Below are 116,640 nucleotides of genomic sequence, written 5' to 3' on the forward strand. Positions count from 1 at the left end.
GACCATTTTCTTTGAATTGTATTGTACCTGAAGAACTGTGGGAAGTGCTTATGGATCAATCAGGTTGGTTTGGATTTATGGGTAGGCCCCATTTGGCAAGGCAGATAAGATATTTAGTTTCTCTTGATTTTCACTCGCATGTTTTCCGAACAGCTAAATGATATATTTTTTTAAAAAAAAACTATAGAAAAGTTACTTTAAAAATCATATTAATCTATTTTATTTTTTAATAATTAATAATTAATTAAACATATATTAATCTATTGCTACGTTTTCCGCGTCAGCTAACTTATCCCCTCCCTTTCACCAGCCGAACGCGGCCTAGGTTGGGATCGAGGATAGAGGCGGAAACCTTTGGACCAAATATTGTGTATCAGTATCACCAATATTCAGCAATCAACCAGGCTTTCGGGCCACTAGCTACTTCATCAGCTGATAGGTACTCCATACAAACTGGCATTCGGTGGGAGTTGGTATGGACGAATATGCATCACCCTAGGAAAAAACTGTTCATGTATAACACAAAGTTTTCAATGGTACCAAGTGATCCCAATATTTTTCACCTTTTTCAAAAATACCATAGATATATATGAGCAAGATAGGGACGATCAACACCATTTTATCTATACTCCTGTGAAAAAATAGTTGTGGCAGTGAATCTGTCATCTACCCCACCATCAACTTCTTTCTATTTTTTGAAAGAAAAACTGAGACATATATATCAAACTATTTTTATTACCTCTAATTTGATAAGATGCTAATGATATTTTTTAATAAAATCTCGTTGCAACGCAAGGGAAATATGCTAGTTAGACAAAAATACCCTAACGTGCTTTCTAGATCTTTACCCTTTTAGACCTGAAACGATCACAGACGGTCAACCCCGCCTTTCTCTCCTCGGTGTCGACTTCTTCCACCAATGGGTTGAACAAATCATTGCCATCCATCTAGACCACTTCCTTTGTTTGTTGTCTCATTGTCAGTGCTACGGATATGATGTATTCGGTATGTTGGTGTTATGAAAATAAAATTTCTCACACCATTGGCTTGCAACACGGAGGAATCTGTTCACACCCTTCAAGAGGGGTCGGGCCACCCGTGGGATAGGTTGTGCTACCTAGGCTGCGTTCGTTGCCCCCTCTTAGTTAACTTATCCCCTCGTTTTTCGCATGCACGCTTCTCAAACTGCTAAACGGTTTATTTTTTGCAAAAATTTTTTATAGAAAAGTTGTTTTAAAAATCATATTAATCTATTTTATATTTTTTTAATAATTAATAATTAACTAATCATGTGCTAATCTATTACTATTCTTTCTATATCAGGATAAGTTAACTTACCTCCTCTCCAACAAACACGACCCTAGTCCAACCCCCTCACATTTATCAAATGCCTCTTCTTCATGCAAACCTTCTCCACTGTCACTGAGGAGGGGTAGGAGTCTTGTGCAGAGAGGGGCAATTGTCTCAAAAATTGGTCGTCTATCCACTTTCGTCTAATTTTGTGGTAATTTTGACAGGTGTGCTCCTGCGTTTGTGGTGTTTTTAAGAACAATTTTATGGTATTACCTAAGACCAGTCAAAAGTTTGTAAGTGTTACAGATGTAGGGGTGATCGTTTGGCATATCGAGAGAAAAAGGCAAACAAGATATTTATAATCGAAAAATAGTTTGCGAATAAAACTTTTATATATATATATTCTTAACAATCTAAAAGCCATAGTTTAAAAATAAACTACGATAAAAAACTCTAAAATTAAGATTAAAAATTTAAATTTTAGCTTATAACATAAGCAAAAGCGAAAAAATAGGCAACCGTTAACATGGTTATCTTCGCACCCCAACTTACCTAGTTGATTTTTTATGATTACATGAATTTGATTTTTTTATGATTACATGGATTTGATTAAACACGAAAAAAACATATGCCGCTATAAACATACATACACCAGACACCCACATATACTGATATACATAACTATATACTTTGGGCGGTAAATCTGGTAGAAATTATCCACCCTGTTGGCACCCTTACAACAACCAATAATGTTCATCAGGTGCAGCAATTATCTAACTCATCGCGGCGTGCTGAACTAGGGCCTTCTCTATACGGTTTACGTGCTACCGTGCGATGGTTCCAGGATTTGTAACCATGGAGTTATAAGAGTGGCACTAAAAATTTATCATGCCATCGACCCCACCATAGAGGCAAGATCATCATGCTGCAAAACAAGGACCTGAGATGCATAAGATGTGAAGAAGATACCAAGGACAATGGAAAAACTCTATTTACAGAGTTATGTCTATCCTGCAGGGGCTTAAAATCCCGAATAATCTCGAGCATCTCAAGACGGCTGAAAACGTGCATCAGGAACGGTTACGTTCAAAATTTATCGAATTTCGTTCGAAATTAATGTAAAATACCTTGAAGTTGGCATCAGATTGATTTTACCCTTGTGGTTTGTATCACGGGTGAATAAATGGTCCCCAGTACTAATCAATATTATGGTCAGAAAGTTTAATGAGAAAAATAAATGCAGGAATATATATACGTGGGAAATAGGAACCGAGACCGAATAAGATCCTTCGTAGTACTTCCATAAACCAATCTCAAGTTAGTCGTTAATACCAGTAGTCTAGTACTATTGTACTACACGAGGACACAATGAATGATTCACCGCTGTCTAGTTTGTGGTTCTATAAAACAAATGCAATACACTCCTCACCTGGCAATTTCATAACATTTTTTCTACTCAGTCATCAACCTGATTGTCATGGCATTTGCTGAATAGCTTTGCAACATTTTTGGCTCTTCTTGTACTGTTATCTTCAGATTCTATTGAACTAACATCAAGTAATATTATATGCATGCTGACCAATATTCCTGCAAAAAAAAACATTTTATGTGCGTTGACCAATATCAATCTGCCAAGTGGCATTTGTCAAGCACGTTGCACGTACCTTTTCCGCCTTTGTGTGTTTGTTCTACTACAATTTTCTAACGCCAAACCGCCTGTCTCTGCTCTGGAATGAGCAAAGTGCTTCAAGGTAGTCATCCTCCCCGAAATCAGGCCACAGCGTGTTGGTGAAGAAGAGCTCTGAGTACGCCGACTGCCACAGCAAGAAGTTGCTCAGCCTCAGTTCGCCGCTGGTCCTGATGAGAAGGTCAGGGTACAGGAGCTCGTCGGCGGCACAGCTTGTCTCGAGCTCGCTGGCGAACAGCGCCTCGTCGATGTCCTCCGCCCTGAGCACCGTGCTCTGCACCTTCTGGGCAAGCCTTTGGCACGCTTGCACGATATCCCTTCTCCCGCTGTAGCTGATTGCCAGTGTCAGATCAAGCTGTGAATTGTTCCTCGTGGCCTCCTCGGCTTCTCTTGCGATCTTCTGTAGAGAATCCGGCAGCCTTGAGCTGTCACCAATTACACGTAGCCGAATTCCTTCCCTGAAGAAAAAAAATCTCTTCTTTTTAATCCATATATACGTTAGCATGTACACATGCTAGAATTTCTTATTCGTACTGCATTCAAGGCAGGAAATTATACTGACTCCCGTGGAAATTGAACCATTTTATATGAATCATGTAAGAATTTCCTATTACAGTCTGAAAATTCTGGGTTACTGGTCCGCCCGTAGAACTGCCAGTTCGATGAAGCCAAGTGTTCGAGTGCGTGAGGCATTAATTAATTATTTATTAACGTGTGTACAGATTCGTACCTCAGAAACTCGGCGACGCTATCGTGGATCACCCGTTCGAACAGCCTCATCAAGAAATCCACCTCCACCTGCGAATTCCACGAAGCCGAGAACGCGTCAAGCTCGGCGAAGGCAAGACTCTGAAAGAAGCAGCGGCGCGCGCGCGCGCGCGGGGACGAGGCTGAGGCGTGTACCTTGGGGCGGCTCCAGTTCTCGTTGGAGAAGGCGAAGGCGGTGAGCGCACGGATGCCCCAGGCGCGGGAGAGCCGCACCATCTCCTCCAGCGCGCGCCGCCCGGCCTCGTGCCCGGCCGCCGACGGGAGCCCCCTCGCGCGCGCCCACCGCGCGTTCCCGTCCATCACCACCGCCACGTGCCGCGGCAGCGGCTCCGCCCGCAGCCCCCGGGAGAGGAGAGACTCCGCTGCCGGGGCTGCGCCGGCGGCGCGCGGGCATCGTGGCGCCGCTGGGCGCGTGCGGAGGGCGTTGGTGGGTAGCAGCTGATGGGTAGCAGCAGCTGGAGAGTGGGAGGGCACCGGCAGCATGGTGTTGGGCGCTCTCGTGTTCTGTTGGCGCATGCCCCTAGACACCCTGCAGTTAACCTTCTAAACAATCTTTTTTTTTTCGCTTTTGGGAACTGTGATTTCCTGGGATAATTTACTTGTAAATTCCCTCAATGAAATCTGGATGTCATGTCTTCGGCCATCCCGGCAAAAAAGGTTTTCTGAAATAATTTTTAAAAAAACGCACGGGACTGGTCTATGGAGGTGTCGAAGTAAAACTGAAAACCACTGAAATGCAGGTTTCTTTCCTTTTCCACAAACAAAACTTTATCGTTAAAAGGATATCTCGATAATTTGCTATCCGTATGGATGGCGTAATTTTCTTGGTCACTGACACGTGAGATGACCGGAGTCATGCAATGTGCGCCAGGATAACAAATCACATGCTACTTATATTATAAGGATGACAAACTCATGCTATAAGGATGACAAGTTATCAAATACCCTGGTTTAAAATAAAAGGAAGATGTAAAACAAATGACCGCAGCTTGTTGCTCGTACACTTTGCTCTACGAAGAAACCTATTTGCTTTGAAACACTTGAAATTTGCCTGTCATCTGCCTTGCAGCTTATAAGCCGCTAATAATTTTTGATTTCAAAACTGAAATTTGAATTGATTTTAGAATTACATTATAGTTTACAATGGTTTTTAAATCATCGTATATACTAATACAAAATTTTGCCAGTAAACTAGATTAAATAATTAACCGTAATGCGAAACAAGGTTGCAAACTTCACTCTGTTGCTTCATTTATGATAATATGGATAAGCAGTTAGAGAATCTCAATCACGTATCCAAATTTCATTCTCCGTTATTTATTTGGCAACCTGGCTAAAAAGATTACTCTCTATATTTTATATGTTCTTTAACAATATCTTTATCTACAGTCTCCGCTATGGATACGACGGTGAGACTCATACGTCAATCTCCCCATCCTCCTTGCCAACTAGGGCCGGTTGAGGACTTTGACGGATGTGCAGCCACCTAGGATCTCAACTGGGAGGGGTCAACCTAATATTATCTTTATATACTTATGAGATTTATTTTTGCATTAGGTTGGTTCTCAACTTATGAATAGTAATTGATGATGATAATATATAGGTTAGTAGCTTCGCCGTTTACTTGTTGGCTTATTAGCTATAACCAAAATTTTAATGTGTTCATGTCGTAGTTTATCTTTTACTTCTAAATCATTAGTAAAACATATATACAATTTTTTACCCATAAGTTGTTGCTCGTTCCGTTCATATTTGTTTCATTCATATTCTTTAATGTGGTTTCTCAATTGTAGTATCAATATTATTATACTCTGTTTTTAATTGTTTCACGTTTAATCGTAGAGTAGTTTTTAATTGTTTCACGTTTAATCGTAGAGTCGGGGACTACACTGCACCTACATTTTTTTTGATATATTCTTTGTTTAAATCGTTTCCTAAAGTCATTGCAAGTTAACTCTCGAGGGTTTTTTGACTTTTAAGAAAAATCGGTTATCTAAAACTCAAGACCGAATTATCACCCTCATCCTCTTGCTTGTGTTTATATTTATAAGTTAAAATTTGAATTTTCAACCTTAAATATAGAGTTGATTTTAAGATCTTTCCATCATAATTTATTTTTCAGCCTAACATTTTAGGTCGCTAAGAACAATTATATAAAAATTTTATCTACAAATTATTTTTTATTTGTAAATATGTCATTTGACTTTTTTCCTAAAAAAAACCAAAAGATCACCCCATGTTTAAATAAAAACTAAAGACCAAGCAATTTAGTTTCAGTTAGTTCAATTCGGTCTTCGATCATAATAAAAATACGTGACAATCTGAGGAGATAAAAAATTCAAGCAAATCACAATAAAATAAAATTTTAGTGGTATTTTCCCTCTTGTAGTCTTGTATGACATATTTCATAAATGAAATAGCACATAACAATAACAATATATAATTATTTACAATGATAGCATTGATCATACTTGCTCTTGCTTTCAACTTATGCTTCAAATCAGCAAAATTACTATGGCTATGTGATTTTTTACTAATTTCGGTTAGTTCTGTCATTTTGGGTAATGAAGGATGATGACTGAATTAACCGATTAATTTCGATTAGTGCAAAATGATAATTGAATTTCTAACTAAAAAATTCGGTCCGATCATTTCGATTTCAGTTTCGGTTAGATCGGTTTCTCGAACTTGGTTATTTTGACCAGGAGAATACTGTAAATGCATATGGCTGCGAGAATGTTCCTTCGCGCACCCAACAATTTTTTTTAACATTTTTATTACTTTTAAAACTAAGTCACTCTAAAGTTTATTCTATATATGAATTTTTTTGACCACGTCACCCTCACGCGGTATAGTTAAATAGCATTGTCAAGATGTCATGACAACATTATTTGATCACGACTACAAGACTAATATGTGACATGGTAGAAGAATATGATTGTGCCAACTCCTCATGGCAGGCAATGTTATCAGTCCACACCAATAAGGTAAAGCGTCCAAAAAGTTTAGATTAAAAAATAAGTAATTTAGTTTAAAATTACAAAAGTTCAAAAAATAATTAAAAATTCCACCGCAGGCCATATGAGAAGAGCAAGTCCGGTGAAACTCATTGCTCCATTATTTCCAGCTTATTAATCGAACTATCGAAATAAGATCATTTGCCGTATGCTTTGAGATCTATTTTTTTTAAAAAAAATATTTTATTGTGTTGCTTAGGCCACTGGTTTTTAAGCTATCTGTTAAGCTTATTTATTGGTATATTTAATGTATTCATACATGTTCTATAATCCAAACCAATAGAAATTTTACAATAAGAAAGTACCTGGAGACACCAAATTTGTAGTGTAAAATTTTAGTAACTAATATTTAGAGGTATCAGATTTTTATGCTAAAAAGTATGTTTTCTTTATGTACTTTTTAATGACGGTAAAAATGCTCATAAATCAAACATGGGTATATGTACTTATATAGCTTGTCAAAGTAAAGGTCACGAGCATGCTTGATAAATCATGGAATTGGATGTGTTTTTCAAACTTCTACAAACCCGATTTATCAGGTTTATCAACTAATACAATTGCTCCCACCAATACAATTGCTCCCTTTATTCCATATTATAAAATTTTCTGCGTTTAACTAGATTAATCAATGTATTTTAATGTATATGTTTTTTATATGTATCTAGATTCATCAGACAAGGCTATACAATTTTTTAATACAGAATGGAGAGAATAATAAACTATCAGTAGTCTGCCATATTGATAGGAGCTAAAGAACTGTAACAATTTACTCGTAACACAAGAAAATGAAAGAATGATAGTGAATAGGAGAGTATTAGAATTTGTCAGAAATGCTACGATGCTGAGAGGGGGGGGGGGGGGGGGGGGCGGATGGAAATACAAGATTTTTCTGTGCATCTGATTGTAAAAGGAACTTCAGGCCTTGTCTTGCTAAACAGAGGGTTCATACATTGTCAACCTGTCCCTGCAAGTTATTAGAAGAGATATCGATGTCTTAAATGTTGAAAATCCAAAGATGTTCCATATTCCATGTGTACACCTTTCATACTTACTACTGAAGCAGGTGTCCCATGTGTCCATTTGAGAGCCAGTAGTGAATGTGCGGACTAAATTCCATACACGAGTCACAACTCCATCTGACATAATTGAAAATGCATCTTTTGCAGCTCTTTGACATGCTTCAAGAGCTTTAGAATCACCAAGGAGTTGTTTTAGCGCTTCCAAAAGTTCAAATTCTCCTGTGACCTGAAAAGAAATTGCATTAATCCTCACAGAATGAAAGGGGTTGAAGGCAACAAAATAGTACTAATGCCACTCTTAATAGAACATGGTACACAAAATAACATGTTATATTTATGTTCAGACGAACAACAAAGTACAGAACAACTCGCCACCTGCTTGACAGCTAAAGGATTTATTTGCCACATTTCAACCAGCATATGATAGAAGTGCCCGACATGGGGACCTGAAAGACAATTAGTGAAACTTCAGATAGTCTGATTTTGTTAAAAAAAATTTGTAATTTAAAATAGTCAGACACATCTTTTATCATACCAGTCAGAACAGCGCAACCAACTGCAGACGCCTCCGAAATATTATGACCAGCTAAACCAGGCAAAAAGGAACCCCCAATAACTGCTATTGGAGTAACTCTGTAGAGCATTCGTAACTCACCTGATTTCCATGATATTTTCTTTCATTAATTAACATTCAAAAGAATATACATAATCTGTACTGAAAGAATGCACAAAGTTAAGGCAGAAGCAATAACTCAAACCTAATGTATCAACGACATATACACTGGTGTTTGGAGACAGCACTTCTCTTGTTGACCTCAGCGCAAAATTCACCTTTTGTTTCTGCAGAGTCTAGAAGAAGATGAGTGAAGATGTGGACCATACGTATTACAATATCAGAGTTGACGGAATATTAATCATATGCTACATGCTCTAGAAAACCATAGGAAAATTCAAGTAAGTGTATAGAATCAGTTCTTCTATCCATATAATTTCAAGCTCCATACCGTTTAAATTACTCCTCATTACAATGAATCACCCACAGAGTACCCAATGCAGTATTCCAAATATAAAAAGGGAAGGAATGCAATTGACATACTATAGAAACATTCTTGCTGTCCTGAGGATGCCTTGGGACAAGAATTAATAGTAGAGTAGGATATGTCTTGATTAACTCATCATGAACACGGAGAATGACTGAAAAAGAAAAGTTGAGGGGACTTGTCAAACATTGTTTTCACGTCAAGAACACAAGCATAGTAAGATAGGGATTCAATTCTTCAAGTTGAGGTGGCATGTGACAATCCCCTTTTCTTTGCCAAAATCACATACTTGATAAGTTGTGCGAAAATTAGGGAATAGATGAATACAAATCTAATATGTACTTTCATAAAAGCCATTTTGCATGTTAACTGTCCCCAATATGGAAATGAAGGCAAAGATAACTCTTGAAGTAAAGATGGCTGTAGTAAAAAAAATTTAGCAAGCTGGTGGGCATGGAACTACAGAAACCTCTTTCACTTGGCATTCCTAGTATCGAAGTATTCTTTGAATATGTGAGTTTTACAAATACAACCTTCTAATCTAGTCCTCGTTGCTAGATTAATCAGTCAAACTTTGAAGTCCTATCCTGAGAATGGTAAACTTTGTATTAAGAGAACATAAAAAAGTCAGCGATGAATTTAGGGATACCAGTGGTGATCATCACCATGGGCAACAGAGTTCACACAGCCATATATATACAGTTTTAGTCCTGCACAAAGTTCCTCACTTCCTTGGAAGAGTAGATAAGACAAATCCAGGAAAAAGAAAAGGTATTGTCTGAGGCGCTTACTTTCATCTTCACCTTTGTGGATAGAAGCTGCCATCCAGATGGGCCTATTGCAGAACTGTTGCTGAAGGTCTTCTATTTCAGTGATCTCTTTCTCACCAGCATCAATGTCACCAACAGCTAAGTAATTTACATGTGTCTCATTATCAATCATTGACTTGTGAATCTTGTTATCTTTCAAGTAACCCTTGAGAATACTCCCTCTCTTTCACAATATAAGACTTTCTAGCCTTGCCTAGATTCATTGGATGGTAATGAATCTAAACACATGTAAATCATATACATTGATTAATGGATGAATCTAAGCAGAACAAGAAAGTCTTACAATATGAAATGGAGGGAGTACATCACTTATAAGTCTATTTCAAATATATTCTCAGAAACATAGGAAGCCAAAGAAATAATGTCTATTTCAAATATATTCTCAGCAACATAGGAAGCCAAAGAAAAATTGGCATTGGCATACCATATTTTAAGTCCCCAGCAAAATGGATGACTTGTGGTGGTGTATGAAGTAATTGAAAACGAACAGCTTGAATAGTACTCTGGAACAGATAGAAATGAATAATGACACCAGTAATATTTATTATATTATAAATACAACTAAAAGAAGGCATCACATTCGTTCTGGAGGCTATAAACTACTACATAAATCTAAGAAAAAGAAAAAGACCTTGATTGTTAGATCATGGTGGGTCCAGAACGGTATAAATTGATTAATATAGTTATATACAAAATACAATTATATTTATAGAAATAGAAACTAAGAGTTGTATATGAAATCCAAATCTTATAGAAATAGAAGCTAAGAGTTACATATGAAATCTAAATATACTTCCTCATAATGGTATCTATAGAAATAAAATTTCAAAGTTGTATATTAAATCTAACTCTACGTAAATTATCCAGATCCGTGCAAAACTGCGCGGGGCAATCCCTAGTTTGTACAGAAAATAAGGTTTAGAACTACATCACTCCGTACCAATGGGATAACAAGTGATAGTTTGGAGAGCATCAAAGAGACTAACTGCAACCCTGGAAACAAGGACCAACGATTGAAAGACTTCATTGATATGCGCGCATTTAAAAGAGCCACTGCAATCTGAAAATAGGAAGGTCATGCATAACAGATAAGTAAATAGTGAATTGTACTATGAGCTGAAAAGACAGGTAATCTTCCCTTACACGTTGACAGAGCAAAGGGAAGGCACAGCCCAGCCACTTAGAAATAGAGTGATAATGAGGAGTACATCAACAATACAGGAATATGAGAGATACTCACCCCTTTCTCTGCTGCAGACAGAATGAGGTTTGGCCAGAGTTCACTTTCCATAAGTAGTATCAAATTTGGTTTCCAGTATCCCATGAAACTTTCAATTGCATCAGGACAGTCAAGGGGTGCAAACTACAAAGATATATACTTACAGTTACATAAAACTATGACAAGCTACCGTAGACCTATATATTAGTAAATCCACATGATAAGGCATATCAGACAAACTACACAGATTGTCTATTGACGGTTCCCTTCACCTAAACAAACCGGATATATCATCAAATTTCGCTTGATCTGTACTGTTGAATATTACAACGTTACTATCAGAGTGTAATATAACCTTATGAAGAAACATAGTATGAACAAAGCAGTATCTGCCTAGCCAAAGTTCGAAGCTAAAAGATTTTATAAAGAAGAGTCAAACAGTACAAAATTGTTTTGCATCCGCCATTTTGCAGAAAACTAAACCGGTCGTAACCACGGTGGTCTGAATTGTGAAGGTAAAGGAGCAATCCACGAGCTCACCTGATATATGACACCATCCGGTAGCAAGTCTTTCATCACTTCGCTGAATTCAAAACAAAACAAATGAAATAGAGCTCGGCCACATTTTACACTAAAATGAGCGCGAAGCGTGTTTGTGGTAATGGGTGTAAGCTTACTAGGATGAGAGAGTAGTAGTGGTGAGGAGGATGGGGAGACCAGGGTGGAGGCGGGCGCAGTGGCGTACGACGGGAAGCGCGGCCATCCCCTCGCCGAGGGATACGGCGTGGAACCACACGAGCGGCGAGCCCGGACGGGGCCGCGCCGCCGACGGCCGGCCCAGCCGCTCTGGCCAACGCGATGGGTGCTCCAGTCCTCGTAGCCGCCGCCACAGAAGCGCCGCCGGCGCCGCCGCGCGGCTCGCCGTCCTATACAGCTCGTACAGCGCCCGGCCTCCGCGCGCCGCCGACGCCGGCGTGCGGGCCGTCCGCATGGAGCCTGGCCCGTCCAACGAGACCGAGACTGGTGAGATGCTTTGGGCTTTTTGTTAGCGGCGCATGAGGCCGCGGCTCGCGTGCTTTGTGTCCGAGCCCAACTCGAATTGCCTTCCACGCGACTATGCGTTACGTCTTCGATACAAGAAAGCGTATAATAAATTGTGGTTTGTCCGTATTCAAGGTCAGAACACATGTTGTGGGCACAATATTTTTTGTACCAATTTTACACGTTTACATGTCACACGTTCGCGAACAGTTTGTAGCTATTGGCGTCCAGGACGATCTGCCGCACGGCGGCGACGGACGCGACGACGGCCAGCGCGGAGAACACGACGGCGATGGTGGTGTTGAGCCAGAACACGACCCCCTTCTTGGACGGCTTGAACGTCACGTTGTAGAACACCGCCGGCACGGCGAAGTCGAGCGGCAGGAAGCCGAAGGCGCCGATGAGCGCGTTCATGTCGCCGAAGAAGGGCACCATGGCCGCGATGATGGTGCCCAACGCGACGGCGGCGGTGCGGGAGATCACCCGCGGCACGACGTTCCGCGCCGCGTACTGCCCGGCCCTGGGGTCCGACAGGAGCCCCTCCAGCACCTCGTTCGTCGGCTGCAGGTACACCACGGCCACCGCCGAGAGCTGCAACAGGGTGAAGAGCTCGATGATGAGCAGCAGCGCCTCCGGGATGATGGCCCTGCCGTCCACCATGAAGTTGCTCAGGAGTGTGCCCTGCGACTGGTTGCCGAACGCCCAGTACCCCGAGATGGCCACGCTGAAGAACGTCGTCACCACCACGGCGTAGCACAGGCACAGCCCCTTGAACATCTTCCCCGTCACCGGCGCGGCCACCGTCGCCTGCAGCAGCAACCCAGGTGTAAGTTACCATCAATTAACATTCTTCCACAGCATATGCCACCTACTGAATCTTAATATTCAGAGCTTTTCGTGCTCATGTAGCCACCTGTATCTCCGGGATGATGCCATTGCCGTACGTCGTCGCGATGACGGCGATGGCGTTGAACACGCCGAACACGCGGTCATGGGTGTTGGCGCCGGCGATCGAGTAGTCCTTTTCTGGCGCTCCGCTTGATCTTCCTGTACGTGCAGCATGACGTAGAACTCGTCAGTCCTATTCGAATTTTAATTAATCCGTAGCGGCGACACGCCAAAAGCCCAAATAGCTAATCTACGTGAAGTTGCAAACTGGGCAGGACACCTACCAAGGTAGATGCAGGCGGCGACGGCGCAGAAGCTGTAAGCGAGGCACAGCATGAGGGAGACGAGGTTGACGTGCCGGAGGGAGTGGAACGACGGCAGCTGCGCCAGGATCATCATGAAGACGCCGAAGATGGCCACGAACACGTACAGCTTGATCGTGCCGCCGGGGTTGGCGATCAGGTAGATAGCCTGCAACGCGATCGAGCAGGAACTATAATTTGACGTGCGCGTGTGCATTAATTCCTTGTGCAAGATCAAGATGCATGCGAGATTCCGACACGAAATCAGTCGTGGTTTCAGTTCTGAGAGTTGCTGATACCTTCATGCTCTGACCAGCCAGAAGAGTGCACGCGACGACTGCCCCGAAGCAGACCAGGAACTGGATCGGCCCGATATAGTAGCGTGCCCATCCGGGCCCTGCATTATCGTGGAAAATTAACCATTAATCTCACTCTTCTTAGTAAGGAGCTGTTTAGTTGGGTCATTTTTTGCCCGTATCAGTTCCCATCATAAATGGATCATGTTACACTTGTTTGTTTCAGATGGGCTGTAATCGGATAGCCCGCAAACAAATTCCGGCCCAATGCAACCTTGGTTACGCTCCTAGAAGGATGGAATGCAATACCGATACGGAGAAGAGAGCGCACAGCGCACGGCGTCGTAGTCTTCTCCCTCACAGTGCACACGTCATCGTCGTCTTCCTCTCAGTCGCAGCACCCGCGCCGTCCCCACGCCCCGCTCGCGTTGACGACGCTGCTCCCTCCCTCCACGCTCGATGCCGGCACGCTCGTCACCGGCGTCGTCTTCTCGCCCCGCGCCACGTGCCCCGCGCCGGCACTGCCCCCTCCCTCCGCGCTCGTCGCCGACGTCGTCCCCTCGCCCCGCGCCCATCCCCGGCGCCGGCGCTGCCCCCTCCCTTCGTGCCCGTTGCCGGCGTCGTCCCCTCGCCCCGCGGCCATCGCCGGCGCCGCCCTCTCTCTCGTATGCTCCGCTGTTTCCTGTCTTGTGCGCTCCACCACTGCGATTGGATCTTGACAGGAAGAACTTCATGGAGACTGGATCTGGGAAGAACTCCATGAAGACTGGATCTGGTAGTTTATTTGTTAACAAATCTGGTAGTTTCATTCATGTTAATTTTTCATCCAATCCTTTGATTGATTTTCAAGGTGTCATTGATTATATTTTGCATAATATTATCTCTTGTCTTGAATTCTTGCTGTCAAAATTTGCATCCAAATATACCTGACAGTGTTGTGCTTGTTCACTGCATTGTAATCAGTTTTGCTTGCACCTGTTAGTCTGTTACATGGCTACCTAACCAAACAACGGGAATGAATCAGTATCCATTACAGTAACTATCCAAACAAAGCTTGTAATCGGTTACATTGTAATCAGTTTCCGTGGAAGCATTTCTAATTACGTTTACGTTAACGTTATTGAACCAAACAACACCTAAATTGAAGGAATCTCCTTAGTGATAGCGATGCCGCACTGATGAATTCTGTGTTTCTTTCTAAGCATTTTTGTCAGATGCGTGTGTAATTAAACCGTAGAGTCTGCTGTCAGATGGCAAAGTATGATTCTTTTTTTTCCCGAATACATGTCGCAAACAGTAGTGTGCGATTTGATTCTACACCGTACCTTTTAATATTCTACCATTTAAGGTCGACAGACAGTATGTTAAACTGTAGTATATATGATTTGATTCTACTCTGTTTAAGGTTCACAGACAGATTGACAGAAACGGCGCGCGTGCTGAATTATTTTCTTCGCAAGTATCAATCGATTTAGACAGGCAAGCAAGTGGAGACTGGAGAGATGGAATAATTCCAGTGCAAATACTTGCTGACAAACTGTCAAATTCACCCAATTGCATGTTTTGTACTAATGTAGTACTAGTAGTGCTGCATTACTGTCCCCTATGGCCCTATTGACACTTTGATCTTCTCTCTACCTGCCAAGTGCTAACTGGTGTTTCAGTGTTATCTACGGGAACAGGTGGGGATTCTTCCCCCCGTCGACTTCGGAGAGAAAAACGAGTCCTAGCTAGCGGCTGGACTCTAACCTATGCTGCACCATGTGTAACAGTGTTGCGATTATTGAATGCTGCTTCGTCAGTTACTGAAATCAAGCAACATGTCGGCTTCAGAGTTCAGACGCTGCCGTTGGGTGAAGAGTTTAGCATCCATCTTTTCATGTGTATTTCTGTTTATAAAATAAAATTTAAATCTTAAATTTAAAGTTAAAGTTAATTTTAAAGATTTTTTTATCATAATTTATTTTCAACATTAGCTTTTATATCACTAACAATACGTATCTAAAAGTTTTATTTATAAATTATTTTTTATTTACAAATACCATTTAATTTTTTATGAAAAAATCAAACAATTAGTCCAATATATGTTCTTGTACCCATACTCATATCCATTATCTTTTTTTTTTAACCAAAAGATACATGTCCATTGTCATTGCCATCAATGATGCAGATACGCATACATGTTGAACATGTAGCGACGCGAAATGGGAGCTTATGCTTCGGTCTGGCGGTATGGCCTAATGCCGCTGACTTGTTCTGCACGAGGAAAAGGGTAAGCTGACTTTCTTATGCATATCACAGCAACAGGGCATCAACCACTTGACGTTTCGGCCCTACCGACTTTAGGTGCTGAACTGATGATGTTTTGACTCATCATCACATCTCACAAACTACCCCATCCATCCCAAAATATAAATATTTTTAGAATTTAAATTTTCTACCATAATATGATTATTTCTACACCGATTTCGGTGGTTTCAATTATTTCAGTGATTTCAGAGCTAATCAGATGCTTAAAGAAAATCTAATAAATTCAAGATTTAAAAAATAACCACTAAAATACCTCGAAGAGGATTTTTAAATATCTTCTTAGTTTATGCTAAATAAACTAAAATACTTATATTTTAAAATGAATGTAGTATGTAGCTTTTGCAAAAAAAAAAACTATCCCATTGTCTCGTGAGCCACAGAAAAAATCTCAGAATTTTTTTGAGAATTAATATTATTTTAATGGAACATCGCAAAAGTAGAGGCCGTCCGAGGAAATCGTAAATTTAAGGGTCTATCGAATGGTGGACGTTCGACTGGGGCTTATCAAATGGATGGAGTTTGACAGGGCCCACCACCCGTTCGACTGCTGAGCCAGCCGTGCTTGTCAAACTGCCACAGTTCGATAAGGGAGCATGTCTAACTTGTCAGGCCCCCGTGTCGAACAGGGACAGCTCAACAGGCTTGCAACGCTGGCGATCTAATCCGATCTCCCCCAGTCGACTGTTGGCCGTTCGATATGAGTGCTATCGAACTATGACAGTTCGACATGACCCTAAATTTGCGATTTTTATGGATGCCTCTAATTTTGCGATTTTCCATTAAAATAATGGTAATTCTCAAAAAATTCAAAATCTCGTGTATAATCAGAGCATCTGCCTATCCTATTTCACAATTCGTGTGGATCATTTTTTGGCTTTATGTTAAAATTTTTAAATTTTAACCTTAAATTTGGGGTTGATTTGAGGTTTTTCATTAAAGTTTGTTTTAATCACTACGAATGTGTATGTCCTTTGGCTTAAAAATTTTATTCGTAAATTATTTTCTGTCTACGTATATATATTATTTGGTTTTTCTCATAAACACCCTAAAAATGACATTGCGTGACTTCAGGGCCCAGGATAACTGGATAAGTGAAGACACGCGCGAGAGAATCTCACCTGCCTCGTGATGGATAACAATTATTGTATTTTGGTATTGCACACAAGGGTTTACGGCATTTGTCAGTCAATACAATTTTATATGTAGATTCTCCATCTACCATTTAGCTTGGAGTTGCAACGTGTCTTCATTTTAATCACTTCTTTACTTGAGTTTAATTACTACTTTCTCCTTCATAAAATAAGTGCAGCTCTTTAGTTTAAGATACGTTTATTTTTGAAATAAAGTTAATACTATATTACTTTACTTCGGATACATATATGTTTATTAGCCTATGTTATCTTTAGGGATTTTGAGAGTAACTTGTACCAGTGTAATTTGTTTTTTTTAACAGAAACATGTAGTTTGTTTAGTTGCAGCGTAGCACGTAATTACGGATAGGTATATGTGTGAGTGTGATTACTGACCTAATATGTCGGCGGCCATGTCCCTGAATCGGAGCTGGCGGCGTCCCTGCTGTGCGTGGTGCTCGAGGACGAGGGAGATGAGGTTGTACGAGTAGAAGGTCACGGCGGCGCCGATCACTAGGCAGATGAGCCCCGCCGCCCACCCCAGCGACGCGAACGCGAACGGCAGGCTCAGCAGCGGCGGCGCCACGATGGACGTCGTCAGGTGGTACCCACAGTGCAGCCATGACCCTGCACACATACACAAACACATATCAGGAAATTTTTCAGTTAAAAGGAAGAGTAATATTATTGAGAGATTTTACGATCTTTACGAGGTAAAAAAACATGTTACGACTATTATAATAGATGATATTATGTAAATATGATGATCTATATTATTTAGAAATACAAACACAGTAAAAGATCTCAATATTATATATTACTAGTAATGAGATAATCTGCTAATGAATCGAAACAGTACTTTTATTTTCACAATAGTATTTTTTTTTTCGTTTGCATTCGTCGCCGGATACTGGAGGTGGATAATGGTAAGCTGACAGTGAGAGGCTACCACTCAGGCACTCAGTCAAAAGTTGTCGGAGATAAAGATCGTGCTTAATGGCAAAAAAGTTTACATGTTAGCTAGACTCTTGGAATATGCATGCAGTGGCGAACTTACGTGGGTTAACTGAGGTCTTGGATCCGGATAAATTATTAAATTCTTACTAAATTATATCATATTAATTAATATATAATATAAAAATTAAATAATTAGTACGTATTAGATCTCTAGCAATCTTTTTCTGGTTCGTCACCGTATGCATGACGACTAGTAACAACACGTTGCCGTCGAAAACCTCGTCCCTCCGTCATACACCGATAAATCCTGCACGGCTGCACCAATGCCCACACCTACCTGCCTACTTTCCAAAGATGTACGTCATGCACATGTACTCCCCCAGCCACTAAACTTGCCTTCAACACCTGAAAGTTAATACTAGTATAAAGTTGTATATGCTAATATGTTTGCATGCAAGACTATGGAGTAGTAATCAATTTGATTTTGTTAAGCCTGCAGCTAGTCCTACACCGAATCACCTTGCCGTTGATAGGTGACTTGGCCTGTAGGCGCACTTGTTTTTTCTCATCCTTCTCTTAACTTGACCAAATATGATTAGATTAGCACACTGATAACATACCTAGGGGTGCTTTGAGCAAGTGCAACAAGTGATAATCATACTCTAAAAATTATCATATTATATTTGTGCTTATGTAAAACATAAAAAAAAGAGTGAGAAAAAATACATTTATATCCAACTACAACATGAACCTCAAAACATGGTATGTTTTCTGTATATAAGAGATGAACCATATATTAATAATATTTTATATATTTACATGTTATTATTGTATAAGTTTATATATTTACTCTTTATAACATAAAGAAGCTTTGGAGCTAGCATCTAGCTCTTATATATATTGATCTTGCTGCGATGGATCTAAACTTTTGTCCTAAAAGATTTAAGAGGTATGTCAAAAAAGACTGTGTTGAAATTTTATAAAATTTTGAACTAAAAATATCTGAAGTCTAAGGTGGACTGTGAAAGCATCCATGAAACTTGACATTTACCACCCCTGGACCGTACCAGCTAGCCAAACCTCCCCAAGACCATTTACAATTTCTTCAAGTCAAGAGTATCTGCGCATGACAGATTGATAGATCAACGAGATGGTGACCTTTACTAGTACACGATGCACACATCGGGCTAGATAATGAATGATTCATAGACGATTTATTTGAAATAAATTGAGTACAGTACATCGCAAATACATTTGGTCACTTTGGTCCATATATTTATATTATGTTACTGTTTGCTTCAACAAGACCAAACAAACATGTAACCATTTCATAAAGCCTGAAGATTGACTAGTAATTTTATATCGTGGTATGGTGGATCAGCTGAGCTAGCAGGATAGCAGCCTAACAGAACAAATAATAATACGAATTGGACATATTTGCATGCCGTGCTATACTGCTATTGATAGCCAGGGAGCCCATCATCCCTGCAAGTACATTTTCTTTTGTCTCGTCTTTGAATGTTGCACAAGAACAGATTTAGGCATGCATGCAGCAGATGTGGAGGAAAGGAAAAGCGAGCAAAGAAAGAAGAGAAATTTTTACAGCTTATCTCTGAATCTCATAAAGTAAAACAGTGAAAAATAGTGCAGAAGGATAGATCGGCCCATTCAAACATCCACATCTGTCCCAGAACTTTTAATCAGATTTCAGGAGACGCACCCAGTCATTGAAGATAGAACAGTAGTGCAGTACCCCTCAGAAGGGCTGCCGGAGTGCCGGGCACATGCGCCAAGGAAAACCAAAACGATTTGTAAACCGTAAAAAAATTCCTGTCTTCTACGGCGCGCTCTACCTATCTTTGTACTTCTGTGTCGTTTTTTTTTTGGGTTTTGTACTACGATTATTAACATGAACCAAATCATTTATATGCGGATCACATCAATCTTAGGAATGGCATAGCCAAATCCTGAACAACAACACTTCATCTTACTAGTATGTCATCCAAAACTATCTTTTAGTTTGTAGTACGAGTTAGTTGGCCAGTTGCTACTGATTAGGTAGCTAGCTCTTTTGCTTATTAATAGCTGAGGACAACCAATCAACAGTCTAGAAGATACGCCTCTGATGCTCCCAAACCACAAACCAGGTAACGCATATTTGTGCAGCTAGCCAAAATGATTGTTGCTTGACACGCGCCAAACAATTGAAGAAATCAAAGAAGATCGAGAGAAGAAGCGAGAGAGATGCGACCAGAAGCGAGAAACAGAAGCTCATGTCAGACACGCACGCACCTTTGGACTGGAGGACGAAGAGAGCCCCGGCGTCGAGCTTCTGGCCAACGGTGTCGCCGCCGGCCTCCATCTTCTTCGCCTCCTCATCCTCCCAGATCGGCGCCCCCATGACGCGCCCGGCCGCTGATCGATCGCTAGCTCCTTTGTATCTCGCAGACAGGAACCAGAGCGATAGTACAGTAGCAGCAAACTAAAGCGTGGATGCCTGGAACTCTTGAGGCTCGGACGATCTACAGCTCTACAGGGCCGTCGTTTTGTCTCCGGCTCTCTGCCGTGTTTCTCAGCAGTCAGCAGGGCCCTGGTTTTGGACTTTTGGGCCTCTCTGCTGCCGAACTGCAGTACCCGGCGCGAAGGGGGAGAGACCGAGAGAGCTACTCTATATAGAGAGGCTTGCGCTCTCGCGTGCGGGCGAAAGGTACAGGGCGGCCTGTGCGCACGTCGCCCGCGCTCGCGCACAGGCCCCGGGACTCGGCAGCGGCAGAGCGACCGGCAGTCGGCAGATCAAAATGGCCACGGGCGATCGTTAATACGGAGTACGTTCAGATTACCAAAAAGACCACGCGGCCGGCAGCGGGCAGCCCAAGCATTTTTGCAACAAAAAGTCCCGTCGAGCACTCTTATATCATGCACGTACTGCCAGGATTTTAAACCAAAGTCCGTCCAGTGTCGTGAACATTCAAATTGATCAGCTGACCTTAATCTTTACAGTCCATCTGTCTGTCTATCTATTCCTATCTATTATTGTATCTGTATACTATCCTATAATAAAATTTAAATTTTACTTTTTGTTGTTGATCAAACGTTTGATTTTTTTTTTGTCAAACACGTGCGCAATGTATGGGGGCCTGGAGGGAAGGACGTGTATGATATTTTGACTTGCATGCATGTCTTTAGATTATCATCCAACAACAGTGACCAAATTTTATTTATAAAATTAAAATTTTCAAAAATTTAATCAATAGGCAGACTCTTTAAATTTATCTTCTCCCAAACTATATATCGGTGGAGGAATAGTTGTCCCATCAATCACATCATATCTAAATCCATATCCATTTTACCTATAACTACTTCTCACTCCATACAATCTTTTTATTTAACGAGAGCGTTCAAATCATCCTTCCTTGTAACTAATTTGTCTATATAGTGCTAAAAATATACTTATATTAGACAATCTATCTCTCGAACTATTATTCAATCTAATTTATTATTTATAAAGACAGTCAAAAAGAAATCACCATGTTTGCCCTACACGTTTTACCACGTTACTCTAAGAAATATCTTAATTATATCATGGTGTGTCTAGATTATAGGATATAGATGGATCGATATCAATTGTATACAATATATAATTAGGATCTTAACTGTTAGATTATAGTGGGTCTAGATTGCAACGATATAGATTGATCTCTATAATTGTATACAAAATATAATTATATTATATTTATAGAAATAGATAAGTAATTCACGGCATTAATATGTAAAGTAATAGAACCATCTTATATGAATATGATATAGACATGTAAATGAAACCACCGCACATGAATAGATCGAATATAAGTAACATGATTAAAACATACTGATGGTTTTGAACTGGACTCTGAAGCGGAGCGTTCCTACAAACTTTGCGCAAAATCACACGTGATGACGTCGCGTCCCAATCGGAGAAGGAAGAAGTGTCATGGTGGGCAAACAATGAGCAGTTGCGCGTTGTGCTTTCCAAAAAAAATTCGTCCGTATAGGATGCAGAAGGTGAGGGTTCTATGCGACAACATAGTACAAAGAAGGCGGGAAAACCCTAGTTGTTTTAGCGTATATTGCATTGAGACGATGACTCGGTATTTATAGAGATATCAGGATGAATGTGTTGTCTTTATAACTCGTAACCGAACAAGATAAGTCACATATAATCTATCCGAACTTCACGGGAACTATATAAACTAGGATTCCAAAACAAACTCGAGAAAAATCCTACCAGAAAAGAAAGCCTCGTCTGTGCATGCATGAGGAGCCCATTTTGGCTGACCGTTCATATACATATCACATGAAACAAGCGAGCGCACGTGGTTATCTAGTTATTTTTTACACCATTGCTCATATGACTAGAAGATCATCCTCCCTTATAAGAATTCATGATCTCCTGCAATAAGCAAACTGAAACTAAATTTCACATGCATGTCTCTCGTGAGGTGGGCTTACGAAACTTTTCATAGAAATTATTTTTCTATGGGCTACAACAATTCCAACAAGATAGAGTATATTTTATAATATATTTATTCTACGTTAAATGTGTTGATATATTTTTATATAAATTTGATGAAACTTAAATATGTCTGATTTAAGTTAAATCCAAAGTGACTTATACCGTAAAATAAAAATAAAAAATGGGAGTACGGTTTGTTTTAAGAAATGTAAAATGTGAGGCCCTCGAGAGTAAAATGAAATGGAGCAAGGCGTCAGTGTCGACGGCAGAGGGGAAAAATTGGTGGACAATCAGCGAGATCGCGAGAGGGACACGGAGTAATGGCGCGCGCATGTAGCGCGGCGGAGAGGCGCGCACGAGTCCGTTCCCTCTTCGTACTCACGTACGTGTGGCTCATGCGCTTGCCAACTTGACCACACCCACACAGAATGTAGTGCTCGTAGCTCAAGCCTCAGAGTACTCGTTTTCGTTACCAACTGGGCAACTGATGCGCCTAACTAAGCCGCCGATTGGTGGCTCTCTCTTAGCTAAGGGGGGTTACAAGCCCAACCATTTTCTCTGCAAAATTTAAGGATCGGGTTTAAAACGGGTTAAAAATAAAATTGTTTAGATTTTGAGCTAATTTTTTTTAAAAATTAAATAGGGTTGTGGAAGAACTCACCGGCCTTGGCTCAGTCCCACCCCTACTCGTATCTGCTACTAGTGGTGTGACCGTGCACGTCGATCGGTCGTCGACATATACATACTCTCGTTGTTTGGCTTTTTCTCAAAAAAAAGTCACACGGTATATTTATAAAAAAATAATTTATAAATAAAACTTATATATATATTCTTAACGATATAAAAAAGAAAGAGTACAGAATAAAATATGATGAAAACTCTAAAATTATCTTTAAATTTAAGGTTGACAATTTAAATCTTGGCTTATAAATATAAAAAATAAAAAACTAGGGTGATAGCTGGGACCTAATGTCAGTACAGTTCGTTTTCATAGCAGCAATGTGTGAGTGTGAAATGCACAGCGGCGTCGGCGGTCGGCCATGGATGCAATTAACACGTCGGAATCGGAAGTTGATTGCTTTCGTTTGCCTTTTTTTTTTGGGGGGGGGGGGGGGAGCTATCAAGACAATAACAGCCTTTATGCAGAGCACCACTTGAGAGTTGAGAATTTCTCCGTCGACGGCGAGTATCACGAGTATCGGGATTTGTGGTTATTTTTGGTAGCAGACAGCTAAGAAACTCTTCAGAAAACAACACCTACACCTAAAACTAGTCCAGTTGGAGATGACAACAATCTGATCGACTGATCCAACTCGCTGATCTACGACTCAGGATACAACCAAATGATAGGATTGTTAACTCAGAGTACGTATCAGTACTATACGCATGCTGCCGCAGGAACTACGGTGCAGCCACCCGTTGACAACTGGACATATCATTATGAATTTGATCTTCACATGGTAACGCTGTAGTTGCTGACTTCGTAAGCTGATATGCTCCGGTAAATAAATAATGTCGTTGTGTTCTACTTCATCCGTTTCATAATATAAAATATTTAACTTTTTGTTACAATGTTCGATGATTTTTCTTATTCAAAAAATTATAGAAATATAATTTATTTTACTTATGACTTAATTTATTATCAAAAGAACTTTAAGCATAGAGTATGAAGATGTTAAAAGATTTATTTTTATTCATTTCAGTGGTTAATTTTTAAGTTTCGAATTGTTTAGATTTTGCTTTTAGGCATTCGATTAGCCCAAAGTCATTCTCATGATCAAAATCATGAGAATTACCGTAGAAATACTTTTATCATAGTAGAAAGTTTAGATATTAAAAATAATTACTCCCTCAGGGTTTTTTATTTGACGCCGTTGACTTTTTGATTTACGTTTGACCTTTTATATTATTTAAAATTTTTATTTAAATATATAAAATTATAAATTATACTTAAAGTGTAATAAATCAAAGATAACTACGTTAAAAAAATCGGAGGGAGTATATTTTAGGAGGGGGGGAGCACGTGCTTTCCGTTCCAGGCTCGAGCAGGCGCTAGATCCACGTATTTTGCGGAAGCAAAGCCTTTGCGTAGGATGGAGCATATGCCATCCATGGATGGAACCGTTTCTAAACTAACACCAACTACACCTGTCAGGCTGTCACGGCCTGCTAGAGTGCTGGCTACAGTCTACGGATAGTGATTAACGTCTAGGAGTAATGTAATATACTAACAGGGACGCGTGACACACGTCCCCTGGTGCCTGAAAGTACACGCTGCTCGCCACAATTACTCGGTCAGAAGAGAGAATCAGAGATATTGCAACAACATATATTTGCAGCATTGTCGATGGGTCTTTCAACTATTTGCCACTTTGTTCGTTGCCGCGTTTCCAAATGTCATTTTCTTTATTAACCTTAATTTTTTGTCACCGAGATATAAGAATTATTGATTTAATGTCATTCTCACCATATTATGCCACATCATCAGGACAAGTTGATAGCAGTGATAAAAGGACATTGCTACCCTCTAATCTTTTTTAGAGCAAATTTGACAATACAAAGAGATACTTTGCATCGAAAATGTGCATATCAATTCACAAACTTAACTCCTCAGATTTATACATCAATGTAACGTAGAAAATAAACACATATTTCCCTGGCAAGCACAGTACATACCAATCACTTGATGCAACCATTCTTGCCAGGAAAAGATGTGTTTATTTTCTATGTTATATTGATGTATAAATCTGAGGAGTTTGTGAATTAATATGCATATTTTCTATGCAAAGTATTTCTCTCCATTGTCAAATTTGCTCTAAAAAGGTTAGGGGTAGCAATGTTCTTTTATCACTGTTATAAACTTTTTTAGATGGCGTGGAGGCATAATATGGTGAGAATGACACTAAATCAATAATTCTTACATCCCAATAAGGTTAACAAAGAGAATGACATTTGGGAATGTGACAACGAAGAAAGTGGCAAATAGTCGAAAGACCCAATGGCGATAGACGTTCGTATTTGTGTTACACACACAGTAACTCACGCTTAAGCAATCAAACTCCTCGCTTCCTTGTCCTTTATAAGGCCAGTAGGCTGTCGAAAGAGTGAGACGTCGTTTCTGTTCTTCCGCATAATAGCAAAGCTCATGTTGTTTTTAAGTGTAAAATAGGAAAGAAGTATTGCTGTTGTCTAAAGTTGTTGATCCAGAATTCCAGAGGCAAGAAAGGATGAGGAATAGGCTTTGAATTTGCAGTAGAAAGTGGGGTCGTCTGGTAAAACAGTGCTTCGAGTCAGAGAACATTTCGAAGGACAATCATGTAGATAGATGCGTCGGAGAACGGATCGAGAAATTAGTCTTGCGCTATATTTTAACTTGTGTTTATACTTATAAGTTAAATTTTAAATTTTTAACTTTAAATTTAACGATTGTTTTGAGATTTTTTAATTAAATTTTACTTTTTATCTTTAGTTTCTAAATCACTATGAATATATATAGAAAAATTATTCGTAAATGGTTTTTATTTGCAAATCTAAAAAGGCCAAACAACCGGCTTCTCTCAGTTTGTGCGACACTGCGACTCGTCCAACTTTTGCGTGTGGGGTGCAAATTTCTTCTTGTAGAGTGCAAATTTCTTGCCAATATACTGTGTATTGTAAAGTAGCGAGGAATTGTTTTCCCGACTCGTTCACGGTCTATGAGTGAGATAGGATGTTGTCGGTGCGCAGTGAAATGCAATTTGCAAGCATATACAGGGGACAAGCGGTGCACGTTCTCCTTGTTCTTAGTCAGGTCTGTCACTGTCCCTGGTCGTTACGACACATTACGGCGAGAGGGCGAAGAGAGAAAAAACAGCCCCTGATGTTGCATACAGCATACTGTAATACACGAGATTACCTTTCAATTGCCTCGTGACTTTCTGTGTCCTGAAATCGACCAGACATCCAAGTCTTGGCATATACTAACATTGTATCTTCAGAATAGTTTTAACCATAATAGTGGTGTAGACAAATATGAATTTCTTCTTATTATTTTTATTTTTAAAAATATTTTCAGAAATATATTTATATCTAAAAATATACAAAACTAATCTCCTCGCGCCTAACTAGTAGGCGCAGTGTATAAAACACTATCTAAAAAGACACGGTAGGTGACGTGGCATACGACGAGTGAGGCGTGAGAGATGTTGGGGGGCGGGTAACATTTTTGCAGGCTAGGCCTTTAAGCGACCCTCTTAAAGTCCTTTGGTATGACATTTTATCGGCAACAAGAGGATCGACTGTAAAAAAAGACAATGCAATAACTTTGCAAACACCTCCCTAGCTACCGATAAAACATCCTTATAGAGGGTGGCAAGGGGGCCGCTTGTAAAATTCCGCCCCCTCTCTAAGGGCCGTCTCCTGCGCACAATTTGTTATCTGTCACGTTATCTATCTCATCCAACCATAGAGTGTTTTATACACCGTGTCTACCGGTTGGACACATGGAGGTTAGTTTTATAATTTTTTAAAAATAAAATATTTTTCTGTAAATATTTTTTTAAATAAATACATAAAAGAAATCGACAAATATGGGCCTTTGTAGTCCTAAAAACAACGGACCTTTCCTGTCTGGCCAGTTGGACCATACTACTTGTTATCATGTCTCACTATGCCCATGTCGTAGTTATGACTTGGGCCAATTGTATCGTGAAGGTTTTTATTATGTAAAAAGGCCCGTCTATATATGTACACTTTTATAGTTAAATCCATTTGGGATGCTATAACTTATTTATATAATCATATTTTTATATGAAATGATTTAGTGGTCTCCTCCCTCTGCGTCCCCCCCCCCCCCCTCAATGTCTAAATTCACCCATATAAGTTTTTTTTTGACATAGGGAATATTTACTAGAAGGATGTCCTTTATTCTAGACAAGCATGAACCTAGGTATTCTAATTTTTCGAAAAGAACCTTTTAGTGAAGATAGATCATGGTTAAACCCATTTTAATAATATAAATGGTTTTATACAACTGAGTCTTCCATAGGGCAAACAACCATCTTGTTAAACCCATGACATGGTTAATTTTATCTGTTTTTAGCTATAGCTGTAAAAAGAGAGAGAGAGAGAATTTGTTTGAGACCATTAACCATACTCACATTCGAAGTATTTTTACATCTGAAGTAGGACTTCTGCGATTGTGCAAAAAATAAAAATAAAAATACGGGAGTGTAGTTTGTGTGTGCATGTGAATTATGGCAAGACAGCTTGCTGCCATGTACGGAGTACCTTTGTTTTTCATACGACAATCTTGACACAAGTACGATATGCAAAGGCAATTCTAAAATCTTAATAGGTACACATTCCTCTAATCTGAAACTAGGTTTACATGCAAGATCATAGTGACGAAAAATTATTTATCTCATGAAGAGATGACATATGTGATGTGGTAGTAAAGTCGTGTTCGTCGGTGCATAAATTCATTCGCTAGAGTTTAAATCCTTAGGCTTATAAATATTACATATACATAAGTAAGTTTTCAACAGAAATTTAGTAAGACTATAAAACTATAGTTTTTATTTATTTAAGTGTGTGGCGTATTCATGGATGTGTCGATTTATGTGTCTATTATATAATCGAAAAGAATAAATCGCCTCACTAAAAAAGAATACCATAATTTGATTTCATCGCGTAGCACACCCGGGCCCTGAAAACATTAGGCGCTCAGTCGTCATCCTATCTCAAGTTCTCAACAAAAATTTCAAACGCACGCCGCAGAAATCGTGACAACGCCATAACGTCCACTGGCGCCGTGGGCCCCACCCTGCAAAATCTCCGCCTCCGCCTTCCCCCACGCATGGATTAGTACGCGTCCAGCTCACTGCTTCCGCCACCCCACGCCGCTCCCCACTTAAACCCTCGCCACCACTTCCCCCGGCCCTAATCACCGTCGCCGGCGGTGACCCCCCGCCTCCGGCTGCCCCCCATGTCTTCCTCCTCCGGCGCGGGTCGCAGGGGGCGCCTCGGGCCATGGCCACCCGCACCGCCGCCACAGCCGCAGGCGCAGCCCCTCTCATGGGCCAAGCGCACGGGCTTCCAGTCCCGCGTCTCCGGTGAGCCCGTCGCCATCGCCTCTGCATCCAACTCCGGCCAGGTCTCGCTGCCTCGCCCCACCGAGGCCCCTTCCGATCTGGAGTCCGGCCCACCGGCCCGGCCCAACTCTGCCCTTCCGCCCCCTCCCGCCGCCACCCCGGCGAAAGCGGAGCAACAGCCGCAGCCGCAGCCGCCTCCCCCTGCGAGAACTCGGAGGAGGGATTCGGATGGTGGAAGGCCGAATGGGCAGGCAGCCTCGGCGCCGCTTCCGCAGCTGCTGGAGGAGGAGGACGGTGCGCCGGAGCGGCCGGCGCATGCGAAGTACGAGCTCCGTGACAACCCTGGAGTATGTAAGTACTCAAATGAGGACGTTAAATATCCACACTATCATGTACGAATGTGCTAATGTAGTACTCCTACTTTTTGCGCTGTATTGCAGTTCCAATGGCGGTATATGGATTTCAGCATTACATCTCCATGCTCGGCTCAATCATTCTGATCCCACTTGTGATGGTTCCTGCAATGGGCGGTTCACCTGTGAGCGTGCCATCAATTTGTAGCAGCTGTCAGTTCTCTATGCTTCGTTTTGTAGGTTTAGTACTTAATATGAGCTGTTGGATGCTTAGGATGATATGGCATCGGTGGTGTCCACGGTCTTACTTGTCTCAGGGGTGACAACATTGCTGCACACATTCTGTGGGACAAGGCTGCCTCTTGTGCAGGGACCATCCTTTGTATACCTTGCCCCCGCGCTTGCAATAATCAACTCCCCTGAATTCTTCAAGCTCAATGACAATGTATGCATATATATGTACATATTTGATTTGTGTTGGTGTGATACAATGCCACATGTTGTCATGTAGGGATTCCTTTGGCATAGGGATCCCTTTGTCATTCTTTTAGAGCATTTATCATTGATCCTAACATGTTATATGTTGTTGCAGAACTTTAAGCACATCATGAAGCACCTGCAGGGAGCTATCATAATAGGAGGTGCATTCCAAGTTCTGTTAGGATATACAGGACTAATGACACTATTTCTAAGGTGTGCAACCACTGCTGTTTAAATAAGATACAAATACATTCATCTTTTTCTCCAGTTGTCTGCTATCAGGTGGCTGGTTCATATGGTAGTATGTTTCTTCTTTTAACCTTGGGAACATGATTGAACTTGGTAGTTAGTGAACCATTTTTTGCATGGAATGGTGCATACTGAGCACTAACATATTCTCAAGAAAAACATTGCTCAGAAATATGTACTATACTGCCAATTATTACTATGCATAGCCGCAGCTTGCGATGTGTACGAACAACATTTTCTTATCAATACGGTATTCGCTAACAGTGGTCACAAGATGTTAATGAACACCAATTATAGTATCTTAACAATAAAGAACATCTTATTATTACTTATTTTCCGCTTTTGAGCATCACAGTTATGAATTAGTTTCTTTGCATAAAGCCATTGTTTTGGACAAAACATACTTTTGCATGCCTTATAAACTGATGGAAATTCAGATCGATGAGACATTACTAAGGCCTTGTTTCTTTCAGCTTAAGATTATTATAATCTAGATTATTGAGTTAGATTACTATAAGCTAGATTGTTATAATCTGTAGTAGAATAAGCTGTGAGTTGTTTCTTTTCTAGATTATTAGAGCCTAGATTATTGGGTTTGCAAGTTTAAAGAGGGAGTGGAGTTGCATGGTGGGTAATTTTTTACCCAATAATCTAGAAAAAGCTTACCTAAATGAGCTTATCAGATTATAATAAGCTAGGCTCCAGATTATAATAAGCTACTTCAATAAGTTGTCTGTTTCTTTTAGTTTACTCCTAATAATCTGGATTATAATAATCTCAAGATGAAAGAAACAGGGCCGAAGCTGCTTTGTCTGTGCCATCCAGCTTTACTGAGCATTTTATCATTAACGACCTCTGTTTCAGGTTGATAAATCCAGTTGTCATCTCACCAACTGTTGCAGCTGTTGGACTTTCATTTTTCAGTTACGGCTTCACTAAAGTAGGGTCATGTATAGAGATGGGCATATTACAAATATTGATGGTTGTTATGTTTGCACTGGTCAGTATGCAGTAAAACTTGTTAAATGCAGTGTAATATTATGTGCAAGCAGTGTTTTACACTGATGATCTGTCTATTTTTCTGTGACAGTACCTCCGAAAAATAAAGTTATTTGGCTACCGGGTGTTTTTAATATATGCGGTAAGATTTGCGCTACTTGTTATTGAGTTTATACCTCCATCTTTGCTAGTGGTTAGTGTGGCTTTGCAATCCTAATTGCTGAACTTTTGGTACTGCTTTCTTAGGTTCCTCTTGCTCTAGGGATCACATGGGCTGTCGCTTTTGTTCTAACAGCAACTGGAGTTTATAGCTACAGAGGTTGCGATGCAAATACTCCTACCTCAAACAATGTATCAGCCTATTGCCGGAAGCATGCATTGAGGATGAAATCTTGTCGTGTAGACACTTCACATGCCTTGCGATCTTCACCTTGGTTGAGATTTCCATATCCATTGCAATGGGGCACTCCGATTTTCAGTTGGAAAATGGGTCTTGTGATGTGTGTTGCATCTGTTATTGCATCGATCGATTCAGTAAGTTTAAAATTGCTTTGAACTTTGATGATGCCTTCTTTTCTTTCTTTAGATGTGTTTGCTTTTCATAAACGTGTATAAAAAATCTACTTACTGGGAAATGATCTACAAAGTATATTGCCCCCCCCCCCCCGGGCTAAACATAACATGACATAAGTTTTCTTCACTGACATTTGTATTATTATATTGTTAAGCTCCTGGAACTGAAACATTCAGCGAATAGGGTTCAAGAACCAACTATTCAATGCTCTCCACTATCCAAATTATTCTGTTTCCTGACAATTCATTTATGCATCTTGGACTTAAGGTTGGTTCCTACCATGCATCATCTTTGTTTGTGGCCACAAGACCACCAACAGCTGGGGTTGTTAGCAGGGGCATAGGTGTTGAAGGTGTCTCCACCGTCTTAGCTGGCCTGTGGGGTACAGGAGTTGGGTCCGCAACAGTAACAGAGAATGTACACACAATTGCTGTGACTAAAATGGGTAACCGAAGGGCTGTTGGATTTGGTGCTATTGTACTTGTACTACTCTCTTTTATTGGTAAGCAACTACTTGCATTTCTTCCCTCCTTTTAAAATGCTATTGCACAGTGTTGAAAGAGTAGATGTCATTTAACTGTGACAGCATTCAGGTTTGTGCTATAACAATTCTTGTATGTCTCCTCTGTAGGAAAAGTTGGTGCCTTCATTGCTTCTATTCCTGATGTTTTGGTTGCTGCTCTTCTTTGTTTCATGTGGGCCATGCTCTGTGCCCTTGGTTTGTCCAATCTTCGTTATAGTGCCAAAGGAAGCTCCAGGAATAGTATTGTGATAGGGCTAGCTTTGTTTTTGTCCTTGTCAATCCCTTCATACTTCCAACAGTACGGGTTACAACCTTATGCAAACTCATCAGTTCCAACCTACTTTCAGCCATACATTGTTGCATCTCATGGACCTATACACACTGGATCTACTGGGGTATGTACTCAACTGTTCATCTTTTCTAACACTGTGTTGTTTGCATATAGAGTTTCAGTGGAAGTTCATGAACAAAAGGCTGGTGATAGACATGCACAACTACATATTTATAGTGCTCACATTATTTATGAATATGGATAATCTACTATCAAATGCAAATCTTGGTGCTCCTTGCCTGGTACCAAAAAAATCTGGTTTCTTCAGTAACAATTTGTTGGGGGAGTGTCTTGTTGAAGCATCTGGAACATTTAAGAAAACTATATAGTACAACTGGAGGAACAAAGAGCTAATAAAAACAAGACATATATTCTGGGAAAATAGTCGGAATTAGAAAAATCTGAAATTATGTATAGGTTTTTGTTCTCTACTATTATGGTACAATATGCTTCAACTGAAATCTACTATCAAATGCAAAGCTTGGTGCTGCTCTCCTGCTACAAGAAAAATCTGGTTTCTTTTCAGTAATGATTTGTTGGAAGGTGTCTTGTTGAAGTATCTGGAACATTTACAAAAACTATATTGTACAACTGGAGTAATAAAGAACTGGTAAAAACAAGACATATTCTGGGAAAATAGTCAAATTTAGAAAATCTGAAATTATATATAGCTTGCAACTTGTGATTAGCTAACTTTGTGGAGGACAAGTGCTTGAGCTGAGTGCCAAAACTTAGATATGGTTCTAGTAAAGTTTCCCCATTAACAAAGGACACGATTGCTTCATTCTTATATACCATGCCATGATATGTTCAACTCCATTCACATGGATGATATATTGCCTTTTAGTTCCATGCATAGGTACGTCTGCACCATATAAAAACTGTTCTCATTCTGTTTGTGAAGACTGACAGTAATTCATAAAAGATGGCAATATTTTCGTGATCATGTTCATGTTAACTATTTGATTTGCAATTACATTGTTTCCTTGCTCTCAGGTTAACTATGTTCTCAACACGTTACTGTCGCTCAACATGGTCGTTGCATTTTTGGTTGCTCTTGTTCTTGACAATACTGTCCCTGGTGGTCGCCAAGAGCGAGGGGTGTATGTATGGTCAGAGGCAGAAGCGGCAAGGCGAGAATCAGCTTTCATGAAAGACTATGAACTTCCTTTTAAGATTGGACATGCATTCAGGTGGGTGAAATGCATTGGTCTATAGCATAGTTTTGGAGTGGTTCGTAGCCTTGGTCAACTGCACAACAAATATTCTGCAGCTTCAGAGAATGAAGATGGTTACTGTGCAAAATCTCAAGTCAAGTGAAAGAGACAGTCACGAATCATGACCGACTGTTTCCCAACCTTTTTCAACCAAGGTATCGAGTGTATATCCTGAATTGCTCTCTAGGTTAGTTGTCTTGCCCTGATGCAGATGCTAGATGCATCAGGGGTTCCCAACATTTTTTCGGACCACCTTTTGTCATCACTTACAGATTTTGCTCTTCTCCTGGTACTATTTAATTGGCGTTAGGGATATCTATTTGTACAGGCGGTGAATGATCTGAGCTAAACTTGAGCTGTGCTTAGTTGATTTAACGGTCTTATTTTCAACATTTTAATGGGAGATTACTTGGCTACTAGTGGTCGTGGTTTTCACTGTGCCAGGTTTTCCTTCTGATTTTGCATCTCAGCATCGTAGTGCTCAAGGCTGGCATCAATGTCAACTGTCAAGCATGTAAATCTCTCTGTCTGAACTCTGAAGTAAGGGCAGGAATCAAAAGTCTAATGTTATGGGGCCATTTCTCTTCCACTCAATCCGTACTCAACTCTGGTTCCTTGCTGAACATCATGGCTGGCTGACTTGTTGGTTCCGCCGTAACCACATGTAGCCCAGTTCTGAGACCACTGCGGCACTCTAGAGGCCTGTGACACTGGACCTCGCCACCGGCCTGTGCCGATGACGAGGCTGACAATGACTTTCACATGGAACGGCCGTGCCGGGCACGGCGGCACCGGGCGACTTTCCGTCCGATGCTGTTGCCTGTCTACGGCTAGCTGCGTGCACGGCTCAAATGAACTACTAGCATGTACAGCATGTGAGCGAGCACGTACGAGGTACGAGACGTCAAGGTAATGATGCACGTGCGTCAAGGTAATGATGCCGGTGGACACCAGATGCAGCACAGCATGCGAAACATTATCATAAAAATTCACTTGGGGAGAAAAATGTATCGCAAAGTTTGATTCCGAAGCAACACTCCGCTATCATGAGTGCCGGGCACGCGGCATAAATAATGGACAAGAACTGGGAACCCAGGATAAATGGTTAGCCACAGGCCATCCAATGGCGCAAGGCTACTGCTTCCTTGTGACCTGCAAGGCTGCGAGTTAGCAAATGCACTTGAACATACCAGTCGGCCGAAAAGTGGTGGCACTTCCTATGTTTTGGTCAAAGACAAATCTCACCTAATGTCGAGCATCTTTTCACAAAGGATATGCACCCATGAGCAATTGTCCATGATCAGTGCTCCTTAACTACTAGTAAAGCAAAGAGAGTGCTCCTTAACTACTAGTAAAGCAAAGAGAACAAATTCATGCATGTTACAAATAGCTACAGCATCCACTTATTAGAAACAGTGTAATCGCAGCCACGCTGCATGAACAAGTCTGCATCTGAAAGGGATCTCCCCTTCCTATAGTCTTCGGCAAGTCCTGGAATTCCTATGGTGAAATCTGAACTTCGAGTGCTACACCTACCAGAAGTAGGCACAGAGAGCAGCACAGAATCGTGTGGATCGTAACATTGCTTCGCTGAAAAGCCATGATCATCTCTGATCACTGACGGAGCTACTGTGATACGAGCGTCAGCGTTGCTCGCGAAGGCGTTCTTGCGAGGAGCTGCAGTTGGTCCCAGATTGAGCTCTGAACCATATTTGCTGCAGCTTGAGAGCATCTCGTCCTTAGGAAATGAGTCTGTTGGCAACCGGAACAAGCCGGCAGTGCAGATAGGTATCTTGATGTCATCCACTATCTCGCTGTGGCAAGCATCTCCTGGAGCTGGGAGAGCCAGGATCTCCTGCCGGTGTGGGCTTGAACTGACCTGTTCTTCTGACGGCACCGAAATGGTGGCGTCATTGACCGGCCAATCATCCCTTTCATGGTAATCCTCTGGTGCAGGGAGAGCCAGTATCTCCTGATCACGAGACGGGCTCGAGCTGCAGAGTTCATCTCTAGCAGAATTGAACTCTTCGTCGACAGGGGAGTAGCCGTCTTCTTCTGTATGGTCGTCATCACCTGGTGCCGGAAGCGCCAGAGTCACCTGGCTGGGTGGAACTGGCTTGCTCAGCTTCTGGCTCAGGGAAATCCTTGCAAGCTGAAGAGCTTGTAGAACACTCTCTATGTCCACGTTGCTTCTTGGCTGTTGATCTGGCCGTGCGAAGAGCTGGTTGTCGCCATGGTCATGGAAGCGTGACGGGCTCCAGTCAGAGACCTTGCTGTTCAGAGCGGTGTCGCTGGTTGACGGGCTCCCATCTGATAGCGCTTTGATGGCACAGTAGCTTGAACAACCGTCTGGACTCTCGTTTCCTTGGTCTTTATTCTTCCCTGTCGTTGCGCCGACGCCATTGGAGCTTCCTTGAGACTGTGCATGACAGTTTTGATGCTCCTCGTGTGCGTCACGTTGGTCGGCAGCAGATTGCTGTCCTGACGTGTTTTGGGGTGATTCAGAAAGGGAACCATTCGACAGACGGCCAGCAGAGCGGTTGTTACTGGCGCTGACGAGATTTTTAACGCTTGATTTTGCCTCTTCGTTGCAATGTACCGCTTTATCCGCGATCCTAGCATGTTCTTTGCTCTGCTTCCAACCATTTTCAATTTGGCACATCTTATTATGACCCTGGAGATCCAAAGACATCAAACAAGTATGGATAAAATGTCAAATTTTGAACCAAAGCAGCCAAGTTTCACGCATCATACTAATTAGACTCTGCATTGCATTCTCCAGTGTCTTTTGTTATAAACAAATGCGTTTTGAAAGAGCAAATCATTTGTAGCTGTCAAGTTGGTACATATTTTTGTTCTGCATGTGCACTAATTTTGGTAGCATGTGGAAGTCAACGGAAGTTGACTCTCTCTGGCGTAGTTGAGGGTACCAAGTTATGAGATTATTTTGCTGCTGCCTGTACACACGTGTACTGCAGACGTTTATTCATGTGAAACATTTTCTCAAAGCTAAAAATAATTTGATATCACAACTAAGAGCACTGTTTCTGTGTTTGGTTGCTCACCTTGGTTGAGCTCCGGTTCTCGTTGAACTGCTTCTCCCACTGCCTCTGAGCTTCTTCCTCCGCCTCATACTGGCCGATCAGCTCGGCCTGCCTCTCGAGCACCCTCTCCATCTCGCCGTCCTTCTCGTACCTGATCACATACTGGCCACCAACGTCCGCTGAGCTCCGGTCATCTCCGCCCACCACGCCGTCCACGTCAGGCTGGCCATAGTCGGTGCAATCCGATCCATCTTGCTGCCCCTTCTGGCTCCCCGCGAGTTCTGCGACGTCGCCGCTCTCCTCTTCCGGTGGCGTCGACCTGCCATTGCTAAGCAGAACCGCGGGGATGTTAGAATTCCACAAACAATGGTGGAAGCTAGCTGGCGTACATGGAGTGACGGACCTGAGCTCCTTGCGTTTGTTCTTCCGGCAGGACTGCCCCATCCGGTACTTGGGCGAGGGATCGGAGGAGAGGAGGTAGAAGTAGCTCCTCCGGTGCTTCTGCTTGAGCTGCCTCGCCTTGCGCGGGCTCACGCTGCGGCCTTTCCACGACAGCCCGCCGGGCCGGGCCGTCCCGGACAGCGCGTCCTCCGCTTCACCCTGCGCCGGCGCCGCTGTCTTCTCCTCCCCGCGGGAGCCGGCCGTGTCGCCGTCGCTCCTCGCCTCGCGTGGGTCGTCATCGTCATCATCCTCGCCATCGTGATCGGAGCCCGAGTCGAGCACGTCGGAGAGGTGGCCACCGAACCCTTGGGACTCCAGAATGGCCAGCACCTCCGTCGCCGCCCGCTCAGCCTGCCGCCTCTGCGCCGTCACCGCCCGGACCTGCTCCTCCAGGTCCGCAACCTAAAGCCAGCACACTTAGTAATCAATGGCACAACAAACAGACAGAGATCGACATGGCGAGTGGGCCGTGGACGCGCGGTGGAGTATGGCTCACCTTCTTGGCGAGCTGGTCGGCGCGCTCCTTGGCGGCACGGGAGACGGACCGCTCGGAGAGCAGCCGCGCGCGGAGGAAGTCGACGGTCATGGCCGTGGAGTCCGCCATGCGTCCCCGCCCCCAGCGCGCGCGCGCGCGAGCACAAGCCGCTGTGATGAAGCGGTGACGCTGCTGCGTACGTACGCGCTCGCGCACCGTCACATGCCGCCGGTGTGGCTTGACCGGCCGCGTATTAAAAACGGCTTGGTTCCCCGTGAGGCGCGCACGGCGCACGCAGCGGAGCGTCGTAGCCGCGCCCGCGGGCGCACCGACAGCCAGGCCAAAGAAAGAGTACGCGCGACACATGCGCCCCGTTAGACTAGGGCCACGGGCTGACGAGCCCACCTCAACGGTGTAGTTAGCTAAGCTGCGCCGTCCATTTTCAAGGGAGAACGGCGATGCCTCACCTAACTGATCGACTGATCTGTGTGCCTTCTCTGCCCTGTCCGGGTCCAGTGGCATATTGGCATCTTACAAAATCATGACAGTTATAGTGTACATGAACTCCAGTAGCACTTGTTTATGGGGTGAATTCGTCCAGGACAAGGGTAGTAAACGTGGTACAGCCTGCCATGTTCGCGCCACGCGACGGAGCCAGCAAAACCACTCGACCGCTCTTGCTACTGGCACTCCAGAAATGGCGAGATCGCAGGCTGTCCTTGATTGGAATCTTTCTGCTTGGATCTCGAACTTTTTAACTTGTGGAGATGCCCGCACGGAAACATTTGGCTCTTGCAACGGTTTCGATAAGGTCATTCAAAGCTAAGTCAGCTCATCGTACATAACAATACGTCTTCAAAGGCCATGCGTAATTGGCATCGAGTCACACATGTTTCTATTAAAAAAAACTTAGACCGATGACAAAGCAACGACTCTGCATGGTAGATTAATGCCTACCGAAACCACATTCTCAGGTAGTACCAGTATTGAAGTAATGTCATACCCGATAGGCAGGTTTACAAAACACATTTCCGCCAAACTGATTACAAGGTGCTTGTTTTTGTCCGAAATTGCGTTCACGAAACATATTATGTGATTAGTTTGAAAGATTCACCAACCAACAAGATAATGACAATATCAGTCACCGCTGGCACAGCCCCTGCATCCGCAGTGAACACATTCTATAACCTTCTCCTCCCTGAGATGCTTGGGGACCCGGCAGACACAAGTAGTTGCAAAGTTGTGGTCTCGTGTCTGTATACATCGAAGACAGCAAAGGCGCTCATAACCTGGCTGAAAACACACAAAAAGAAGAAACGATGTTAGATTTGATATAAGAATGTCTAACGAACTCTTGTGGCTAAAAGGCAATATAAATCTTTAGCTTTTGCATATCTATTTATAAAGTGACTGAAAATTTTAACAGTTGAACCTATTGATATAATTTAAGAACCATACATATCACATAATATTTTTAAAGGCAATTTAGGCTCCTAGTTAACTGTTCTTCAAGAAGACAACTAATCAAGTCTACAGTAAGTAATATGGAACATAAATTGCATCCCTCCCAAATCTGCCTACTTATATCAGATGTCCAGACTCCAGAACACTATAGTTAGATAAATTATATCATTGAGTGCTAGAAGTCTATCCATGATTTGGTTTCCGGTTACATTACATCTGCTGCTAGTATGCCACTAAAACAGGGGGATATAATTTTTTGAAACTAAACCGGCAGAAGGAACACAGGAAATAATGAAACAATGCAGCATGAGTAACTAATGGGACTTTACAAACTAGATATTCAATTATGGGAGTACCATGAAAAAAGGATTTTGGAAGTGAAGTGAAAAGGCTCATGCTACATTGTTTCACTATTTCCTGTCTCATTGCATGAAATCCAATAATGCACTACTCAACTTGACATCCAGCTATTAATTTAAGGGGACTTGAGTTCATAAAGATTGATTAGATTCTAAACAATATTAATGATGGTCATGTCAATCTGGATCAATTTGTGATTGCTTAGCTCGATATAATAATGGATTTACTGCAAGAAATATTTACTGAAACGAATCATAGGAAGATGCAGTTAGTTTAGCTTATGGGGTGTATCAACGACAAAATAAGATATCTCAAAATGTTTTTTTTTTCATGGTACAAGTAAAAGAAGTATGATTCAAGATTTCAAGGCAAGCAGTTAAGTTGACAAGCATGGGAAAAATGTGAGAAAATTAACAATGTATCCAGGGACTAAGCTAGTACAAAGTAAAAGGAATGATGTGCACTTGCAAATCATGGAGCTAATACTAACCTTTTTCCACTTTGCAATCAAATTACGGTCTGCATAACCCTGGTCCAGGCAAAACTCGTACAACTCTTTTGATATTTCTTTCCTTCTATAATAAAGATCATATATGTACCGACTTCTTTGATGGGAAATACGGAAAATTGGCCAGAGGGCTTCACACTTTCTCTTCCCATCATGTGTGTCATTTTCAGCTGCATGAGTAGATCATATTAGATCATGTGTCATTTTCAGCTGCGGAAGTATCAATAAACATCTTAAAGTGGAGCATATGTACATACCTTCCCTCATCTTGGCATCCAAATCACGGATTGTTGGTTCAATAAGTTCCCATCCTTCTGGATATTTGACACGGCTTGTCTTTATTTTAGGCATGCTGTCTCAGGGAAAGTCAAGGGCTAAGGCCAGCAAAGAAACCCCTGAGGACAAATAGTAGGTGTAAGATTCACAATGAGCATTTACATGGTCAGGCTGTCCTGTGGAACTCGAAGAACAATAGCAATGTAGTGGAAACTACACATAGCACACTATTACTACATAAAATTTAGCCACAGATTGAAGGACTTCTATTAGATATGCTAGCGTGCCGCGAAGGACCATTTTGTAGTACACCAACCAGATATCTCACCACAAGGAAACTGTACTGAATACAAGTGTCAAGTGACATGTTTTACATAGGTTAGAACGATGCAGTGCCTGAGTAGCACCCAAGGATCTGAGTTTAAATCTCCATAGGAGCATGAGTTTCAGGTTAGGTATTTGAGGGGCCAAGTCCCCTGCTTGGCTAAGTTCCCAAATTTAAAAATTTGGCCGCATATATCCGGTTGGATACAGAGGCCGGGTAAAAATACCCTTCTCTCTAATCTCTAAAAAAAAAGAACGATGCGTTTTCGTCTTTACTGCATCGTGCAGTCCCAGTCTAGACCTAATTTCCAAGTGCAAAGATGTATAACAAGTCGTACTCGTCGCGAATCGGCGATTCGACGGCCTAACGTCTATAGAACTAATCGATACGAGCATACAAATCGGCGAAACAGTTGCCTAAACCCTAAATTCCGTCCCAATAACCACATCCACGAGATCCCGCGCCAAATTAAACAACTACACGCCCAAGGAGGAGACGAATAGAGCGAATCATCTTCAGGGGAAAAAAAAAGCGGAATCATGGAGCGGAAAAATAACCTCTTGGCTTGGGCGGCCTTGCAGTCGCCGGACGGAAACTTTGGCGCGCGGGGGGAGCGGCGATCCCGAGGGGCGCACGTCGTCCGCCCGCCTGGCCTGCGCTGCGCTCCGGTCGGGCGAGACGGCCGGAGGGGAGACCGGAGACGGGTTTAGACTTTAGAGCTTGGAATCGAGGTTTCGACCTTTATCCGAATTCTTTTTCTTTTTCTCCTTTTGTTTTCGAGAGGAGCAATGTCGGTTTGACAACTTCCACCCCTAGTATTCGCTCCTACGGCCGGGGCCTGCCAAAACAGCCCAATTCGACAGGTGCAGGGTGCGGGTATAAAACATTCTAGCAATTTTATTTTCTTTGCACCGTTTCTTTTTAGACATACTTTCGTTTACTTGACTAATAACCCAAATTCCTTTTTGTGCACGTAACGTAAACCGTTAAACGGTATATTTTTAATAAAAATTTTATATAGAAAAATCACTTTAAAAACCATATTAATCTAATAATTAATTAATGATATGTTAATCCCGTGATACGTTTTTACACCGGTTACTTACTAACAAAGAACACAGATTTAATACTACACGAAAGATTCAAAAACAGAAAATTTATACACGAAAATTCTAGGATTTTTTTATTGAGACCAATTCTCTCCCTAACTATTACTAACTCTTTTTTATATTGTAAAGCCTTACATAAATCTATCAATTGATAAATGTGTTATTTATATATATATATATATATATATATATATATATATATATTCTTAGCATTTATGTGAATCTAGATAAATTGAGAAAGTCCTGCACTGGGAAACGGAGGGAGTATTGGGTAGTTTTGAATAATACTTGCTAGCTATTTGAATTTTAGGCCATTTCTTACCACTTTAGTTGATTGAAAGGACGTAATCCTATTGAAATTTTGGGCCTAGTTTGTTTCCACTTACAATATTGCAATTTAGATTATTGGGTCAGATTACTAGCTAAATTATTATAATATAAAAATAATGTATTTTTTGGATTATTGAATGTCTAGATTAGCGGGTTCAAGAAGTCTAAAATGTCTTTGATTATTCTGGGTAATGGATGACAAGATATATAATTACTTTGAAGTTTTAAAGGTAATGGGTTTATCTACCCAAATAGTTTGGAAAAAAATTTGGATAAACTTAGCAGATTATAGTAATAAGTACTATATACTATAATAAGCTATCACAATAATCTATTTGTTTATTTAAATTTTCTTCTAATAATTTAGACTAACAATTATGAGCGGAAACAAACAGAACCTTAAAATTATGTACGAACGTCTTTATTAACAAATTTAGCCATCGAAATAATTTTGGTAACATGGAAGAGATACGATATAAAAGAGAAATGTTGTTGCTACTTATGAGTTACAACAAGAGCTCGAACTTGACTCTTAATATTTATTAATAGGAATTTTATTACCCGAGGGTTGATAAAATATAAAGAAGAGTAATAAATAAATATTTTGGTATGTTAATAGTTAGAGAACTTGTCATCTAAACTATTTTGACGCCGCGTTTGACCATTTGTCTTATTTAAAAATTTAATATAAATATAAAAAATAATAAGTCGTGCTTAAAACTCTTTTAATAATAAAGTAAGACATAAACAAAATAAATGATATTTTTATAATTTTTTTTTAAAAAAATCAAACGTCTAAACGAAGGCTACCAATGTTGTCGTATGGCATGAACCGAACTGGCCCGAACGATCCGAGCCGTCATATCACATATGGAAAGCCAAGCGCAACTGCGCAAAAGCAGAATCCCCTCCTTCCTCTCTGGTTCTCCCACGGGCTCTCGGCTCTCCCCACACCCCGCACTGTACCGTACCGTCCTCCACCACCAACGGGCTCTACGCCGTTGCGGCCGAGAAGAGGAGCGCGCTGCCGTGGATGTGGTGTGAGGCGGTGAGGCGGAGGGAACGCGGGGAGCTCCGCGCACGGCGCTTCGAGACCGCCGCTCGGGTACGCCGCACCGCCTCGCTCTCGCTCTCCAACCGCAAGGAGTTCGCCACCCCGCACAACGGCGCCGTCAACTCCCTCCAGGTCCCCTTCTTCCCCTCGCTCCCCTCCCCTGCCTCCTGGTTCCAGTACTACCCCGCGCGGCACCCACCATGCCTCCAACCCCCGATCAACCCAACCAAACGCCGACCAGTTTCCGCCCTCATCCGTTCCCCTTCCCCGGACTTCTTCGGATCCCTCCCACTGGTTCGCCACCCGATCATTCTGGTTGGTGGAGGGCGGAGGCGGTAGCATAGTTCGCGGCTAGCCTGCCGGTGGTCCGGCCTTAGAGGAATCTAATTCGGTAGGGTTCCGTGATCTCGTTGTATGTCATTGTGTTGTGCAGATTTCTGCGTGCACTACCTATTGACGTGAAATTTGTGGGCTGATCAAGCCTGAAATTTTTTAGAGTAGACTAGCTACATACAATTTATATGAATTCGCCAAATACACTACAATTACTATCTAAGCTAAGTCAAATGTAGCGAATACTGTAGACTAGATAAATACAATTCATACTCATTCGCCAAATACAATGCAATTACTATCTAAGCAAGGTCGAATGTAGAGAAGACTTTAGAAAATTAATTTGCTACAGAGAATACTTGAATAGGTAGGAGATTTAGAATAAAGGCAAAGCATCCGTCAGATGGTATCACAAACACCTTTGCACTTGTAAGTTGGAAGGAGTATGTCTCTCTTCTTCTTTGAGAGCATAAAAACATATCTTTGCCCGATTCCAGGAAAAAAAAACTGGATAAAAGCTCTTTATCACAGGTTGTGATTCTTGTGCTCGTATGGTTTCTTCATAGAAAGTTGGTTGCATTTACTGTGTGGTACAATCGTTCACCACTATCACCATCCCATTGGTAATGCTTATCAAGATCAATTTCATTTCTATGTTGATGTGCCTTGATAAACACACCCTTTAGAGATGGAACCTTGCGTGTTTGATGTGCAATGCGTGATTTACTCCTGCTGGTGTTTGTAATTGACAATCTGGTCAGGTTGATTTGACAGAGAGCCGGTACCTGCTCTCAGGGGCATCAGATGGGTCAATCGCTATATTCGACGTGCAGAATGCAACTGAATACGAAGCTGGGCTCATTGCCAAGCACAGGAGCATTCTTCTTGTGGACAAGCAACATGAAAATGGCCACAAATTTGCTGTATCAATGGCTATATGGTATCCTGTGGACACTGGGCTGTTCATGACAGCTTCTTTTGATCAGTATGTCAAAGTTTGGGATACGAATTCGGCTCAAGTATGTGTTCATATCTACTTTGTTGATTGCTTAATTTTCTCCTTTGCCCCCTTTGTGGTGACACGGTGTGATGTTCTGATTTTGCCATGGTTTTCCTTTCCTAGGTTGTCATGGATTTTAAGATGCCAGGAAAAGTGTACAGCGTAGCAATGTCCCCAATTGCAACAACACATATGCTTATCGCTACTGGAAGTGCAGATGTTCAGGTCCGCTTATGTGACATTGCTTCTGGAGCCTTTACCCACACGCTATCCGGTCATCGTGGTTAGTTTCTTCATGCTATTGCAGTAATGAAAATATGCTTGTTTTTTTTTGTATGGGTACCACCTTATCCGGTAACTGCCATGTCAGATGGTATCATGTCTTTGGAGTGGTCTGCTTCAAGTGAATGGATTTTAATGAGTGGTGGTTGTGATGGGGCAATACGATTTTGGGACATAAGACGAGCTGGATGCTTTCGTGTTCTTGATCAGTCACGGTCTCAACTAGGAAGACGGCCTCCTTTTCTCGAGGGCACCTCGGAAAAGGTATGATCACTATTATCCATCACTTTTTTGCTACAGCTCCAAAACTGTCAGCCTTCAACTAAAAGCTGACTTCTACATCTATTAATTCATAGGGTTGTCATATTAGTGTCAGTATATAGAGGTGCTATGGATCAGTTTAATGCTCTAACTCTTGCAGCATTACAAATTGTGTCCTAGAAATGGTTGATGTGCAAATCCAGCCTTCCACTCTAGTTGATCAATGTACTCATTTTTCATTCAACCAGGATCCTATGAACTCTTTACAACCTTCACCTTCTTCAAAGATCTACTCAGCACAGCAGAGCACAGGCAAGAGTAAGCAGTTACATTCTTCGCACAAAAGTAAAATCCCTAGACATGGACATGTCCAACAGAGATTGCACCCTGGTTTGTCTTCCAGTCAAAATCGTGCAACAGCTCATTATGGTGCTGTTACAGGATTAAGAACAACTACTGATGGGATGCACCTTCTTAGCTCAGGTTAATTGAATTTGATTGCTGTTTCTATGAGCATTCAATTTCTGTTGTTTGGAAAAAAATATTGCTTGTTGCTATCTTGGTGTTATGTCTTTATGTATTATGATTAATGATTGTAATCCTCTCTCTTCAGGATCTGATTCTCGCTTAAGACTTTGGGATATTGATTCAGGCTGCAATACTTTGGTCAATTTTGAAGCTATGCGATTACAGAATAGCAAACCACTACAATTAGCTGTCACTGAGGATCCATCACTTGTATTTGTCCCATGCATGGCAAGCATTAAGGTGTGCTGTCATTGTTTAGCTTCTCAGTTTTCACACTGAATTTTGAAGTTCACCTTGTGCTGTGATTGTGATATTCATGTAGGCATACAGTTTATGGTCTGGTATGACATTTCAAACATTCCGTGGGCACTATGAACCTGTTAATTGCTGCTACTATAGTGCACAAGAACAAGTAAGTCTTTCCTGTATTATCCTCCATTAAGCCTGATTGTTCCAGCATCTATTCCACTGCTAAGTGCCAAGTTTTTTGGGATTCAGGAGCTTTATACTGGCAGCAATGACAGACAAATTCTTGTGTGGTCTCCTTCAACTCCAGCATTTACTGAAATGGTATAGTTTCTAACGATGTATCATTTTGCTGAATTTTCCTAAAGCCTATCAAATTCAAATCTCACTAGGTTGTGTGGCATATATGTGGGAGATTATTGCATAAGATTTTTTAGGCATTTAATTTTTCACTACTAAACTTCTGCAGGAAGATGATGGCATGAGGCAAAGACATTTTGTAGTCGATGAAGATAACTGGAGCGACTAAAAATCATGTGTGTACACTGAGAACATTGACATGAGGGGATATTCACAAGCCTCGTTTCTCTCTTTTTCTTGAGGGAATTGCCTATGTTTTGTACAGTACTTATCCTGCAGTTTTTCACCGAAATATCACTTGGATTACTCACATCACCATGGCATATGAATTGTACATTATATCACTTGGACAGAGACAGATAAGTAAAATGTAAATATTGCCAAATTCTACTCTAGAAAACAGAAGAGGTATGACACTAGAAATTCGTCATGAGAGAATAATTCCTTGTGAATTTAATACTAACATCTCCATTGTTTATGTTCTTGTAGCCCCGTTCTTTTCTGTGTTCAGCACTGTTGGAATTCACCTTGTGATCTCGTTCAGCTTCTGGTCACAAGCACTAAGCTGCAGTAGAAAAAGGAAATCACAGTCACATTAGTATTTGAAGGTATCAATGACTTGTGTAAAGATCGCCCGTCAAATTTTCGACTCCTAGTAATATATAGCACACTGTGCAACTTCACTTATCCTTGTGTCGCCACCCTGCAGGCAAGAATTTTTCAGCCAGCTGCTTACACATGATCTTGATATACTGGTGTTACTGCCAATTTATATACTAGCAACCAGCTTATGTGCTTCTCTCATAATGCCTTTCATCCATCACCTGTTAGCATTTGGTAGTGTATCTGGATTGCTAGGATTGTGTATGAATGTTTATGGACTATTTACATACTCGAGTATATTAGAACTCTGGATGTTCATGGCGCTATTTTCTTTGGTTCCTACGCTCTTCTAGCATGTTGCAATTTTTATTTTAAAAAGGGTAAGCTTGTTGATACAAGCAACTAAGTGCATTCACAGTGCGGGGATGTGTTGCCACACCCCTCACCGTGGAGGGAGGGCGGGGGTGAGCGGCCTTGTTAGGTCTTTCACAATCGGCTGACGTGTGTCGTAGTTTTAGCTCACCACCTAAGCAAACTCATGCCACGGTAGCTGTGAGCCGACCCTTGCAAAGCTCCTCGCAACCAATAGGAGAAGCGACTTTCCTTGTCAGAGGAGCACAAATGCTTGCCCTGGCAAGTCATAGTTTCTGTGGGCCCATGTAGGTTGCGTGTCTTTGCTGATTTTTCAGCCCACAAAGTAACCAGGGCTATGGGGAGCCGTTGCTTCGACTGTGAGAGCCCTTAGGATTCTCGTTCTTTCTGCAGACAGCTTTGTCAAAGAAGACATGAAGATACGAAAATACATCCATTGGGCGATCGAGGTGCTCTGCCATGTGCTGGGCCAAACCAGGAGAGGGAGGGAGGGGAAAAGTGGTGTCCAAATCTGTAGTTCCTACCCATCGATATCGCTGAGCTCATGGGCCAGATCTCCTTGTGGGATGATAACGGTAATCGTGTGCCTTAGTTGGATGAATTTTATTCAAATTCAATTCTGAAAAATATGCTAAAATCCAGATAAATTCCTATAAGTAGTACTTAATTTATATTGCTATCTATTACTCCGTCCTAGAAAAAACAGATTCCTGAGTTTTACCTATAGAGTGTTTGACCATCCGTCTTATTTAAAGAATTTATTAAAAAATTAAAAAAATAGTTACATGCAAAGTACTATTCATGTTTTATCATGTAATACCAATAGAAATATTAATCATAAAAAAATTTCAAATAAGACAAAGAGTCAAAAATTCAATCCAAAAACACAGGAATTGGTTTATTTTGGGACGGAGGGTGTAGTGGACAAACTTTATGAAAATAATAAAGTTTACTTCATATTTTGGACCTAACCAAAATTGGAAAAAACTTTAAAAACAAAACATGGGTTGGGACGTTATTTTTTACTTTAAAAAATAATCTCCATATTCATACAATGTTACATTATTTTTTCTATAGCTATCTACCACTTGTCCACAATTTTCTAGGACTTTTACTATGTTTTACAATTTTTTTCGTATTTTTTTCCTTTTAGTTTCAGTGCACCAAGGTTACCGTGTCAAATCACACGGAGTTCAAAAATTGAATCAAAATTTTGAAATATGAATTTATTTATGGTTTTCACTACATAGATATAACCATGCCTCTGATGTAGAGCAGTATCAGTATCTATACGGTTTGGTGAATCTTGGATCCGGTACAGCCGCATGGAACAGTGAGTCCACGCTGACCTTTCCGCTACTGCCAAGCTCGTGCCCATGTATTTTTATATTTGTACTTTGAACTCAGAGTGCTTGTAGTGGTGAGCAGCGGTGAATTTATCCCTATTCCACCACATACTCCCTCATATTTTTTAAATAAAACCTGAACCTATATATCAAATCATTTTATTAACTCTATTTTCGTAAGATGCTAATATTTTCTTAATAAAATCCCGTTGCAATGCATAAACAATATGACAGTGTACTTTGAATTCAGTACTAATACCCTCAAACTTAAGGTTAAAAATTTAATTTTTAACTTATAAGCATAAGTATAAATAAAAAGATAAGGGTGCTATCCTTCGCCATATGCCATATGTGACAAGGTAGCTGACCAGTTTTATATTTCCTCATTTTCATGATACTTACTGTTTTGGATAGTGACATAGGCTCTGAAAAATAGTTATTTTAAAAAGTTATTTTTATAGTCAACGTCATAAAGGTTTGATCTCAACCTTGTTTAAAACGACGGGGATTTCTAGGATTCTTTTGTATCACAATATTAGAATTTCTGATTCCTATAATTTTAATTATTCCAATAATTCCGGAGCTAATCAGATTGACCGTGATAGTTTGGCTTTTTCAGGAAAAAATAGAACAACATATTTGCAAATGAAAGAAATTTGTAAATAAAAATTTTATATACGTGTTCTTAGCTATCCAAAAGCCAATACTAAAAAATAAAATATGATACAAGAAACCCTAAAATCTACCAGTTAAAAATTCAAATTTGGTTTATAAGTATAAGTAAAAGCGAGAATATGGGACTGATTCTTAGTAAGAGAACCTAATAAATTAAAAAAAAATTGATCACCGAAGCAACTTGAAGGAAATATTTTGATATCTACTTAGTCTATTTTAAATATTTTAGAAATACTTATATTTTGAATAGACATAGTTTACCACTTCCTACAATTTATCCAACTATTTTTGTCTCCCCACATATAATCAAAATTCACTCCTGACTATGCAGGAAGTTAAAGGGAGAGAAGAGTGTGATTGTGCGAAGAATGTGCCGAGGTTCTAGACGACGTTTTCTAGGAAAGTGGACCTGTTTTGTTGAAACTACCAAAACACTTTCTAATTTGCTCTAGACGCATCCAACATAAATACATCAAGATACTTTAAAATTTACGCTAGATATGTGAGGACGGCCCACGGATGTGCAATCTAGCGTGTGGGCTCTAATAAGGCTCTACTTGGACACAATGTAAAGGTCGCCAACCCTCCTCTTCCTCCTCGCCTCCATTGCCCGCCCGATCTCCGATGCACATAGACCCGGAGTCGACGAGCTCTGTGCCACTTCCACTAATAGATCCTTCAACGAGTGAGTCCGCCGGCTACTTGTCAACTTCTATCTACCTGATCTGCAATGTTTGCTCCATGTGGGCGCCCGTCATCATGCTCTAGATCGATCAGAGGAGGAGCCAACTACTTGCAAGTTATAGATGCTTACTTGCGTTTTGGTGTGGTTTCCTTTTGTTTATTGCGCTGTTTGGGAACGACAAACGACTTACGAGGCGGTCGGGATATTCCAGATACTTATGGTGGAGAAATGCAATAGCTTGACTAGTAAGGCTTGCAAGCTTGCCACCAAGAAGATGGCCTCCTATTCATCAATGGCGGATCTATGATCCGAAGGCTAGGGGTCTAGTTATCTTCTATCTCTCCCTCTTTGTCCCCCTCTTCTCTCCCTATTTTTTATGGGGATCCTGCGTGTAACGCCGTAAGGGGGCTGGAGTCTCCACAGTCTCCTGCTGGATCCGCCCTTGCTCGTTATAGTTGCGCACGAAGTATCTGTATCTGTTCCATGTTGTCGGGATCAGCGGCATCATTAGATTCAGTGTCAACTCCAGCGTTTACGAGTTACGACGTGGATCTTAGTTTGACAGATCTTGTTAACGCCAACGGTATTGACTTTTGGTTGATGACATCTTGACCCTCGTGGTACTGTTGTTAGGATGTTACCACAAGGCTCAAGGCAGTATCAAGGACACGAACTCGCTGCTGGAACTTTACTATTCCGTGGGAGGATTGCTTAGTAGAGGGTTACTTTGTAATAACGGTGTAAAATAGATTTATTTACATAATTAAATAATATTTAGTAATAAATATATTCATGAAATTTTACGTGGAATAATTCTTTTTATCTAGTCTAACGCAGTACGTAACTATACCGGAACAATTTCAAATTTGCTCCGGACGTATCCAATATAAATATACCTGAGATTGTTTTGCGTTGCCTGGATGCAGAATGTTCATACCCAGTAGGAAGCATCAGAACAAGCCCGAACTCACCAACATGTTGTATGTTCAGCACGTGCAAATATGAATCAACTGATCAAATAAAAAATGAACAGGAGGCGTCTCAGCATCTAGGAAGGCATCTTGGCGTGCTACCTACAAGAACTTGAGCAAAGCAGCCAAACAATACCTCAACAAATTTCTGATGATATGTTTGAATGAGCTTTGACAGCCTAACAACTCAACCACCCTTAAAAGGATACATATAAGTATGACGCAACAAGGCGGTATGACTTCCAAAAAACAGTGATGTATGAAATTCCACCAGATTAATTTCGTAATCAGCCTAATATCGTGCAGTTTTCACTTTAGCAATGATATATGCAATCATACATATGTTACAGGAAATGAATAAGACTAACAATCAATTACAATTACATGAGATCTAGCAAAGTTGGATGGCCAACCTGCACTTATTGCACTTATTTCAGACTAATACCCAGAAATAATCACATGGGGTGACAATATCTTCTATTTTCAAACCAGGACATTATGAATTGCTGCTCCGAAAACGCAGGGAACCTCAGCTCTGTCAGGTATTCCAAAGATAATCTGTTATATCAAAAGCACAATGCAAGTTTAACCCAAAATGGACATGGTGATCAGCACAACAGCAGATGAAATAAACGGATCAAACATACCAAAGCATGCAGCGGTTTACTGTGTAGATGGACACACACAAATTATCCTGATATGCAAGGAGAATTTCTCGATTGTGCTCTTGTTTCTTAGATCCTCTGACATCGGACAATGCCTGCAGCCCCCCCATAGCATAACCATCTCTCGCTACCCTTATTCATGTTCCATCTCAATCGATGCAATGCTACAGCTTTAGGAGGAAAGACCTCAAAACTTTCAGGGGATTCACTACCCCTGCTGGTGCTTGCGCCGATATTCTCTTGCATTGAAGGAGCTAAAACTGCAGCATCAGTTTCTTTTCCTTTATCAGGTACATCTTGTTGACCATATTTGACATCCGAGTTTATAGTACAATTGTACTCTGTAGGGTGATTGAGCAGGCATGTCAGGTAACAAACAAATGATGCAAGTTGCAGGCGACAGGGATATTACCTGAGTAGGTAAGAAGTTTCCCTACATCTTTGCAAGTTTTGGCAGCCCTTTTGCCCCCCAGAGGAACATTTGACAAAGGAGAGTTCTGTGATGTGATATCAATTTTAATGGTTGTTCCCACCTCTGTTAATGAACCACAAAGAAAATATGGTACACGGTTCCTCCCAGGTTCCTTTTCCCAGAATCTCGGAGTAAGCTACAGTAACCTCAATAATCTTTAGCATCTAGAATCACAATAACATAGATAAATTGATAGTATATGTGGTATAAATTAAAGTTACCTCAAAGAAAACAGCAGTTCCATCTGCCACACAATAAGCTGCATAGCCTGGATATCAGCAAAAAAATGTTACAAATGTATGGATCATCCTGAATGCATGTGTTGAACTAAATATTGATATTTTCATGACCAGCAACTTTTCCCTGAGCTGTACATTACTATCAATTAAATATCTCAAATATTAACTATCCAAAATGGAACACTACAAGAGGTGTGTAGCTGATGTAATAAATTATGTAAAATTTTAGCTGGCGATTGAATTGTTGTACACATCCATTTGGATGTAGAACCGATCCAAAATAGTTAAAACAATTGACCACATGAATAGCAGGTAATGTGGCCAAGCCCCTGAAAAAATGCATTTAAAAGATTCAAGTCCAAAAATCTCAGTACCCCTCCCTCCTTTTTCTCTTTCATCAAAATCAAGATTCCAATCCTTAGTATATATGGTTGGACATGAGGCAAAATGCACCTGTAATTTCTGAGGCATGGACACTCCAGATCAAATATTCAGACAATTGATAGGTAGAAACACCCTGAGTTTTAGTTCCAGCAAATGGCCTTCCAGTAACAGAAACATCATTTGCAGTTCTTGATAAGCTAAGGAATTTCAATGTGCCATCTTCCAATGATATGACAATACCTCTGAGCACAAGGATAAATGTAGCAGTTAGCATTACTATCCTAGTAAACAAAAAATGTGGTGGCATGTACATAACTACATCCACACAGTAAATATCACCACAGATGAAATAACAGGGGTTCAATTTAATCATGTCTACTTTGATCCATTAGTTAACACAATCAGTACTGTGGTATGCTCACAAAAAGACCATGTCCAGTGAAGGGAGTTTGCATAAATTTAAAAGGCACGTGAACAAATACAAACATTTATGTTTATACTTATTACACAAATGCATTATGAAGCCCATACAAACAAAGATAACATCCACCTTTACATAAAAGAACAATTGTCAACATTCTAGCAACTATAGTTTCTAGTATGTATTCCAACATCAATGAAGACAGAATCATCGTTTCAAATTAGTTCAGTTCTTTCATGATAGTGAAAACAACGTAAGTACCACATACTAGAGAATAAAACTTCTGTAGTGGAGTAACACGAGTAAATTTAGAGCTATGTGATTTAGTCACTCCAAAATGGAGCAAATATTACCTCGCATCCTTCAACCATTGAAGACTTAATACAGCCCTTGGAGCAGTAGTTAACTCCCAAAGAGGACGATATGGATCTCTGCAGCAAAAAAACTTATGCAATTCAATTTCCAAATGTTACAAAACACACAATGAGAAAAACAGCAGTGAATCTAAGGAGCTGTGACAGGTAATGTTAACCATAACAATCAATAGACAATAATATATCTAGAGTCAACATACTGCAGCTTCTAGAACAAGTTTCTTACTATCCATTGAAATGCTAAAAAAAAGAGAGTTGTAAATCGCAAACTGGATTCATAAAGAAACTCCTACTAACATCATTGGTCCATATGAGAACATCGTATTTTCATATTGTGCCTATCTTTTGTTTGTTAACCCAGAACTTCTATCACAACTTCACTGGGAAACATGAGAAGAAATAAATATGAATATCTCACTCTACTACTTAAAAGGGATGTTTCATTCGTCCTCCCACCCACCCATCGCATGCATCATGCGCCTCTAGCTGTAAATATGATAGAGAGTTTCTCCCTCAAGATAATCGGTTTGCCTCCTTCCCATAGTACAAAAATCCGGACCGCACCAGCAGTTGAACCCAAAAGGCTGGAACCCCCATCCCTGCTGGGTTGGTTTGCTACAGACATGCAATTAGACCGATGAGAACCAGGTGAACCGGGTGGTTTTAAATGAAAACTAATGAACTGGCTGCTATGAACTGGCAGTTTTTCTATTAAGCCGACACGTGGGCTAGTTTACAAAGGCCCATGGCAGTTGCTGAGGCCCAACAAGTGATGGCTTCCAAAATATGAGAAAAAAGAAGGCAGGAGTAGGGAATGATCCTGGGTTGGTGGCTTTAAATCTAGTGCCTCTACCATCCAGCTACCTCTTGCTGTCCTAGGAGAAATACGTATGGTCCATTTTTTTGCTATACTCCCCCGGATAAACCGGGCAACGCAACCAATCAGTCAATATTGTGTCCTCTCTGGCCCATTACCAGCAGTAACATGTCCCTCCCGCACCACCCACAACTTACAAAACCAAGAATCCCAACAAAATCAAGCCACCCCATTGACAAATCCGCTTAAAAGACGTATCAGCCAAAAAACCGACCTTCCAACAAAATCCTGGACTGTTGGCCAATTAATTAATGTCTATGCTACTTTTTTATTTTAGTAATTACAGTCTATTTTGCTATTTACAATGGTAGCTATAATAATTCCACCCTTCTGAGTTCAACATGCATGTTCAATTTCCGTTTCTTGGAACCCATAGCATGGCATGGGCAATTTGCTTGTGGTTAAGAAAATGGGTGGAGAGTGGAGACCAGCGTCAGTGTCTCAACTCATTGGACATTCACTGAGTGAAGTATTAACAGAAGTGAGAAACATTGATCAAGATAAAAACATCCAAGGGTATCCCCCATACAAATAATATTAGAAACAGGTGGAGGATAGTAGTTAGAAAGATGCTTTCAAGCATTGCTTCAGTCCACAACAGGGTTGACACCTACCTTAAATCCCAGAATTTCAGACCATCCTCTCCAGCAGTGACAAAGGTATTCACATTTTCCTCGCTATTAAAATGAAAGGAATCAAAATTCAAAAACTATCTTTCAAAATAGACCAGATGTAACAAAACAACTGAGTACCTCATAGATGGTGCCCATGACACGGTTCTGATGGGAGCAGATTCAGCAGTTACACACATAAAAGGTTTTGAACCTGTTAATGGAAAGAACACATGATTAGTTTTGTTCTCAAACAGAATAACATGAGCAATGTGAAGTTTCACGAATTCCAGTAACTTGCTTTTGAACCAGTGAAGCAAAGCAGTTCCAGAAGCAGGCATTATGTTTAGCAAACTGTAAATGATACTAGTAACTGATAAGAGCGAAGAGAGCCTTGGAAGGTAAGCTATCTAAATACCTTCAAATGACAAGTTTGTCGAGAACTTCCATAAAGCAACCTGGAATATTAAAAAATACAATCACGGAACTTTCAGAATAGCAACTTTAAAGACTCAATGGCCACAGGATTTAAGTTCAGAAAATAATTTTGTTGGGGAAGGAGAAGGTACCGTTCCATCATGACATCCCGCCAATATCATGTCATGAGAGGGTGACCAATCAACTGTCAAGGGAATGCTGTTTACCATTATAAGGAGGCAATGACTTCAAAATTAAATTTCATGATGAGGAATTTAGCAGAAAATCCAAATCTTCCACCTAGTTTGAATTTTATAATGGCAAAAGAGTACAAATAGAAAGTCTACAAGCCCAATACCTTTGTCTGTTCCCACACTTTACTTTGGCACAGCTAAACACAGGCTGCAACTTTAAAAAACGAGGGTCAGTACCCTCCTTTAAAGAAGAGGAATAAATTTTCTGAATCATGCTTGGAGAAGGAACTTCCCATCTGTGCACAAGAATGAATTAGAAGCTGATAGGAAGGGGTGATAATTGAATAGGAGATAAATAAGGATCTAGAAGAGCATATACTCACACTTCAATCGAGCCATTCCCCAAGAGTACCGCCAGAAAACCCAAACGAGATTTCTGTTCCGACTGATTTGCTAAAGGAGGTTTCCATTTGATGTCCCAAGCAACTTTTCCATTATGGGCTAAACATAAGACAACCCTTGGTAGAGAGACGTCTTTTGGGACAGGAGAAATGATCTTTTCTGCAGAACAAATCATATTATTTACTTTAGTTGATTCTTTGAGTGGAGTCACCTCTGTATCTTCCAGTCCTTCAATAATTGGAGCACCATTTTCAAAAGGAACAGATACAGCCTGATTTGCCTGTGCACTTTCAAAAGTATTGATTTCACGCATTTTCATGATGTCACATCCAACAGGTCCACTCTTATATCCAATCAAACCAACCTCATTAGATGTATCTTCATTTACACATGATCCTATCAAGGCCAAGCAACTGCTTGACATGATTGATGCAGAAGATATGTTCATCTTCTGTGCTTCAACACTAAAAGCCAGTGAACTGTGTTCATCAAAAGCAGATTTCTTTTTATCTTTCAATCTACTCTTTCTGGGACATGATTCTTTCTTGCAATTTCCAACTAAGGCTGCATTGTAGCTTGACTCGGGAATTGTAATTTTTTGCTCTTCGTCATTACATTCTGTAGAAGTGCATCTGGTTAAAATTTGCTTCTTTTTAGGTCTGCCTCTACCCCTTTTGGCACACGATTCGTCCTTGCATTTTGCAAGGCATATGCCCATATCATCTGATATAACATCACCATCACTCTTGGCCAAGACGATGAGATTGTCTGAATTGGTCAGAATAGAAGCTTGCTTTGGGGTCTTCATGCCAGTAGCAAATAAACAGCTGGTTGTACTTGGAAATAGTTTATTCCTAGGTTGTCCCCTCACTCTTGTACCACCTGATTCACTCTTGCTGCTTGAATTAGATAAAATATATGTAGGCAACATGGATCCTACATCAGGATGTCCAGATGGCATAGAATTTGGATCATTTGTTATGGTTTCCCAGCAAGGTGCACCATGACTTACTTCCTTTTCAGGCTGTTGTCTACCCCTCTGACCTGACTTTCTATCACAAATAGCACTAGATGAAGATGGAACTGGGAAGGCTGCATCAACTGCAACAGGGGTTAAATTAGCACCAGACCCTGTTGTTTCAGTGGGGCCCAAACTACAATCAATTGAACCAGGTAGAGAGACGGTGTCATTTCCTAATTCATTATCAGTGCCTGGAAGATGTTTGCTGTTGATTGGAGCTGGATACTTTCGGGGTCTTCCCCTTTTTCTCTTTGGCTCTGTACAGATTAAAGCTGTAGACATATCTTCTGTTAGTTCAGTGCCAGACAAACCTTTTTTCTCAACTGGTTTTTTCCTAGGTCGCCCTCTACCTCTTCTTGGAGTTGGTTCCACAGACTTAACGGTTGGCATGGCACAAGCTACTACAGCATCACACAAATTAACTGCTGAACTGACAAGAGGATCAGTAAGACCAAAATCTTGACTTCTATCGTTTTGGGATGAATCTTTCACTTTGGCAATTGTCAGTGGATATTTTCTTGGTCTGCCCCTTGGTCTTTTCAGACTTGGTTCCAAGTGATCATCAGAAGTTGTGCTAGTCTTTCTTGGCCTTCCTCTTGGTCTTGGTGGATTGGATGAATTGTTTTTATTGAGTGCAATAGATGGCTGATGATCCTCTTCAGACGGTGCTAGGAGACACCAAACTTGAATTATACCTCTCCCAATTAATGGCATACCAATTTTATGGTAAGAAGAACCAGGAGGGTGAGCAGCAACAGCAAGATACTGCAACATAGAAGACAGGGAAATAAGGTCATCACATATAGATAACTTGTACGTCTAAGTCTAATACTTTTCTCAAGACCAGCAACAAATTCTTGAAATAGAAACCGAAAAATTCATAACACAACTTTTATAGACACTGAACATTCTCATTCAATGAAATCATGGAATTAGCCTGCATACAAAGATGCTGTCAAGAAAAACTCCCTCGGGCCATTTCTCTTAGGCATGCTTCATCTCAGCCGTCAGCATAAGGATTATTAATGAGTAAAAAGAAAAAACTAAACTGTTGTTTTCTCGTTCACAGCACATCAAACTGATGAAGTTGAACCAGATTTGCTTTATAACTTGAAAAAAGTGGGAAAGGATAAAAAAGTTACTTTGAAGTGAGCATCTAAAATAAGAAAACAGATACAAAAACGAAATGCACTAATAAAATTAAACATCTGGAGTACTGCAAGAGATGTCTTTAAATACATGCCACCATAAAATATGTGGTTCAGTGAAACGAATCAATTTTCCCATTGACATGTGGAATGAAGAACCACTATCATGCTCACAGCCACATCAACAGGTGAATGTTGGAAGAAAAAATATGCTGAAGCACAAACTCTATGAAGCCACAACAAGAGAATTTCAGGATTATCATAGTTATAACCTCACAGTTTGTAGGCCTGTCACACAACCTTGGGCACCAGTCCAATGCCCAAACGTTGCCCCCAGCAAATAAAACAAAATCTGAGCTGCAACAGATAAAAATAATTAAACACAATTTAATCGAGATGGTTCAATAGTCAAATGGATATGAAAGACAAAGAGAAGTTGAAAGAGATATAAATAGGCCAGTCAAAAATATTAACAGTATTCATGCTAATATCTTTATCACACTCTTGATACTGATACTGATTACAAAAAGGACACCCCACCAAATGGAAAAAAAGATCCTATATGGGTTTGGCACACTTGCCAAGCCCACTCACTCTGCAGGATTGTTCTTCAGGACCAAAAGAATAGCCAATACTCCAAATTGATGTGGCTAGTAGTTTGGAAGTTTGTCCAGTCAATTAAAAAAACACTTCAATGAAAAGCATACATAAAAGTAATTCAATTGTCATATGTGTGGATTGAAGCTTGTACTAACAATGAGCTAGTTCAGAACGCAGGAGTTTCAAACATGATTCAAGTCCCACAACACATGTGTCATAAAAGAAACTGTAGGAGGTATCTTTTTTCGCCGGGCACTGTAGGAGGTATCTCTGGAGAACTACCGAACAACAAGAGGAATACAACATATATTGCCAATTGGTCTGCTTATTGGTCATCTTATAGCAATTTAGCAACTTTTGAATTGCCAGCAGAGATAAAAGAATACATAAGCAGAGATCTTGAGCCATAGCTCCTAATATCAACAGAGAAACTTAAATATAACTTATCTCCACCAACAGTACGGCCTTTAGTGACAAATACATGGGAGAACCAGATAGCAAGATAAGTAAATTCTAGAATAGTACTGAAGCGGACTCCATAAAGTACCTGTCTGTTTTAGAATTCCCATCGTCTAGGTGTGTGATCTGCAGTGATCCGCACTAATTATGAAAATATGATCCAAAAGAACAATATATAGTACAATAAATAGTATCAATCAGCTGAAATAGACAAAAAAATCGCCTCAAGAACTTAGCGTGAGGCACCGACCATAACTGAGTCTTGCTAACCTGGGGAACAGATGCAGACGAGAACTGTGGTAAGTTTATCTTGTGTGAGTCTACTCTGGATGGAGCTGATCTGGCCTTGCAAGTGAAACTAATACCTTTTGGCTCATAGGAGAAGTGCCTCCATTCTCTGCAAAAATTTTAAATAACTGGCAGATTAGGTACTGAGCACAAATATTGAAATAAAAAAACGAAGACTGTCAGATTAGATAAATGAAAAAAAAAACAGCTTGTAAGTTCCACTTAATTGAAATACTCAATTCAGCCCAACTATACACTATACCAAGTCAGGGAAAAGTGACCTAACACCAAGAGTGGAGACATTCAATTAATGCAGATTATCTTATCTTATGTGAACATATAATAAATGACTTGACACATCTGGATAGAAAGCAAAACAAAGCATTGCACTTATGAAAGTATACATGATAATATGAAGAACCAACAATAACACAACACATTGAAAATATGCAGTTTCAGTTGATGCAAGTTAGCATGTAGTGAGGTGGTTGATAAAAAGGCTAAGGCTATGTATCAGCTGATCTCTCTGAGGTGTGTTTAACAGCTTCATATTGGTAGGTGGAAAAATATATTTGCCAATGCAATCTATGTTTTCTTAATTCCTTTCTGGCAAAGACCAGGTCAAAGAATACACTAGCTAGTTATTGCATACTAGGTTGCTATATTTTGGAATGGAGGGAGTAACGAGTATTCTGCACAAACAGGGTGAGCCCCACTATCCACTAAGTCCTAGATAATGGGGATCAAGTTTGGCTACTCCCCTGTGACTTGGACCAAAACAAGAGCAACTAAAATCCTACTGCTACAATGATCGAATGGTAAGCTAAAAAGTCACAATGTGCATAAATGATCATCCATCAGTCACATCAAACAAAAAAGACGACTTCAGATAAGGAAATATGTACAAGAAAAAAGTGACATAAACTTACTACTCCCTCCACTGAAAAATACAAGCATTTACGGGATTCAAATTTTGTACCACAATATAAGCATTCTTGCGCCGATTCCCATAATTCTCATCACATCAATGATTCCTCAACCAATCAGAATCTTAGAAAGGGAATCTAGATCATTCAAAATTCAAAATTTGACTACTAAAGTGACTAAAAGGGTATCTTTTGACCAACCTTAATATATTGATAAAACAATCCAAAAATGATTTTATTTTGGAATGGAGGGAGTAAACAGTAAGGAAATAAGTAATAATGCAACTGCACTGGAATTGTTCTAATTGGTAAAACAGAACTATGCATTGGAACAACATTGCTACCTAAGGACACAGGCGGAAAGAACATCGTCAGTAGCAGTGGCAAAAGCCAAATGAATTTTAATGGCCACATCAGTAATGATGAAACGATGCCAAAGCATTGCTATGACAACTGTTTTTTCCTGTTTGTGGTACTGATGTCTTGGGATCCAAATTCACAAATTACAACAAAATTTTCCACCGCATGTGGCACATAAACCAATTAATAAACTAAAGTGGACTCTTATTCCAAAGTAAGATTTTATTTCCATTCCAAAGCTCCGTGAAACATGCAGCTTCTCTCTTCGGCATCAATTACTAACATATGTTTTACTGATCAATGTTACTTAAAACCCAGTTCGTCCACGCCATCCTACGGCTCATAGGCCAACAACCGGAAGTTACCAAATTTGTCGCGGTGATTGGACACCGGAGTAGACAGAGCAAGGAGCAAGTTTCTCACCTGAGGAAAGTTATTGAGGAAGCGAGCCGCTCGACTTCAGCGTCGGGAAAGTCCGGCTCGGGCTCTCCAGCGGTGAGCTCCGAGATGGCGCGCACCGCTCTGGAGAAGGCATCTGGTGATTCTTCAAACAGGCAGACTTCGACGCCGTCCTTAACCTCCTCTCTTTCAGTCGGGGGTGGCGCCCCCGTCGCCTCCGCCGGCGCCGCCATCGCCGGCGAAGGGAGCAGAGAGAGCACTTCCTAGGGCTTGAGCCGCGGGAAACGAGTATAAATGGGGATCGGCCCAATTAGGGCTTGTTTGGGTCGAGAATTGCAGGGCCTCAGCCCGCCGGAAACCTAGAGTATCCGGAGGAGATTGGCCCAATTAGCTTTTATTCTCGTGGATATACGGTGCCACAGAATAACCAAAAGCAGACCACGACGGTCCCGGTGGCGACCAACGCCGGCGGAGGCCGCCTCCGCAGTGGTCCAGGGTCGCCAAGGCCCACGCGACGGAGCCACAGAGCGGGCACGAGGTACTTCAATCGAGCAGCAGCCGCCGGCTGCTTGCGTGAGGACCGGGAGACGACGGCGAGATGCCGCCGCTAGGGTTTAGAAGTAAGTAAGGACTTGCTCACTTCCGCGGAGCGATTCCGTCGCCGGGGACGCGAGGAAGATGAGGCAAGCGTCAAGTCGCAGAAAGAGAAGGCGGAGGCGGTTGCGGTCTCGAGCTAGAGGAGGCGGAGAAGGAGAAGGAGAAGGAGAAGGAGAAGGATTTCCGAATCCCGAGTTCCCGGCGTTGGAGTTGTGGGTTTCCGATATTTTTTCCCCCTCCCGTGGGCCGTGGGAACGGCGCGAATCTATTTGGGGCTTTCTATAATCTGTTATTCTTCTGAATTTGGGTTTATCATCCTGTTGGATCTTGGGTCTTAGGGCGAGTTCAATCGTATAGCCAATTACTAGCTAATTCATATTTCCTTTACTATCTTAATACATATTATATCTTGGAATCCGTGCTGCAGCTGACTATAATATATAGCTCTCTTCTCTCTTATCTCATCTCTTATCTAAACTTTAAAATATGTTTATAGCTCGTTATAGTTTACTATTGTATCTGCTCTTATGCATATCGGTTTCTCGGTTGATATGATCTTTTGGTACTGGAAACCGAAGCCAATAGAGAACACCAAAATTAAAAGTGAACAGAAAATCAAACACCACAAAATTCTATTCGCCTTTGGTTTCCGGTCATTTTTGTACCCACCCCTACTCAATACTCATCATTCCAGGGAATCTTGCAGCCATATACTAGTCCGGGTGGCCTTTCGTCAGCATCCAGAGTCACCATTAGCAATCGTGTAAAGAAAAAGACCGCCACTAACACCAACGTGCTCCCCCTTTTCCGTCCCTGCATTACTGCATGCACGCAGAATTCCTCTACCGGTGGATGTGATTGTGGTCCGCGAGACAGCGGGGTGGTCAAATCTCCCCGGAATTAGGTTCCGACGCCAACTTGAGCGCTTTCCGCTTGACGCACACCTGAAGCCTTTGTTCCGGTGGGCTGGACTGCTGGACAAAGATTGGCCAGGATCTACGCCGCGCGTAGTGCCCCGGTGATCCGATCGGGACCGATGCTCCGGTGCACTAGCTGTCTAGCTAGCCATCGTGCAGGGGTACAAAAGAAAGAAAGCTGCCGGGCTTCATGCAGATTGCAGATGGTTGGACGTTATGATTGCCTTTCCGCGGGAAGCGAATGGTTGTCGAAGCCACACTAAAACAGATGGTTGGTGCTGCGTACGGTGTGTGTAGTATACACGCAGCACCAATCGTTAAACGAGCACGTACAGCTACTAGGCCAAAAACCAACAGGGACAAATGATTACGGGACTTCATGCACACAAGAGCAACGATCCTACTACAAATAAACGAACGGTCAATACTCCTACTGGATTCTGGTAATCTGGTTACAACGTTACAGTACTCCTGCCACTGTGAGACGGGGCAGAATGCGAGAGAGATCTATTGCAAATCTGTTGTTACGAAGATCTTTGACATCTTTCCAGGCAAAAAAAAAAGAAGAAGAAGAAGATCTTTTACATAGCATACTGCTTAGACCCTGTTTGGAGAGCTTTCTGACAGCTGAAAGCGGTAAAATCCAGAAAATAAATTAGAAGCTAGAAGTTAAAAAAACCAGTTTTACCAAATTCTAAGCCAGCTGCTTTTTACAATCTTAAACTTTCCAAATAGATCTAAAGGTTAACTGGAACGGTGTCGTCATCAAAAAGTCACTGTCGCCATTCGACACCGTCAGAATACTCGAACAGTCTACGACAGAGCAACATTATTCAACCATTCTTATCCATGTCATGACTGTCCTCCGCACACATGAAAACCGTGTTTCAGTTCAGCAATGACTTTGGCCTTTTTTTCCCGAAACATTGATACACTCAATGTCATTATCCAGCGATAAAAAATCTACAAACAAGACGAAACCAAACCTCCTACTGGCAAAACCAATCTAAGGATGCGTTTGGTTCATAGTCAAGACTGGATGGGATATGGCGATCCATATTTTGTTGGATATGGCAATCTAGTTTTTTGTTTGGTTGAACGAATATGGCTATCCAGTCTTTTGTTTGGTTGTAGGGATGAAGATGGATTTAGTGATCCAGTCTTTTGTTTGGTTGGAGGTAGTACGATGAATTTGTAGGTGAGTATAACTCCCATCAAATTAATACACAATACAAAACATAAAATTTCCAACAATTCACTTTCTCCATTACAATATACATAAAAAAGAAAAAGAAGAAGAAAAAAGAAAAAAATGGAAAAAATGGTTGGATCTAGGCTGCCGCCGCCTCCTCCTCCCCTGGCCGCCGCCGCCGCCATCGCCTCCTCCCACCGGCCGCCGCGTCGCGCCTCCTCCCCCTGGCCGCTGGCGCGCTCGTCGCCGTCACCGCCTCCCCCCGGCCGCTAGCGCGCTCGTCGTGTATGACAAAAACGTTGAAAATGGAGGTGAGTATCTTATAGATTTTGGACCATGCGATCTAGGCCATGATTCATTATCCCTCTCTGTCTCTAAAGAGACTTCCCCATGACTTGACCAGTTATGGTTTGAGGTTGGATTGGTTGGAGAGGCAATGGGGTAGCCCCGTCCGTGGTCAGTTTTAACGAGTGTTTTATAAAAATATTATACACATTAATTAGGTGACACATCATTACAAAAGAGAATATTTATATGAATCTATGAGGAGAGAGAATGAATTAGTTTCATGGCCATGAAATATTTAGGCACTATTACCAAGTCCCCAGTAACGTAGTGAAACTCGTATTGAGGGGCTTGAGGCATTTTATGCAATCAAACATTGTTTGCATGCAATTAAACTTTCAATAGTAATTAAATGCTTTATCTAGCTTTGAAAATGGTACAATGAAACATTGCATGAGTAGTTGTTTCATGCCTCATTTCATCGAGTTAGTTGTTTCGAAAATTGTGGTGTGAAACTAGGCATTGAGATTGGTCTAATAACCCATAATTTCTCGTTTTTCACATGCACACATCCCGAACTACTAAACAGTCTATTTTTTTAAACAAAATCTATATAAAAGTCACTTAAAAAATTTAGGCTAATCCACTTTTATAATTCATAATTAATTAACCATATATTAATATATTACCATATTTTTCTTACCGGTTAACATACCACCAGCCGAGCGCGGCCAAAAGAGGGAATTTCCACGGCCTAGAAAAAAGCCAGAGAGACAAGGAGATGGCCAGACAACATTGGTGCCACTATAGCCATGGGTCGTTGGAAGGTGGTGAACAAGGTTGGTGATAGGGTGTAAGGTAGAACGGGAGATGTTAGGAGGCAATGAGCGGCAATAGCCGTCAGAGACAAGAGAAGGAGGGTGGAGTGAAGGCAACAAAGACAGTAGGAACATATATGCTACAGTAGGAAATAGAGGACAGTGTCAATGGATCTGACGACTGTAATCGCCCGAGGTAGGGGAGGACGGTGGCGTAGGAGAATCTCGCGAGAGCACAAGAAGAAGATTATGAGAGCGATGACGAAGTGCATGCCGGCATGTAAGAAGCTAGGTCGTTCGCACGAGAATGAACGGAGATATATATATGATAGGCAAGTTTAGCGTAAGATTAGGGATGAAATCTGGGCCATCGGATGGGGGATAGTAAGGTACCGAATTTGACAGATTTGAGACCCAGCTTTCTTGTAAAAGTTACTTAGGCCTTGTTTAGTTCCCAAAATTTTTTTCAAAAACATCACATCAAATTTTTGGACATCTAAATAAAGCATTAAATATATATGAACCAAAAAACTAATTGCACAGTTATGAAAGAAATCTTGAGACGAATCTTTTGAGCCTAATTAGCCCATGATTAGCCATAAGTGCTACAGTAATCAACATGTGCTAATGACAGATTAATTAGATTCAAAAGATTCGCCTCGTGGTTTCTAGGCTAGCCGTGAAATTCGTTTTTTCATTCGTGTCCGAAAACCTCTTCCGACATCCGGTCAAACATTTAGCGTGACACTTGTTTCAAAAATTTTCTCAATCTAAACACCACCTTAAACAGATAGCCCGGACAAAAAATTGTTTCTGCTGGACACACTCAAGAATACCGGGTCCATTCGGTGAGCTTAAATTAATGCGGTTGAAAGGTCAAACGCAACCATCCAACAAACTACTGTAAACTCAATGTGAGGTGCGATGGCGCACTCCATCTCTCTAGATTCGCAGTGGATTTTGAGATTCTCACAAACTTTTAGTTAAACAATTTGGACGGGACCGATGTTTTCAGTCGAGCAGACCGTAATGCCGATGAACTGAATCAAGCGTAGACATTAGACTCCATCCAGGTATTGGCACTTGGCATCCTATCCTTTCGGCAGGTGGAAACCAGAACTGCGTTCTTCGGAAGCGCCACGGAATTTGCCTAGCTTAGTTCCCGTAGGTCGAAAAGGATAAGCAAAGGGAGAGAGTCCCTACCTCACCTATCTTTTACTGCCGTTGTGTCCTTGCCTGCTCGGAATGCAAAAGAAAACGTGCACCGGGGCTTCTTGCAGCTGCCGGTACTGCGTACTACTAGTAGTTTTAATGGCACTTTTGGTTGGCGAGATGTCCAGACGGAGCAGCACGCGAGTTGGGACGGCGTGCAGCGCAGGACCACGAGGAGGATCTAACACGAGCAGCTAGCGGCCGCCCCACGAGCACATGTGCGCCGCGTTGGTTCCTTCTCTCCCGAGACCCACCCCGACCACCAAGAATTAGCATCTGTTTATGTCGCCGTACGCGAACATATGCGTGCAACACTCTGCGCCTCTGCCCCAAAAGCCTGCTCGTTGCATACTATACTCTCACTAGCTACCACCCCTGGATTCTGTGCGTGCCATGGCTAAATTAATCTCCTTCCACGGAAAGAAAAGCATATTAGATTTGCGTTATTTAGCTATAGCGACTAGCCTTGCTCCAACGACTACGAGTACGAGTCTACGACAGTGTTATTTGCTAGAGGATTCCTCTTCTCCCGTTCCATTTCTGTCCCGTATAACTTCTTTGAATTAACCGATCGAACGGCGCCGGGGTCGGTCCGGTGATCGCTTTGATCGCAGACAAGTCGAGCTACGCGCTATTTGATCTGATAGGTTCGTAATCGATCGATTCCCAGAATCTACCGCTCCATCTCAAGTGGATACGAATGACCAGTCGTCCAGCATCAGCTGCTCGATAGGAGCTTGTGCTGCCAAGTGCCAACGCACTCACGAGTGGAGAGTGGTCACGGAGACATCGATCATAATCGATAGCTACTAGTCGAGCAGAAGAGCGTGATGCATGTAAACCTAATTAATATTCCAGTTCGAAAGAAGCACTGAAGAACAAATCGTGATGACACGAATAGTTTGTTTGTTCTACCTATTAAATTGGCGGGTTATGCCCGCTCACACGTGCACGCCGCCGGCGCACTCTCACCGGCAAGCCCCCTGCGAACGTGGCGGTCAGACCCGGTGCGAACTTGGGCCGCCGCGAGCTCCGGGCGATCGCCTCGATGTCAAAGCTTCGGACGACGGCGACGATGACGGCCTTCATCTCCATGAGTGCCAGCTCCTTGCCGACGCATACGCGAACGCCGGCCTGGAAGACCGGGTAACGGTACGGGCTCTCCGGGACGAACCGGCCGTCCCGTAGCCACCGGTCCGGCCGGAACTCCGCGCAGTCGGGGCCCCATACGGACTCCATCCGGCCCATGGCGTACGCGTGGTAGGTCACCCGGGTGCCCTTCGCGACGACAGTGCCGTCCGTGAGTGTATCGTCGCCGGCGGCAAACTTGGAATCGAACTGCACTGGCGGGAACAGCCGCATGCTCTCGTACAGCGCGGCGTGCACATAGTGCATGTCCTTGAGCTTCTCGAATGTGGCGGCTATGGGTCGGTTGCCGTCGCCTGTGACGCGGTTGACCTCGTCCCTGATGGCGGCTGCGACCTCCGGGTGATCGGAGAGGAGCAGGAAGAAGGCTGTGAGCGCCGAGGCGATGGTGTCGCGGCCGGCGAGCATGAAACTCACGACGATGTCGCGGAGGTACTTGTCGTCGTCGATGGAGCCCATGAAGCGTGAGAGGAGGTCACTGCCGGATGCAGCGCCGCCAAGCTTCCGCCTTTGCCGGATGACCTCCGCCGCGAGCGCGTCGACCAATCGGACCGCGTCACGGAGCTTCTTTTCATCCCCGACGTTCAATAACCGCTTCAGCCTCCAGATTATCTGCATGGGCACCGTCGCTCGCCGCGCAGAGAGATTCGACGCCGTGTCGAACGCTTCCACGAGCGTTGATACCGGCATCGACAGTTCGAGGCAACCAGGATCGAGGCCAAACGAGATCTTGCATATGCAGTCAAAGGCGAACCGGCGGAACACGTCTTGCAGGTCGAGCACCTTGCCGTTGCCCTCACGGGAAGCAGAGTGAAGCAGAGGAATGAGGCGGCACCTCAGCTCGGAGGACACAACACGCGCCGCGAAGGCGCGGAGCGCCGGAGAGGCGAGCTCGGCTGCGGCCAGCTTACGCTGGAAGAGCCACGAGTCACCGTCGACGTTAAATATCCCGCGGCCGAGGAAATCGGCGAGGATGGCGGAGAAGGGAGCTCCCTTGGGGTAGTTGTCGAAGCGGGCGCGGAGCACGTGGTCGACGGTGACCGGGTTGGCGGTGAGAACGTTCCGGAGGACGTGCAAGTGCACGGTCTGCGCCGGCGAGGAGCGCAGCAGGTGCGCGTACCAGTCGCAGAGGTTGTCGAACTCCCCGGCCCACGACCCCGTCAGGTAGGCCTCGCACACCGCGCAGTCGCACCACCACGGCGGGCGCAGGCGCACCACGGCCAGGAGCACGGCGAGGGCCACCGTGCACGCCGAGAACACGAAAAAGGCGGTGGCCACGTGCGGCTGCAGCGACCCAGCCAGGGCCTCCACCGCTCCATGCAACGTCTCTGCCTCGACACCCATGGAGCTGGAGACGAGCTGCTGCGCCTGCGGCTGCGACCGTGCGTGTGTGCGTGGTGCGCGCGGGCTTTCATAGGAGGGCCGCGGGCGCGTGCCTTTGCTTGTGCCGATCGATGCCGTCCCCGGAGGGGGTGGCCGTTTTATACCAGCGGACGCCTCGCCTCGTCGCCCGTGATATTGGTGGGTATATATGAGAGGTCGCGTGTCGCGTCCGTGTGCGCGCGCGCAAGGACGTTTTGACCGCTCAATTGCTCTGGTAGGCCCATTGAGCACGTTGTTATTCCCCTCCGCTCCGGTTGCTCCCATGTTTGATTCCCGCCGTCCCGTGTGGGGGTGTTGCCGTTGGCGAGGCGGAGCATGTGCTTGATAATTTGATCTGCATGCATGATTCCGTCGCGGCGATGGGTTGATGGATGCCCGGCCACTGGCAGGGGCCATGCATCGCCCACTGCGCCAGTGGGTTTTTTACCCGACCGAGACGTAAATTTCTCCAGCCCGCCCGGGAACACAAGTTAGCGGAAGAAACAGATACGACGTACCTTCCTACTTTGGTCAGTTATAATATCACCAGTTGAACCCAGCGCAGCCTTCCGTGTGTCCCCGTCCATTGGACGAAAAGGGATCCCCTACGTGACGATTTTTACGGTTGCAGCGGAGATAAGAGTAAGTTCAATAGTATAGACAACTACCCGTTCTAATTTATTTGTAGTTAATCTAATAGTCAATTTATACAATAATTAACTATAAAACATTAATATATGGTCTCATATATCATATATATATTTTATTTTGGAGCCCGTGTACAGCTGGCTACAAATTAGTAGTCTATCTCTCTTCTCTCCCCTCTTATCTCTTTAAAATATGCTTACAGCTGGTTTATAGCCTACTATTGTACCTGCTCTAAATAAGTCTCCCTGGTCGAGGTAGCAGCAGTTCCTATGAACCGGATTGAAGGATATTTACCGCCGCGTTAATCAGCACGTGTTTACAGCGCACCTACACGAGCTAATTTACTAGGAGCAGTAACGCCGGCTGGCCGGTCCTGAGAGCTTTATCGATGGCAGGGCGAAACTGCAGGAATTTACTCTTGGCCACGTCGGATATGAATATAAGGCATTCTCAACCCAATGACTAGGATGGTGTCTATAGCATTAAATAAGTTGTCACATAGGATGAAAAATAATGTGACAAGCAAATAAATGAGAAAGGGAATGAAACCATGTCTTGCATGAGACATGATTTCTACACAACATTCAAGATATCATATGAGATAAGTAGCATTAAATTTAAGTGTGGAATAGTAGTGTTTGCATTGAAAGAGTAGTGTCTAGTACTAATTTCTTGATGATAGGAAGTTTATAGAAACCATATCTAGTGTTATGGGTTGGGAATGCCTTCATGACTAAAGGGTTGATGTTGTAGTTGTCGGCACATTTGGAGCGTTGGTCTTTGAGGAGCTATTTATGGCATCTACACTTTGCCACAAAATCTGGACTATATAGTTTGGAATAATTTTACAAAAAAATTGAATAGTTGAACCGGTTCATATAAAATCTTGTATAATTTAAATGTTCCGAAGGAACCTGACCTTGATTAGCATGCAATGGTGGGTCTAGACGAATAGAAATACAATAACCTACAACAAAGAGCTCGAACTAAGCAGAAGATTTAGATGAGATCACGTGAGTATATATTGATATAGGTATCATGTGTTTGTTCCCCCAAAAGCAAGTACAATAGCAGGCTGCAATCCGATTATAAAACTGCGTATAGAATAGACGATAAAAAAAGTGTTGAATTTCATGTAAAAATTATCTCTACACATGCTACAGGATAGTGTATTAAATACATAAGTGAAATAAAGAGAGAAGAAAAATATTAAACTAACCCTAGAGCAAGGTCAATGGAAAAGCTAACTACTAACTCTAAAATATTATCATGTTAATAAGAACTAACGTAGAGCTAACTTGTACAATATTTATACACAAATATATATTATATCATCAATGTATGTTCTACCTCTTATACACAATAGGTGTCTTGGATCTTATGTTGTAGCTGGCTGTAAATCTGCAGCTCGTTTTTCTCTTTTCTTTTCTCAATCATCCACGTAAGTATAAATATGACATGATAATTTTTAGAGATCACTTGCATCACTTATTATGCTCACTCTTATATCTAACCTATTGTACATGTTAGCTCTAATATTAGCGGTTCTACTATCAAATTTCACTTTTGCTCAATCAGGTCAGCTCAGGCTTTAAGAAAAAAAAGTCAATTCAACATAACGATTAGAGTTCGGTCATAAATATTGAATATTGAATAAATACTTATTTAAGGAAAAAGATTTATGTTCAATAAGTGACTAAAAATTGAATATTGAAATGCTTATATTCTCCTCTCAAGCTTCTGAATGGTTAAAAATGTATGTACTCTCACGCATTGAAATCAGTGCCACTGAAACAATTATATTACAAATTTTGAAATCTAGAACTACTTATATTTTGTTTTTGAACAAAGTGGCTACTATCATAGAAAATAAAAGGTAATATAATGCAGTAGTAGTTGCATTAAAAGGAAACGGAATAACCAAGATCAAATTAGACATATTTAAGAAGAAAAGAATTAGGATGTGGTGCGTATATAAAGATAATATTATTTTTGTACTTTGACCTTTGCGAGAAATCTAGTTGCATGTGTAAATACATGGGCTAGCATGGTAAGTGTGATAAAATCCTGCTCAAAACTTTTAATGAAATCAAACCAATATATTGTGTGCTAAACAGGCATGCATGCATGCACAAGATTATATTTCAGGAAACTATCATATAATGTGTAACGTCAATGTCATCAACCGACGACCCACCGAATCTAGTGCACAAATATGATATCTTGACTTGATCAGATACTTAAATATGATCAGGTATGTCGCATGCTAATTAATAGTTTCATCGCTTCAGTATTTTATCCTATCCCCGCAATGAGATTCCCGAAACGTGCACCGTCACGTAGACACGTACGTATGTAGAGTTGGAGCAAGCCATGTGAGAATGTGCGGTACGTCTCAGCTGTTTTCGTTCAATTAGTTGCTAAAATAGTGTCGAGTATAATGTCACCTTCTCAGCTTCTCTATTATTATTTCCATTTTTATATTTTCAAGCTATAAAAATGAATATGGAAACACTTATGAATTAACTCAAATACTAATTAGGATAATATATGATCGAACACTAACGCATAATAAGATATTTCTCAAAAAAATACTTAAACTTATAATAGAAACAAATACCATCACGCATAATTGCTTGTGTCATATAAAATGTTTCATCATGGGCTAAACAATGTCCTTAAGTTCAGCACGTTATAACATTAACGGCATAAACGCATGGTCATACCATATTATTACACATAGTATAATTTGTAAATATATATAAAAATTGAAATAATATTAATAGTGTGTAGTGTCTTAGTGGGATGGGCTACTATTAAACTAAAGATAGGTTGAAGCTATATATAGTGTTAACAATAAATGGGGGTATATATGTTTCGTGGCTTTGGCGGAAATACAAATAACATTGTTCAAGGCTTCAAGCCATAGGAATTCTGATTCATATTTGTATTCTCATCTATAAAAACAATCGTATTGTTTTCGAATTATTCGCTATGAATTTTTATCTGTGTTAATTTTTCTTGACGGAAACTACTCCGTATTCATCCTTATTAGTTATTAGAATCATGCAAAGATAAGTTTTGTAGATATATAATTACAACTTAAATCATCAATTTATTAACACTTTTAGGATTTAATAAGTACAAAGGTATTAATAAATTTGTGGTGAAAATACTTCATTTGGTATATTTTTAATAAGTTTTGTAGATATATAATTAGAAAGACATTTGTATTGAAGCATATATATTGATGCCCAATACATCAAGTAAAAAACAAATAACAGAGACAGCAAGTATATAATGAAAAAAAAAGGTTAGGTACCTGTTTTTGTTTGATGGTTGTAATTAAACCCAACTAAAAGTACAGGATCGATAAAAAAACAACCTTTTTTTAATGTATATTACTGACATTAGAACGTTTGTATGTAGTTATCAGCATAGAGGAAGACGTCATGGCAGCGCAATGGTGCAAGGTGATACGTGTTTGTGAAAATATTTTAGTCTAGTTATTTCTCAGGTTACGTTATCTCTAAAACTTATTTCTTGGGATTTAATTTGGTGTGCTTATGCAGTCATGATGTTGCGGCGACGAAGAAAGATGAGTTAATGTAGACACGTGTTGCCTTGGCGTCACATATCCCACCGTATGATGCGACATGCACTACATGCAATGCATGGTGTGTGTATTAGATTCCTGAATAATTGTAGTGGTTCTAATCTTAATTAAGTTTTTTTTCTTTACGCAAAAGTGGTTCTGTCTTCTGTGGACGTATCTGATTGAATTGCTTAAGGACCCACGCCGTTTGTATTCTATAGTTCTTGTCCTTGTGCCATTCAATGATTATTTCTAGCTGTGTCTTGAAAATGTACTATATAGATCACATGTACATATCGGGTCGCTGTCAGTGTCAACCGCTTAAGACAAAGATTATTATACCCGTCATCTTTGAAATAGTTGCTGCAGAGGGATCGGATATGATAGTAATAACATTAGCAGCAGTAGGGTTGGTACTCGACCAATGCCCTGATGTCTATCCACTGGTCACTAGAGATGAAAGAGGATAACATCATTTTCTTACCACTGTTCAACGATAGGTCCTTCATTCTGTCGTTTTATGTCTCAATTAACTCTACTTGTTGAGCAAATTTGGAGCTTGAGCAAAAGTTATTTCTATCTGAAGTTTCTGAACAATGGCAGTAGCCAATATCCAATAGCCATGCCGTAGAACTTCGTTGTAGAACTACATTGTTTTTTTTTTTTTGAGTTATACGTAAGAATTCATGGCTCAATACTTTCTCCCAAAACAAAGAATCTCGAATTATGAATCTGAACAAGATGCCGTTCATTGCCTTGTCCTGGACACTTCTCCAGTCAATTTGCGAAGCTGCCCTAAGACAACTAACGGTTTATTTGGATGTATCAATCTCACGAGGAAAACGTCCATATAGATATGCCTAACCTGGATGGAAGGAGCCGGAGACGAATCCATCCTCGATCCGGATCACCTGTACAACAGCCCTAGCTCCGGCCGCAAGCAGGCAGGTGTGTGCCGACACGACAAGCGACGACCCGATCGTCTTTTCCCCGTTCCGGGCACCTGGACTTGACCCTGACATCGCCACGAATCCACGATCCGGGCACGCTGCGGTTGCGCTGCCAATTCCCCACCCGTGGCCCATCCCATCCGTTTCCTTTCGACCGCGCCCTCGCGGCCGGGGTCCCCCGGCCACCAACCGTTAAACGGTACAGACAAACGCGCCAACCGCCGCGCGCGCCCGGGCGCCCGGCCGGCCGGCTTGCCTTGGTTGATCGCCGCGCCACGACGTGCGCCCGTTCGCGAGCGCGCCGGGGTGTAGTCAAAACCTGTGTGGTGTGCCCACAACGCAACGCGGAGCGCGCGCGCGAGCGGCAATGCCCCGCGGATCGGGGAACTGGAGCGCGTCAGCGCGAGGGAGGGACGTACGGCGCATGGCAACCTGATGGATCGACCCGATCCTCCCAGCAGATCGGCGCCGCTCGGGGAGGCGAAAGGGATGGGTACCGCCGCACCGCGAGTTTGCGTGGCAGGGACGTGGACGGGCGGACGCGCGGCACGTCTAGGAGGCACGAGTTCGCCGGCACGTGACGCTGCCGGGAAAACGCGCGGCGCCGCTCGTCCACGTACGGCGAGCGCCGGTCGCGCATCAAAACGAGTACACATGGCTGCGCCGTTGTGAACTTGTACTGATACCAGGTCTTCGTGGACTTCAGTGGATTCGTAAACTGACGCGCTCGATCGCAACTTGCAAGAACTTGTAACACACCACATGATCGGTGTATATCCGGAGAAACGACATATCCAGACAAACAGAAGAGGAACGGTAGCACAGATGGCACCATCACGCCGGTGTGGCACGAGTGCAAATTCAGATTTGTCAACAGCACGGGCGGAAAAAACACGTCGTCTCCCGCTTGCAGGACCTACAAAATAAACGCCATGATTGTGCTTATACGCCATCCAGGATCTAGTGATCTACACTCTTTGTCGCTCGTGCTCACTCTCTCTCTCTCTCTCTCTCTCTCTCTCTCTCTCTCTCTCTCTCTCTCTCTTATCCTCCAAACGCTATATTTTTCGATTCCCGTCCAGAAGCATTCGGATCAATGGTGACCTTTTTTGTCCTGTGCGTTTTTTACACCGATATCTTTCCATAAGCAAAATGATTTTGGGGGGGTCTTTTCGTGGAGACTGGTGAGGCCTACACCATTGGCACTGCACCAACAACCGGTCTTACTGTTTGCTATTTGTGAGATGTGAGAGTTGAAAGATGTGCACTTAGATATCGGCATGGCCAGTATGTCGGATCAATTTAGTGCTAGTTAAATGCTGCATCAAACTCTATTATATTTTTCTTTGTGTCCGATACAAGTTGCTTGAAAAAGAACTGCCAAGCAGAGGGGCCGTCTTGGTGTAGCTAGGTCTGCCTTCGGCCTTCTGGTAGGTGAAGGTGTACCTTTCGTTTCGAACTTATTGTTAGTCTTGGTGTAAGCTCAATGTAGCTAACTAAAGTCTTGGGCGCCCTATTTTTATATTATGGCAATGGATGATATGCTTCAAAAAGTATGATCTGTTAAAAAGATTTTCTACATTAGTATTATACGGTTAACTTGTTCAGCTGTTCTAGATATGATATATATTGTTTTATATTATTGAATACATCGTAAAAAGAAATTGTCTAGAATATGTCAAATCATTCCCAAACAAAACCCTAATCAGAGTTAAAAGAGAGCTGGCCTCCATGGTTACCAAATTTCAAAAGTAAAAATGTCATTTAGAAAAATCTCTAAGTATGATAGATCCGTGGAGCACTTCTATTCTCTTTGATTACTTTGTTGTGATATCGAAATTTAGGAACTGCTTGGATGGCATTTTTACCGTCACGACTCGCGATTCACATGTTGATCGAAGATACTTAAGCGGAGGAACGGACATTAACTTTTGAAAATATTTAAGCTCCGTAAGCCGCAACTCCAACAGGCAGTAATGTGATTCATTGATTTGCGACCCCCCATAGGCAAACTCGTGTCATCTAGGTAGGCAGATTACAGATATGCACCAGCCAAACAATTGAAACAGCTAAATAAAGAGAGTTTATATATATATGTGTGTGTATGTATGTATGTATGTATGAAGGAGAAGGTTGTACTGCAAACTACAAGATGACGCTACTCTTGTTCTCACTTCTCACACTTCCTTTTCAGTAAATACTCCGTAAAATATACTTTCTTGTATTTGACAAAGTTGATTTCGATCAAGATTTAATCATTCATCTTATTTAAAATGTTTATGCAAATATATAAGATTATAAGTTATTTTTAAAGTTCCTTTAGTATTATATAATTTTTAAAAAGATGAAACATACGTCCAAAAGTTAATAAAATAAAAAATGGAGAAAGTATCAAAGATACGGACGGTTGAGAACTCTAATCCCTCACTTATTTCTAGTAACCTAAGGTTCATTGTATCCAAATATAACGTATTTGTTATATACATATTAATCTCAATCAATTATAATCATTGATTATTTAATTCATTACCTTTTCTTCTTAACTAATCATAGTGTTCTTCCTTTAATTTCATATACTTTATTACTATCTTTGTTAAAAAATATGAGTATTTCTAAGTTCTTTAGCATAGACTAAGGAAATTAAATATCAAAAGATTTCTATTTAGTCATGTTAGTGGTCACTTTTTGTATTTGAATTGATCAGATTCTCTTTCCAATCATTTTATTGGTTTTGTAATTATTGAAATGATTGAAATCATGAGAGTCAGTACACAAATACTTATTATGGTATAAAATTTAACTCTATAAAAAATACTTATATTAGTAATCATACTCTAAAATAATTATATCTTAAGACAGAGATAATAATTTTTTATTCATGACAGAACAATGGCTCTACCTTTAGAATATTGTACTGCAGTACAACACCAGCACACTGCCCAGAAGGAAAAAAGTGAATTTTATATCACACCCTATAATTAGCATAAGAATAATCAAGCCACGTCATAGTTTAATCACCACTTCAACAGCCTGCAAGATGACACAAGAAGACAAGCGTTGCCGTAAGCAGCGATCATTATAACAAGAAAACGAAAGATTTGATCAGACAAACGAAAGTGCGGGTGAAAACACACTCCCCCCTTGTGATGGCGACCGGTCAGGCTTGAAATTCTCATCACCAAATGGCCACACGGCTTTGTTTGGTACTCCTGCTTGTGATGTTTCGACAGCACAAAAGACCTTATGGAGAACATTTCTTCTTTGTAATTCGAAATGGAATTAAGGCCGCTTTCGGCCATGTCATAAGTTAAATAAGTCTCCCTTATTTTTCGTGCGCGCACCTTCTGAACTGCTAAACGGTGTATTTTTTTAAAAAAAATTTATAGAAAAGTTGTTTTAAAAAATCATATTAATTTATTTATATTTTTTAATAATTAATAATTAATTAATCATATACTAATCTATTAATTAATAATTAATAATTAATTAATTATGTCCCCGCCGAACGGGGCCTAAGATGTTTACGTAAAAGCTTATGCATATAGAACTAAGAAAACATTGCATCCAACCAGTGGTGGTGCTGACGCGCTACTAGGTTTAACATAGTGTTTTTTTAACAACAAAACAACATGTAATGAAGAGAACATGGGACACTTGTGATCAATCTATACAACAAAAATGCCCATATAACAATAAGGAAATGAAGAAAAAAATGGAGACCACATTGCTAAATTAAATGTAATGAAGTAAAAAAATAGAACCCTTTAGACAATATGTACAACAAAATGAGTGACATACCCATAAAGAGGAAATGGAAGAAAAATGAAGGTGTTATTTTTCCAAAAAAAGTACATGCAATGAAGAAAATAATATGATTCTATGGGAAAATGACATGCAATGAAGTACAAATAGGATCATTTATGCAAAAAAAAATGATGAGCAAATTGGGTTAGAGAGGAAATCAAACCTAGGACTCATGGCTAAAACAATGTGTCGATGATCTGGATCGACACTAATATATGGGGTGGCTAACGAGGCATGAGATCAATGGTTAGATGTAGACACGAGGTTACCTAGATTTAGGCTCTCGATATATGAGATAACACCCTACTCCTGCTTGGCAATTGTATTCGATAGTGAATAGATCGACTAGGAAATAGATTATATGAATATGATGTGCCCCTTGAGGAGAGCCCATGTCCTCCTGATATAATGAGAGACAGTGTTACGAACAGAGACCTAATATGATAAGACTAAGGCCTACCTGGCCCAGATACGGTAGAGTCCAGTAATCTCGGTATGCAATCCAGATGTAACCAAACTCTAACTGACCTAGTACAAGATAACGTTCTCTTCTCCGTGTAGTACCCCTTCCCTGTACGGATACATACAAGATATGGATACCCCGGGTATGGATATGCCACAAATGTGTATATGTTGATGCGCACCACATAATGATAATTAGGTGTTGGACACTAGCGATATTATTTTATTATATCTACTGAAATAAAGAGAGAAACATTCATTAAATAAAAGATTGTCCATGGATACTATTCTTCTTCCTGAAACGAGCATAGACTGAGGGGGCACAAGAGGATATGGAGGTAGGGTTATGGTAGTGGAACAATGGGAACGTCTCAAGAAAAGCATGTTCCTGGATGTCGTAAACTCGATGGTGTTGTTGGCATGTGTAGGGGATGCTCGTGTTGGCCAGAACGCGAGTTCTAGATCTAGAACCACGACAACCTCATGCATGGAAGTGACGGCTCTGTTGATGGAACATATGTGAACAAACTAGTGGCATGTGTTCAAGGGGAGTCCGTTTTGTGGTTTCTTGAAAGGGAAGAGATGTCAGTCAAACTAGCCACGGTGATAGCCATGCTGGCATGTAGAAGCTCGATGGTAGCTTACCATAGTGGGAGTGAAGAGATGAAGCTTTATGGGATGTTTGCTTGCTGAGAGGTGATGGTGGTGCGAGGAGACAGTAGGAGGTGGCCGAAGATGGCAGATTGCATGGTGACCCTAGAGACGGTTTGAAGGAGTTGGAGAAGAAGATGAGCTTAGAAGCTCAATCCCTTATGGTGGAAGGATGAGAGGAGAGAAAAGTAGTAGGGGGATATTTTCTAGTTCAAATACACAGGCTATACAGGCTAGAGGTGACATCAATGACGAGAGGAGCTATGCTCTTGCATCAAGATTGGCGTCGGGTTGTGGCTAGAGCTCGAGTTGGTAGTGTTAGCTTATTCAGTCGAGGTGGGGAACATGCATGAAACCAAACCCACTCGCTTTTACAAGATGAGGGAGATAGGGTATGATTTGTACTTTTGTCGTGTGTCTCTCTCCACTTGTACCCGATATAATAAATAACATCAACAGTGTCCACAACCAATTCTACTTTTGGTGGTGCCCTCTAGCACATATGCGTTCTTGTGATGCCCGACAACAAAGAGCGTTTGAGTGCCCTATAGCAAGTTTTGCCAAACACCAAAATAAAACAATGCATTGCACGACCATCAACTAGATGGCTTGTTCATTATCTGGCATTCTTGTAAACATAAATAAGAGTAATTTTAGTAAACCATACTTCCGTTGCCAAAATTATTAGTTTGATGCAACTTTAGCTAGCTATTTCGGAGAATTGCAATAATAACAAGCTAAAGCATATGCATAATAGTGTAGGATTTTATGAAAAAAACTATAACTTTTTTGTGCGACAAGTTTGAGCCCGACAACAAAGAGCGTTTGAGTGCCCTATAGCTAGTTTTGCCAAATACCAAAATAAAACAATGCATTGCACGACCATCAACTAGATGGCTTGTTTATTATCTGGCATTCTCGTAAACATAAATAAGAGTAATTTTAGTAAACCATACTTCCGTTGCCAAAATTATTAGTTTGATGCAACTTTAGCTAGCTATTTCGGAGAATTGCAATAATAACAAGCTAAAGCATATGCATAATAGTGTAGGATTTTATGAAAAAACTATAACTTTTTTGTGCGACAAGTTTGAGCCCGACAACAAAGAGCGTTTGAGTGCCCTATAGCAAGTTTTGCCAAACACCAAAATAAAACAATGCATTGCACGACCATCAACTAGATGGCTTGTTCTCGTAAACATAAATAAGAGTAATTTTAGTAAACCATACTTTCGTTGCCAAAATTATTAGTTTGATGCAACTTTAGCTAGCTATTTCGGAGAATTGCAATAATAACAAGCTAAAGCATATGCATAATAGTGTAGGATTTTATAAAAAAAACTATAACTTTTTTGTGCGACAAGTTTGAGCCCACCCGTAGTGCACATATGCAGTACTCACATTGCTGCATGTTGGATCAACATGTCACACACAAACATACATGGATAATGTTATAGTTTTTCTGATAAAATCGATAGCTATTATTATTGCAGCTCTTTAAAGGTAAAGTTATAGCAAGTTGATAAAAATATAACAAAATAATTATAATTTTTTTAGAAACTTACTCTAAAAAAAACCTCATAGTAGAAATAGCCTAAGGTAAATCACTGTGCAATTCAAGAGGGTTGTGTGTGATTGTTCCCTGGGTTTCACTTTATTGTTTTTGTTGCCGAAACTGTGGGTAGACAGTAGGACGATTATCGTTGATAATCGAGGAGAAACCACATAAAACATTGAATTTAAAAAATTTGAATTGTACGGTCGTTGTTTAGCTAGTCAAACTACTCAGCATTGTGCGATTATCATGTAATATTACGTGATTATCGTGACTTCTTGGGCGGTGGGGATAATTGTGATATCTGGAACGATTATCGTGATGGTTTTTCTAGTATCGATAATCACGGTTTTGATGTGAAAACTGCGTGATGTGTCGCGATATATCATCCTAAATTGTTTTGGATTTTTTTTCTATTTTTTAAAAAAATTTTAAATTCTCACCATATTTTTCGAGCAAAACTGCGGCGAACCGTTATTGTACCCTGCCAGCTTGACTGATAATCACGATTATCGTCATAGTTATGATAAGTGAAACCTGTTGTTGCTCGACAAATGTTTAGCTCGATTAAGATCCTACCAACAGCATGATGGCGGGCCTGGCAGGGATTTGTGCTTCCAAAAGATGGCGAGTTTCACTCATTGGATGGTTTAATTGTGTCATATTATTCTTGGAGGATAGTTTCATTTCATGGTTCTCAAGAGTGCCACGTTTTAGCACATTAGGAAGGTTGCGCAAAACTGATGAAAGAATTGAGGGAAAGAACCGACATCCTATCTTTTCGCTTATACTATTTTTATTTTCTATGTAAATATATCATTTGACCAAACAATCACCCTAAACTGTTTCAAGTTGAATGTAGCCTGCCTCATTTGGCAAGTAGATTTAAACTGCTGTCTAGTGTTTACATGCTGCATGTTTTTCTTGATAGATATCAATGGCGGAGCACATCTAAGTGATCTAACCGTGGTCCATATAAAACGAGAGACAGTGGCAAAAGCAGAACACATGTTGGTGGTGGTATCATGCTGGTTGATCCCCTGTCGTGACCATTGCCCCAAATTTTGAGAGGGATTCGACTCATTCGAGGCTTTAACTACGCACATTTTATCCCTCGAGTAAAGAGATGCCTGGACCTTATGTGATGCCGTACGCTCTACATTGTTCCTTCTGCTGGAGCGGACGACCGAACGTGCCTTACGTGCGGTACGACGGATGCCGACCTCCGACACGAGATGGCCACAACAACCACTGCCTCAGCGATGAGCCATCCTTTCGTCCCCCCCCCCCCCCCCCCCCCCCCGCGCCGTACGACCACGTCTAGCGCCATCGATCGATCAGCATATGGCCGCTGCAGCGGCAGCGAGAAAAACGCGCGCATTACTCCCATGTCCACGTGTGGCGCCCGGGAGCATTGGCGAGCTGCAACAGCAACGTCCCACTGGCCGGCCAGCCGGACGAACGGCTTTTGGATCGCGGCCTCGCGCGTGAATCGCCCGCCCGCCTGTCCGGCGACACGTCCTACTACGTACCCACGCAGGCGAACGTGGCGAGCGAGAGCGGGGGCGCGACGGTTGGCGCGCGCGGCCCGCGGAGTCGGGCCGTCGGGGTCACGCCCCATCCTGTCCTGCCCCGCCGCACCGGAACCGGCCGCCACAGCCCGGGCCGCCTCGCACTGTGCGCGAATCGGACGCTTTGCAGCGGCGTGCGTGCGCGCGCGGCTTGTGCGGGTGTGGGCATTGCATGGCCGTATTTGGTGAGATGGAACGTCGCATGACCAGCGTACGCAACCGCTCCCTTGCACTGCCCCACGCCACAGCCAGGGAATTCCAGGGCGCCTCCGATCGATTCACTTTTGCCAGTGACCAATTGACACCATGACTGCACGAGATATCCTCCATGAAATGCAAGAACAGGATTGATCTGGCGGTCGACGTTCGCCGGCCAGCCAAGGCGAGGTCTTGCCGTCTGTGGTTTCCGCGCGCTGTGGCGTACGTCGTCAATGGCGTCAATTGCCGGGCGCGATGGATGGCTTGCCTCGTAGTACAACGAAGGATCGCCATCGTGCTGACCGGTCGAGAGCGAGGCAGCAGGATCGTCAGTGGAACGTCACGGCCTCGTGACACGGTACCGGTGAGGGCCGTGGCGCCAAGATGACATGACAGGGAGGAGACAGATGGACACCTGATCTGATTAAGCGACGTCCGTGGTTGGAATCAAGGGAGGATGCGGATCACCTCGCAACATTTGTAGAGAAAAGCGACGTGCAGGATGGCCGTCCTTCAGTGAGTCCTGCAGTGAGGAGGACGGATGAAGGAAGATATTTTTGTGATGATGTGACACAAATGGCTGAACACCAGTGTCCCATTAGTTATTATAGATAATCAAGGTGGTCATTTGTTTGTCTTTTTCTGTGAAAAACTAAATAACATATATACACATGTTCATGGTGATTAAAAAACAAAACTAAAAAATAAACTACGATGAAAAACAATAAAATTAAATTCAAATTTAAGTTTAAGTTTAAAATTTTAAATTTTAGATTATAAGTTAAGATAGAGGTGAAAAGATAAGAGTGCAAATATAAAAAGGTTCTTCTGGGCAAAAATCCAAACGACATTTCTTATCTGGGCTAAGCAGAAAACGGATTTGCTTCAGGACAATGGGTGGCCAATGACAGACCAGTTGACGCAAGATAAGGCCAGACAAGCAACGCTGCAAATGACTGATGAGCAGCTGTTGGCCTCTGCCACGTACAACGTAGCGCGCAATTGACTGTTCCCAATTTCTCGGCAGAAATTCCTCAATCGAAGCACCATACTTTGGCAAGTTTGGAGTAATAAATTATCACGGCTGCACGCTTGCAAGCTGAACCCAAAATAACTGCTGAATTAGCATTTCAATAGATCTACTCTTCAGAATAGTATTTGTACATGTAATCTTTGCAGTCCTACTAACGGTCCCAACAGTTGTACAATCTATAATGCAACAAGACAATGACATTTAGTCGAAGATGTACTGCAACACACATTGTCCAAACGTCAAACACGACAATGCATTGATGGCTCAGGGACTGGAAGGTACTGAATTTCTTTCATGGAGACCCTGTGGCAGGTGGCTTCGGTGTCTGATTTTTCTGGTTAGCTGCAGCTTGAGCAGCAGAGCTCTTTGTGTTACTTTCGCTGGCCATTGACTTCTTGATCTGGACAGGTTCAGACAAACAATAACATATCAACCAAGCATGAAAGATAGTGCCCACTGCAAGCAAAGACAGTAATCATATGGGAATTTAGGCAGAACGCTGTATTCGGTTATGAAATATGACCATCAATAGGTTAACTTTGGAACAACGTTGAAAATAGATTAGGATCTTTGTCAATTTACAGTTTGTACTACTTTGAATAGAGGCAATCAAAACAATATGATTCTGAATATTATGTTTCCAACACATAAGATGGGAAGAACAGGTACCAGTGTAAGCCTTTCCCTGTGAATATCATTGACATGCTGCAAATTGTAAAGGAAAGGATTAATGCAGTTATAAGCAATGGTGAGATTTCAAAGCGAGCAATCAATAAGGAAGAAATGATATGCAAAGGTATGAATTACCGGTTTCTTGTACAGTTTTATTTCATCTCCACTGAAGCCTGGCAAGGTAATATTCCAGCTTCTCTCTGCAACGCATCACAATTAAATTATAAGAATGCAATTGAAAGGCCCATGACTAGATAGCATTACCACAAAGGTTTAAAAGAACAAAATTATTCAGTTTACCTGCATGGAGAAGCACATCTTTTGCTTCTAATGTGCTTGACTTTCTATGTTTCGCTAAAGAACAAGCAAATGTCGCAACCTGCTCAAAACAGCTACCATTAAACAAAAGGTACAAAAAAGCATCCAAGATACATCAGGGCGACAGGTTCATGTTGCTGATGATTAAAGTGCAACAAATTTCTTCTGTAATTGAATACAACATAACTTCAACCCAGAGCTTCTAGGCTTCTAAAAGAAATTAGGCAATTTTTAATTTACTATTTCCTCACACAAGGAGATCTGGAGAATGCATCCCCGTATTAAGCACGCTTCCAAAGAAAAAAAAACAGGGGAAAAACAGAAATGCTGGTGGTCTTTGCGTGAAGGGAAGGGCCTTACAGATTCAACAAAATCTTCTGCAATGTCAATAAGAATATCTTCAACTTCAGGATCAAGCTTTTCTGAAGGATCAATCTGTGGGAAGATCATATTATGAGAGCGCTATCATGACACTATTAATCAATGTAAATAACCAGTTAACCGTTTCTACCAAAGTGATGATGTTGAAACCCATTACAAATTAGTAAAAGAGCCAGCTAAATCCATCACTGTCTAAGGGGTTATGTGCCTAAATACCCTATAATATCCATGAACCTCTATGGTTGCAGCTTCTACACTCAAAGACTCTAGATTATTAATTACGACCCAGATGAATTTTATGACAAATTATTAGCAAAACTATAAGCTTTTTTGTTTAATCATAAGAACTGCTGAATCAACAACACTATTTTGAAAAGATATTTTACTTGATCCTTGACCAATGTAGATTAAGCAAAAAGTCTGTTTAGATAAGGTGTATTTTAATTGTTATCTTCTGTGTTGTTTTCCTTTGGCACTAGATATGATTTTACTGTGATTGTTTCCATTATAACTATAGGATCCCTCTGAAACTTGCAGCATACCTGTGCAAGTAATTCATGTATACTCCTCTTGGAGAGTAGTCGATTACCAGATCCTCCAGTATCTACATCAACTAAAGCCATGTCTCCAGATTGTACATTAGTTTGTAGTGTAGCAGGAGAATCTAGCTTTTGATCCATTGAGACAGGGGTACGAGCAGCTTGCTGCTGAGAAATCTGTTGCTGGTTTCTGAGTGTTGCAGCCTGTTGACTTTGCTGCAAGGAATGTTGTGCCTGATTTTGTTGCTGTTGCTGCTTCTGTTGCACATGTTGATGTCGTGGTAGTTTCTGCTGCTGATGCTGCTGCTGTGTTAAAAGTGCATTCTGTGGGTGCGAAATTGCAGGAGCATGGTATGGTCTTGGATGTGGTGGCCTCTGTTGGGGAGGTCTAAGTGGAGCAGATACATTCGGCGGAGCTTGCTGTGAAGCCGTTGAAGGGGAAGGAGAAGCTATAGATGGTGGTCTTGCCAAAGCATGCATGGGGGTTTTCTGTTGGAATATAGTTAAATGAGGTTTGCATTAGTAAGTGAATTATTCCCTTGTAACTGGATTGAAGAATATAAAATATAAACATAAACAGGTTCCAAATAATTTCATTATTGTAAAAAAGTAAAAAATAAATAAATTCATAAATGAGCTGCATTAGTCAAGGAAAATTTGACGAAATATGTTCAAGGAAATACAATTTAAATCAAAAGTTCAACACACACCTAAATCAGAATTTATACAAATAATCTTACTTTACATAATTAGGTATGCCATATAACTGAATCATAAAGCTTATTTGCCTATATATAAAGGAGTATTTGCTTTTACAAGTGGAGATTTCTTACTTGTGAACTTTGCATCTGGTTATCAGATGGAGATGGTGCTGTTGATGATTGGAAATTTGGCCTTGTCTGCTGTGGCATACTAGAGATCGCTCCTGGTCTCACCTGAGATGTGTTAATGGAACCAACTGTCCCAATATTTTGGATCCCAGGGGAGGGCTGCCTAAGCTGAAGACTATAATCATTACTAAGAAGCTTCACTATATTCAAAACAATAGAAAAAAGGTGCAATATGTTTTAACTAACAGTGTGCATGAAACTGCAATGGAAATTTGCTTTCTTTATACTGGATTATATTGAATAGCATCCGAGACTATAAATATTTTTGTTATGTAGTGCATGTACATTTAATTTGGTTGTGTGGGAACTACGGAATCAATGATCTATGGAGAGGATGGAGGGATAACGTGTTGGTGTAAAAAAAATTATGCAAGGGGATATGATGTGTCGGCAATCAACATTACCACCAGCTAAAACATTAGAAGTACTAAGGGAATAAGTTCCAGATTGAAGTTCAAGCACAGGTACAGAGCTTTGGAATAATAATAATAACTACTCCCGCCATTCCAAAATATAGCTACCTTTAGAATAGTGCTAAGTCAAACATTTCAAACTTTGACTATTAATAACAAAAAAAAAAATCAAAATGATCGATCAAGTAAGAATGATGTTACTAGATTTATTATTAAACAACCTATCATTATGGGTAACTCTCTTTATTTAAAATGACTTGTTTTCATAAATATTATTGGTCAAAGTAGCACCTCGACGACCGTCTCAAGATCCAAAGGTAGCTATATTTTGGAATGGATGGAGTAGTAATTAACAAAAGAGCAATATTAGAGTTCAACAAATTCCAGTTAAATTTATACACAGCTGAACGGTTTACAGCATTTACATTTGTTCTCCGCACACAAATGCCAGCTGGATTTGACAATCTAGAGGATTGTTTTTTTGAGTGAATCAATTTAGAGGATTGTTGGATGAATGCAATGATTTAAAACAGCAGGAGATAGGAATTCAGCAGCCAAGTCACTTAGGTACAAACATGCTCAATCTCATATTCACACTCCCTGCTGGATAAGGATAGCAAAAACTGCAAAGTGGGATCCAGAGTAATGCAGATAACAAGCCTGTGACATCAAGCAAGAAAGTACTACTGACTCATGGTTTCCTTGAGAAATTTTGTAACATGGGATCAGATATCGTACCATCACTATGTAAAAAGAAGTATTTCGTGCTGTAATCTAGATCATTTACTGCTTGACCAAATGAAACCCCACACTACCGAGCTTAATCACTTCAGAATATCAAGGGTGCCGAGCTAAGCATTAGTTACAGACCTGTGTAGAGGACGGTGGGGGCTGGTCGGGACCACGATGCATCGATCCGAACTGAGCGGCGAGTGTAGGCGGCGGGACGAACCCGGTGTAGCCGACCGGTGTCTGCGGCGCACGCGGGTGCGCTGGTAGCCCAAGGGCTACCACTCCCCGTGGAATGGCAGGAGGCGCAGAGGTGGCGGCCGGAGCGGAAGCAGAGGAGGAAGAGGCCGCGGCTGTGGCAGGAGAGGATGACATAGTGATTGGCGAGGCCAGGTGAGTGTACGGAGGCCTCATGCGGGGCACCGGCGGCCGCGCACTGGCTGGGCTGGGTGCCGGGGGTTCTAGGGTTTGGACGGGGACTGGGGTGGGAGTGGGGGCCGAGGCAAGAGTGGTGTCGGAGGTGGGCGGTGCAGCGGTGGAGGTGGGAGGTGTAGAATTAGGCTGCGGCGCGGATGAGGGGACAGAAGCTGAGGTCGAAGAGGGCGGCGCGGCCGGCGCCGCCGCGGCGTCCGGCTGCGCGGGTGGAGCCGCGTCCATGGTGCTCGACGGCTTGCCCGTTAGAGAGGCGTGTCTTGATAAGTAGGAATAAATACAGAGAAATTAGGAGGACTTGAGTGCAAAATCTCCAATCCGGAAAAGGTCTTGCTGAAGTTAAACCCTTCGCCCTCGGCCCCTCGCTAACACTAGCATCTCCGATGGGCAAGAGCGGGAAGAAGACGGAGTCCCACCGGCATCAACATGGCCGAGGTCGCCGTGCCTCACGCTTCCGCGGCGGCGGCGACGAAGACGGCGACGAAGACGGTGACGAATTGCCTTCATCAGCCTATGACGCTCCACCGTCTCACCACGAGGACTCCGACGGTGACGACACCGATGAAGCAGCGGCCGAGGACGAACACGAGGAGGACGTGGATGGAGGTGACCAGGACCTGCGGGAAGCAGGTTCCATGCCTTCCAAATTCCACCTATATCAGCTCTCCGTCCAGGTAATCTGGCTAGCTTCAATAGTGGTATAGATCGGTGAAAGTCTCCGCGCACCCAACTTGTTCGACGAAATGCTAACAGTACGTGCTTGTGTTTAGTCGCCAAAAGGCGACATTAGCTATTTGCAGAAGTTCTTTCTTATGTACGTCGGCGGGCGCGTCGCTCTGCACCTCCAGGAGGATTTCTGTGGCACAGCTCTCCTCAGGTCAATGCACTAAACTTTGTTGATGAAGCCCATGTCTTCCATTTTACACAGGCACACATTGCATATGTGGTAGAAGACGAATTCAATGATGCTCAACAATGAAGAGATTATTTAGCTTTAGTGTGTGATGCATGTGCTGTTCAGCTGTTGGCTTGTTGTTCATGATATATTGCTTGTTTCCTGTTTTCAGTACTGAGTGGCTTCGTACTGATGCAAGGCGTACGGCAGTTGGCTTAGATTTGGACCTTGAGTCACTTGAGTGGTGTCTTGGAAACAACCTGAGCAAGATTGGAGCTGATGGTTATTCAAGGCTGTTGCTTTTCCATGGAAATGTTCTACAGCCAAATCAAGCTCGGCTTGTCAAGCAAAAGATCAGTGATATCATGCAAAATCTGCACGTAAACACTGATAATAACTCTTTAACAAGTGATATATGTGATCAATTGAATCCTGCTAGTCCAAAAGGCACAGCCAATTCAACCATGTCAGATGTAGTTTTGCCTGCAAGAGACATTATTTGTGCATTCAACTACAGTTGCTGTTGCCTACACAGGCGAAAGGACTTGGTTTTGTATTTTAAGCATGCTCTCAATGCACTGTCAAAACGAGGTGGTATATTTGTAATGGATGTGTATGGTGGCACATCATCTGAACGCAAGCTACGTCTGCAGAGGAGGTTCCCCAGCTTTACTGTGAGTGATGTTATGTTAATATTAGTGTTATACTAGTTACTGATCCACTAAGAGTTATTTTCTTATATACCTGATTGAAATATGGTAGGCATATAATGCCCTCAAATTATTATAGGACTGAACTGCATTCTCTCTTGGAGTTTTGCATTATCTAGAATTTGCATTCTCCAATATAACCATTTCGGTAGTAGTATGCAACATAAAAGAATGTTTTAGTCTAATATACATTTTCCTATTGGCCATGCCTTCTGTTTATATCTACAGATTTTTGTTAAACCTAGTGCTATACTCTCAGGCAGTTAGTTATACTTTCAAACAGCTTCAATCTAGCAATTCTGAAATAATTGTGAAGTATCTGTGCTATTTTCTTACCTTTTATGGTGAGATTTTAGTTTATACTCAATGCTCCATTTCACTTATTATCAGTCATATTGGTTTTTCCCCTGTGTCAGGTTTCTGCTAGTTCAAATAAAAAAAACATGAACAACAGATAGAGTTGTCAAATTATCAAGCACATGCGATTTGAAGTATGAGAATAACATTATATATATGTTTATATTTTTTTTTCCTTTCATACAACCATGCATTCAGTATTTCTGGGAGCAAGAAGAGTTTGATATCATTAGTCGCCAAACAAGGATCAGTCTCCACTTCCAAGCTGGGAAGAAGCAAATGTTACGGCATGCTTTCACGTACCATTGGCGCCTGTAAGTTGCTTATATACTACTTGAGAATGGTATATTTCATAACTGCTATTGTTTTCCTGTTTGCTTAGTGGGTCTTCATCATTTTATGGGAAACCTGCAAGGTTGTAACCGTTAAGAAGAATTGTAGTTATTCATAGTTAACCTTCAGGTAAAGTTGAAAATATTTTCGTCCAGTCTATAGGGGATTAGATTGTATCTCTACACTGTGCAGGGAATAACCTTATATTTGCACCGTTCATACATAAGAGTGTGATGTATGTTTTTTTAATGTGTTGTCTGTAACACACCCTACAATACCTTCTGCAATGACTTTCTTGCAATGTTACCTTTGTTTTAGACATTATGCACTTGAGTATCAAGACATCTTAAGTTAGAGGAAGGATATCTTCAAATTTGAAATTTATGTTGCTCTTTTGTAGGTGGTCGATACCAGAAATTAAGGACTGCTTGGAGGAAGCTGGATTTAAATCAATTCATGTCTGGATCAGGGAGATGCCAAATACCCAATCGGGTGGAAATGCCAAAGAATATAATGCTAATCGTGATGTGAAGTATGAAGAATTACAGCATTTCAATCAAGGAGATGCTTGGAATGCATATGTAGTTGGAGTAGCAAATATCTAGTTGATGCTACCTTCTTTTTTAGAGAGAGGATGTTAGAAACCTGGGCACTTGCAGATTTCTCTTTTGATGCTATCCGAACAGTTCGTCTGCTGCTGCCTGACGGAGTAATATTTTTTCGCTAATGTATGACAATACGAGTGCTACTTGTTCCCGTTTGACAATGGCTTGCCTTATCATTGCTACCAGAAATGTGAAATTGCTTCACTCTATGCCAAGAAACTAGTGAAGTTGTATGTCTTGGCTGTGGTACTCGTTTCATGATATCGCATCATCTTTGCACCGATCAAATAGAGAGCAATCAAACAACAAACACAATCTTCTGGAGATGGTGATTTAATGATTCTTTGATACAGTCATACAGGGGTTGTGTCTGTCCATTTATTAGTTTGATGAACTAAGCGTTTCAGGTTCATACCCATAGGCCCATTCCCATATGTCCAAGGTACTAGAAAATGTTCTCCCACTACACCATCAGAAGTTCGAAACCTCTTGCGCTGTGAAAATGAAACAAATCAGATATGGCTGTCAGATGGTTCTTTAAGCTGACCAGGTTGCCCGACCATTTCCTCTAATCACATCTTTGCATTGTGAACATCATTTCTGGCCATACAGTCATTCGCAGTACAGTCGATGAACCTGATATCTATTCAGAAGAGCTAAGAAGGCAGGAAATAAAGATAATGAGGTTCCTCTGCAACCATCGTGACCCAGTCGTTTTAATCTGAGTTTTCAGACAGGCAAAACAAAATTCTTTGCTGACTCTATTGAGCTGAAGGAGGTGATTGTGGCATATCTGTAAATAAAAATGATTTAAGAATAAAACGTTTATATACATGTTTTTAGTTCTCTAAAAGTAATGAAAAAACTCAAAAATCTACTCCAAATTAAAAAACTAAAAATTAAAATTTTAACTTATGAGTGTAATCAGAAATGAAAGATGTGGCTGGAAGCTGACGGCAAACCAATCCGGATGGTCAAAGACATCCGGCAAGAGCTCGTCAAGCTTCAAGGTGCAACAATCAATGGACACCTTTCCATTGCGCCAACTGATGCTGAACTGAAACCAGGCCGATCATTCTGGGCCATTTCTACGTCGATCTTCAGGTAAGCTTGTAACCACTCATCTACTCACAACTCTGCAGTTGCTTCAATACGCAGCAGGCAGCAGTGCATAATATTACCAAGGATATTATTGCTTTGTCGTCTTCCAGATCATTGCAGCTGCTCGACACTGACCCTGTGTGAGATACAGGAAGAACAGGCACTCCAAATCCTTCGTCAACTGAGGCCAGTGAATATTGTTAGCTTTGCCCAGAAGTCACTCCCTCGTCACACAAGCGAGGAAGAAGAACAATAGCGACAAACACATGCTTTGCAACGACGAACGCCCCGGCCGCTCGAACAGCCTGTATGTTGGCTTTATTTCACTGAAGATGGACTCGACTCTTGCTGCTTACACTAGAGGAGCACGGGGCTTCTTATAGGCCAGGGACAACACTAGGAGCTAGCCTCCACGCCGGCCATCGTGCCACGATTCCGCAGGACCCGCTCGACGTCGCCGTGAGCCGCACGCTCGCCTGGACGACGCGGCTTCCTCCCGAGATCACGCGCCGACGCACACCAGTACACCACTCCTCGGAAGACCAGCAAACTAACTAAACTAACGTGCACATGCATGTAGCCATGCATGCAGCCAGCAAACCAACTAACTAATGCTAATGCATGCATACACCCAGCTCGCAGCGCCCATGCATGCAACAAGTAAACAAGCATGCAGCAAGCAACCTAGCATGCGACACACACTGACTCTACCACGCCATGTACACATCCATGGCGTGTTTATTTCCAACAAACATAACTCAGGCCGGGCGAAGCTCATGTAGTCACAAGTACGTCTCCTGTTTTCCGAGGAAGGTTTGCAAAAATGAGTCTTTAAATATGTGGTGTTCGTAAATTTGACACTTAAAGTGTATGACATGTGGATTCATTCGTGTCTATGAAATATAGACTCAGAAGCAGATCTATGAAACACCATGATTGGAGGCCTACCCGATGATTGACACCAGAGAGCCATGATTTGTGACACCATATCATTATTAATTGTTTTCATCTTTTGTCAGACAAGTTAGCTCATGTAACGTGAACACTTGGCAAGTTAACTATTGGTAGCCCTCATAGTTATTTTATTTGACTCTTTGCCTTCACAATACCGCTGCAATGGCCAACCCAGGTCAATGCATCGTCTCGATGGGGGATGAAAATTAGGCCAAGCATCAGCTATCACGATGTATTTTGCTCTCTATGCGTCGAAATCCCCAATTCCTCGTCCAAATTGTGTCTTAATTTCGTTGAACCCGAGCTTTAGAATAGGTTACTGATAAATTTCCTAATCGCCAAAGGGTTCTTCAATTTGGGTTTATTGATTTCTAAGACATTTTAAACTTTTAACAGTTGTTCTTATTGGCGCTATATCTGTTCTGAGTTCTTTACGGTCATTACATATATCCATAAATTGATTAGATTTTTTTCCCAAGCATTAATCACTAGACTGATCAAAATATTTATATTATGATACAAAATTTAAATTCTAAAAATACTTATGTTTTAATACGGAGGACTGTGTAGTAGGTTGGGTGCTACCATCGGCCCTATCTATTGCTCCTCCTTGAACCCTATGGCTTTTATGACACACCGTTGTTGCCTTGCGGCCCTTATGTACCATTGATTTTTCATTACTCACAATCATCTATCTAAGCCAGAGCAACCCTCCTACTCCATTGGTCCTTTCCCAACCTCTCCTCCCACCTTAACCCTACCCCAAACCCATCTCTTTCTACTTGCCTCCTAAAATCTAATGCTACGTTGAAGGTGAATGAATCCTGTAACCTAGCAGCAGTTTGCGCCGCGACAACTTCTTGTTCCTGTCATATTGTCACGGAAAGAGTCGATCACCGCAAAAGGAGTCAATTTGCGTTATTCTTTGGTATAGTCTTGTAGACGTACATTCGTACTCTTTCTCCGTTTCATGTTATAAGATTTTTTTAGGTTTATCTAAATTTATCCATATATCGATGTATATTTTTTATATATGTATCTACATTTATTAACACATAAATAAAATTAGGCAAAATTAAAAAATATTACAATGTGGAACGAAGAAAATAAGTGATTCTTCGTGGAGTTTTCTAGATAACCTTGGCGTATCCATGTCGTAGCGCCACATTCCACACGCCTATAACCACGCCTCCGCGTCAATTGCTCGCCAGACCTTGCTTTTACTGAGAATTCGGACCCTAGCTTGTTGCTTAACCTGGCGTTGATCTGGTCCTCTAGCCAATCGTCGATGCACCTTTCTACCAGAAGATGGAGCCTTTTCTGCCACAGGCCTTTCAGGCATAGCTTATCCACCTCTGCTCTCTTCTCCTTTTACATGATGGTTGTGACAGAATTAGCTCTTTCTTTATAGTGTTCGCTCGTCCTGTAGCTTCGCAGGTCATAAGCATGCCAATTGCTCAGGCTCGTACAAATTTGGTTTTAGTCATATACATCACATAAGGTGCCCAACATGCGAACCAACAGTAATCATCGCCGAACTGAAATTAGTCTTGGCATGAATCGCAACAACAACACTTTACGCCGGTGAAGAGCGAGCGAGCACTGGGACACTTGAAGGATACGGTTTTCCAGATCGATCCTGATCAGCTGATCAAAGTGCTTAGGAAAGGATTCTTAGTGCTTGCCATTGTGGATCCCGACTAGATTAAAAGATGTGAGACCAAGGATTATGGTGGGGGAAGCACGCTGCAAAGAATAATAATCACTGGAGTTCTAGTAGCGATGGACAAAGACTGATTAGTCCAGCGGCAAACGCGAGGATTCCACGTTGCCGCGCCGTGCACTGCCAGTGGCAATGGACAGAGAGACTGATAAAATCCTAGTGTTCGATCTGAACGCGCGGCGGCAGAAGGTTGAGAACGATGTAAACCGGATTAATCCGAAGGAAGTCCTCACCAATCGGAAGGGATCAGACAAGACCGAGACCAGGACGGCTGGGGGCGGCAACATCAGGGCGTGGATTAACCGAGGCGGATTGGTTCCGGCCAAAGTTGACTACAACTCCAAGTCTATCGGCCGAGTGTAGCTCATTTGGAAGAGATCGTAATGAATTGATTGCGTTGATGGGTTTAAATTCTCGACATAAACGTAAAGCAGAACGAGATTTCTTGTTTTTTTTTCATAGCTTGCACGCCTAAAACAAGCATTAGTTCTTGAGCGTGTTACGTGCACCGTAACGTAGCTTGCACACGTTAAACATTGGATGCAGTTTGCTCATGTTGTGTATATCGTACAATCCGAGGAGGCCATATAAAAAGCGTCATGTGGCGCGAGGTACAGAGTTCATTGCGTTTCTGCTTGAATCACACCTATCGAGCGCTGCGCGTGCCCACGCTGCTGCAACTCATACCATCGGTCCCACTTGTCATGTCTGCAGCTACAAGAATTTGAGGGCCCCACGTCCTTGCTCCCCTACAGAGAATCATTACTCCCTCCGATGCACGAACCCAACCAGAGCACATTGGATCCCCCGTTCCCCGAACCCAAAGTCCAACCAACCGCAAACATGTCACGCTCCCTATTTATAAGGCAGTTCTTAGAAATTCATAGAAGAGAGATAATATTAAATGACGCGTCTACGGTTACACACTAAAAATATTAAATATAGTTTGATTATAAAATAAAATTTAGATTTTATCGGAAAACCATAAGACAGATCTTTTAAGTCTAATTAATCTATCATTAGTATATATTGATTATTGTATCATCTATAACTAATTATGTACTAAAACTAATTATGTACTAATTAGGCTTAAAAGATTCGTCTCATGATTTTTTTCTAACTATAATTAATTTTATAATTAATTTTAGTGTTTATATTAATTGTCTAAAAATTTAATGTAAAGTTTTTAGAAAAAGATTTTAGACCACTGGAACCACCTCGCGAATTGGAACGCATCGCGCCCAATAAAAAAACTCGCCGTCCCACACCGCGCGTCCAGCGGCCATCTCTCACTCGGAGCTCGGCTCGCACGGAACACAACCCTCCCTGAGTTCCCCCCCTGTCTCTCTCCCTGATGCGCCGCCCCCGATGCGGCGGCTCCGACGACCCACCACTTAGCCCGCGGCGGCGGCGATGAAGCGGCCGCTGCGGCGCCCGTTCGCGCTGCTGCTCTTCGTCGTGCTCTGCGGTGCGGCTTCGTTTCCTTCCGTGTTGCGCAGGGCGGCGGCCCCGGCCCCCGTGCTCGCGCCGCCGCTTGATCCCGCGCGCCTCAACGCCACGCTCCTTCGCCTCGCCGCGGCCGATCCGTCGGAGGCGCCGCTGCGGCGCGACGTGGACGATCTCCTCGAGGGCCGGCTCCCGGCCTCCTCCTCGCGCGCGCGCGCGTGGCGGCTACGAGGCGACAGGCTTCACCTCCGCCACCACCAGTTCCCCGTCTACCGGCGCGGCCACCACCCGGATCACGACCACGACCCCCTCCTCCACCCGCTCCCGCGCCAGGAGCTCCTCCTCGACCCATCCCTCCGCCGCGCGCTCCGCTCCTGGCACCGCCTCCGCCGCCACGACCCCGGCGTCCTCCGCAATCTCCCTTCCCTCCTCTCCCTCCCCGGCCGTATCCCCTCCTGCGCCGTCGTCGGCAACAGTGGCATCCTCCTCCGCGCCAGCCACGGTGCCCTCATCGACTCCCACGCCGCCGTTTTCCGCCTCAACAACGCCCGCATCTCCGGCTTCGCCGCGAATGTCGGCGCCAAGACCAACCTCTCCTTCATCAACAGCAACGTCCTCCACCTCTGCGCGCGCCGTCCCAACTGCTTCTGCCACCCCTACGGCGACGGCGTCCCCATCCTGCTCTACATCTGCCAGGCCGCGCACTTCCTCGACGTCGCCTCCTGCAACGCCTCCTCCCGCTCCCTCCACGCCGCTTCCATCTCGGTTACCGATCCCCGCCTGGACGTCCTCTGTGCCCGCATCGTCAAGTACTATTCGCTCCGCCGCTTCGTCCGCGAGACGGGGCGCGCGGCCGAGCAGTGGAGCTGCACCCGCGATGCCGCCATGTTCCATTACTCGTCCGGGATGCAGGCCATCATGGTCGCCGTGGGAGTGTGCGACAGGGTGAGCGTGTTCGGGTTCGGGAAGGCGGCCGACGCGAAGCACCATTACCACAGCAACCAGAAGGCGGAGCTGGACCTCCACGACTACGAGGCGGAGTACGCCTTCTACCGCGACCTCGCCGAGAAGCCTCAGGTAGTCCCCTTCCTCAAGGACGCCGGCATCGTCGTCCCGCCCGTCGTGTTCTACCATTAGAGCGCGTGCTCGCAATGTGCTCGACGTTATGCCACTTCTTTTCAGTGGGGGTTGTGCTGAGTGGCTCACTGTAAAATGCGCTCCATACAGTCCATACGGTGGATTTCTTTAATGTGATTAGATTGATAGGCGAATTGAAATAGTGAGTTTTGATATGACGGTGGGATTGGTGGTGTACTACGAATTAGGATCCCTCCATTGGCATACGTGGATGATTTCTTCAGCTTTTGGCTCATTCATCACGGTAGTTTGTTGGGATTGTAACTGTAATTTAGACTGATCTTTCTTCTTAATTTATGAAGAATCAATTGTACATCTTATATACAGCCTTGCTACAACTATGCTCAGGACGACAGCATGTATCCCAAATGGCAAATACAAACCTCAGCTTTGCATTGTATCATTTGTGCTCGTGACATCACTTTTGCTCCTTCCAAACTCCAATTGGAGTGCTCATTTCACCTAGGAAAATAACTTATTCAAGTCCTTCTCTACCTCTCTAATTCCTTTGCTACCGAAATCTGGAAGGGTTTTAACTACGTTTGTTTCAATACGGAAGTACTCCCTCCCTGCCAAGATAAGTTTATCTTTCTAGTTCAAATTTAAACTAGCAAGATAAATTTACTATAGGACAAAGGGGTCATCTTTTGGGTTTTTTAAATAAAAAGGCAAATGACATATTTGCAAATATAAAATAATTTGCTAATATAATTTTTATATACATGTTTATGCTGATCTAAAAATCAAAGCTGAAAAAAAATAAACTACAATGACAAAACCTCAAAGTTAACTCTAAATTTACGGTTAAAAATTTAAATTTTAACTTATAAGTATAAGCAAAAGCCAAAAGATTGAAAGTGAGACTGAGTAGGAACCACTCCTTTTCTGTACTTTACGTCTGTAGTATGTTCGTTTCATATTTATAAATTCTTCACTGTGAATGCACTACATAGTGAGTTTAATGTTTACTTCTGCTAATGGTAGGACGTAAGAAAAGGTTGCTTTAATATTTCACGGAGAAACACCATTGCTGTAATCTTTTCGGCTCTTGGATGAAAAATTATTTGATTTTTTGATAACTATTTAATGGTGTAAACAATAAAACTAGTTACAATAAAATTAAAATTTTATTTTAAAAAGGTAAGACGATAAATTTCTGTATATAAACTTTTTTATAAAAAATATACAGTTTAGTAGTTTAAGAAATATGCACGTAATAGGCAAGAAAAAATCTGAGAAAAATCTAGGTTAAAAAACACAACCAATTATATTGCATTGCTGTTCTGCGTCTGCCACTAAGGGCATACACACAACAGGAAGGAGTCGAGGGCAGATCCGTCAGTGCTAGCGGCGAAGGACGTGAATCGTGAAGAGGTCACGGCTGAGGACGGCAACGGTCACAAGTCATTATAGACCATGTTTGGATTTTTTTAAGTTCCGTTATATCGAATGTTTAGACACTAATTAAAAGTTTTAAATATAGATTATTAATAAAGCCCACTTCATACTCTGGATTATTTTGCGAGACGAATCTATTGAGCCTAATTAGTTCATGATTAGCGAATATGATGCTACAGTAAATATTTGCTAATCATAACTTAATTAGGCTTAAAAAATTTGTCTAATGAAATAGTATTTATTTATGTAATTAATTTTGTTATCAGTCTATATTTAATACTTCTAATTAACGTTCAAACATCCGATATAACAAGGGACTTAAAAAAGTTCCTGGATCCAAACGGCGACCTAGTCGTCGTCGATATAGACTATGGTCATCACATCGTGCCTTCTTCCAGGATGTCAGGTGTTGTTCTTGTTATGAGTTCTTATGGTGCGTTTGATGTGAAGGAGGGGTAAGATGGGAAATCCGACTATGGTAAGGGTCACCATGAGTCCATACCGTGCCTAGCACTAAGAGCTAAACCGTGGAGCAATGGACCTCACATGTGGCACGCTTGAGCCACCAGAGCTTCATAGATCTCCGCATAGCCTCGCTGAGACCATGGTTTCCTTAGCCTTGTGAGATGTGGTCACTATCCATGCCATCGCATTGAGCATGGCCTAATGAGTTGTTGCCACCTCCAAGTCTGTATATTTTTTATTAATGCTATTGCAGGTTTAGTATGCATCAACACCAACTACCTCCATGGTGACGATGATCATGGAATTCTTTTCTTTTGTTATTTGACCCTTTCAATTTTTTAGTTTTGAATTAAACCATTTATGTTTTTTATCACTTACACCCTCCATCTAAGTTTGATCGTTATATTATAAAAAGATAGCTTTCCATGAATTATCGTCGTATTTACAACAGACGTCTGGGGTGGGCTTGGCGCGGTCGCATGCAGTATTTACTCCAAGACTACTCGCCCTTTCGTATCGTGGGTATGTAGATTGGATTTTTATTGAACTGTAAATTGTTTCTGCTCTGCCGCATCATCGCACTCATCTCCATCGCTGCACACATCAGCTCCACATGAAGCTGCTTCTGCATGTAGAAGACAACATGGCGGTGGAGGGAAGCGATCAATCAGATGCTTTGTTGGAGAGAGAGAGTGCCATGGAAACGAAGAGGTCGTATACGGTTCCGATGACATTCTTGTTGGGATGGATTCATTCGCTGGCGACCTAGAAGTTCCTGATTCCCAAGTCACTGTGGACGTCCAAGCGACGGCTGTGGTTCAGAAGGAGCTCCATGGAGTCGCATCTGCTGTAGTCGAGAGTGAGCTCGACGTTGCTGTAGCCGTGTGTGAGAAAGTTGTGTACGTGGATGTGCACATGCCCTTTTGCATCTCCATGCCACCAAGGTGAGTACCTTCAATTTTGACAAGGCAGCTCATCATGTCTCAACTTTGATGCTCCCTATCATGGTTCCTTACTTGTATGGAGAGCATGATTAGGACATCAACGATGCAGTGACGGACCTATATGGACGATCAAGCGTTTATGACCTGGGCGATTGCCGAGGTCATGTTGGATGCGAAGCGTCCGTTTCGTGTGCGCTTGACCAGCATGCATGCATGGGCTGACGAGAACGTCTAGGCTGTCGCATGGTAGAGCAAGTAGATTACCACAGTTTATTTTTATTAGTCTTGGTGCCAACTCCTAATATGACGATCAAACTTAGATGGAGGGAGTATAAAACTGTTGGTCACGCCAATCTCACTAATGGACAAGAGTTTTACCATGTCTACTACTTATGGTGTGGAAACATTATTTGGTCACTTTTTACTAGCGTGAAAAAAGTATAGATTTAAAATAACTTATTGAAGTGTACATTTTTAAAATCAATTTTTTTTAAAAAATAAAAAATAGCGTGAGTATTTGAGTTACAAGCAGAGCCGACATGAGTATTATACTGTGATCTGAGTACATGAATGATGTAGTTTTACGGTATAAATAATAAAGGTGGATACTCTATCTCTAGTTTTATCTGTATCATTTCCACATCAGTATAAAAACATGTATACAGACTCCAATATCATTACATTTGTTTTCTTTCTTTGCAGTTTTCTAGAGTTAACATAGGAGTTATCTATCATACGAGAAGGGACACATTCTCTATCTTCTTACTTATCTCTATCTAATCACTCAATTTTACATGACACTTTTATGGATAGTACCGGGATAGGCGTGGATTGGGTCATAGGTAATTTATATTTAATTAGTTTAACTAAATAAATTAAATTTATTTAATAGTGAAACTTAATTTGTTTAGCTAAACTACAGCAGATTATAAATTACTCCACGATAGGCTCGAGGTCATCTTAGAGCATCCTATCAATATATTCATCGCATCTTCCATCCTGAAAATAAATGATGAAGCGTAAAACTTAAGTTCTAACATAACATCTATCTCATTATCTATTTTTTGTTGTCATCAATATTAGAAGAGAGAAACTCTATATTTGCATATTTTCTCTCTATCCTACGAAGAGATATAAAGAATGTCATATGTCATATATATGGATGATCTGCTAGAGTAAAAAAATATAAAAAATAAAACTATTTTAGATGATCATCCAAATAAAAATATTGATGATTAAATTTAGATGAGCTACTGGATGGTCTGAAGGTATATCCAGTGCTCTCTCTAAAGGATGCGCCCGTGCTACTACAGTTAGCTTTAAAAGAATACTCAATCAGTACCTAAAAGCTGCTTATCGCTTGCCTGACAAGGAACTTTTGCACCTTCTGCCACTAACGGTGGTGCTCGTATCCTAAAAAAGTGATTTGACAGCCTAGTCATGCTTTGGAGCTCACTGATGCTCTCGCAGCCCTCCACAGTTCCACCAGTCCTTGCCGGTTTTGTGGTGCACTCTTCTTGTTGGCTAGTACTTGGCTTGCTGCTAGCGCTGCCGTAGCACGGCAGTGCACATGTCAAGCACAGATTGCCAGTTTATGATGGGTTCAAGTCTGAACTCGGAAGACATCAATCATCATCAGCAGAGCCTACTTCTGTACGGGACATTAATATGGGCTTAAGTTCCTAAGATGAGTCCGATGAAGCGATTCAAGGATCAGGCCCTGATGAAGCGATGGATTACACGGCCCAGTAAAGGTCCTAAACCAGAAGTCCATTACCGCAAGTCCTTGACTCCATGGCATCAGCGTGAGCTACAAGTCTAGAACACAACCTAGAAGCCGACGGACACCGACACCGATAACAAAAGCTGGGCCATAATTTAATGGATTTTGATCAAATTTCTTTGAAATTTACCGATAACTGATCAGTTAGTGGTAACCGTTGTTAGCGACATACGGAGTATCAAGGTAACTCTAAGGTAAACGATAACTGATAGCAGCATAAACCATGCGTAGAACCAGATGTGAGCAACTGAGCATGCTGCCATGGACTCCAGCTTTATTAGTGGTTAACAGAGAATGAAAGAGACGGGACAAGTGTCAACCAGTTGAGGTGCTGTACCAGTGTACTACCAGTGGTTATTTTGTGGTAGGTGGTTAATTTGACTTGGGAGCTAAATAACTGATTGTGATATTATCAACCAGGGTGACAGAGAAAATGACAAACGATATATTTATAAACAAAAAATAATTTATAAATAAAATTTATATATATAGATGTCCCTATATAGTTATCTAAAAGCTTAATTTAGAAAATAAACTTCAATAAAAATCTCTAAAATTAATTTTAAATTTAATGTATAAGTAAAAATGAAAAGATAGAGATGTAAGACTCTGAAGAAGACGGCACACGGCAGCCAAAAATTCTCGACAGAGAAATACAGGGTTCAACCAAGTTGAACTCCCGCGCACTGACATACATGTTCTTATTACGGAGTTACCACCATTGACCTGCTGTTATCTAGTTGTATTTTTCCTGTTCAATGCATACGGTTTTCTTCGTTGATTCACTTTTAAGTATGGTCCATGCTGAAGACTCAAACTTGTCCAAAGGTAGAGTTTGACTGTTTGAATGTAATGAGAGCCATATAAATGCGTGTCTGACAGGGTGAGACGTAAGTGCAGCTATCGAACGAGTTTGTGCGTGCTGCGCCAGCGTGACCAATTTCTGATGCAATTTACTTCCCAAATTTTTTTAAAAATATCACATCGAATTTTTGGACACCGAAATAAAGCATTGTTTTTAAATAAACAAAAAAAAACTATTTGCACAGTTATGGAAGAAATCTTAAGATGAATCTTTTGAGCCTAATTAGTCCATGATTGACCATAAGTGCTACAGTAACCAACATATGTTAATGATGGATTAATTAGGTTCAAAAGATTCGTCTCGCGGCTTCTAGTCTAGCCGTGAAATTCGTTTTTTCATTCATGTTCGAAAACCCCTTCCGACATCCGGTCAAACGTTTGATGTGATGTTTTTACTAAAAAAATTTTGGCAACTAAACACCACCTCAAAGTCCATTGTCGTCGGGCTTCCTTAGTTCCCAAAATTTTTTTCAAAAACATCACATCAAATTTTTGGACACCTAAATAAAGCATTAAACATAGATGAATCAAAAAACTAATTGCACAGTTATGGAAGAAATCTTGAGACGAATCTTTTGAGCCTAATTAACACATAATTAGCCATAAGTGCTATAATAACCAAAATGTACTAATGATGGATTAATTAGGCTCAAAAGATTCGTCTCGCGGTCGCGGTTCCTAGGCTAGCCGTGAAATTCGTTTTTTCATTCGTATCCGAAAACCCCTTCCGACATCCGGTCAAACATTTGACGTGACACTTCTTCTAAAAATTTTCTCAATCTAAACACCACCTAAAAGATGAGATATAAAAAATGAGCTTCAACAGAACATCTATCATATTTCTATTTATAGATGTCATTCATATTAGGAGAGAGAAATTCTATATTTAAATGTTCTCTCTCCATCCTCCAAAAAAATATGGAGGATATCATATATAGATGATCTGCTGAAGTACAAAGAAATACGAAGGATAAAACTATTTTAAATAATCATCTAAATGAAGGATATGGATGACCAAAGCTTTGGTAGCCTACACAAGTGTAGTACATAGCATTCGGACAGCTATGTGCTGTCATTTTTAACGGAGACTTTGACTGATCAGTGCAAGAAGAGGAATATTGTACTACAGTAGTAACAAGTACTAAAAGAAAGGATTTGTGGTTTTATGGTTATGGAGCGAGTCGGAAGAGCCACCATCGATCCGGCGATCACTAGCGGTGGGCTGGGCTCATCAACAACCGTGCATTGGATTTTCTTTTATGCTAAAATTTTCATAGCTAATTAAATAAATTTATTTCGGCTCTAAAACTTTGCTAGCTCCGCCGCTCCTTCTGGTAAGTGACAACATGTGAAGCAAAACGTCCCTCAGTTTGGACTTTGGAAATTGGAATAGCTAATACTAGTATACATACTGTGTACGGCTTGGCCGTTGTCTCAATTGCCTTTAGTTAAAGCCGTGCTTATATCCCTCTATAATCTTTTCCCCTGTGTGACTCCGCGACCATGAACGAGATGAAATATTTACGCACGAAATCTGATCACATATTCGCATGCCAGTATGCCGCGTGCATGGTCCCGGTGCTGCATTGACGATCAGTAATCAGTCATTCGTTTCCTACGTTAACTGCGAACATGAAATTGATCAGATGCAGCACGTGTGCATGCAACGTATGGTAACCGTGTTTATCCAATGTGAACAGGCATCCAGATATAACTGCTGCTGCTGCCCTGCTGCGCTGTCGAGAGATAGACGTCGTCCTTGCTACGCATGATTAGCATCCAAATCAGCTCTCTCGTGTAGTCGTGTGTGGGACCTTAATCAATCAATTCGCTCGACCGAGCACTATAATCATTATCATTTTGCTTTCAATAAATATAATCGAGATACTTTATTAAAAATAAAAAATATTTCATAACAAAATTTTCATATATACTTTAAAACAAAGACGAAAATATAAACTATAAAAAAGCCAAAAAATAATTTTATTTTTAAATTTTAAATTTTAGCTAATACTATCTGGTTTGTATAGATTCATCTGGACATCAATATATATGTTTCGATTCATTAGCACAAATAATACTAAAAAAAATATTATAATATAGAATAAAAAAATAAACTATAAACATAAACGAAAATATACATATACACGTACGTATTGCTTGCGGGAAACCACAAACAAACGACACGCACGTCAGAGAGATAGCTAGCCCCAGCCGCGCATGCACTACGATACGTTCCCATCAGTCGTCGCGCGCGCGGTCACGACGCACGCGCTTATACCGTACTCGCATCATCTCGCGCCGTGCAGATCCATCGATCGATCGCCTGCTGATGCCACGCACGACGCATGGTTTTCTGCCTGGTCCGATTGGCCGGCGCGCGGTCGGCCGGCCCGGCCGAAACGGGAAGGCATGGTCGGTCGATTTTAACCGACAAGCGCTCGTGGCGGAGTCGCGCGTGGCGGGTTTAATCGATCTCGATCAGTGTAGTACTACTACTCGGTGGTGCGCGCAGCGGGTTCTTAGCTATATTCTCCCCACGTAGCACGTACGGTATATATGCGCGCGCGCGAGGCAGAGGTGAATTAACGAGAGGCATATGCGTTGCACCGGGCCACCGGGGTCACCTCGCGAGTTCACGATACTTTGCCAACCCGCGCGCGTTCGCGGACGCGGGGACGCGCGCCTCATTTTTGACATTCCCCGACCCATCGTGGCCGGTGTTCAGACCCATGCCAAGCCGCCGCGCCATGTAGCGTACTACACCTTATGTATCGTTCGCGATACATACTGAAGAACTGTCTGAACATATATATTGTGCATGGTGTTATACATCCTTTGATTTGTCCATTTTGGTAATCTACTTCACGGGCGCATACATGACCCCATCTGCTAAATATTCATGTACATAGACTAATTAAGCTTGTTTTACCTGATCACATTGTTTTCACGTGGTCAAGCTAGCGCACTAACATACAGTATATACTACACCGGCCCACCATTTAATTACAGTCGCCAAAATTCGTTTTCTCTGCTTACCATCGCACTCACACCAAGACGTACGATGCCAAGTGAAGGCTGCAGACGATACAAGCTGCTCCACATCGCTGCATGCATATGTGTGTGTGACCTGGTTGCGGTCCAGGGAGCCACAAAGTTGGACTTGGTCGATCGAAAAAGGCTCGCTCGTTACGTCGTCGTTAATTACCCCCCACGCAGAAGCCTTTTAGAAATGTGGACGAGGGAAAGCACCTGACTCGATCTAGCTCCGGTAAAGGCGCCAATCCGTGCCATAATAATTAGTCCCGGCTGGTGCGCGCGCGCGCGTTTACGCTTAATCTAGGTGCACCGCCGCACTTGTGTCCAGATTAACCTTTGATTTTGGCGGTGTCTGATGACGCGATGGCTATTTGGCTAACTTTAGCTAGCTAGCTGCGCGTGCATCCGTCGCTTTCTCAGTTTGACTTCGCCACACATATGCCTCCGCGAAGAATGTTGAAATTTTTGCTACGTTAGCTAGCTAGCTATAGCGCTAGCTAACGCCATAATTTGCACCACATAACAAGCCAGAATTTGCACTGGGTCCTCCACGTCGCATTCTATCATATAGCTAGCATGACTCAGAGGATCGAAGTATCGAACCATACTAGAGTAGAAAATTAGGTGTCAAATCTACCTTATTAACTGCAAGCCTACATATATTGCCTGTGGCAATTAGCAGGAGTTTGTAGGTTAAGCAGAGCTAGCCACCACGCGAACCCTGGTGAGAGGTTGTCATGCTATTTAAGCCAATTGCTGCAGGTGGCACATGAAGTACAATTGATAAGAGAGGGTACAACTGTTGCGTTCAAGTTTTTACACCAACAATATGCAACAACGACAACCTAATTGACCTTACAAGCCCACCAGGGTTTTTTTTTTCCTCATGCATGGTGTGGCTAGCTGACACAATTTTCAGCCTAGTAGTTTGTTTGCCACTGGTCCGTAGTAATGTGGCATTCCAAAACGGTGTAACAACAATAATAAAGACTTTGTTTCAGTTTCCATTAATAGTTGTAAATTAAAAATACTTACAAAATTTAATGTAGTATCCCCGCTAATACCGTCTCAGCTTATTTATATTTTCATAATTTAATAATATCCATGGTCGGAAACTCGATCGGAATTGCTGAATACAAGTTGGAGCTCCTCATGGAGTATTGATAGTTTTTTATTAAACAATTTAGGAATTAATATGTACCACCTTCATCGTATTATAAAATATTTTTGGTCTATCTAAATTTATCTATGGATCAATGCATATGTTTTATATATGTGTGTGTTTAAATTTATTATATATGTGTTTAAATTTATTAGTATTCATATAAATCTATAGAAAATAAAATAGCTTATAACAACATGGAACGGAGGTAATATAAAGCTATATATATTCTTGTCTTGGAGCTTTCCATTATAGCACTTAAATTGATAGAAAAACAATTTGTTCAGTACTTCATGACAGTACTTCGATTTCATGATTTAAATATGGAAAATCAAAATAATAATTATCTAGTTGCACCTAGTTTTCTCGCACTTAGATTGATAGAAAATCAATTTATTCAGTATTTATACGATTAATGTGGAATTTCCTTAAAGTTGCTAATTACTACTGGTAATTTGGTATGTATAGTTTCAACCACTATATGCTGCGTGGCGCCTTGCCTATAGATGAATGTATGACCATAGTTATATACTGTTCCCCTATTAAAAACAGAATTTTGTTGAAATGCCTAAATTATAAGTTCATATTGGGGCATTTTGTTCCACACTTGCAATTTAAAGGTTCTGCTAACTTTCACTCACATAAAATTTTCCTGTTTTACAACTATACAAATGTGTAATTAATGCTTACCGGAAAGTGCATTCAATATATGTATTTTGTAATTTTAGCATCGGTTTGTTGCAGTTTGTAGTTCCATTAATTTATTTTAGCTATTCAAATAAATTTACTTTATTTTGTCTATGTTAGAAATTTTTTTGAATTTACTTATATTCGAGGTTAGAATATTTTGTATTTTTACTCATTTTTCCTTGTAAAGAAACAACACATAACCAAGATGTCAAATCATGTAAAAGCCACCTTATCAAAACTTCATCATCATTCTACTTGATCTTCTATTGAATTTTGAAACAAGGTACTCTCTCGGTTCCAGAATATAATCATTTCTAAGATTTAAATTTTATAGCATAATATAAGCAGTAGTGCTCTAATTTCAGAGGTGATTGTTTGGTCAAACGACATATTTACAAATAAAAAATATTTTTTGAATAAAACTTTTATAGACGTATTCTTTGCGATATAAAAGCCAGAGCTAGAAAATAAATTTTGGTAAAAAAACCCTAAAATCAATTGTATATTTAAGATTAAAAATTTAAATTTTAGCTAGTAAGTACAAGCAGAAACAAGATGTGGGTGCATAATTCTGATCATATTAATTATTCCCTACCAACCAGAAGCTTCAAAAGAGAATCCAAATCATTTAAAATTCAAAGACCGATCACTGAAGTGACTAAAATGATATATTTTGACCAAATCTTAATATTTATTGAATATCCCAAAAATACTTATATTCTGAAGTTGGAGGAGTAAATTTCAACAAAAAAAGTATATAATGAAAAAAATATAGTGCATGCATGCATAAAAAATAGAAAAAAAATCATACTCCTTGGGAAAGAAAGGTACTCATCAGTTTCAGGATATAAGATGTTTTGATTTTCTCTATATTTATCTATTAACCGATATATATACATGTCTATATTTATTAGTATGCGTATGAATATAAGAAAAACTAAAATATTTTATAACCGGAAATGGAGGTAATAATTAAGAACTTCAAAGATATATGATACTATGAACTAAGCAGTATCCGAACGACCGATCAATGTATATACATGTGTAAACTAAGAATTAATCAGCCTCTCATTGCTCAACAATTGCCTCATAAACGTAATTATAATAGGTTCCAAATTACTAGTTTAATTAGCCTGTGAAGCTGAGAAATTTTCTCCGATACAAAGCGGCCGACACATCCTCTATAATCAGCACTACTACTGCCTGCAGTTCCCACTGCAGAAGAAAATTCATCTACTTCACAGCTTTCGGCACTGAAAGCCACCTTATTGTGTGCTAAGAGTTTGCTTAAATTTCCTCCTAAATCTCCACAGATCGATGCATGCACATATCAGCATTGTAAGATCTATATAGCCCAAACAAATAGCCGCATACATAACTAACTAGCTACTTGCTCGGCAATTGCATGGTCACTAAGTCGATCTATACGCGAGCAGTAACGCTCATGTATACATAGACTTAGTAACATATATACCGAAGCAGGTAGACATCGTCATCATCCTCGACCAATCAATCTCACCGTTGGAAGCTTATGATGCGGTCCTTGTCGGCGGGGGCAGCGACGGCGGCGGCTTCGGCGACGGGGAGGTGGTGGGCGCCGAAGGAGCGGACGTGATCGTTGAGGGAGCGTTTGTGCTTGAAGTCGGAGCCGCAGGCGCAGAACCAGCGCTTGCCGCAGTTCTTCTCGTGCGTGCGCCAGTCGCCCTTGACGGCGAAGGGCTTGGCGCAGCGGCGGCAGTGGAAGGGCTTGGCGCCGTGCTTGCGCTTGTAGTGCGTCTGCAGGGTGCGGAAGTCCTTGAGCGGCCGCGCCCGCGGGTGGGCGACGTTGTTCTTGCACCCCGCCGCGCAGCAGTAGCACGGCAGCTTCAGCATCGCCAGCGTCTGCGTCCCCTTGAGCGACTCCGGGCCCTTGCGGTACTCCCGCCCGTGCCCCCACATGTGCATCTGCATCGATCATGATCATCCCCACATCAGCAATGATCGAATAGCGAGGTAGCCACGATGTGATTTAGATGTGTGTTTTTAACTTGAAGGACTGATGGATGGTTATACACAGACGGCCGGTGTAGTAGTGTTTTATGGGAATTTGTAGACGAAAAATATATGTTTTTTTGTGTGTAAATTCTCAGGTTTATAGCACATCAGGGTCACACCACCTATAGGTGCAGTTTGTGAGTTTGTGATGTCCGTGTCGGTCATAGACTCAGTTGAAAATATGCATAAAAAGGATAAACTAAATTTAAGAATTATCTGGTGGTGCTTCTTTGTCCAAAGATGAACAAAACAATAATCATATCATGCTTTTCTTTTATGACATAGGTAAAGAATCATAAGGGAAGCGAACTGACAATATCCAAGGACGTCACGTACCTGCATATTGTTGTATCTGTTGAAGGTTTTGTTACAGACATGGCAGACAAACTGCACCGGGCCGATGAGGATCTGCGCGGGCGTCGGGATCCAATACCGGTTGCTCATCGCCACGCCGCTCTCCGCCACGACCCCTCCGCCGAACTCCCCCACTGTGATGCTACTCGATCCTTCCACCGACGCCACCGCCTCGCCGTACTGCTCTTCCTCCCCCTCCACCTTGCACCCGCCATGCATAGGCTTCCACTCATCCATCTCCTCCTCCCCAACATCGTCGTCGTCGTCGTCGTCTTCCTTCTCCCCATAATCCTCTTCCGCCTCCTCCATGGTGAACTCCTGAGCACTAGATCCGGTAACCGGCAAGCCGATATTCAAGTCCACTCCGGGCTCCAGCACTCCCGCTGCGTGTGCACCACTCACGATCTCTTCTTTCACTGGATACTCAGGCCTCTTCCCCTCCTCGAGCATGCTGAGCAGTGGCAAACAAGTCATGCCACTGCTATCTTCTTGAACTCCACCTCCGCCGTCTTCCCCAGTTTCTCGATCCCTGGACATCATCGACGACGATGAAGAAAAAGACGACGACCGGGACGATGAGGACGGCGCCGCCGCCGCCGGTGGCTTGAGCCACTCAAAGAAAGGCGAGGCGGCGACGACCTCACCTTCCATGGCGCCGCAGGTCCGCAGCCCCATATAGTGCTCGATTAGCGATCGATCTCTACTTACACACACAGAGCTCTCACTTAAATTAATTGCTCGCAGGGGAGATGGTATATAGCTTTCTTGATCCTGGGGTTTGGTGGCGTGGAGAAGATGAGAGAGATGGGGAGAGAGGAAGGGGTATAATCTAGCCTAATGTCAAGGCGTGCATGTGTCACGGTCTTGAAGAAAATGAAATGGCTGGCTGGGAGCTGGGGGCCATTTATATATATGCCCTTGGGTGCATACTGTATAGCCAGCTTTATGTCCGTGCGTGAATATGCAAGGCCCGGCCGGGCTGATGTTTTGGTCTTTTTGGAGGCTTTCACACACGAGCCAAATTAGGCAAAGCCGAGCCGCCGCTCGGCCTGCGCGAGGGTTGGGGTTATGGTATGGGATACCGCGTGCAGTGTGAATGTGGTTTCGCGCTTGCTAGCTGCGCTGCGTCACTGCGTGTGGTCCCGAGGACCGCTGGCTGCTGGTGCTATTTGTGGCGTAATACTACGCTGCGTGCGGCGTACCTAGCTAGCCCGGTGGCGCGGCTGCAGGGGCGTCGCGACTGCCCAGTGCTGTGCTGGGCAGATCGGTTGGACAACTGCAGTACACAGGGGGGAAGGGAAACAAAGGAACCGCTCGTGTTCTTTGTTCTCACGTGCACGTACGGTCACCGATGTCCAATTCCTTTTTCTTCTTGTTTCGGATTTATTTTCCGGTTAGTTTTTTAATATACACACGCAAGAAGAGTTCAAAGTTTATACACAAGGAGGTACGCCTCTCTGCCGGATGCTGGGATTAATAGCCGGAGCTGTAACGAAATACAGAGGGATCAATATCAATCACTTGTTTTTTAATGTTTTAAACTGAGTCTACCTTGCCTACGGATGACTAAGCTTGATTAATGGGGGTGCATATATGATAAAAACACATGGACTCTAACACATAGCTTAGTCCCTTGGGGCCAACTCAATTACTCAATGGTAGCTGCTTACCTTCCACTGCCCGAAACACACATGCACCATATCTTTTCACTTGAGCTTATATTTATATATTAAATTTTTAAATTTTAACTTTAAATTTAGAGTTAATTTTGGGGTTTTTTATCAAAAATTTATTTTCCTGTTTTGGGTTTAGATAGCTAAGAATGTGTATATAAAAGTTTTATTTACAAATTATTCTTTGCTTACAAATATATTATTTTTTCATAAAAAAACCAAACAAATTCTCCCCAATGGTTAAAGGCCAAAACAACCGAGAGTTGCCATATTTCGTGATAGTGAGGGAGGTTGTGTTTTCTATGGATGAAAGATAAACGATTAAATATTATTTAATTTTCTAATAGCTATATAATACAATGAAATTAAATACAAAATATATTTTAGATAGGTGATATGATAAATTTTGTTTTTTTAAAATATAGCATTTAACAATTCAGAAAGTATGGACATAAAAATCGAAGAATAATTTGCACGGTAGCGTCTAAAAAGAAGAATACCGCCTGTTGGGGAACAAATATCCATGTCATTTCACCATCTGCTCTCTGTTAGTCTGTTCAATGATCACCCTCGTGATCGGCAAGATCAGCGGAAGCCGAAAAATAGTTAAGCCGACATGGACGAGTGCAACTTTACCTTACTCCAGTAGAACGCGACGCCATCGATCAGGTGGCCCGTGGCCCGCGCGAGAGACTCCGTCAAAAAGGAGATTGAACTACCGATCGTTGAGCTTAGCCTTGCATGACCAGACCGCACCGAGGAATAATCGAAAAAAATCATGGTTCGTTACAAGTACACCACCCCGCGGGCCGCGCGCCCCAACCGTCCACCGTTCAAAGCTCCAGAGCGGCAGCGGGAGGTGTCGAGGCGGGTGCATGCACGAGCTGCGCGCGCGTAGGTAGGCTAGGCGGCATACCGCATACTGATACCGGCATACGTGGACGACGCGCGATTCCGATCGATCGTCTTTTGAATGGTGGCGCCATCATTAAACCCGGACCAAACCGTAGAAAGTAGTGCGCGAGGTGATTCAAAAGCAGGGCGCCCAGACGGGCATTCGGCCGTGTTGGACTCGGTCGAGTCTCGCGTCGCGTGGTGGAATGGACTACGAGGGTGGTGCACGGCAGCATGGGGGGATTGTGGGGGAGCTGAACGGCTCCACTGGGCCTGGAAATCTAAGGCCTGGTCCCCATGCGACAAATCGGCCCACGCCGACTTGCGGGGCCACGGTTCGTCGCTCAATGTCTAGGCTGAATATAAGTGCTCTTCTTCCCGGAAGCACGACGGTTAACGGGGCCGGGGCCGGGGCCGGGGCCGTGTAGAAATCAAACTATGATAGCCTGTTGATAGAAATGATAAGATCCAGTACAGTCCATGCCTCCATTGTTTACCATCAAGAGTGGGGCACGAGAGAGGCGCAAACCGTGGTACCATGCTTGTCAATGGGTAATGTAATGGTAATACAGTGGTAACCATGTTAAATCCAAAGAACCTTAAAAAGTTCTTGAAATTTTGATAAATTTTGTTGGGTTTTTCATGGTTTCTCACCGTAAATGCACATAACCCATGCTTATTACCATGGTGCAGTGACCTTAGCTTCGATGGTATGGGACACCCTTTTGGAGGAGATATGGAGGAGATAAAAGGTTTCGTCTCAAGATTTTTTCTTATATCTATTTTTTAAAATATTTACAAAATTATATTTTCATTTGAAGTATCAATCCCTAATGTACTTTGGGAGGATGTTTTATAACTATAAGCAGACACCCAATGTGGGAGGTTGGCTCAGGTTGATTTTTGCAGGCGGCACCTTTAACATCGTGGCATATGATGTTTTTTTTCACTAGAATGTCATGAAGAATATATTTGACATACGCTGTTCAGAAAACGCTTTAGGGGAGGATGACAAATGGCCTATTGCGAGTTCCTTCCCAACTAAAAATTTTGTGTTAAGAGGTCATCTGCAGAAAGTTAAAAAAAAAGTTTTATGAAAAAAAAAGCATGAAGATGAACACCTAGCAAAACTATTTTTTCTATGTTACACGTGTAGGAAACTCGGGTGTTCCAGCATATCTTTTCGCTTATGCTTATAAGTCAAAATTTAAATCTTCACAACCTTCAATTTAGAGTTGATTATGTGGTTTTTCATTATTTGCTTTTATATCACTGAGAACAAATTTAGAAAAGTTTTATTCATTTTTTCACGTGTGCCATTTCAATTTTTCATCCAAACAATCAAAAGATGACCACCTTCGTGTCTGTGCGTTTGTTTTTCATCAAAACTAGAAAGTTGTCCAAAACTTGTCAGGGCTCAAGCTATTTATATATATTCATGTGTAAATACCGTTTAGAAAAATCCAAAATTCGGATTAAAAAATAAAAATAATTAATATTGAGCGAAGAGTCCATCCATACGTGCAATTTAAAAATATCTAAAATTCCAAAATAAAATATGATAAGTAATACAATTTTAGAATTAAGAAATAAATAAAAGTGAAAAAAGAGCATACGTGTAATTACATTTTATAAAAAACAAAAATTTGGATTAAAAATGAAAATAATATATTGAGTGAAGAGTTCATCTATAAGTGCAATTTGAAAACATCTAACATTTCGTTTAAAAATAAGTAAAGTTAAGATAAATGCCACACCCGGAGTTTCGTCCTAAGCCTAAATCGTAAAAAGAAATTCGTAAGCAACAATTGGCTTAATTAACTCAGGAAAAATCCCTCTAAAAGGAATTAATTCAATTAAATCGAGGCTCGCAAATCGACTAACAGGATTTAAAATTTAAATTGCAGAAGTATAAAATTTGGCCAAACAAATTAATTTAAAACTCGGCAAAAATGAGGTTTTCCTTTTTCCCTTCTTTTTCCTTTCTTTTTCCCTTCCTTCTCAAATTGGGCCAAAGTCCAATTTTCCTCCCTCTCTCTTTTTCCTTTTCCTTTTCTTTTTCTTTTCCTTCCCGGGCCGGCCCAGCCGAGCCGGCCCAGCCGAGCCGGCCTCCCTCCGCCCGCCAGCGCGCGCCCCCGCCTGGGCCGCGGCTTCGGCCCAGCTCGCCGCGACGCCCGCGCCGCGAGTCCGCGCCGCCTCCCTCCTCTCTCTCGCGCCACTGACAGGTGGGGCCCACCTGTCAGTGACTGCTTCGCCCGCCGCGCCGCGTCCGAGCCGGACTCCGCGCCGTCGCCGCAACCGCCGCCGCCGCAACCGCCGCCGCCGAGACCGCGTCGTCGCCGACTCGGTCTCCAACCTCCGCCCGCCCTAGCCGGTGCCGCCACCCTATAAATCCCGAGCCGCCGCGCGCCGTCGCTCACTTTCCGCCGACGCTCGTGTCGCCGCCGCGCTGCTGCCTCTCGCCGCCGCCGCGCAACTTCGCCGTCGGACGCCTTCGCCGCCGTCCAGCCGCGTCATCACCTCCGCGCCGCTGTCGCCGACCGGTGGCCATCCTCGTCGTCGCCGGTGAGCGTCCCCGCGCCGCGCATTCCTAAGTCGCGCCGTCGTCGTCGCGCCCGGTCGCCTCGCCGCCGCCGATCGATCTCCGCCGCCACCGCCGATCTCCCGCACCCGCCCGCGTCGCCACCTCCGCCTCGGTCTCGCCGACCCGCCCGCGCCCTCGCCGCCGCCGGTGAGCCCCCGCACCCTCCTCCCCTCTTTCTCCCCCTTTCCGGCCGACCGCCGCCGAGTCGCGCGCCGTCGCCGGACGAGACCGAAGCTCGCCGCTCCCGCCGGTCGCTGTGGTCATCGTCGCCTCCGCGTCGCCGACGTCTGGCCGCCATTGCTTGCGCCCGCGCGTGCCGCGCCGTCACCGCTCGCCAGTCGCCGTCGCCGCTGTCCTTCCACCGCCGCCGTGCGTCGCCGCCTCGGCCGTCGTCGTCGTCGTGCCGTCGCCGCCCGCCAGTCGTCGCCTTTGCGTCGTCGCCGTCGCGCCGCCGTCGCCGTGCGCCGCCGCCGCGTCTCCCGCCGGTCGCCGCCGTCCGCCCGAGCCGCGCTCTGCTCTGTTCCTCTCTCGCTGACGAGTGGGCCCCACCCGTCAGTCTTCCCCGCGCCCCTCCTTCCTCTCTCCTCCCGTGGGTCCCGCGTGTCAGTCTCTCCCTCTCCCTCTCTCTCACCGACAGGTGGTCCCCACCTGTCAGCCGTCAGCTTCCTCTCTCCTCGCTGACGTCAGCAGCCCCATTAATTGCGCAATAATTGATTTAGGACTTTTCTGTTTAGTTAAAAAACCCAGAAAACTTCTAAAATTCATAAGTAATTCATCTAGTCTCCGTTTAGGTCCATTCAAATTTCATTAAATTCATAAAATTATCAAGAATCCATTAAAAATAGTTTCTTTTGCTGTTTCAGTAGAGTTTGTGCATGTTTTATTTATTTTTGTGCTTTGTCGCCTAGATTCGGACCCCGCCGAAGAGCCGGTTTACTTCGAGATCGTCGCCGAAGTTCCCCAAGGGCCAGAGCAAGGCAAGTGACACTCATCCTTGAACATATTGAACCCATTATTGCAAATTCCTTGCTTATTTATTTCAAATATGCATTGTCTTAATTAAAGTACTTACTTTATGCCATTTCGGGTAAACCTTATTATTATGCCGTTGTTTATCCAACTTTATTCATTGCTGGACCAGGGGTAACTTGACTAGAGATAGGCCTAGGTTAATGCTTAGCCATGCTTAGAACAAATAGCTCATGGGATCACATTTAATCATGCTTAGTTCTGAATAGCTGAGATATTGATTCACTACCCGGTTCGGGTTAATGTCAACTAAAATATTGATAATGGTGGGCTGTGGGTGCATGGTTTTGAGAGTCACACCCATGGTAATTAAGGACCGGTTCACGGGAAACCCTGGAAGTAATTAAGTGCTAACCACATGCCGAAATGGGTAAGGTGGGATTTGGAGCATGACTTCGAACTATTTGACGTACCCAGGCAAGGGTAGGCGTGATGGAGTATGGACGGGCAATCGTGGTGTAACGAAAACTTCTCCTGCTTCCGGATCTATCAAGGCACAAGAGGGGACTGCCCGACTTGGTGTAAAGGAGGGGGTGAAACCTGAAGTGTGGTGCGATTAAATAGGGAGGGTTGTGTAACGGGTCCTATCACGGTCTCCTTTCCGGTATGCCGTGGTGGTATGTCGGCGCACGTTCAAGTGTAGTGGAGTCGTGTCTTGTGGGTACAGTAGTACACCTCTGATCAGAGTATAAACTATTCGAATAGCCGTGCCCACGGTTACGGGCGAACTCCCAGCTTCACTGTGATTAGTGAACCCTAATAACTTGAGTAAATTTGTTATCACTTGGGACTACTGCAACGTGGTGTAACGTTGAGTAGTGGTTGGGCCTGTTGCAACGTGGTGTAACGTTGAACAGTGTTGTGGTACTTTACAACTGCTTATTTTATTTATGCTTTACTGTACTTAATTACCTTTATTCTTTAAGCTCTGTTATTTATTTAAACTGCTGCTTTATAGCAACTACCCCTAGCCTGTCCTTGTAAATCCCGTTGCATCATTTATTCTCCCCTTGTCTGTGTTACTTGTTGAGTACGGTGGTTTGTACTCAGCCTTGCTTAACTTTCCCACCCCAGAGCTAGAAGTCGAGTCCGATGGAGGTGCCTCTCAGGAGTGAGCTGTTCCGCCGTCGAGGTGTTGCCTGTGGACTGGAGCCGTACCCGCTGGAGCTAGTCTACCCTTTGTTTTTCTTTCCGCTGCATTTCCGCTAGAATAAGTGTAATTTTCAGTTGTTTCTAAGAACGGTGGTTATGTAATCAACATTGTCTTTTTGTGTACCCTGGCTGGTCCTGGACAGGGGTTTAATACACAATTAAGTTCAGAAATTCGTGTGAGGAATTTCTGGGCGTGACAAGTTGGTATCAGAGCCTCCTTTGACCGTAGGATCAGCCCAATGGAAACCCTAAGAGCACTCTGCTTTTCATGTTTGTGCATAGTTTGCGAAAGTTAGAGTGTTTTGAAAATGGGTTGGTGTTTTTCAAAAGCGTGAGTGATTTAAAAAGATAAAACCCCTTTGATTGAAAAGTGTGGGTAAATCGATTTACGGGTAAAACTTTATTTACTTTCTTTCTTTTATGATTTATTTATCTTGAAATAAAATTTTGCATCTATTGATTCCAAATCCTTGTGCTCTTTAGATGGCTGACCACCCTTTGTACCATCGTGGAAACGGGATGGCTGGATTCGTGGCAGAGTTGGCAAGAGTCT

The 116,640-nt window shown here is 42.2% G+C and overlaps 13 protein-coding genes across 19 annotated transcripts; 4 read left to right on the top strand and 9 right to left on the bottom strand.

Annotated features, from left to right (window-relative positions):
• Nucleotides 1-2,479: 2,479 nt before the first annotated feature.
• Nucleotides 2,480-4,263, bottom strand: LOC102719549 (cis-prenyltransferase 4, chloroplastic-like). The gene is made up of 4 exons (XM_040529036.1): nucleotides 3,884-4,263; nucleotides 3,711-3,778; nucleotides 2,958-3,438; nucleotides 2,480-2,880 (listed from the first exon to the last, which is right to left on the bottom strand). The coding sequence occupies exons 1-3, from the start codon at nucleotides 4,229-4,231 to the stop codon at nucleotides 2,985-2,987; spliced, it is 870 nt and encodes a 289-aa protein (XP_040384970.1). The 5' UTR covers nucleotides 4,232-4,263; the 3' UTR covers nucleotides 2,480-2,880; nucleotides 2,958-2,984.
• A 3,354-nt stretch (nucleotides 4,264-7,617) lies between these two features.
• LOC102719910 (probable 3-deoxy-D-manno-octulosonic acid transferase, mitochondrial) lies at nucleotides 7,618-11,879 on the bottom strand. Of its 2 annotated transcripts, none has more exons than XM_006644981.3 (12): nucleotides 11,551-11,879; nucleotides 11,414-11,456; nucleotides 10,895-11,017; nucleotides 10,595-10,714; nucleotides 10,079-10,157; nucleotides 9,616-9,732; nucleotides 8,881-8,978; nucleotides 8,543-8,624; nucleotides 8,320-8,439; nucleotides 8,160-8,230; nucleotides 7,818-8,010; nucleotides 7,618-7,729 (listed from the first exon to the last, which is right to left on the bottom strand). In XM_006644981.3, the coding sequence occupies exons 1-12, from the start codon at nucleotides 11,862-11,864 to the stop codon at nucleotides 7,719-7,721; spliced, it is 1,371 nt and encodes a 456-aa protein (XP_006645044.3). In that variant the 5' UTR covers nucleotides 11,865-11,879; the 3' UTR covers nucleotides 7,618-7,718. The 2 variants fall into 2 exon arrangements, with proteins under 2 accessions (XP_006645044.3, XP_015695186.2); XM_015839700.2 differs by having other exon boundaries at nucleotides 8,543-8,633.
• An 82-nt stretch (nucleotides 11,880-11,961) lies between these two features.
• LOC102720191 (GABA transporter 1) lies at nucleotides 11,962-20,455 on the bottom strand. Its single transcript, XM_006644982.3, has 6 exons — nucleotides 20,090-20,455; nucleotides 17,237-17,467; nucleotides 13,404-13,501; nucleotides 13,087-13,273; nucleotides 12,828-12,961; nucleotides 11,962-12,721 (listed from the first exon to the last, which is right to left on the bottom strand). Exons 1-6 carry the CDS (start codon nucleotides 20,196-20,198, stop codon nucleotides 12,107-12,109), a joined length of 1,374 nt encoding a protein of 457 aa, XP_006645045.1. The 5' UTR covers nucleotides 20,199-20,455; the 3' UTR covers nucleotides 11,962-12,106.
• A 7,717-nt stretch (nucleotides 20,456-28,172) lies between these two features.
• On the top strand, nucleotides 28,173-33,670 carry LOC102719830 (nucleobase-ascorbate transporter 12). The gene is made up of 10 exons (XM_040519903.1): nucleotides 28,173-28,711; nucleotides 28,801-28,898; nucleotides 28,988-29,158; nucleotides 29,306-29,406; nucleotides 30,307-30,442; nucleotides 30,533-30,583; nucleotides 30,688-30,975; nucleotides 31,283-31,517; nucleotides 31,647-31,933; nucleotides 32,866-33,670. Exons 1-10 carry the CDS (start codon nucleotides 28,255-28,257, stop codon nucleotides 33,085-33,087), a joined length of 2,046 nt encoding a protein of 681 aa, XP_040375837.1. The 5' UTR covers nucleotides 28,173-28,254; the 3' UTR covers nucleotides 33,088-33,670.
• A 421-nt stretch (nucleotides 33,671-34,091) lies between these two features.
• Nucleotides 34,092-37,175, bottom strand: LOC102720472. 2 transcript variants are annotated; one of them, XM_006644983.3, is made up of 4 exons: nucleotides 37,068-37,175; nucleotides 36,534-36,973; nucleotides 36,152-36,458; nucleotides 34,092-35,760 (listed from the first exon to the last, which is right to left on the bottom strand). In XM_006644983.3, exons 1-4 carry the CDS (start codon nucleotides 37,173-37,175, stop codon nucleotides 34,477-34,479), a joined length of 2,139 nt encoding a protein of 712 aa, XP_006645046.3. In that variant the 3' UTR covers nucleotides 34,092-34,476. The 2 variants fall into 2 exon arrangements, with proteins under 2 accessions (XP_006645046.3, XP_040383832.1); XM_040527898.1 differs by having other exon boundaries at nucleotides 36,152-36,449; nucleotides 37,068-37,166.
• Nucleotides 37,176-37,964: 789 nt separating this feature from the next.
• On the bottom strand, nucleotides 37,965-40,787 carry LOC102720753 (protein BUD31 homolog 1). Its single transcript, XM_006644984.3, has 4 exons — nucleotides 40,537-40,787; nucleotides 39,636-39,773; nucleotides 39,361-39,548; nucleotides 37,965-38,339 (listed from the first exon to the last, which is right to left on the bottom strand). The coding sequence occupies exons 2-4, from the start codon at nucleotides 39,727-39,729 to the stop codon at nucleotides 38,184-38,186; spliced, it is 438 nt and encodes a 145-aa protein (XP_006645047.1). The 5' UTR covers nucleotides 39,730-39,773; nucleotides 40,537-40,787; the 3' UTR covers nucleotides 37,965-38,183.
• A 1,535-nt stretch (nucleotides 40,788-42,322) lies between these two features.
• LOC102721034 (WD repeat-containing protein ATCSA-1-like) lies at nucleotides 42,323-46,404 on the top strand. 4 transcript variants are annotated; one of them, XR_001550093.2, is made up of 12 exons: nucleotides 42,323-42,604; nucleotides 43,567-43,824; nucleotides 43,929-44,088; nucleotides 44,176-44,351; nucleotides 44,597-44,666; nucleotides 44,790-44,831; nucleotides 44,962-45,116; nucleotides 45,199-45,288; nucleotides 45,375-45,446; nucleotides 45,592-45,890; nucleotides 45,972-46,090; nucleotides 46,192-46,404. XR_001550093.2 is itself a non-coding variant. In XM_015836460.2 (9 exons), exons 1-9 carry the CDS (start codon nucleotides 42,452-42,454, stop codon nucleotides 45,649-45,651), a joined length of 1,359 nt encoding a protein of 452 aa, XP_015691946.1. In that variant the 5' UTR covers nucleotides 42,323-42,451; the 3' UTR covers nucleotides 45,652-45,965. The 4 variants fall into 4 exon arrangements, 1 of the variants encoding a protein (XP_015691946.1); XR_001550087.2 differs by having other exon boundaries at nucleotides 44,597-44,831; XR_001550086.1 differs by having other exon boundaries at nucleotides 42,526-42,604; nucleotides 43,580-43,824; nucleotides 44,597-44,831.
• A 3,869-nt stretch (nucleotides 46,405-50,273) lies between these two features.
• On the bottom strand, nucleotides 50,274-61,253 carry LOC102720109. 2 transcript variants are annotated; one of them, XM_040523286.1, is made up of 16 exons: nucleotides 60,416-61,253; nucleotides 58,689-58,815; nucleotides 58,507-58,544; nucleotides 57,632-57,716; nucleotides 55,172-56,976; nucleotides 54,953-55,084; nucleotides 54,747-54,813; nucleotides 54,596-54,635; nucleotides 54,319-54,391; nucleotides 54,181-54,243; nucleotides 52,669-52,746; nucleotides 51,964-52,136; nucleotides 51,493-51,539; nucleotides 51,212-51,407; nucleotides 50,782-51,140; nucleotides 50,274-50,669 (listed from the first exon to the last, which is right to left on the bottom strand). In XM_040523286.1, the coding sequence occupies exons 1-15, from the start codon at nucleotides 60,622-60,624 to the stop codon at nucleotides 50,869-50,871; spliced, it is 3,405 nt and encodes a 1,134-aa protein (XP_040379220.1). In that variant the 5' UTR covers nucleotides 60,625-61,253; the 3' UTR covers nucleotides 50,274-50,669; nucleotides 50,782-50,868. The 2 variants fall into 2 exon arrangements, with proteins under 2 accessions (XP_040379220.1, XP_006646494.2); XM_006646431.3 differs by having other exon boundaries at nucleotides 50,274-50,692; nucleotides 60,416-61,252.
• A 4,906-nt stretch (nucleotides 61,254-66,159) lies between these two features.
• LOC102721321 (cytochrome P450 94C1) lies at nucleotides 66,160-68,053 on the bottom strand. The gene has a single exon (XM_006644986.2). The coding sequence runs from the start codon at nucleotides 67,900-67,902 to the stop codon at nucleotides 66,331-66,333; it is 1,572 nt and encodes a 523-aa protein (XP_006645049.2). The 5' UTR covers nucleotides 67,903-68,053; the 3' UTR covers nucleotides 66,160-66,330.
• Nucleotides 68,054-82,414: 14,361 nt separating this feature from the next.
• On the bottom strand, nucleotides 82,415-87,038 carry LOC102721599 (transcription initiation factor TFIID subunit 12). Its single transcript, XM_040523169.1, has 8 exons — nucleotides 86,471-87,038; nucleotides 85,131-85,295; nucleotides 84,301-84,786; nucleotides 83,738-83,812; nucleotides 83,360-83,438; nucleotides 83,195-83,259; nucleotides 83,057-83,092; nucleotides 82,415-82,787 (listed from the first exon to the last, which is right to left on the bottom strand). The coding sequence occupies exons 1-8, from the start codon at nucleotides 86,984-86,986 to the stop codon at nucleotides 82,680-82,682; spliced, it is 1,530 nt and encodes a 509-aa protein (XP_040379103.1). The 5' UTR covers nucleotides 86,987-87,038; the 3' UTR covers nucleotides 82,415-82,679.
• Nucleotides 87,039-87,131: 93 nt separating this feature from the next.
• LOC102721883 lies at nucleotides 87,132-90,077 on the top strand. Its single transcript, XM_006644988.3, has 5 exons — nucleotides 87,132-87,435; nucleotides 87,532-87,638; nucleotides 87,829-88,330; nucleotides 88,922-89,037; nucleotides 89,457-90,077. The coding sequence occupies exons 1-5, from the start codon at nucleotides 87,145-87,147 to the stop codon at nucleotides 89,659-89,661; spliced, it is 1,221 nt and encodes a 406-aa protein (XP_006645051.1). The 5' UTR covers nucleotides 87,132-87,144; the 3' UTR covers nucleotides 89,662-90,077.
• A 4,654-nt stretch (nucleotides 90,078-94,731) lies between these two features.
• LOC102720393 (sialyltransferase-like protein 1) lies at nucleotides 94,732-96,471 on the top strand. The gene has a single exon (XM_006646432.3). It carries the CDS (start codon nucleotides 94,853-94,855, stop codon nucleotides 96,020-96,022), a length of 1,170 nt encoding a protein of 389 aa, XP_006646495.2. The 5' UTR covers nucleotides 94,732-94,852; the 3' UTR covers nucleotides 96,023-96,471.
• An 11,411-nt stretch (nucleotides 96,472-107,882) lies between these two features.
• On the bottom strand, nucleotides 107,883-109,468 carry LOC102709806 (protein TRANSPARENT TESTA 1-like). The gene is made up of 2 exons (XM_006665051.2): nucleotides 108,738-109,468; nucleotides 107,883-108,311 (listed from the first exon to the last, which is right to left on the bottom strand). The coding sequence occupies exons 1-2, from the start codon at nucleotides 109,428-109,430 to the stop codon at nucleotides 107,883-107,885; spliced, it is 1,122 nt and encodes a 373-aa protein (XP_006665114.2). The 5' UTR covers nucleotides 109,431-109,468.
• Nucleotides 109,469-116,640: the final 7,172 nt, after the last annotated feature.

The sequence above is a fragment of the Oryza brachyantha genome, chromosome 1, assembly GCF_000231095.2.
Source record: "Oryza brachyantha chromosome 1, ObraRS2, whole genome shotgun sequence".
Taxonomy (NCBI): Eukaryota; Viridiplantae; Streptophyta; class Magnoliopsida; order Poales; family Poaceae; genus Oryza; species Oryza brachyantha.

Coding starts and splice junctions, on each gene's coding strand:
- LOC102709806 (XM_006665051.2), bottom strand. CDS start 109,430: ATGGGGCTGCGGACCTGCGGCGCCATGGAAGGTGAGGTCGTCGCCGCC. Junction 108,312..108,737: donor ACAGATACAACAATATGCAG/GTACGTGACGTC, acceptor TGATCGATGCAG/ATGCACATGTGGGGGCACGG.
- LOC102719910 (XM_015839700.2), bottom strand. CDS start 11,864: ATGCGGACGGCCCGCACGCCGGCGTCGGCGGCGCGCGGAGGCCGGGCG. Junction 11,457..11,550: donor ACTACTACTCTCTCATCCTA/GTAAGCTTACAC, acceptor TTTTGAATTCAG/CGAAGTGATGAAAGACTTGC. Junction 9,733..10,078: donor TGCTGGGGACTTAAAATATG/GTATGCCAATGC, acceptor TAAATTACTTAG/CTGTTGGTGACATTGATGCT.
- LOC102720753 (XM_006644984.3), bottom strand. CDS start 39,729: ATGCCTAAAATAAAGACAAGCCGTGTCAAATATCCAGAAGGATGGGAA. Junction 39,549..39,635: donor GGATGCCAAGATGAGGGAAG/GTATGTACATAT, acceptor CTACTCATGCAG/CTGAAAATGACACACATGAT. Junction 38,340..39,360: donor TGATTGCAAAGTGGAAAAAG/GTTAGTATTAGC, acceptor GTGTGTTTTCAG/CCAGGTTATGAGCGCCTTTG.
- LOC102720109 (XM_040523286.1), bottom strand. CDS start 60,624: ATGGCGGCGCCGGCGGAGGCGACGGGGGCGCCACCCCCGACTGAAAGA. Junction 56,977..57,631: donor ACAGGCCTACAAACTGTGAG/GTTATAACTATG, acceptor TCTATGTTGCAG/TATCTTGCTGTTGCTGCTCA. Junction 54,636..54,746: donor CGGGATGTCATGATGGAACG/GTACCTTCTCCT, acceptor TTAATATTCCAG/GTTGCTTTATGGAAGTTCTC.
- LOC102720191 (XM_006644982.3), bottom strand. CDS start 20,198: ATGGGGGCGCCGATCTGGGAGGATGAGGAGGCGAAGAAGATGGAGGCC. Junction 12,962..13,086: donor CGCCGCCTGCATCTACCTTG/GTAGGTGTCCTG, acceptor CTGCACGTACAG/GAAGATCAAGCGGAGCGCCA. Junction 12,722..12,827: donor GCATCATCCCGGAGATACAG/GTGGCTACATGA, acceptor TTGCTGCTGCAG/GCGACGGTGGCCGCGCCGGT.
- LOC102720472 (XM_006644983.3), bottom strand. CDS start 37,175: ATGGCGGACTCCACGGCCATGACCGTCGACTTCCTCCGCGCGCGGCTG. Junction 36,974..37,067: donor CCGACCAGCTCGCCAAGAAG/GTGAGCCATACT, acceptor TGCTGGCTTTAG/GTTGCGGACCTGGAGGAGCA. Junction 36,459..36,533: donor AACAAACGCAAGGAGCTCAG/GTCCGTCACTCC, acceptor GGTTCTGCTTAG/CAATGGCAGGTCGACGCCAC.
- LOC102721883 (XM_006644988.3), top strand. CDS start 87,145: ATGGGCAAGAGCGGGAAGAAGACGGAGTCCCACCGGCATCAACATGGC. Junction 87,639..87,828: donor TGTGGCACAGCTCTCCTCAG/GTCAATGCACTA, acceptor TCCTGTTTTCAG/TACTGAGTGGCTTCGTACTG. Junction 89,038..89,456: donor TTCACGTACCATTGGCGCCT/GTAAGTTGCTTA, acceptor GCTCTTTTGTAG/GTGGTCGATACCAGAAATTA.
- LOC102721321 (XM_006644986.2), bottom strand. CDS start 67,902: ATGGGTGTCGAGGCAGAGACGTTGCATGGAGCGGTGGAGGCCCTGGCT.
- LOC102721034 (XM_015836460.2), top strand. CDS start 42,452: ATGTGGTGTGAGGCGGTGAGGCGGAGGGAACGCGGGGAGCTCCGCGCA. Junction 42,605..43,566: donor GCGCCGTCAACTCCCTCCAG/GTCCCCTTCTTC, acceptor CAATCTGGTCAG/GTTGATTTGACAGAGAGCCG. Junction 44,832..44,961: donor GATGCACCTTCTTAGCTCAG/GTTAATTGAATT, acceptor CTCTCTCTTCAG/GATCTGATTCTCGCTTAAGA.
- LOC102719830 (XM_040519903.1), top strand. CDS start 28,255: ATGTCTTCCTCCTCCGGCGCGGGTCGCAGGGGGCGCCTCGGGCCATGG. Junction 29,159..29,305: donor TCTTCAAGCTCAATGACAAT/GTATGCATATAT, acceptor ATGTTGTTGCAG/AACTTTAAGCACATCATGAA. Junction 30,443..30,532: donor TGGTTGTTATGTTTGCACTG/GTCAGTATGCAG, acceptor TTTCTGTGACAG/TACCTCCGAAAAATAAAGTT.
- LOC102720393 (XM_006646432.3), top strand. CDS start 94,853: ATGAAGCGGCCGCTGCGGCGCCCGTTCGCGCTGCTGCTCTTCGTCGTG.
- LOC102719549 (XM_040529036.1), bottom strand. CDS start 4,231: ATGCTGCCGGTGCCCTCCCACTCTCCAGCTGCTGCTACCCATCAGCTG. Junction 3,779..3,883: donor AGAACTGGAGCCGCCCCAAG/GTACACGCCTCA, acceptor TGGAATTCGCAG/GTGGAGGTGGATTTCTTGAT. Junction 3,439..3,710: donor AGCGTCGCCGAGTTTCTGAG/GTACGAATCTGT, acceptor TTTTTTCTTCAG/GGAAGGAATTCGGCTACGTG.
- LOC102721599 (XM_040523169.1), bottom strand. CDS start 86,986: ATGGACGCGGCTCCACCCGCGCAGCCGGACGCCGCGGCGGCGCCGGCC. Junction 84,787..85,130: donor ACCAGATGCAAAGTTCACAA/GTAAGAAATCTC, acceptor ATATTCCAACAG/AAAACCCCCATGCATGCTTT. Junction 82,788..83,056: donor ACAGGGAAAGGCTTACACTG/GTACCTGTTCTT, acceptor GAACCTGTCCAG/ATCAAGAAGTCAATGGCCAG.